The sequence below is a fragment of the Mustela erminea genome, chromosome 8, assembly GCF_009829155.1.
Source record: "Mustela erminea isolate mMusErm1 chromosome 8, mMusErm1.Pri, whole genome shotgun sequence".
Lineage (NCBI taxonomy): Eukaryota > Metazoa > Chordata > Mammalia > Carnivora > Mustelidae > Mustela > Mustela erminea.
This window is the reverse complement of record NC_045621.1, coordinates 75,588,576-75,732,754: the sequence shown is the minus strand read 5'-3', so window position 1 is coordinate 75,732,754 and position 144,179 is coordinate 75,588,576. Positions and strand designations below refer to the sequence as shown.

The 144,179-nt window shown below is 37.2% G+C and overlaps 2 protein-coding genes across 4 annotated transcripts; one reads left to right on the top strand and one right to left on the bottom strand.

Annotated features, from left to right (window-relative positions):
- Positions 1-28,912: 28,912 nt before the first annotated feature.
- UBE2E3 (ubiquitin conjugating enzyme E2 E3) lies at positions 28,913-117,786 on the bottom strand. 3 transcript variants are annotated; one of them, XM_032356115.1, is made up of 6 exons: positions 117,270-117,508; positions 116,416-116,634; positions 114,568-114,618; positions 36,212-36,344; positions 30,885-31,032; positions 28,913-29,693 (listed from the first exon to the last, which is right to left on the bottom strand). In XM_032356115.1, exons 2-6 carry the CDS (start codon positions 116,607-116,609, stop codon positions 29,596-29,598), a joined length of 624 nt encoding a protein of 207 aa, XP_032212006.1. In that variant the 5' UTR covers positions 116,610-116,634; positions 117,270-117,508; the 3' UTR covers positions 28,913-29,595. The 3 variants fall into 3 exon arrangements, with proteins under 3 accessions (XP_032212006.1, XP_032212005.1, XP_032212004.1); XM_032356114.1 differs by lacking the exon at positions 117,270-117,508 and adding an exon at positions 117,081-117,241; XM_032356113.1 differs by lacking the exon at positions 117,270-117,508 and adding an exon at positions 117,677-117,786 and having other exon boundaries at positions 29,057-29,693.
- LOC116597848 (39S ribosomal protein L48, mitochondrial-like) lies at positions 31,545-32,439 on the top strand. Its single transcript, XM_032356112.1, has one exon. The coding sequence runs from the start codon at positions 31,600-31,602 to the stop codon at positions 32,239-32,241; it is 642 nt and encodes a 213-aa protein (XP_032212003.1). The 5' UTR covers positions 31,545-31,599; the 3' UTR covers positions 32,242-32,439.
- Positions 117,787-144,179: the final 26,393 nt, after the last annotated feature.

Below are 144,179 nucleotides of genomic sequence, written 5' to 3'. Positions count from 1 at the left end.
AAAAAGTAAGTCTCTCCCCCCTCCTCACTGCCCAGGGTAACAAATCCTCGCTCCTTGCGATGAATCTGGTGTGGATGTTTCAGGACTTTTTTTTTTTTTTTTTTCCCCCTATTTTTTTACTTCTTCTCTTTTTTTGTTTTTGTTTTGGGTTTTGGTTTGGTTTTTCTGTAACCTGAGTAAAAGCAGCAGCTCAGGGGTAAGTAGCTGTTGTGGTTAATTTTATGTGTCAACTTGGTGAGGCCACAGTACCCAGCTAATTGGTTCAACAGTATTCTAGATGCTTCTGTGAAGAAATTTGTCGGATGGGCCTAATATTTAAGTCAGTAGTCTCTGAGTCAAGCAAATAACCCTCCATAATGTAGGTTTTAACCTCCATAATGTAGGTTAAAAAAAATTTTTTTTAAAGATTTATTTATTTATTTATTTGATAGAGATCACAAGTATGCAGTGAGGCAGGCAGAGAGAGAGGAGGAAGCAGGATCCCCCTGAGCAGAGAGCCGGATGCGGGGCTCGATCCCAGGACCCCAAGATCATGACCTGAACTGAAGGCAGTGGCTTTAACCCACGGAGCCATCCAGATGCCCCATAGGTTGAAAATGTTTAAGAGAAAACATTCAATCAGTTGAAGATCTTAAGAGAAAACAGGATGAGATCCCCATAAAAGGCACTTCCTCCCTGGGTCTCCAGCCTGCCGGCCTCCTTGGCAGATTTTGCCTTTGCTATCCTCCCTAAAATCATGTGAGCTCATTTCTTAATATAAACCTTTCTTGTTTTTGATCTATCTGTGTGTTTCCCTATATCATATTGGTTCTGTTTCTCTGGAGGACCTAATACTATAGTTTTTTAAAGATATATTGAGAATAGATGTGAAAGCTGAGAGGAAGAAGTCTGAACTGAGTAACAGAAGATACACTCTAGGAAAGTCTTAAAAAAGGGAAAAGCAAAGATAAACTGGTTAGGTGCTTTGTGTGATTTTGGTGCAGAAAAATGCATAAAAAGGATCATTAATATGAGGCATGTTTGTTCAAGGATTTAAATTTTAATAGTAATTCCAGATATGACATGCTGGTGGTTATGCTCACATTCACACAGCTACAATTCTTCTTTCACTCAGGCAAAAGACCGAGTTAAAAAATTGGAAGAGAAGCTGAAATAGTAGAAAGTTGTTAGGAATCATATGAACTTACTTTCAAATGTCTGGAGACAGTGGGTTTCAAATCCTTATTTTGCCTTGATTTTGTTGTACTGTCTTAGAACGATTTTCCCATTTGGGTTCCATCTTGTGTCCTCACATATATTCAGATGGGGATAATTATACCTCTCTCACATGATTATAGAAATGATTAAATAAGAGGATGCTTGTGAATATAAAACTCACATCATGTTGGGCAAGAAGTCATTAACAAGTAATGAATATTAGCTGCTTCCAGGGACCACTTTAAAGGACACCGAGTCTTAAGTGACTTTTGCTGGCAGGGGGAATTTCATAGCTCTCTTCCCAGCACCACAGAGAGAAGGGAGACAGGAAAGGGGAAGAGGAGAGAGAGAAGGAAGGAAGGAGGGAGATAGAGAGAGGACCCCGATCACCCAAAATAAAAAGACTGCCACCTAAAAAAAGAAAGTAGGAAGAGTGTACAAGTTAGTGGAGGCAGAGAGCTTGAGGTACAAGAGAAGGTGAGGAGGAAGAGGAGAAAATAAATTTTGTTATAATCCTCATTTGTCATTGTAGGTATAATGAGGTTAATTTTTTTGTAGGACTTTAATAGCTGGCATCAGAATTTCTCCTCAGGAGAGACTGTCTTTATTCAGGAAAATGTGCTTGTGTGGCTGTTCCCACCTTGGCACAGAGCACGGTGTTAGCCGGCAACACAGTGTGAGGACAGGGAAGTTCAAAGGGAGAGATTTCTTGGTTTTTTTTCCCCTCTCGGTGGACTGAGGAAAGGTCAGAGTGAAGGAGCAAGGGGAAATCAGCAAGATGGGAAAAACCTGGGAGAAGGTGAGAGGAGTCAGCAAAGGGGTGGTGGCGTGACCAGAGAGGGAATGCCTGATAGGGACTGTACAACTTTAGGGGATTTGCTTTGCTGCTATAGACAGCAAGATGGTGTCACTCATGTCAGGCATCGGTGCAGGCTGCCAAGGGCACTGCGGCTAAGACCAGATTATCTCCAAAACCAGCCCAGGCTGAAGATGCCCAGAACAACGCACAGAACCACAAGAGGCCTGCAAAGGCCCCAAACTGACAAAACTCCTTCAAAGAGGGAGAACTTCTGCAGCACACTGTCAGACTCTCCAGATGCAGATCCTTTCACTTCCGTCCACATCAGAAAGGCAACTGCCACTGGGGGCTATGCCCAAGTGATCTCTGAGCAGAAGAGACCCTCCACGGCTTGAACAGAAGCATCAGTAAGTGGCGAGAGCCATCCAGGACACAGAACCGAGGCTCACCTCCACCATGCATGCAGGGACCCACTTCACATTTGGTTAACTTCCTAGCCCTTGCTCTACCCTGTTTGTTATGTGACTTGTATTGAGCTTTGCTTTGTATGATGGGTAGGAAGCCAATTTAGATGTGTAGTGAGGGGGGCTCAGGCAAAAGAGCATCAACTCTTGACCTTCGGCTTTTGAGTTTGACCCCACAATGGGTGTACAGGTTAGTTGCTTACTTACTAAATAAATAGGCATACTGAAATGTCATTGAGTTGGAAATATTGAATCTGCTTTACAATGATGTTAACCTTGCCTTGTGATCAAATAAAGTTGATATTGTAGGACACAACGAACACGTGCACCTTCATAGCATGCTGGAGACCGGGGTACCGCAAGTCCCTATTTGCACTGTGGCCCCTCTCAACCTTTGTGGGAGGAACGTAAGTAAGCTCATGGACGTTGAGAGGGGCTTCCCTCTCTACAATGGTACTTTTATTCTCAGGAGCATGTATTTTGAAGACCCCGGGGTAGAAGGTGTTGGATGTGCCCCATAAGTCTCAAGGAAACTACTAGTTCTTAAGAATTCACTTTTCCAGGGGCACCTGGGTGGCTCAGTTGGTTAAGCGTCTGGCTCTTGATTTTGGCTCAGGTCATGATATCAAGGTCATGAGATTAAGCCCCTCATTGGGCTCCATGCTGAGTGAGGAGTCAGCTTTAGATCCTCTCATTCCCTCTCCCTTTATCCTTCCTTCTACTCGGGTGCTCTCTAATTAAAAAAAAAAAAAAAAATACACTATTCCAGACTTATTTTTCACTCCTTCTCAATGCAACTGTTCTCCTACAACTATTTCTCAGTGCATCACCTACCAGATGCACCTTTTATATTGTTAGAGGTCTTACCACTCATTGTCTTCTCCTTATTTAATTTTTAAGCAAGTTTCAGCTCAATGGTCCCTTCTTCACTTCAGCTTTCTTAGTACTCCAACAGAGCCCCTATCGCCCATCCTACCCCTCACTTTACTGTCTTCAGTAATTCTGTGTGTATCATTCATTTGATGATCAATCCTTGTCTTTTCATAATCATATACCTTAGTCTCTAGACCACTGCAGAGATGGGGCAGGAAATCCAGTAAAAATAACCCATAACAGGGTAACTCGTAATTGTTTAATGTCGAAGCGACAAACGTCAACTTGTCCAAGTGTTTCTAATTTTCAGCTGTATGGTTTAAGCAAAAACTATTCATGAAGCATAAAATCAGGTTAGCTTTCACTTGACATTTTATACCAATTCCACATTGCTTTGGCTAATACTTCCAAATTAACCATCATAATCACAAAGAACAAAACGTACTATTTGGGAAAAGTAGGACTTTTGCTCCCCTGGTGAGTAAAGCGAATCTACTGTGTGTATTGATTAGATGCTCAGTGAAGTACCTCTTGGAAAGGACTCCCTACTAGTACTAAGTATAGTTCTCTGCGCACAACATGTTTTTGGCTGAGGGTCCTCAATCAACATCTCACACCTATAATAACATGGATAGGTGCATCAAACTGTTTTATTGATCACTCTATAAATACAGAAATAATGGAATTCTGGAGCCACAAAGCTGTTCACAGAAACACTTTGCTTTGCTTTTTCTTGATCGCTTTTGGAGCCCTATGATACTGTTCAAGAAATCAGAGTGCTGGAAGCATGCTGTGTTCCCTAGAGACATATTTTTGCTTCCAGGGGCACTGGCTGGACATTATATTGGGGTAGCACTGCACAGCACTGTAATAGAGCATTAGTTGGGGGGAAAATATTCTTGGCTAACTCCAACAAAAACCACTGCAGATTACAACTACAGAAATTAAATCATACCATGAAAACTCAACACAATATGATACACCCCCTCACTAAAATACATAACCTTTTAACCAACAAGAGACATCTTTTTAATTTTTTTTTAAAGATTTTCTTTATTTGAGAGAAAGAGTGAGTGAGAGAGAGAGAGAGAGCATAAGCAAGGGTGGAGAGGTGGGGGTAGAGAGAGAAGCAGACTCCCCACTGAGCAGGGAGCCAGACCTGGGACTTGATCCCAGACAGATACTTAAGTGACTGAGCCACCCAGGCACCCCAAGACATCTTTTTAGAAACTGTTGCTATACTGTAGGTATCTTGACTGCAGCAACGATCATAAACAAATAAGAAGGAGGATTTTTTGTGTTCCAATCTATCTCTGGATGTCTATAAGAAAATGAATGAGGGGTGCCTGGGTGACTCAGTTGGTTAAGCATCTCTCTGCAGCGCAGGTCATGATCTCAGGGTCCTGGGATCAAGCCCCACATGGGGCTCCCTGCTCAGCAGGGAGTCTGCTTCTCCCTCGCTCTCTAACCCATCTGCTACCCTCATGCTCTCTCTCTCAAATAAACAAAATCTTTTAAAAAATGAAGTGATAGGTGGTCATAGAAAAACATTTCTAAAGGCATGTTCTTTTCTGTTACCCTAGGAGGAATGCATCCAGTCAATGACGCTATATTCCAACAATGGCCTATCTACAAACTTCTTGACCAGTGGTTTTAAACGCTAGTGTACATGAAAATCCTATCAGACATTATTAAAATGCAGATTCTTCGGCCACTCAGCAGTAATTTCTGTTAAGAGTACCTTTGGAGTGGGGCCCAAGCACCCACAGATCAGCTCTCCAGCCAGATGAGTTGTGGGACCACACTTTAAAGAAACCCTGCTTTGGATCTTGGATAACATAGGTCCTATGCTCTCTATATAATGAGAAATGGAAATAATGTTGCTGGGTTTCCTCTCTCCATCCCAGTTATCATTCTGGATCTGAGCCAGTCTGAGCTCTGAGGCAGTTCATCAGGTCAGAAAGTGTGCTGCACTAGGGAAGGAAGGATGTCGGTGCTGTATTTTTAGTGATTTGATTGTATGGATAAGTTTCTCTTCAATTAAATAGTTAGCATTTGATGCAAACAGAAAGTATGATGGGTTTCCTGGCATTTCAGTCCATAGGATCATTCTTAGAATTGGGGATCGGTACAAGAAGCATAAGGAACATCCTCTCTAAGATAGGGTAGCTTGTGTTCCTCTTTGTTATAGTATCACAAAAGGCCATGGCTTAGCAGTTATAGGGCCCTGAGTATGAATCTGGATTCTGACACTTTAGCACTGCCACCTTGAGCAAATTCAGCTCAATAAAAATCTCTTGCACTGTGGTTTTTTAAGGAATCAGAGAAATCTCATATGGACAGGGCCCAGAAGTAGTGAGTGCACACTTTCTCTTACTCCTTTCCTTAGTAGCATTTCCTTTCTTGACTGACAGTATGACTACATAGTAAGTCTTCCAAAGTAGGTTCAGGGTCATTTTTAAAAATCCACCCCTTCCTCAAGTTTCTTATACAATTAGTCACCAGGTCTCTCAGCTCTCTTCCTGAAAACCTTATTGACTGCCACCTGCTCTAGCAGGCCTTTATCCCTGACACCTCCTTTATCTAGAATGTTCTGCCCCTTCTATTCCTCTGTAGGAGAGGGGTGTCTCATGCTGTCAGAATGTCACAATGCCTTTGATCACTCAGGGCTGCATGGGCTTCCCAAGGGTCACAAGGCAGCTGAGCACCACACAGTGCTACAGTCAAAGCTGTGACTCTCTCTCTCTCTACACGTGAGCTCCTTCCTCACCTGGATCCCTTCTGAAGGGGTTACAGAGTGACTGACATTTTCACATAAGCTCTGGTGGAGTACTGAAGATAAATGTCATCCTTAATGTCTGTCACCAGTACCTGCACCTCTTGAGGCTCCTAGGGCTGCCTGTGCAAAACGCCTACTACCTGCTTACCCGGGCTCACCTCTTAGGAAAGACACCTGAATCTCCCCTTGCACACATCTCTTGGGTCAGATAAATGACACCATTGTTTCAATTTGAGTAAAGGGCTTTTCTTTTGAGTGTATGTTAACAAAAGGAATTGAGATATAAAGATCATCTATGCTAATTAGAAATGGAGACATCCAGACAACAAGACATCAAGAGACATTTCCAGAGAAAAAGATTTCTTTCTAATACCTGAATTACGTATTTAAGAATGAAAAGGGCACCTGGGTGGCTCAGTGAGTTAAAGACTCTGCCTTTAGTTTGGGTCATGATCCCAGGGTCTTGGGATGGAGTCCCATGTTGGGCTCTCTGCTCAGCAGGGAGCCTGCTTCCTCCTCTCTCTCGCTCTTCCTGCCTCTCTGCCTACTTGTGATCTCTATCCGTCAATAAATAAATAAAAATATTTTTTAAAAAATAATGAAAAACATTTCAAATGATTTATCTTGAAGCACAGCTACTCTACCACCCTACCTGGGTTTCTGCAAATAGTTACTCAAAGCTAAACGCCAAGAACTATTTTTAGGAAACCAATAAATCCATAAACATTCGTTAAATAAGTGAAGTTCAGAAATCAATATATAGATGATAGATCTAGGTATTAAAGAGTACAATTACATAAAATATAAAGTGATGGTAAAAAACAAAAACAAAAACAAAACCCAAGAAGAATTTTCTTGCCTTGGTCTTGCTGCTGCCTATTCCAGGAACCAAGTTTTGAAGGCTCCAATGTCCATGATTGATAGCACAGTCATACAACCAGCAGTAATCAACTTGAAACTAGCAGGGAAAGAAAAGCAGCAGGTGTGAACCTCAGGGATTGGTCCATCATGTGTAGTCCAGAAGAGCAGTCTTCAACTGGATTAAAACACATTCAGGACTTTATAATGATTAAGAGATTTATTCAAGCATTTGCCTAATAAAAGACAGCTTCATGAGGTTACTACAAGAATGTGTTCTGGGACTTTGGTGGAAACACTGATGCTTCTGCAAATTCAAAAGGAGGATTTTCTAGGACACAAGTTACCTACTGCTTTATTATCCTTCAGTAGTATTTTTTAAAGTTTATTTATGGTTGGAAATGCTTATGGAAACTAAAGAAATGAGCCTCCTATAAGGGGGTAAAGTAGGTACAGGTAATCATGAGAGCAAGGCTGGATGGATCCAGTCAGGATGTCTGGAAAATAGGGTGCCTCTTCTGCAAATAAGACTCTCTGAAGCCATTTGATATTGTGTACATTCAAAAACTATAACGGACATTGACGGAGAACCTGCCATGTGCTGGGTGAATGAGCTCATTAGATCCTTACGGAGTAAGTACTACTGTTATATACATGTTACAGATGAAATATTTAAACCACAGAGAGGTCAAGTAATTTACCCAAGGTTAAACAGCTAGCATGAGGTAGAGAGCCCATGTTGTTAACTGCCACACTATAGGTATGGTCAGTCTTACCATGTAATACTGAAATTCCTTTTGACTAATCACCTTTGTCTTCTTCTCATAAAGTAGCAAAATGAGACACAATCTTGTTAAAAGCTTTAAGGTAACTATCAACTCTTTCTTTCTCCTGAACATAAAACTAAGGATGTATTTAGTCCAAATAAGTGAATTATTAATACCAGAAGAATAAAGAAAAGGGATGTGCTATCTTGATGAAAATGAGGGTGTGGAAGAGCCAACAATGTCCCTGAGGTCTAAAACAAAGTTGTCCTACTAAAAACAAAAAGAAATTAATCCTGAGCAAATGGACCAGGATAGTACAAATATAAGACCTGGTTAACATCTTTTTATTTTAAACTCATAAAATTCTTAGAACACTTTATATCTACAACCCTTGCCAAATAGCAACAATACTAAATACAGAAATAAATTTGATGCAAAACGTTTGCTTCTATCTATTTCCTTAATGTCACATTTTAAGATATGAAAGAGCACCTTTTTAGTAAAAAATCTCCACCCCCTGTCCCACAGGAAACTATGCCAGGGAATAAGAGACACGTGGCCAGCCCAGGAGAGGATCTGGGACACACGAGGCAGGATACAGCCTGACTGAGAACACCTCCCTGGAAGGGGAAGAAGAAAATGCTCAGGCTGGGTTGGGTTGAGAATGGTAAGAAACAACTCCTCAAACAGCTTCAGAAGCACCGCGAACACTGTGCCTCATTAGCTAGCCCCTCTGAAGACAGGCCCTCGGCAGTGCGGGGGGTGTTCAGTTTTACCAGAAGGAGCAAAGCCAAAGCCTCAAGTTCCTAGCATTGAAGTAGAAAATACACCCCCCCCTCAATTATGCTTCATCCACAAGAATTTATTAAAGGTACAAAAATATGACAGTCATCATGTTAGACAGAGTCCAGAAAAATGACAAGTCTGTTTCCTAGGAGCCTATTTATCATCTAGGAGGAGACCAACATGATTTTCAACAGTCCCCAGCACTGGGGGGCTGCTGAGTTCACCGGGAATGGAAACAGGAAAGTATGGTTTCATGATATGCCAGAGAAAGCTGGCTCTGCATGCCTCAAGAGCTCCCACCTCCACGGAGGAGGCAGCCTTTGTGGGAAGGGCTGGCACCCAGGGCACAGGGGCAGGTGCTAGAGGGGACGGGGCAGTGGCCACAGCCATGGCCAGTGGGTTCTCAGGCTGGCCCTAAGAGATGAGGCAGAGAAAGCCAAAGGAGTCACATTTTAACAAAAGTCTGTTGGGAGACTTCCCAAGCAATCATCTGTCCTTTATTAACTAGAGAGAAATCTGAGGAACCAAGAGACAAAGTAACTATTAACACACATTTTGATTGGCCCCCAATGCCAAGGACCCTGGGAAATAATATCTGTTACACAGGAGTGGAGAGGCACTTAAAATAGCAAATAACTGGTAAGTATTTCTTGAGCTATCACCATGCTAGGCCCCAAGCACGACCTGAAGATAAAAAAGGCCCAGTCCTTGTGCTCACAGCTTCAGACGCTCAGGTGGAGAAGATCTACAGCCAAATAGATGCACATGGGAATAGAGCCTAACTGCAGACTGAAGTGATTTCTGCTAAGGAAAGAGCCTGGTTATAGGAGAGAATATAACAAAGAAAACTGGCCCAAGTGGGTTGGTGTGGTGATGAGGGTTTCCCACGTGAAAATCTTTTATAGTAATAGAAAGTACGGAAGTAACTGAACTATTAGCATTGAAAGTTATTTAAGAAATCCATCCACTACAGTCGATGACCTATAGGTTTCTGTAAGGAAGGAAGGAAAAGAAATGTGATTTAGATTTGTTCTGATTAGCACTGCTAAGCACCAGCATCTCACAATATTTGATGAATCTTATTATTATAGATTCATATAGAAGTTGTTATGAAACCAGGGTTTCTTAGCTATTTCCAATTGTAATACCCAGCTGTGGCACGGAATACTTGATTATTTATCAGTTGTCTCACAAATTACTGATGAGGAAAGTTAATGTTCTTAAATTCATGCCCACTGAAAGAGATTTCACAAATCGCAGCACACAGTAAAGTTCAAATAGAATGGCTATGTATAAATGAAAGGAGTAAATTTCCCTTAACACGTTTTAAAATGTATTTTTGAACATTATATTTACCATATTTAATCTTTGAAACAAATTTTGATGACCCTTAAGCTGAAACAATTATTATCAAATACTGCTATGTAAAGTTTAAAGAACTGTAACCATATTTCTCGTAATGATGGTGATAGCACGTTCAAAGATACTGAAGAAAAGAGAGCTGATTAAAATGGAAAGGGAAATGCTGGTTGGAAAATATAAAATCTGAGTAACAGTTTAGTGTTTTAAGTCATCCCAATAATGATTAAGACTGAAATTCCTGGGGCGCCTGGGTGGCTCAGTGGTTTAAGCCGCTGCCTTCGGCTCAGGTCATGATCTCAGGGTCCTGGGATCGAGTCCCGCATCGGGCTCTCTGCTCAGCAGGGAGCCTGCTTCCCTCTCTCTTTCTCTGCCTGCCTCTCCATCTACTTGTGATTTCTCTCTGTCAAATAAATAAATAAAATCTTTAAAAAAAAAAAAAAGACTGAAATTCCTTTCAAGGTAACTTATTTAATAAGTTACAATACTTTTGTATTTAGCCTTATCCTTATCCTTTAACTTTAGAATAAGCATCACTCTAAGGAGATACAAACTTCTCAGCAGTTTCTCTACGGATCTTTTTTTCCCCAGTACTTTCCAAAATGTTGAATTCTTTTTTTTTTAATTTTTAATTTTTTATAAACATATAATATATTTTTATCCCCAGAGGTAGAGGTCTGTGAATTGCCAGGTTTACACACTTCAAAGCTTTCACCAAAGCACATACCCTCCCCAATGTCCATAACCCCACACCCCTTCTCCCAACCCCCCTCCCCCCAGCAACCCTCAGTTTGTTTTGTGAGATTAAGAGTCACTTATGGTTTGTCTCCCTCCCAATCCCATCTTGTTTCATTTATTCTTCTCCTACCCACTTAAGCCCCCATGTTGCATCTCCACTTCCTCATATCAGGGAGATCATATGATAGTTGTCTTTCTCTGCTTGACTTATTTCGCTAAGCATGATACGCTCTAGTTCCATCCATGTTGTCGCAAATGGCAAGATTTCATTTCTTTTGATGGCTGCATAGTATTCCATTGTGTATATATACCACCTCTTCTTGATCCATTCATCTGTTGATGGACATCTAGGTTCTTTCCATAGTTTGGCTATTGTGGACATTGCTGCTATAAACATTCGGGTGCACGTGCCCCTTTGGATCACTACGTTTGTATCTAAACCAAAAGACAACTGACAGAATGGGAGAAGATATTTGCAAACGACATATCAGATAAAGGACTAGTGTCCAGAATCTATAAAGAACTTAGCAAACTCAACACCCAAAGAACAAATAATCCAATCAAGAAATGGGCAGAGGACATGAACAGACATTTCTGCAAAGAAGACATCCAGATGGCCAACAGACACATGAAAAAGTGCTCCATATCACTCGGCATCAGGGAAATACAAATCAAAACCACAATGAGATATCACCTCACACCAGTCAGAATGGCTAAAATCAACAAGTCAGGAAATGACAGATGCCCGGGAGGATGCGGAGAAAGGGGAACCCTCCTACTCTGTTGGTGGGAATGCAAGCTGGTGCAACCGCTCTGGAAAACAGCATGGAGGTTCCTCAAAATGTTGAAAATAGAACTGCCCTATGACCCAGAAATTGCACTACTGGGTATTTATCTTAAAGATACAAAATATTGAATTCTTAAAACACTTCTATCGAAGTTTCAAAGAGATTTTGCCAAGAAAAGCCTGAAATATTGAAAACCGTATCATTCCTAACTCCTGCCGACTATCCTGAAGCAAGGTGTGGATTTTAAGCAATTCGCCCCTCCACGGTCTGGCAACCGCGACTGACGTAGTTTTGAGGTCCTGTGCCTACGGAAATTCTATTCTTTATCCTCCTATAACTCAGTATGCAAGGCAATAATACAAAACCGTGACCTTACTGCGTGTGGCTAAGCTTACAAAGACAAAAGCCAAAAACCAAAACCATCATGAGAGTTTGAACGACGAGCTCTCCTCGCTGGTATGTTTTTGGCAAAAACACGAAAGCCGGCCTCACCTTGGCAGCATGTCTGGAAGCACCCAGAACCTGGAACGTCGGCACATGGTGGCACATGGTGGCACATGGTGGGGGATCGGGAGCTCTCCAGGAGTCACAGACGCGGCTTGTGAGCTCGCGATCCCGAGCGCGGCGGCTCCACATCAGTTCTGGGCCTCAGACGCCAGACGGGCTAGTTCCGGGTCCTCACGCACGCAGAGTGTCTGTGGGAGGGGCCAGCAACCTCCCCACGTGATTCCTGGTCTCGCTCAGGCGAAGGAACTTCCGGTCTAACGGACCAATGCGGGCCGAGGTGTAGGTCTCCCTACAGACAAGCAGGTGAAGGAGTTTGGACGTCCCCTGGGAGCACGTTAGACAGGCGGAATCTTCGGCCCCCGCCCTACGGAATCAGATTCTGCATTGTAGTTGACAGTCCGTCTTCTCCGTTCTCCTGGAGGTTCCAGTCAGCCCTGCTGGCTCTTGAGCAGACGCTGGGGCACCTCTGGACTTGTTTCATGCTCTCCTGTCAAAAATCTCCATTTACCCAACAGCTTGCCTAGCCAGTGTGGTCGGGGATGGGGGGTGATTCTTCTGAGCTCATGAGCTTTAGTGTATAACCACTGATCAACAAAATGTGCTACTGATTCCTGTAGTATCAGTAGTAAAAAGAAAAGATGAGATGATTGTAAGTTAAAAGTTAAGCCAAAGAATGAACTTCTAATGGTGGGATTCAAAGCATAGTGAGAGACCAGTAGAGAAAACAAAGGTTTTGTGGAAGTTAAAGTTTTGATATGCCACAGATCAGACTGGAGGTAGGCTGAGCGGGTCTTGGTCTTCCTTGCATTCCTTTCCTTTATGTTAAAGAATTCACCCACATTGGGAATCCAGTCACCTCTATTAACCTACCACCTAGATATATTCCAACGATCTCCTAACTCCAGACGATTGTGAGCCCCATATTCACGGTGTTTTAGGCCAGTAACATTCTAGTGGCTCCCAGGGCCCAAGAATTAATTTAAATTGAGCATACACCTGGGGTGGGGTGATTTTGCACCAATAAATGCATATACTACATGCACCAGTATTTGGCAGCGCCCTGAAAAGTCCTGGAATTGCACATTCTTGCTTCCTCCATCCACCTCCCATCACCACATCTGGAAATCCAGGTTTCCAAATGTCCTGGTTATAGAATGGGGCTGGTGGCAGGGAAATACATATAGTTTAAATTTTCTATGTGATTCGGATACACATGCCCCACTTCTCCAACTGATAATCACCGATCATTTGTGTAAGTTTTACTACTGTCCATGAAATCTTCATACATAATTCAATGTTGACTACTGTTATTACTTGAAATGAGATGTACCATAAAAGTACAAGTTTTCTTTCACGTATGTCAAGTTACTTTATATTTCAATCTGAAATCCATGTATGATCTGATATATACAAGTTCTAAGTCAGAACATAGGTCTAAGCATGTAAAATCAGCAGCTATTGTGATTTTAATTTTGAAAAATTTTCTAACCTTACTGTAACTCTTCTAATCTTGCACCTTTCAAAACGAAAACACAGACTGAGGAGAGCTACATTTATTCAACACTTCTTCATCGCTATTTAGTTAACATTGACAGCACACCAAATACTACAGCAAACAGCCTGCTGGGATTTGGACAATCATTTATTTTCAATTAAAATTCATAGTTAGGTTTGAAAACATGACCCTGTACTTCTGCCAGTTTAAGCTTGATTTCTGATTTAACTGACAAAGTTGAAGTAAACAAACCAAATAAAATCTTCTTGAATTTTGGTTGTTTACAATGTACCTCATCGATATGAAACAAGCCTTTCTAAAATTGAGATCACAAGAAATCTTTACAAGATGGACAAGAAAGGAGAAATCAAAAAAAATTATTTTTATTTATGATAAAAACACTATTACCACATAAAGGGAAAGATTAAATTTACCCACAAACCCACCACCCTAACATCTCTTCTTTGTATTTTTAAAATCTTTATCCACAAACATAATTTTTACATAGTTATAACCTGCATATTTACACAATTTAGGGAAAATCACTATTTAAATACTAATATACAGGATTATACATAGACTCCTCTTTAAGGAAATCACAGTGTAAAACCTACACTATGCCTCATAATCCCCAAATATCCAAGGGCTTAAAACTTGATGGCCAAATTACAACTGCCTTTCTTTCCTTCACTTGCGTACATGAACCAAGATGAGGCTCACGTTAATCTGAGTTCATCCTCTCTAAAACAGGATATGTAAAATAAGGCTGTTAACATCTTGGTTGTTGAGCACATTGTCTTTCTACAATTTTGCCACAATCGTAAAATTACATCTCTGATATCCCCATACTAACCTAACCAATAACCACAATGATCATTTTTCTACTCTTTTCGAACTCGCTTTAGAGGCAAGGTAGTGAATACAACCAGCAGACAAAGGGAATCTGCAGCTAAATACACTTTCACACCTAACCACGACCTAGGTAGACTGGGAGAGACGACAACTATGTGATCTCGGGCCAATCATTCTGTCTGTCCTCATGTCTTCAGCTTATGCTACTGGAAAATGTGAAACGAATATTTGCATTCTATCGCTTTGAGGATATGATGGCAAAATGAGAATACAAGGGAAGAAATCCTCAGATAAAAGGTACTCGATTTTTTAAATAAAAGAATTCACTTATTAATATTGACTAAGACAAATATAACTTATTACTAACCTGTATACTAAAAGTTCTCTGTATCATTCTGATTACAAATCATAAATTAGTTCCTTTCTGATGTGCTTCAAGAACAGATCTGGAAAGCATGCCGAACCAGTTTCATTTAATGACACACTGACATCTAGTGGAGATTTATGGTGCACGATGGGACTGGATGCTTGCACGCCCCAAATTAACTTCACAGTCCTAGTGGGGCCAGAGAGAAACCAAAAGCTCTTTTTGGCCTTTATGCAAAGCATCAAGAAAAAATATAAATGAATTAAAAAATAAAGGTACAGTTCTTATATATTTATATTTTGCTTGTTACTGAATTAAAAACACTGTCCAGTTCACAAGATACTGAAAAGTTAGGGCATGATAGGAGAGGGTGGCAAAGAGCTGGTTAGCGTTACAGTTGTGAGATATCCCCAAAACCCTTCCTCTGACTCAGTTTGAAAGAGCAAGTGTGTGTTCACCTGCTCTTTTCTTTCTATAGTGAGTGCGGGGAAGGGTTAGGGAGGAGAAGTGATGGGAAGGGAAACATGGAAGAAGTTAAGTTTTCCAGGTTTTTCATTACGTCCCTTGAATTAATTTCCATATCTCTCTGTGGTTAAGAATTTTACTAAATCCAAAGGTAAATTTCCTTTAAGTAAATATATGTGTAAGCTTTTTCACCTAACACTAAGAATTTATCTAAACATGCTCGTCTGAATATATTGCATTTACTTTGAAATAAATATATAAAATGTTTCTATTGCCCTGGGCTTTCACAAATGTCTAGCACCGTCAGTGAAGTGTGGCTCTGCTTCCTCTCTGTCCTTTCCAGAGGCTACAGGAAATAATGTTGAGTGGCTTTAGGAGAAAGACAATTTGACACCTGCAAAGTTTAACATGTGATTATTTAAATTAAGATCACAAACACTCATTGTAACATTGTCACCATCTCATTATGTGAACTACAGGACAAGTTACATTTAAATGTTGTCCCCTCTTCCCCCTTTAGTGATTGTGGAAGGACTGAATGCTCAATCTACACAAGCCTTCGCCTTTGTTTCTACCAAGCTTCAGCCACTGAATGGGACTTCTGCACAGGACCACTTAATGGCTTCATTATTTCATTAAATAGGGAAGGTTGAAGAGGAGGAATTCTGGAAGCTAGAATAAAGATTTTTAATTTTTTTTTTTAATTGCTGTGTTTTTAGCCTCTGGTTCTGACAAACCCTCTACTACCACCACACCTCTTCTGTTGGGGGGTGGGGAGAGAAAGAAAGAAAGAGAAGGAAGGAATGAAGGAAGGATGGAAGGAAGGAAGGAAGGAAGGGAGGAAAAAAGAAAAGAGAGAGGAATGGAGACAGGGAGGAAGGAGGGAAGAAAGAAAAAGAAAAGGAAGAGAAAACATCTTACTTTCAAACTGGAGGAAATAGCACAGAACTAAAATAAACCTCAAGGATTAGGAAATGCGTGATATTTCTCTTGAGAAGAATGTGCATGAGTTTGTTCCCACAACATCCAGAATGCTGCTTAATTCTTTAACTCCTTCAGTCTTTCATTTATGTCTGAGAATCAGAAGAATCATCTAGAAATGATTAAACTAGACCAGCTCCCAAATGTAAAAATCCTAGAAGAATCTTAAGGCAGCTACATTGCTTAATCATAACCAAACACCCTCTAGTAAATATGTACCCATCATTGGTGGTGTTAAACTTAAAAGAAGAAATATACTCACTTATGTCCTTCTTGGGAATTAATAGTACACTCCAATCTTCCAAGCCCAGAGACAAAAACAAACAAAAACAATAACAAAAAAGATATGACACAACCTATTAGCACAAGCAAAAACAATGTTCTGATCGTGAAGCTTCATACTGCACTCAAACATATAATTATTCATACAATTTGCAATTGTCTTTACTGCTTAAAAAGTCTTTCCAGATTCCTTATAATGCCATGTTTTACCAATTTTTTCCAATCACTATAATACTTCCACAGTGTTGTTCATTATTGAGAAAACTCAGGCCCACAGAAGTAAAAAAAAAAAAAAATAATAATTTTTTTTAACGAAAATCCTCCTTAGAGAACAAGACAGAAAAAAAGGAATTTGAAACTTACTCTCCTGCAGGCTGGTGGTTAATTAAACTTATGGCTCTAGAGTTCAGTATCCTAAAGACCCAGAAGTTGAAACTGAAATTATTGGGTGTTTTACTCACACACAAACTGTTGTGATAAATCAATGACTTCTATTTACTGTAAGTGATAATACAACTAAAATTTGAAAGTCGTGATCTCCATATTCATTTCTTTCAAGAGAAAGTGTCAAAATATGTCAGGCTCCAACACTTGGTAATTCGCTCTCATATATGTGTAATTCAGATTTCATTTGATGATATTTGAAATTATTTTAAAGATTCCTGGGCATGACCCCAACTTTGGAATTAAGGTCATTAACCCTACTGTGCTGAATAAGCAGAGTCCCATGATTTCCAGAGAAGTCATTGGTCATTTTGCATGTTTTTTGGGGGGGAGGAGTGTCCTCATCAGTCACTCTTCTAGTTCCATGCTCCCAAAGTATGCATATGCCACTATGTAATAGATAGGAACAGAGTCTTCCAGACATGTACAATGCTGTAGCTGCTCAAGACCAGGAAATTTACTAGATCAGTCCACGGGTATGAAAAGTGACACAAATCTCGAGGAATGGTCAGTGTACAATGTGCGCACAATACATTTTATGTTAGAATAAGAACTTACAGTAACACTATAGAACCAATACTAAAGTTCCCACCACCTGATTCCACCAGTCTTTGTGGGCTTGACTTCCCAGGAAATGTAGAGAAAACAGAGACAAGTCTGATTACAGAATCTGAAGAAATTTTTATTGATCTTGGTATCTTCCAGTGTTACGAGAGCAGGCAATACATTTTTGACCCAATCTCAAAAGTGTATGCTTTTTCCCAAAGCTTAAATGGTCTGGTGTTTTCTTCACCGTACAGGAGTCAAAGATCATTGCTCTCCATCAACATGATAACCCACAACCTAGTGCCGAATTGGGGTGCTTTGGCTGTTTTTCTTCAGAGATCCCCATTGGTGTGTCATCTTGCGGGCTTCTGGCATCCTATATTTAACACCCAGTGTTCCCCAAAGGATAAAGAGTTACATAAGCCCTACTTTGAAAACACATGAAGAAGAAAAAGTACATTTCTAGCTAATCACCAAGAAGGCTCTAACAAGCTGCACATCAAAAGGAATACAAAATGATTTCTAATTTTAAGTAACAAAATATAGGGCTTTAGAGATGTTTCTCATTGCAGTCTTCCAGCCGGGCCTTAAATAAGGAAATGCCGTCTCTGCAAGGGGCCTGAAAAGAGGTGTTAACCAGGGGAATGAAATGAAACCCGGGACAATGACCAACAGGAGACTTCAAAACCTCTGCTCCTTTAAACCCCTGTCTGTATCCTTTGGGAAGCTTCCCTTCGGATCTTCACTGACATTAGCCTAGCTAACAGTTAACTTTAAATCTGCAAAGTTTGATATGCCTGTGTTTAAATGTGGCCAAATACTTGTTAATCTTACTGGAAACAAATCACTGTAATGAAAATAAAAACAAGCGGTGCCATATGCCAAACTGACACACAGCGCTTATCCGTTGGTTATGTACTTACCTGCACCTGTAACGTCATCTGAGAAAGCCACTTACCGTTAATATATAAGCTAAAACACTTCCAAATATTCAAATCCAGCAGAAAAAAATGTACAAAGTTGCCCACTCATCACTGAATTATTCTGGACCGAACAGAAGGCTCAATTTCAGCACTGCCAAATGCTCTTAGCACAGAAGCAATGCACCATCTGTCTTGAAGCACCAAGTGTATCAATTCAGATTTAAAATACTGGTGTGCCCAGCAATGTCTCTTAAGCAATCCCTTTTCTGAGGCTTGAAACTTAACATGGCCCACAACAAGGTTACAGGCACCCATACTCTGAACTGCTAGTTGTAAAAGAAATTATAAAAATGTCAGAGCATCAAGCGTTGTCGTTCTACGAGCAGAAAGCCTTGAAGAGGAAGAGGATTAAGAGAGTTCTCAATGAGTCACTATTGCTATTTCTCTGAGAAAATATTTTTAAGTGGGAGATAGCACTGCTGCCGTTGGCCAGAGTGGCTCTGGGATTTCACTACGAAAAGCTGGGACTGAAAGTGGACCCGGCTTCATCACAGGAGCACACTGCTGTCCCTGACGAAAAAGCAAGGCTTCTAGGAGTTTGCACTTTGTCAACAATGGGCAACCATTTGAACTAGTCTTAGTAGCAAGGCGTATCCTGATAAAGCACTTACTCTGGGAAGATTAAAGTGATAGGGGTGTGAAGGTGACCACGAGTGCTTTGTATGGACAATAGGGTAACTTAAAAGTCTCCTAGAGATAAGGGATGACTGTGAGAGCCTGAATAAAACAAGGACAGGAACCAGTGGCTATCTAAATTTAAACAATACATTAAGATAATAGGGGCACCTGGGGGCAGGGGTGCAGTCCGTTGAGCATCTGACTCCTGATCTCAGCTCAAGTCTTTCTCTCTGGGTTGAGAGTTCAAGCCTCATACTGAGCTCCACACTGAGTGTGGAGCTTCCTTTAAACAAACAAATAAAATAGAGATTAGAACTGGGAAGGAGAACAGAACATAAAAACATGTCCTCCAGAAATAAGGAGAAGAGACAGCAACCATTAGCCCATATAGGATATATGAAATACTCTAAATGACATTGATAAAGAGTCATGCCCTATTTAATTTCAGATCTTTAAGTATAGCTAGGTATAAATGTGCAATAATCACAGCAAAGGTACTGTCCCAGAAGGACTCAATCAGGAAAAAAAAAAAAAAACAACTGCAACTTGTAACAATTTGTTGACTCTAAGAAAATTAAGTGGTTGAACCAGTGATGAATCAGGCCTGACTAGGTTTTCAGTGAAAATAAGCTAAGCTGCGCCCCCTGTCTTAGGTAGGGATCCTTGGGAACCAGGAAGTCAGAAGAGCAGCAGGAAGATGGGAGCCCTAGCTCACTGCCCCTTTGGTTCTCTAGAAATGAAACCTGCTCTTCAACTTCCCTACTTCCTGGGCAAGGGAAGGCTTCATCCAAAGGGATGCAGGCTGGAACTGAGAGTGTCTTACCACGAGACTAGCGTAGAAGTGAGGGTAATAGGAGCTGGTGTTACTATGTCTTTCTCTGACCATCACATCCACAAAGCTGACCTGGGGTAATGCTCAATTTCTTGAAATCATCTGAATGGGCAAGAAGGGATCTCTGATAAACCATTCTGCTGTGCCAATTAAGAAAAGTCTTTTGCAAAATAAATAAAATGCTAAAAAAAAAAAAAAAAAGAGTGGGTGGGGGCATCTGCCTTCAGCTCAGGTCATGATCCTGGGGTCCTGGGATGGAGTCTCACATAGGGCTCCCTGCTCAGCGGGAAGCCTCCTTTCTCTCTTTGGCTGCCCTCTCCACCTCACCCTGCCCATGCTTGTTTGCTTGCTCTCTCTCAAAAATAAAATCTTAAAAAAAAAAAAAAAAGTCTTCTGCCACATCATCTCTCCAAAGCTCTCTGTACTTACCTAGGACACCCTTTTCCCGATTAGACTATGATGAGCTCTTTAAGACACCTAAGTTTCTTCTCCCTCCAACGTGTATAGCAGTATTAGCTTTCAATACACACTTAAATTCCTCTAGTTAAACGTGGTGTCAAAGTAGATTCTTCAGTGACAAAAGGAAAATCACTTGAAGGAAAGAAAATATTAAGGTGCTTAAGATTGAAACCAACTAAATTGCTGACCATACTTGGTGGATTAAATTACTTCATTCTTATCATGTTAACCATGAAATTAAAGGCCCATCTAGATAAACAAAAATCACTTAGTCATACATTGATTCTCCAGGGCACAGAGGAGTCACACAAACACATGAGCTCTTGTCCTGACATCCTCGGTTTCGGTCAATGACCACCTCCTAGTCCAGGGAGGCAGAAGAAGAACACGAAAGCTTCATAGCTGCATCTCCCCTCCAACCTGGCCCTATCCTTGTGTCCTCTGCCTCTTGTTGACTCCAGATGGGATGAGACGTCTGAGTTCCCAGCAAAGGACAACCGCTTTGCTTGTGTGTTAGATGCCATGCCCTCCTGCCTACCTGGGAGAATTCAAGAATTTTGTGAAGGCCTCGGCTGCTGTACGCGGGGATCCTGTTCCCCAAAGGGTTCTTCAGTCAGAAAGAGAGGAATGTTCTAGGCAAGTGCAGAGAGCTTTGGAAACACCCGCAGGGAAAAGTGGAGGGGACGATTGTCTCCAGGATATTGCCTCTCTGCCCCATTCATTCATTTCTTCCTATTTAATCTTTCCCATCAACAATCAGTCGCTTTTTCTATCTAAAACAACAACCCACCAGAAACTCCAATTATTCCCTATTTCTCAACTTCACTACAAAACTGTCAGGTGTCTCCAGTTCCTCTTTCCATTATCTTTGGCACCCACTCCAGTGCAGCTTTGGTTCTCCCCACTCCACAAGACTGCTAATAAAAGTCATGAATGTCCACTACCCACCAGTCACTAAATAAAATGGACACTTCAGTCCTTATTTTATCTGACTTATCAGTTGGCACTAGATCCACAAGATCACTCCCACCTCCTCTAAGAAACTCCTCAGTCCCTTTCCAGGTACCCACAAGGCCCTGGGGTTTTCCTCTTACTTCTCTGATTGCTCCCTCCCAGGTTCCGTGACTGATTCATCATCTCCTGGCTTCCAAAGTTGGAGTGCCCAGACTTCTTTCTTCTCTAGCAGCCCTCATTTCCTTGATGAATCTCATACAGTTTCATAACTGCATCACCTATGCACGCAGGAGTCCCAAATGTACATGCCTAGCCCAGAATTACTCCTGAATTCCAGATCTGCTTATCTACTACTCTGACAGCTACTACTATTCAGCATTTGCATACTGAATAGGTATTTCAAACTTCACCTGTCAAAAACTGAGCTCTCAATTTTCCCTATTCCTGCTCTACCTCCAAGTTCATTTTTGTTAACTGCAACTCCAGCCTTCTAATTTGCTCTGGTGCCAAATGGATTTCTTTTCCACACCACACAGTTAAATGCATCATCAGCCAATCTTGTTAGCCCCACCTTCCACCAGCATCTGATCATTTCTCACCACCTACTATTACTAGCACCTGCTACTGCTACCCAGGTAGATGTCATCACACATCTTTTACCCTGCTCCCTCCTCTTTCTCCCCTCCACCAATTCTCTTCCCTAACAGTAACCAGAGATTTCAATAAAACACACCATAACCTATCACTCTGGCTAAAAAACCTTCCAATGGCTTCCCTCTTACTTAGAAATCTACCCAACTCCCTACAATGGACTACAAGACCCTATGGAGTCTATCCAGCTGTCACAGTCATGACCTTGACTTCCACTTTCCTTAGCTGCTCACTCTTGTCCACCTTCCACAGCTGTTGCTGGTTTTTGCATGCACTGGGCATGATCTCACCACTGGGTTTTACATTTGCTCTTCCCTTTGCCTGGAATACTCTTCCCCCATGTGGCTTCTCTCTCCCCATCTTCAGCTCCTGACTCACCTTTTTGGTCAGATCTTCTCAGACTACCCATTTTATAATTACAATGCAACCTCCCCTTCCTCCCGCTCAGCACTGTGTATCTCTTTTCCTTCCCTGCTTTAGTTTTCTCCACAGCACATAACCATCTAATACACACTTTTTCTTAACTTTTTAAACACTTTTGTCTGAGGGAGCCTGGCTGGCTCAGTTGGTTAAGCTTCTGCTTTCAGCTCACATAGAGATCCCAGGGTGCTGGGATAGAGCCCCATTATCAGGCTCCCTGCTTTTCGGAGAGCCTATTTCTCCCTCTCCCTCTACTGCTCCCCCTGCTTATATGCTCTGTCAAATAAATAAAATCTTAAAAAAAAAAAAAACCCACAAACTTTTGTCTGTTTCCTTCCAATGGCAAATAAATACCATAAAGAAAGGGATTCTCCTGTGCTTTGGTCACTGCTATTTCTAAGCACCTACAATATTTAGGTGAGTATGTAACTAGTAACTTATTGACTAAGTGAAGTGCATTGGATCCTTGATCTCTAGGAGCTCATGATCAAAAAAGATGACACACAAACACAAATAAAATGTGTCATTAAAAAGAACATCAGGGTGCCTGGGTGACTCAGTCGTTAAGCATCTGCCTTCAGCTCAGGTCATGATCCCAGGGTCCTGGGATCAACCCCACATCAAGCTCCCTGCTCAGCAGGAAGCCTGCTCTCCCTCTCCCACTCTCCCTGCCTGTGTTCCCTCTCTCACTGTGTCTCTCTTTCTGCCACATAAATAAAATAAAAATCTTAAAAAAAAAAAAAAAAAAGGAAGAAAGAAAGAAAAGAAACATCATCTTGGGGCGCCTGGGTGTCTTAGTTGGTTGGGCAACTGACTCTTGGGTTTTGGCTTAGGTCATAATCTCAGGGTCCTGGGATCGAGCCCCACATCAAGCTCTGGGGCTCTGTATGGAATCTGCTTAAGACTCTCTGCCCTTTTTGCCCTCCCTCGACACATTCTTTCTCCCCATCTTTCCAAAATAAATAAGTCTTTAAAAAAAAAAAATCATCTCACATGTGTATTTTAAATGACTTTTACCATCTGGGAGTTGAGTGGCCAGAGAGTTTGGCAGAGGGGGAAAGTGCTCTAAAAACATGATACAGGAAATCAGGGAAGAGGTGCCAGTGATCCACTGACGCAGAACTTTATTTTTCACTGTCTTGTGTTCCTAAGTTACTTTTCTTCATCACTTTGTAGATGAAAACATGAAATGTTTATATAAAGACCTGTCAAAACACTGAACTTTACCTACTAAGGAATCTAATTTTCCTTACAGCCGTCGCCCCATAATTGTCAGGATTTCTCTTGGTGTCAATATCCCCTTGGTCTGAGCTGGGTCTGGTGTAATGGGCAGCTAGCCTACCTGAGCTTACTCAGCTGACCTACGAAATACTCTCGTTACAATGAGTGAGAAGTTGCTGGAATTACATTTCTGAAATTGGGGAGCTTCTACCCACTCACCTTTCAATTATACCTACTGACGTTACATGTTACTCAATAACATAGGGCAACAAAGAAAAAAAAATAGCCTCTTTGATTCTTAATCCTATTCCCTTTCTCACAGAAGCTAGAAGTGGAGAAGACAAATAAATGAGAAGACAGAGATAATATTTCAAAAACCAACTTGCAAAACTCCTCAAGGACTGCCCCTCCATACTACTGTATAGTATACTAATTCCTTCCCCCTGAAATATTTATCTTAACAGAATTTTTTTCAAAGGCCGTAACTTTTCATTTTTTCTTAGATTTTCCTAAAAGAATACTGTAAACAGATACATGTATTCCTTTGTGTCTTTTTTCTTTTTACCAATAAAAAATACATCAATTCAAGAAGAGAGTAATAATATGGGAAAATTATGTAAACTCTATAGGACAAAATGCATTTTGGTATATTTGAGGACTGTAAAATTACAAGATTAAGTTATTCTCCATTTTAAACAAGCAGACATCAAGTAGGTTATTGGAACAACCCATTGCTACTTCAGATATTTCAAGTTAAAAGGACTATATCCAACACAAACTACATATTAAGCACTGAATCAGTACGACGGGGAATTAAAGAAGACATGACTGATTTGTTTCTTACGGTCTCTCAATAACCTTCTGGAAAACTTGTACCTATGACATAGTATTAATTCATTCAGCAAACATACATCATGTTGATATTACACTGAGATACAAAGACAAGGAGTATAGTTATCCTCCAAAAGCTCACTGTACAGAAATATGTGGAAGGTATTAAACTGAACGTAATAAAATGCCAAAATGCACACTATAGACACTGGGTACTAAGAGTAGCCTGAAAGAAAGTTAATTATTTTAAAAGTGCCAAATAGTACTAAGTATGTTTAATATCATATAGATTGGGTAAAACTTACAGAAATTATTATACCAGTATTTTCATAACTAAATCAGCAGTGACATCTGCTCAATTTTTTATTCAACAGAAAATAGATACACATTAGCAAAGATGTGTTCTCCTCTGCTAAGATGAGGGGGAAATCTCATCTGGAGAGGAAAATGATAAACTATTTCAGGATGTGACAATGTATTCATCTCTGTACGCATCACTGTGCCTGAAAGGATCTTCAATTAGCAAGCACCTAAAATGTGCAGAATGAACTGGAGGTCAGTTAAGGGGTTCTATGCATAACCAACCTAGACCCCCTCCAACAGAAAAAAAATAAAGAAAAAGAAAAAAGTATTCTTGCTAAGAAATGCTCCTGGCTTGTTCCTGGCACTTGGAAATACACACATGCTTATATCTGAGGTTTGTGCACATGGTTTCTCAGGGAAACAGACGGACTAAAAGTACATGATAGTAAAATGCAAGGGTTTCATGGAAGGATTTGGACTTGAGATAAACTTTAGGGATTGGAGGATTTAGGGGAAAAACTGCTCTTAACGTTCTGTGTTGGGAAGACTGGCATAATCGGCTTTAGCCTTAGTGGATTTCAACAAGGCAACCAATAGCTGTGGAAGACTTAGAGTGAATTTAAATTATCTCCAAATATACTCATTGGTAATATCTAGATTTGTTGACCAATTCCTTTGCTCTGCCATAGTTCTGTTTATTTCTGAATATATCCAGGGCTAGGACCCAGAACTCTGCTGCCTAATCAAAGTTAAATTCCTCTTTCTCATAGACAATGAAATTAATGATAATAGTATCAAATGATAAATGTTTTAATACATATGTCTGTGTACTTCAATCTGGATCTTTTTTTTTTTTTTTTAATTTCCAAACTTAGCATCTGAACGTTTGGTATTGCTAATAGGATACTATCACTTAAAAATCACCTAGGGCTTCCTGTTATATGAGCACAAGAAACCACAAGAAGCTGAGAGCACAGATGGCAAACTAAAACAAGAGACCCTGCTCAAAATCCAGGATATCCCCTCCAGAGAAGAGCTTGTGAGTGTATGGAGAGCATCAGGGAGAAAAAGAGGTCAGTGAGGACAGGTGGCAATATGCATGCACCTCAGAGGAGCATTTCTCATTCCTAATTAACAAGGTTTATTCTGTCCGACAAGGCTCTAACACTAGCCATCACTGCTGGCAATTTGGTTTACAAACTAGTCTCAGAAATCCTTTTTTTTAGAAATTCATTTTATAACATCATTTTGAAAGGCCTATGTAAAACCATGGACAAACTTTACTCCCCAAAAAGTTGACAAATTAGTTATAAAAAATTGATGTTTCAAATAATGCCTATATATCAAAATGTAATTATGAATTCTTTTCTATTATTTGTGAATTACTTGAAAAACCTAGTAATGTATTTAGACATGAAACAAATCTATTTATTTATATACTCTACTCATTTAAAATAAAGAACACTAACTGAAATATGTGGATAATGTAATCTTTGTAGATTAATTATCTCAGCCTCTTAAAATTATTTGCATTGGTTTTATAAAAATAATGTTTTCATATCATGCCATAATTCTGTCCAAAGACCACAATGTAAATGTCAAGTGAAAATGTGTTAATGCACTGCATTAACATAACTGCACCGCAAGTTAATATGTGAAGTCATAGGATGGAAATTGACTTAAATTTTATAATATAGTCATTCTTGTATTGTTATAATAGATTTAGATAGATTAGTGGGCTGACTCCTTAAGTCCAATACCTCGAAGTTCTTATTAGAACTCTTAGGGTCAATCCAAACCACAAATGCCTACACAATTTTATCCCTGTGATTACTTAAGATTTCCTGCTATAAAAAGAAAAAAAAAAAAAGCCACCTCTAGATAACTAATACATCTTGTTAGCTTAAAAAAGGTAGTTATTAAATGCTTGATACATATTTATCAATATAAATTTCCTGATGGGGTTATGTGATGTATAACTAAAAAAAAAAATTAAGATGACATTTATCTCATTTTCCCAATTAACAAAGGGAAATTAGTGATATTAAAAGTATTCTTAAGTATCTAAGGCAGAAGATAAACAAACATATCTCAACTTCATCGGAATCAATGAGCAAAGCCTTATTTTGTAAGGTTACATTTGAGACTTTAAATCAGAATTTAAAATAAGAATTTACTAAGATGCAAATTGTACTTTATTCTAGAGAGTCATTTACAGAAGTTATCAATCTACCAATATCTGCTGTTACATAGATACAGTCAATATTAACTGTGATGTTACAAATCACAACCTGGTGAAGAATGGAGACTGTACTTTCCCCCACCGTACTGGCCATGTAATCTGGGCAAGTTACTGAACCCACCTGTGCATCAGTTTCACTCTGTCAACCAAACATGGTCAGAGAGTATCCTCTCATGAGCTTTGCTGGGGACATTCAGTAGCTAAGCAGTGGCTGGCATGCAGTGGCTGCATGGCCCTGCATGGCACACTGCAGGGCTCCTCTGAGAGCACTGGACCAGAATTTGAGCACAGCAGGCTCAATGCGATGCTCAAGGCCATGACTACTCTTGAACACCTACAAAGTGATATTTGGACTTTCACTTATATAATTTGTTCTTAATGGGCAAGAAAAAAAATCCAGTTTCTGAAATACCACCACTTACATCCAGAGCAAAGTTTTATGGGGGGAAAACCCCCACCCTATTTGTAGATGAATACTTATAAAACTGAAAAGCGGACCTACAGTTTTTCAGAAATAGAAAACAAGATAAAAAGAAATATTCAGGATTTTAAGGGAAACTAATAGTAAAAACCAAATGACAATTGTTATTTTTCAGTCCCTTTGAAATTTTAGCCTGTTCCCTGAAAGAGAAAGCAGAACAAGGGTAACAAATGTTATAGCATTAGACCTACTGAGTTTGAGGGCTAATAGAGAATAAGGAGATAATCAGAATCAACTTTTGTTTCATATATGAATAAACTAAAACTCAAAGAAGTTAAAGTGTCTTACTCAAGGCCATAAAGGTAGTTTGTGAAAGAGCCAGGAACATTTTTAAGTAACCACATCCTTCTTCTCTGTCTCAAGTAAGCCTACAAAGTAGCAAAAAGGTTGGTGGTAGTAATTAGGGGGTAACAAATACAGAAAGTCTAATGATAGCATCCCAAACATCCTAATACTCATTATGATGAAAGCTTTTCTGGCATCAAGAGAGAGGTTCACTACTTTAGGATGCAGAATATACGATACTGGAAGTGGGGAAAAAAACACCTTTTGCAGCTCACCTACACAGAAATCCTTACAGTTTACATCACACTGACTTGAACTCCATTATCGATTATTACCACCCAAAATAGTCAAGGCTCAGAGGTTTTCATAGGCCCAAGCCTAAATTCTTCAAAATATTTGCTTAGTGTTCCTCTGTAATATGGAGAGATGGAGTAAGACAATTTAAGACTTCCATTAAAAATTCTCAAGTAGGAGGCCCATTACTCTTAGTGAGGGTATGCGCTACTATAAATGCTTTACTTTATTAGCTTAAAGCAATGTATTTTTATGCTAATAACTCTACTCTATAAATTTTAAGATGGTATGCTAAACTCCTTATTTAGGACTAGAGAAGACATTTGCACCACATTCCACAACCTTGGCTACAGGACTGGAGAACTACCTCAATAATTATCATAGTCATAGAAAAAAATTAAGCACATTTATAACATTTACCAAACCTGAATATTGCAAAGTAATTCTCCTATAAGAAATCTAATATTTGATAACTATAACCAAAAAGAAGTAACCTGTAAAACCCTTAAAATTTAGTTATTTTTTTCAAATGAGGAAAAAATGCCACATCCGTACACTAATCCAGAGTTCTGTCCCATCTCCAGGCCAGACAACGGCTTCTGTGTTCAACTCTGCTTCTAGCTATTATCTGCTGGCTAAGGGCCTAAAAAGAATGGTAATACACACAATACACCATGAAAATTCAAGACCAGGATTAGTAGCAAAGTAAAAAATGTACCAACGACACAGAAGTATTATCAGATTAAAGTTATCTGACAACACTGTCCAATGGTGGATGGAAATCACCACTTGGGAAACAAAATGTTCCATAAGTTAATACCAGATTCCTGAGTGAGTCACAATTTACATTATCTTTTGCTTAACTATCATGGAAGTAGAGCATTGTGTGTTTTGAGATCAATGATTTAAAATCCAGTTTTACATATTTAAGCTCATTATATGCTCTCATTAGTAAGTACTTCAAGGAAAAAAAACTACACATTTAACAAGATTTCAAATGTTTTCACTTTAACAATTCCTTTATTTGTACTGGTCCTTAGTAGTCAATCTTCATATCCGCATTTTTGTTTCATCAACAATCATCTCAGACACACCTTCTAACAAGATTGACTTAAAATATTACGACAGGAAACTATGCCTTCAGGAGCATGTTTATTGTGTTTGAGATGATACATCAGGTGCTCTCTGAGCTACAAAGGGTAAAAGGAAATCCTCTCATTACAAACTGACAAAGGTAAAAGGTAAAACATTTTTCACAACAGCATGAACCACATACTCAGAAATAGATCTGGGTTTAATACAAATGACATAATTCCTAGTCATCTACGGCTACTTTTATAACTTCATACAGATAATGAATTAGGCTAAAATGCACTATAATATTTGGTAGACTTCAGGACCAGTATCCTTAGTACATCACAAAATACATTTTGATATCCCAAAGAAGCAAGACTTGCAAGTAGGCGTTTTAAACATAACTAATCTACAGCTACAAAGTTCTACTCTTGATAGCATTTACCTTTTTGGGGAGTCTCCCAGTCTCCAAAGGATAAAAGCAGAGAGTAGAATCAGTATAACATATACACAGAAGTCCGTATTGTAAAGGCTATAAAGATTTGCAGCACAGTGGGAAGGGGCCCTCTGCTCCTTCACACCGCATACAAATTCTGTGAATTATGTGGCGTATCTCTTGGTCCACTGTCTGGCTATCCTGTCATGTTCTGCTCTGTTGGTCAAATACTGAGTGGCTATGCTTCCAACCAGAGGATCCGCTGGAAAAAAAGAAAGAACAGTAAGAAATATTACACAGTGTCTTATTACAGTTTTAATACTCTAGTAAATTAAAACACTAATTTTTCAGCAGCATCTTTTTATATAATGGCTAAATTTTCAAGATTAAAATGCTTTAAATAACACAAGCATCTGTCTATTTTAATATTCAAATTAGAAAAGCCCTTTTAACTAAAAAATACATGCTTACTTAATAAACTTGATTTTTTAAATACTACTACTCTCCATTTTATTCAGCAATGGAAGTGTGGCTGGTGATTATATTTCTACCTTCTTCTGGATGTTTAAAAATGTGATTTTTAAATAAAAATGCAAATCTTACAATATAGTTTACAGCATTTCTATCTAGATAGTATGTACATTCACAAGCATTTAAAATATTATTAAGCATATGTACTTTCCTTCAGTGCCTTGCTCTTTCCCTATCAGTTCACTTAGAGCTGCCTCACCCTTTTTAATTCTCTTGGGCATAGGTAAAACTGCTGGGCTTACAATAAAAGTAAAAGCCTTTGGTGATTAGTTCAATATGTAGAAAAAGTAATTCAACTTTTTAAAAAATGACCACTTAGTAAGATAACATATGTAAAATCCCAGGCTTAAACATCACTCTTTCAAGTCAACTACACATGTTAATATGTGGTAATTAAGCATTTCTTGAAAATGTTAGAACTATTTTATTAATGACTTTATCTGAGTTAATACAATCATAATCTAGTTCAACACATCAACTATCACTTTAATATCCACTATTACTACTTATAAAACCTAACTATAATCCAAGAAAGAAGGGAGAACAAGAAGCCATACATTAATTACTAAGTAAGCAGTTGCTTTAGAGCACACGACAGCATGGAAGGAGCTAGAAAAGGAGGCACTGGTGCCAGTCACGGCTTTCTTCATATCAAACAGGGTTTGTACCACTACATAATTTAGAAAAAAGTCCATCAACGACAGAAAGAAAGTAATTATAGGTAGCATGCCATTAATAAAATAAACAAAGTTACTGTGAGACTTTTGGTCTATTCTAAATGAAATGGCTTTGATAATTTCCTTGCAAAATGATTTATGCTTATCTTTCCACCAACAGCATTTACTTCCTCAAATCCATAGTTAAGGCAAGAACACAATGGTTTCTGTAGCTCCACTGCGTGTGTTAATAAAGGTTTGCTTACCAGGGTTGCAATCTGTCAAAAGAGAACAAATCGACAGCAAAACCTTTGAAATAGTCAAAGCAGGACTCCAGTTGTCTTTAAGGATGTCCAGACAGATGACTCCCTGACTGTTGATGTTGCAGTGATAGATTCTGGTGCGGAAAGTAACCTAAGGGCAATTCCATTAAAAACAAAGAAAAGGAAGGCTTTATTACCAACTAAAACTCTCATCAGCAAAAGTAAAGTATAGAGTATACATCATAGACACTAAATAGAAAATAATTTACTGAAGAGCTAATAAATATCAGATTTAACTAATATCAAAAGTAAATGATTTTAGGGGCGCCTGGGTGGCTCACTTGGCTAAGCGACTGCCTTCAGCTCAGGTCATGATCCTGGAGTCCCCAGCTCAAGTCACCCATCATCAGGCTCCCTGCTCAGCAGGGAGTCTGCTTCTCCCGCTGACCTCTCTCCTCTCATGCTCTCTCTCTCTCATTCTCTCTGTCTCACTCTCAAAGAAATAAATAAAATCTTAAAAAAAAAAAAAAAGTAAAAGATTTTATTTGGGACGCCTGGGTTAAGCATCCAACTCAATCTCAGCTCACGTCTTAATCTCAGGGTAGTGAGTTCAAGCCCCACACTGAGCGTGGAGCCTAGTTTAAAAAGAAAAAATAGGCCCGGGGATCGCTGCAGGTTGGGCAGGGTTTCAGCTTAGAGTTAGCGACCGCAACAGCAGATGATGAACGGAGCTCTGGGAAAGATGCTGTGTCTGAGTAACGATATCATTTTTAAGCAAGCCTTTTCTCTCTTAAGGGTCAGAACTTCAGGAGAAAATCCCATCAGTTCTGCAGGTGGCATTCTGCTGAGTACCAGTCGGCACTACAAGACAAGGCCTATCCATGGCATTGGAAGATACAAGCACCTAGTGAAACCACAGGAGCCCAAGAAGAAGAGGGTAAAAGTGGAAGTGAGACCCATTAATTTGGGGACAGATTATGAATATGGGGTTTTAAACATTCACCTGACTGCATACGACATGGCTGTGGTGGAGAGTTATGCCCAATATGTTCACAACCTCTGTAACCATCTATCCATTAAAGTTGAGAAAAGTTACACTATGCCCACCAAAACCATGGAGGTGTTGCGGCTACAGGACCAAGGCAGCAAAATGCTCCAGGACTCAGTTCTCACCACCCATGAGCGAGTGGTTCAGATCAGCAGTTTGAGTGCTACATTTGCAGAGATTTTCTTGGAAATAATCCAAAGCAATCTTCCCGAAGGAGTGAGATTATCAGTGAAGGAGCACACTGAAGAAGACTTCAAGGGAAGGTTGAAAGCTCGGCCAGAGCTGGAAGAACTATTGGCCAAGTTGAACTAGCTCACTGCAGACTCTCATGTCAGGACTCGTGATACTGAGTGGTCAAAGTTAAGCAGAAGACCCTGACTTTTAGCTATCATACTACCCGTCCCCATTAGCCAGGAATGCCTCCTCTCTGATAAGGAGGAGTGCTTGCCAACTCTCACCACTTTCCTTTGTGCCAACCTAAGACATTCTCCATCTAATAAAAATCTACAGCTGAAAATAAATAAATAAATAAATAAATAAATTAAATTAAATAAAAAAATAAAAAGAAAAAATAAAAAAGGAAATGGTTTTATTCAGTTCAGTTGAGATTTTTTTTACCCAGCAGATTAGGTACCATATCAGTTTTACACCAAAGTAAGTAGCCGATTTGGTTGGTTTACTGTAAACAAATGACACAAAATAATTTTGTGTATGTATGACCATATATATATATATATATATATATATATATATATACACACACCATATACACATGCACACATGTGCACGCACAGCTCTGTTTTAGCGTCAAAGGTAAGAAGGAACTCAGGAAGAAATTAATTTACCATAAAACAAAAGTTACATTCGTTTCTTAGTAGAAAACATCAGTATCAACTCAGCTAATGTCCTGTCACGTATCAGAAAACATTGGACAAGGATTTAGAGGATGGTTGATGAAATCACCAGTCTATTTTTTAGCCTTTTGTTTCTGCAACTGGTTCAGTGCCTTGTTAGACTAAGACAGTAAAATGAAATAAAAGCAAGGTCGTAAGGTAATGAATAAAGGAAACTATTTATCAGATATATGAAAAAAGGGGGTAAATCATAGGAACAAATACTGGCAAGTTTCAAAACAGTCACAAGGGGCGCCTGGGTGGCTCAGTGGGTTAAAGCCTCTGCCTTCGGCTCAGGTCATGGTCCCAGGATTGTGGGATTGGGCCCCGCATCAGGCTCTCTGCTCAGCGGGGAGGCTGCTTCCTCCTCTCTCTCTGCCTGCCTCTCTGCCTGCCTGTGATCTCTGTCTTTCAGATAAATAAATAAAACCTTAAAAAAAAAAAAAAACACAGTCACAAATACTAATGGGGTGGCTAATTCTTAATTTAGAGTAGCTGAGAAAAAAGAAATAAACAGCTCCTGAGCTCTTGGAACTATCAATGTACTATATGATCTCCCTGGTAGAGTCTAGAAAGAAAATATTAAAAGCCCTCTAAAGGGCATCTGGGTGGCTCAGTTGGTGAGGTAACTGCCTTAGGCTCAGGTCATGATCCTGGAGTCCTTGAACTGAGTCCCGCATCAGCCTCCCAGTTCCACGGGGAGTCTGCTTCTCCCTCTGACCTTCTCCCCTCTCATGCTCTCTCACTCTCAAATAAATAAATAAAATCTTAAAAAAAAATAAATTAAATTAAAAGCCCTCAAAAGTATATTTCTGATAAGGATGTATAATTAAAAACAAAAAAGAAACCAGTGGTCTAGCAAGGGAGAGAAAGGGAAGAATCTGTACCTCCAGAACCTCTGTGTAACAGAGTGGACATGTTACCTTTATAGCTCTTAAAATAAGGCTTGTTGAAGTGACACCAGCTAAAAATATACAATACATACCAACATTTCAAAGACACAGTACCAAAAAGAGAATGAAACTCTGACATTAATAATATTTTTTCATTGATTTTATGTTCAAAAGACAATATTTTGGATATACTGGATGTTATTAAAATTAATTTCACTGCTTTTTTCTACCCTTTATAATGTAGCTCATAGAAAATTTAAAATTACACATGTAGCTTGCATTAGATTTCTGTCAGATGCTTCTGCTCTAGAATATGCTCTAGTCAGATGCTTCTGCTTTAGAATAACACATGTTTAGATCACCAAGAGCTGACTACTCAACAGACATACGTGATTTATAAACACAATTAATAATATGAATCCTTTTGGGGCACCTGGGTGGCTCAGCAGGTTAAGCGTGTGTCTTTGGCTCTGGTCATGATCCCAGGGTTCTGGGATCAGGTACTGAGTTGGGCTCCCTGCTCAGTAGGGAGTGGCTTCTCCTTCTCCCCCTGCTCACTCTTGGCACGTGCATGCGTGTGCGCTTTCTCTCTCAAATAAATTTTACAAAATCTTAAAAAAATACTTCGAATCCATTCAACTATTAATAGTTGGTGAACGGAAGAGAATTAAATTTTTATTATTCCTCAAGAAGTTCAACACTTTACCTGAACTTCAAGAATAAGCAGAATTGTATAGAAATAATTGCATCTAACACCAAAATAACAGCAGTATTCTTTCCTTCTCACTTGTTCAACCACAGATCTGGATAGTGCTTCATAATACTGTGTCAGATATCTTAGGGAAGAGGAATGATTCATCATGGAAGGATTAGAAAATTAAAATACAAAAAAATTAAATGCTAAATTAAAACATAACCACTATATTAACCAAAACAACTAATAAATCATACATAGAATTACGGTTTGAAAGGTTTATGTTAGTCATTTTCTAATTAACATTAAAAGAGGCCAAGAAAAATAGGAAAGCCTTTTCTTTAACAAATATTCCCTCATAAAAATAATTTTGTAAAAAATAAATCTTGCAAACTTTTTTCTAATTTTGCTACCACATTAAAACCAATTTCAAGAAAAATGAGGCATCTAGAAAGAAGTATCACTATTTATCAAAGACAGCTATGATTTTGTTTTCTGTAATACCGGAAACTTAACCAATGAATATAAATTGAGCAGTTAGTGATACACCAGCACTTAACATGTGTCATTCTGAATGTTAATACAATTTGTAGTATCATTCACACAAAGGCTTTGTTCCTTTTACTTGAACTAGCAAGATATACTCTACATACGTGAGCACATTCAATAAGACAATCATTTAAAAATCTTAAATTCTAATGGGATCACATAGTATAATACTCAAAAAATACTGATAACTCTAGTTCACAGCAAAATACCTTTAGGTGATAGGGAACCCTGATGTCTGTACTTTGAGGTAAATACCACTAGGTGGAACTGTTATCTTATTAGATAATGGGAGAAATAATCCCAGGTCTAAAAACAAACAAAAAACAAACAAAAAACCTTAATTTTTACTCTCCAGGCACCCCAACCCAAGCATGCAAGTGAGCACAGGCATTGAATTGCTACGCAGGCATTAAATTGCTACATGTATTCTAAATAGTGTAGGGAACATAAGGAACTATGTTGAAAAGAAAAACATTTCATCATAGTTCAAGGCTTGATAACAACATACTTTTCCCCTGACATATCAGAAGTCTCTGTAACTAGACCATAATTATGTTCAGGCTTAACACTGGCAGTTTTTACCTGTTGGCTTGACCACTTTATAATGAGAAGTGAGAGGAGGAAACCATCCAGGTAATTGTTATGTTTAAGACTTGAAAAATAATTGCCAGTCATTACAAGGTACAACTCAACCCTTCTGTTATCCATCTAGTTAATATTGCGAGCCAGCTGAGACATAAGCCACACAGCCACCCTTACTCCCATTACTACATCGTATCTACAGAGGTCACAGAGTAAGCTGATTAAATAATAGTAGTTTCCCTCTTCTTTGCTGTTTTTCTAGTTTTTGCTGATCTGTAAAGATAAGGTATAAGCATAAAATTCAAGTTATTTAATTCTTAATTCTGCAAGCTGTCCAACAGGTTTACTTTTTTTTTTTTAACCCCAATGTTTCTCAACAAAGTCCATAGGATATTTTCCCTTATAACATAAATTTAAAATGTACCTGCTTTACTGGTATGCAAAGTGGCATACTTTTATTTACAATTAACAAACCCTCTTCCTGCTGATTATAAAGTTATTTGTATAGGCAGTAATCAATTTCTTTCCGTTTTAAAATTCTTGGTTACATGAGAGCTTCTGTATCAATTCATGAAAAATAATGAAATAAAAATGATTACATCAATACACATTTAACCTCTAGTATTTTGGAAAAGGATAAATATTAAAGAATGGACTTCTAAGGTTCTTACCTTTGGTGGCTTAAATGGATAATCAGATGAAAAAGTGATATCCAGAAAAAACACACCACCTTCATATACAGAACCTGGTGGACCAAGTATAGTTGATCTCCATTCATAAATGTTATCTCCTTTAGGCCCAGCACTATTTAAAAGAAATTAAAAATCAATGTGTATATCCGTAAGTAATGAATGTTAACATCTAAAACCAATTAAGTATTAAAAGTAAATTAGCAATTGAGAACAATGAGATAAATGTAAGTCCCAGTGTGTGCATACATATATGTATAAATTATTTGCAAATATTTCAAATTTACAGAAAAACTGCGAGAACAAAGAACACAAGTATAATCTTACCCAGACTGTTCCTGTTAGCATTTGGACCCATCAACTCTTTCATTTTCTCCCTCCCTCCCCTGCTTTCTCTCTATGTACGTGTATATATATATACATGTGTACACATACACACACACCCACAGTGCTTTTTTTGAGCCATGTGAGAATAAGCTGAATGAATACATCTGGCCCCCTCCCCATAAATACTTAAGTGTGCACATTCCCTAAATTAACCTCCAATATAATCACAATATAGCTACTTCAGTAAATATATTAATAAAACTTTAACCTATAATCTGCAAAATAATGTCTCTTTAAAAATTTAATTTTCCTCCAGATACAGAATCTACTCTTGTGATCATCTATGTTCTATGTCTTTTGTTTCCTTTAATATGGCACTTTTCCACCTTTGACTTTTATAACAAACATTAACATTTTGGAAGAATACAGTCATCTTCCTCCCCATCACCTCCTTCTTCTTTTAATAGAATGCTCATCTTTTTTGAGTTATCTGGTTTCCTCATAATTAGATGCAGACAGTGCATTCCCGGCCAAATAGTATGTAAGTGATGTGTTCTCAAGCTACCATGGTATTCATTTATCTATCCCTAATTGGTGATGTTAATTTTTATCACCTAGATCAAGTGCTGTCTGATTTTCCTACTGCTTACTATTTTTTCCCTGCAACCAATAAATAACATTTGGATAGACACTTTAAGACCATGCAAACATTCTGCTCTTTATCAAAATTTCTCCCCTAGATTTAACATCCAAGCTATAAAATATAAACTATATATAGTAACAGTATATAAACTATACTGTGATGGTGATAAAATCATGGTTTTTCCAATTTCAGTATTTCTTCTACATTATCAGCTAGCCCTTGACCCCTCTCATTTCCTCTTTGTATGAATCTGTGTATTACTGGTGTGGTTTTCATGGATTTTTTTCCCCTGATGATTTATATAATTCATTACTACCTTTAACTCTTTTTGATGACAAATTTGGCCAGTGAGAGCCCCTTCCCAATAGCCCCTCTACTCCTGTGACAGGCTGCTGTGATGTTAGGAGTACTTCCTTACTTTCTGCCATAACTAGATGTCCCAGGATTCCAGTCTTGGAATCAGTCATTTCCTCAGAGAGCCCTGGTTCCATTTAGTCTCACACATGGAATGTTAGAAACCAAAGTCTGCGTGCTAGATGCTATTAAGTCCCAGGTACATTACATTGTGCTTAACAATACATCATTTCACTTATAAAATTCAAAACAAGAGAAATAATTCAAAAATAATCTAGCCTCACAATTATTTGCTGGTAAGGCACATCCACTGTTCCTTAAATTCTCTTCCAATTTACCCTCAGACTTCCTTTCTTCCCTAACCTTTGCCATCATGAATTATCTTGACTTTCTGAACTAATGTATAATACATATACAGCATTTCCTCTTTAAAAGTAACCACCAGTTTAGAAATTCACCTGCATGTTTAATTTAAAATAAGTGTAAACAGCATTGATAAATCACCCACATTAATCACAACAGGACTTTCAAGCATAGTTACAATAATTTGACTGTATCTTATTAGTTCTGTAAAATAAGCTGAGAATTGTAAACATGATGGTAAGTGATACTATCAATAATCAAATGTGTGCTCTGAAAAAATAGTTCATACAGAAAGGATGTAGAAAACTTGATGGTATAATCAAAATGTTTACAGCGTGTTTTAAAGACCTATCTTTAAGGTACTTAAATAAAACCCTTACTATTTTGGAATATTTAGGGAAAAACATTTTTCAAAATAAATACTGTTTTATATGTTTCAAGTATACATAGAAACAAACTAATTACAATAATGGCTCACTGTTCTGTCATCATTTGAGAATCAGGTATATTCCCTAAGTGAATTTTTACTGTACTAAAAACATCAAACTGAGTCCTAATTTTGTAAACAAACAAAAAAGGTTTAACCTGATTCAAAAGCATTTTCCTTTCCAAGTTAATTTTTCCCTTGGTGACTTAAGGTAATCATTATATGATTAAATTATAGTGTCAAAGACATCTATGGTGTGGCTGTCTTACTAAAATGATTCTAAACTACATGTGCCACCCAGTGGTGGTGGTAGTAGTAACAACATTAGTTAAGGTTTAGCCCATCCTTATTACATGCCAGGCATTGTTCAAAGCATCATAGTGTATAACTCATTTAATTCTCCTTAAAAATCCATGAAGTAGGTACTATTAGTACATTCCTATTTTTAGATGAGGAAACAAAGGTTCAGAGAGTTAAATAATTTTCCATGTGTCCCATGGCCAGAAAATGACTCAGACAGAACTTAGACAAAGTCTGTGAACTAGTCTGTATTGTCCTCAATGGTTTGCTATATTTCCTCTTATTAATGTCAGTGCTACTACACCTAATTTAATCTCCAAATTCTGCTGATACTTACTTGTGTAAGAATCCAAGGGGTGCTGTTATCCAAACAAAACAAAACAAAACCCCAAAACAAACTTCCTCAGTGATATTAGTTCTCAGTAGAACTATGCTATGCTTCAGGGGATACATTCAAATTTAGCTGGGTTTTACTATATTTTAATGAATCATAGAATTTCAGACTGAAAAGAATCTGGTAGAAGCCAACCCCACCCCGATCCCTGCCCCTTATACTTGAAAAAGCCAACGCAGAGAAAGCAAATGATGAATCTTAAATCCCTTCTGCCAGTTGGCAGAACTGGGATTCCTAAACCAAATTCGTACTCGTTCTTAAGTTTGCTTTCTTCTCACTTATGCTGTTTTGCCACAGGACAAAGGATATGTTTATTATAGCAGAATATTAAATGTGACTTTCCTTCTCGTCTTAGGGGAGACTGAGCAAGGCAGAAGCTTGTGGCAGTATGATTCTTTTACTGTTCCAAGAATACTAAGCCTAGAGTGAGTGACAGCTAAAATCCAGCCCTTGTTTTAAGCTACTTTGTTTAGAGTGAGGAGCCCTTTTTCTTCCCACAAAGGTGCCATCTGCAAATCAAGACATTCTTGGTGGTGGGGGTAAGGGGGTGAGATGTTGGATGCAGAAGTTGTTTCCATTCAAATTCAAGCAAAGGATTTTACAGGCTAGCATCTGATCTGCCACTGAGGCTTCACAGCTGAGTAGAAAATAAGTGATAAATGCTAACAATCTCAAGACATGTACTATTTATACCTTCTCACTGGTTCACCTTCTTTCTCTTTTACACAAGCAATGTAGCATGCTTGTGTAAAAGCATGTTCCACATGCCATCCTAGATCATTTGTTTTTCCCTCTCTGGTGAATCATGTTCAGAAGAATATCACAATACTATTTTCCCAACCTTTTTTAAAAAAAATCAAACATCTATTACTCTATGCCTTCCAGGTCCCATCTCAATGATCTCCTAGCAGGCTTTTACTCCCCTTCACTACACTGAAACAGCATTCATCAAAGGTCACCAATGACCTCACAGGAGACCCAATGCTTATTTCTCAATTTTCATCTTCTTTGGCCCAACAACATTAGACACAGTTGATCACTTTTTCCTCCTTGATATAACTTGTCTGTTTTGTTCCTAGAATAACATACTTGCTGGTTTTCCTCCTAACTTTTCTGGTCCTTCCTTCTCAACCACTAAGTACAGCTCCTTAACTCCCTAACCTAACAATACAGCCAGTCCTTGAGAACTCAGTGCTTGGACCTCTTCTCTGTTGTACTCACAACCCTTCTTTTGCTGACCTCATGACGTTTTATGGCTTCCAGCAGCACCAGAAGGCTCTCAATTCCCAAATCTCCTATCTCCAGACCAGATTTTTTTTATCCTGAGTTCCAGAGCTATACATCTAAATGCTTACTGAACAGTTTTTATTTTGAAATCTAATATTTCAAAACCTATTTATTTTGAAAAGTGCCTCATTTTTAACATGTCCCAAACTAAGTTCCTGGACTCCTCATATAATCTTCCCTGTTTCAGTTAATGCCAACTCCATTCTTCTAGTTCCTCAGAACAAACACAAAGACCTAGCTTTGATAACACTCTTCCCACATCCAGTATCTTGACAAATTCTGATTTTATCTCCAAAATAAACTCAAAATTCTACTGCTTCTCCCTACTCCTACCATCTCGACCTTAATTCAAAACACTAGAATCCTCTCCTGGTTAGTTACAATAGCTCTCTGCTTCCACTTTTGGCCCTATTTCCACCGTGGTAGTCTATTTGCAAACGACAATTAGGCAAAGCAATAGTTAGCAAATCAGATCATATAAGTCTGGTCAAAACTTTCCAAAGGCTTATTACCCTATCCTGTGTGTTCAAGTCAAAGCCTTATGAGACTCACAATGCAATGTTGAGACCCAACAATCTGTTGCCACCACCACTACCATATCCTTCTTGTCTGCTCCTCTCTTCCTTGTTCAACTGGCTGTAGCAACCTGTTTCTCCAACACACAGTGTACATTTCCACTGCAGGGCTTCTGCAGGGATAAAGCTCTGCCTGGAATGTTTTTCTTCGCGATGGTAACATGGTTTGGGTTCATCACCTTCTGCAGGTCTTGACAAAAAAGTCACCTTTTCAGTGAGGCCTTTCTTGGACACTCTATCTAAAAATGTCACACATGAGCTCCACACATTTTATGTATTCCTTTCAATGTTTTTCTCCATATTACTTATCACTCTCTAACATATTATATAGTTCACCCATTTATCTTACTTATCATCTGTCTGTCTCACTAGAATTTAAGCTTCAAGAGGTTATAAGATATAGATTGGGCTCTACAACTTACAGTGGATTGTGCTTTTTATGCCCTGAAAGTTAAAAAAGTATTTGAGTAACTCAAAGTGACAGAAGAGCTGCGGGACCTGCCCAAGATGAGAAGAAAGGGAGATGCCATAGAGGCAATTTAATAGCAGGGGAAAGGAAAGGAAGGGAGGGGGATGGAAGGGGAAGGGAATGTTTTCTTATATTACCTTCATAAAGAGTTCATTTACTTAATTTACTTCATCAATACAGCAAAAGTAAAATTTATTCCAGTTCTAAGTCAAGTTATGGGAAAACAGAGACAAAATTAACAGGGGCTTTGTTTACTGAAACCTCAATGTGCACAAATGTAAAAAAAAAAAAAAAAAAAAAAAATCTATTATTAAGTTCCATAATTGAGGACACAATTTTTGGTTTAAATGCTATTAAGAAAGTGACAAGTAGCTTTATTCTATTGTTTTTTGCCCTACAAACATTCATCCCTTCTTTTAAATACCATGTTTCCTATAAGCTATTATTGTATGTTCTACACAAAACAACAAAAGTAAAAAGCAGGTAAAAAGCTTAGATAGCAACAAACTTAACCTAAAAATTTTCTGTTACTAGTTGCTCTTATTGTTAACCAGTGACATAACTTTAAACATTAGCAGCATGCGGACTCATATCTTAGCAAAATCCATTTTCTCATTGCTTGAATATTAATCCAACAATTACGATCACTTCAAGGGTCATTAACACTATCCTTTTCCAGCACTGGAGTGATTCTCAATACAAGGTTTCAAGTGCTCAATTTAATAATTGATTCATTCTATAAATAAGCATTTGTTTAAACAATGCTTTTACACACACAACTTTTTAGTCCCCCACCAAGATAAATGCAAAGATTTATACTAAAATTCTGCGTTTTTTTATCCTTGTGGAAAAAACTTTTATCTTAAAATGAGATAAACTAAGTTCAAAGAGAAAAGGACATAACAACTTAAGTCAAGACTTGACATAACTATGAAAATTGTGGTATAATGCTGTGCTCCTTTTAAAATCATTACAGTGTTAAAATGAATATTCCTATGTATATTGCATATGTGTGAATATATACAATGTAGGATGCATTTGAAATTTAAAAAAAAAAAAACTAACATAAAGTTCTTATTGACGCATGGGTTACATAATGGAAGAGCCTGAATTAAGATGCTATACTGATTTAACTTCGATAGGACTTATCCACCCCTCCCTGAGTTTTAACATACTTATACAAAACCTATTAAAAATACCAATAAAACAAAAAAAGAGAACTAAATACAGGCAGAGATACTTTATCTATGTTTATGGGTAAGATAACTCAAGTGTTAAGATGTCAGTTCCTCCCAGCTTCATGTATAGGTTCAGTACAATCCTAGTCAAAATCCCACCAACTTAGTTTGTGGCTAGCAGCAAACTGATTACGAAGTTCATATGGATAGGCAAAAGAATAGCTGACACAATACTGAAGGAGAATCAAGCCAGACACTACCCAACAACTCTAAGACTTAGTATAAAAGCAACAGTAATCAAGTCAGTGTGGTATTGACAAAAGAACAGAAAAACAGATCAATGGAACAGAATAGAAAGCCCAGAAATAGACCCACATAGATAAAGTCAAGTAACCTTTGACAAAGGAGCAAAGGAAAGAGAATGGAGCAAAGATAAAGACAGTCTCAAAAAATGGTGCTGAAACAACCGGACATCCTCATGTAAAAAAATAAAAGTTAGAGACCTTTTATCTTCCACAAATATTAACTCAAAATGGATCACGGAACTACTATAAAATGCAAAACTTTAGGAACTCCTAGAAGAGAACATAAGAAAAAACCTGTATGAGTTTGGGTATGGCAGTGAATTTTTAGCTAAAACAGCAAAGACACAGTCTATTAAAAAAAATTGATAAGCTGGACTACATTAAAATTAAAATCTTCTGCTCTGTAAAAGACAATGTCAAGAAAATGAAAGAGAAGTCACTATAACTATCCCAGCTTCACAGATAAGAAAACCAAAGCTCACTACAGCTAAGCAGCTTCCCCTAAAGTCTTCTGGCTAGGAGGAGGAAGGCAGATGATTCTATCCAAAGAGGGATGGAAGGATGAATGTTTTAGGGCAAAACAACAGAATAGAGCTACTTCTCATCAACAGTGATTCTGGACAGAATATAAGCCTAACTATATCAATGTATTTCCTTCCAGACTTCAGGCCATTTGTTTTAGGTAACCAAGTGCTATTCCTAAGTGCTTTGGAAACAGTCATAGCTCTTTAGTTTGAATGTAATTAGGAGTTCACGACTTATTAGGGAGAGATACAAGACAATGGGAGAGGGGAGATGGTTTAGGAAACAATACAAGGAAATAATTCTACTAACTAAAGAGAGACCAAGCTATCTGCTACCAGATCACAATTATTTTATCTTCCTACTACTCCCCTCCCCCAGAATGACTTCTTTCCAGTAAATGACTTCTCTCCAGTAAATATAAGACCTGTGAAGTCTGCTGGAAAATGATGGTATTTATTGCTTATTAATCCATACTGTACCTTGTGCTGCATATGAATTCACTCTGAATCTGAAAAACGCATTTGAGCTTTTACGATATGCAAACTACAGTACTTTGCATACTTTCCGCAGTAGATTCAATGGAAAAAATAGAAATAAATTCATTCATTCACTAAAGATTTAACTGTCTGCTCTTTTGTGCTGGGCTCCTATGCTGGAAACTAAAGATATAATGGCCATTGCCTTCAGGGAGATTACCATCTAGTGGGGGATATAAATATTATTCAAATATAAGTGTACCTACAAAAAAAAGCAAAACAGAAAATTTGCTACAAAGGAGGGTTATACCTTGCTCAGTGCCAGGGGAAGTGACCTAGTTAGGAAGATCAGGGAAGTTTCACAAAGGAAGCAATGCTTGAGATGATATTTGAAACACCCAATAGAGTTAACTAGGAGAAGGTAAAAGGGAAGAGCTGGGAAAGACTAAATAGCATATGCAAATGCCTTGAGGGAGTAAGGAGCAAGGTGGTGTAGCAGGGACTAGAAATAAAGCCAATGTGGCAGGAACAAAGAGAACAAAGGGAGAGTGCACTAGGAGATAAGGAAAGAGGGAAATAGTAATGGATGTCCATGCAGGACCTTGTCAGGCTATATTAAAAATATCTGGCTTCATTCTAAAAGCAACAGAAAATCAGTAAACAATTTAAGCATGGGGGGGGGGTTTCATACAATATTTACAGTTTATTTACAGTTTGAAAGCTTCCTCAGATTGCTGTGTGGAGAATGGTCTGGAAGAGGACCAGAGGGGCTATGAGTGGACTACTGTGGCAATCCAGGGGAAGATGGTAGGCTAGACTAAGGCAGTATTAGGGGCAAACAGAAGAGGATGGATTTGAGAGGGATACAGGAGGTAAAAATCAACCAAAGTTATGTTTTTGCAACATGGGACATGAGAAGGGGCTATCAAGAATAGCTCATAGTTTTCTGGAATATACGACGGAGATGGATATAGATGCCATTTACTAAGATAGTGACACTGAAAAAGGAGCTGATTTTGGACATTTGGGGATTATGAGGTCTCAGAGATATACAAGAAATAGATATGTCAAGGAGATGCATACTGACAACTCGGTAACTGGGGCCTGGGCTGTACATACATATTTGTGAAACCTCGGTACTTAGTTGGAGATGAAGTACTGAAGGTGGAATGAGCCAGACTGAGATAAGGGACACCTGGGATGAGAGAATCATAAAGAAGTCATGAAAGGGCAGACCTGTGAAAAGTGTTTAAGAGACAGATGAAGAAAGTAAATGGAAGCAAAGCAGAGGAGAGATTAACTACGTGAAGAGATATAAGAAGAAGCTGGGTTTGAAAGGGATGTTAGAAAAAGTAGAGAAGACTTCACCTAGTAAAGATACAGAGATCACACCAACTCGCAATGAGGAAAATTAAAAAGTAATCTAGAAAGGTATCTAAGACATATTATTAAATTTTTAAAAAAAGGAAGTGTAAAGCAGTGGATATCAATGCTTCTATTATACTATAAACTACAAAAGCTATCTGCATGTGTATTCTGGCCATAAGAATGGACTCTCTCTGGAAAGATAAACAAGAAAATCCTAATAGTGGTTTCCTCTAAGAAGGATCTGATACTCTGGGATAGAAAGGAACCCACTTTTCACTGAATTATTTCAACCCACTTTTCTGAATTATTTGCTTGTCCAAAAAAGGTCTTTTTTTTTTGTTGTTTTAGTTTCTTTTTTTAAAAAAATAAACGGGGAAAATTCCCAGTGAGTTTTATATCACTGAAGCACTAATAAGATTACAGAAGAAAATCTAAACCATAAAGGATTTTAAATACGCAGAGCGAATTTATATGACATATTTTGTTATCCTCAATTCTAGAACTGGAGAATTCTGGTGCCAGAGACTCCTTAATTCTGAAATAACATAGATTTAAGAAGAGCTTTTAGATATGCTGGCTAGAGCTACTTACACTTTCTTTGGTACCTTCACCCCATTCTTTGCACTGTAAAATTAAGGGCTCATCCAAAATTTAAGCCATTTTGCTAATATGCTGTAAATCTTTATCACAAATCAAGTATATTGGACAGGGTCACCTCATTTTTAATTTCCACCTTATACAAGACAGACTATGACTGGGTAAAATACAACTAACAGGCTGATATATGTGTGCCTAGACTCTAGTCCAGTTTATCATGCAGTTTAAACTAAGCACAGACTCTAAGAGTACCTGTTTGTTCACTAGCTTTTTTTTTTTTTTTTAAATATTTTATTTATTTATTTGACAGAGAGAGATCACAGTAGGAGAGAGGAAGGGAAGAGATCACAGAGAGAGAGGAAGGGAAGCAGGCCCCCTGCCGAGCAGAGAGCCCGATGTGGGACTCGATCCCAGGACCCTGAGATCATGACCTGAGCCGAAGGCAGTGGCTTAACCCACTGAGCCACCCAGGCACAGTTGATAAGAGGGTCAAATATGCAAATGAATACTTCTACCAGGAAATGTTTGTATTGTAAGCTCAATTCTGTTCAAACCTTAATAATGTCCCTGACACAGAATCCCTGACCTGAAAAGGACTTTCAAAATTTAATAAATCTATTTCCTGTTTATGTTCTGCTTACAGATCTTTTTCCTCACTGGAAATGTAATTATAAAGCTTAATAATATAGGTGGGTAGTGCATATAGACATAAAATAGTGAGGTATTCCCAAAACTCAGTGTTAATGATTCCTTCTTGTAACATTTACTGAGTACCCACTATGTGTTGGGCACTGTTAAGTACTGAAAACAGAGTGATGAACAGAACAGATATGAGAATATGCAAATAGCGAACAACACAAAATCATTAATATGGGGATAAATGCAAAGTCACTTACATAAGCAGAATATCTACCAAAAAGAGTACAGGAAAACAGTACTTAACGTACTGATTCTTTGATTTTTTGGTCCTAACTCGTTAAAGGCACGGGGGCTATACTCCCATCAGTTAACACTGGTTCACTCAAGTAGTAAGGGGAAAAAGGAGGGAAGGAACACTGTGGAGAAATGTGATTTGAATAAACAACCCGCTTAAGAACTATGAAGTTCACTGATGGCATTACTACATCTAAAATCATAAATCAAAACCCTGGCTGCTCAAGGAGCTTCTAAATTACTGATTCCTAGGTCCTACACCTAGGAGATTCTGATTTACTCAGAACAGGTGTGAGCCAAGCTTAGCGAGGTTTAAAAACTCTCAGGTGCAGCTGAGATTCAAAACAACTGTGGGAAAGAAGAGATCTGACATGCAAGAAGGATGGGGAATGACAGAATGGAACATAAGAAAATATTCCAGTTCTCACATATGGCATAACTACCTGGACTCTGTAACTGTTACTCCTACTGGGTAGACAGATGTTAAGAGACTATAGTAACTTTTTGCCAAAACTCATTACGGTCTTTGGACTACAGTGAATTTACTAAGGTAATGCTGCTGCTCTGCTAAGCTCAGCCAGGTTCATGCCAGCCTTCCTGGACAACTTCCCTATCATCATCTCAAAAGGTGCAATGATAACCAGCAGAATACAACAACTTTTTTCAAAACATTGGTCAAATGAGGAAAGGTCTCAAAAATATTCTTACTCACACAATGTGCAAGTAGTTTTGCCTATAACATTTGTCATTACAAAGTAAAATGCTGTTACCACAGTTTAAGATCCTTGCTCTTTCTGCTCTATGCTTTCTTGCCTTTTCCCTGCCTTTCTGCTACAAAGCAGAAAGAATTAAAAGCATAAACACAAAGCAAAGCTATCAGAAACAGGTAAAATCTTACTTTAAAATCCTACTTAAACATTTATTAAATCCTCTCACTTTATAGTCGACATTTAGAAAATGTTACATAATGGGAAAATATATTAATTATACATAGTATATAATTATTAAGTCTAGAATACGCACCAGTAACATCAGTAGTTACTGTTATGACCGGTGTGTTATAAAATACTTTTACGAAGAACTGAACAGTTTTGAGGCCTGTAACTGCCATTCAAGGACTTCAGTAATACCATACCATCTAAAAGAATATAAGAAGCAAAGATTCACTAGAAAGATCAAGAATATATTAATCCATGTGACATAAAAGTATTTTATTGGTTTAACAGTAGAATATGGAGATTGGGTCAGAAATCTGAATTTAAAAGCAGTTGCTATACCGTAAGCTAAAACCAAATACTCCTTAGGATAGGCCTTAGAGAAAATATAACCTGCTGCTAATATAAACCCACATTCTATATCATCTCCCACATTGTCTTTGACTTTGAAAGACCCTTTTCTCCACTTCCATCCTATATTACCTGGGCTTTCCCTGAATTTCAGTCTTTAGCTCCCCCTTTTTGCCATATGTAATGCCACAGATATAATTACCCATACTATATATTTTTATTGCTTAGAAATATCCCATTTCATAAAACTATACATAGAGTTTCTAAATCTTCAGTTGTAGCATTATATATTTGCATTTATCGCTTTGATTCTTCTAGTACTACTTACTAAACATTCTACTTGTCTGTTCAATTGTCACCTGAAACTCCACAAAGTCAAAATAATCTTCAAAACAAACCTAGCCCTTCTAAAGTCCAACAATTATAGTATTTGATAGCCAAAGTGTGAGAGGAACAATGATGCTTATACACTACCAGTGGAAGGAGAAAGGAGCACATTTTAAAGGTTCTTTAGCCACGTGTATAAAACCCATTTGATAAGTAATCTCACCCCTAGGAAACTGTCCTAAGAGAATACAGATGTGGATAAAGACTTTTCTATAAGGAGGCTAAAAGCAGTATTATCAGCAATGAGAATCAAGATAACTTCAATGTCCAACAAAAAGGTAATAGTTAAATCACTTCTGGCTTTCAACAAACTATGATGTAGCCACAAAAAAGTTTTTGAAGGCTATTTAATGGTGTGGAAAAATATGATGGATTAAGGTTAGAAAGGTTACAAGAACTGTATATCCGGGGCGCCTGGGTGGTTCAGTGGGTTAAAGCCTCTGCCTTCAGCTCAGGTCATTATCTCAGGGTCCTGGGATCAAAACCTGCATCAGGCTCTCTGCTCAGCAGAGAGCCTACTTCTTCCTCTCTCTCTCTCCCAGTCTCTCTGCCTACTTGTGATCTCTGTCAAATAAATAAATATAATCTTAAAAAAAAAAAAAAGAACTGTATATCAGTAGTAATCTAAATTTATAAAATATGTATATGTATAAAAACAACAGTGGTTTTAACTACAGTAAACTCAGTTGCTTTTATTATGTTTTTTTTTGCCTTTGTGTCTTAGCAAACATTTATGATAATTATACTTTTATAATAAAGTTTTTTTTTTTAATGGCACTTTCATTTATGATTTCAGTGCAGACACAAAACTAGTTTTAAGCCTCCTTCCTCACTAGGCCCCACATCCAATCATTCAGGAAGTGCTTTTGTGCCAACCTTCTTATATCCCAAGAATGGTAGTAGCAAACTAACTGTACTGAAAAGGCACGGAAGTCCTTCAGAACCCGTGCAAAATTTCTCAAGCCTCTGTTCGTGTCATTTCTTCTACCTCCGTAATTACCCTGCTTCTCTCAATACTCTATCTGAATTCATTAATAAATAGAAGACCTTCCATAATACCACAATACTCTTTCCTCTTTTTCAACTTCTTTGGTACTGCTGTTTGGCTTTTTGGTTAGGATACAATGACGAAAGGTCAACTAGAAGAAGAGCAAGGTGGCTTGATGTCAAGGCAAAAAACATGAAACATGTAAACAACCTCTGAAGGCACAGAATAGTAACCTGTTTCAAAATACAGCCTTGAGTTAACAAGAAAAGACTGAGTGATGTTCAGCACATATTCTGTTTCCTAATACAGGCAAACATTAATTTTCAGACATCTGCAAAACTTAAAAAGTACTTGAAAATTACTATGTCAGACCAAGGAGACCTAACAACCAAATTCAATGTGGTATCCTTGAATAGATCCTGGAATCAAAAAAGGATATTACCAGTGAAAACTGGTAATATATGAATAAAGCTTAGAGTTAGGCTAATAGTAAGTTACCAATATTAATTTCTAATCATCTAGTATTAATTAGTTTTGACAAATGTAGCAGAAGCCTTCAAAAAGGATTTCTCATTTACAATTGCTTTCTATTGCCTAAGGGACTGGCATCAGTACTGCACTAAGTCAACAGTATTAAGAAATACTGAGATGACCCTCCACTTTATGACGGTAGAGAGGAGGTCTTCCACCTGGTCATTCCAGCGCTCTTCTGTCTGGACCACACCCTTCATGTCCAAGGGTTGGTTTTCATTTAATCCTCTGAGTGAACGCATCGGCCATGAATAATTCTATTTGACAACAGCTTATTACAATTTGCAGTATTAAGAATCCTTCTGTTTCACAACATTCACAGACATCGGACATCCATTTTAACAATTAGTTTGGAGCTATAATAATCATTTATAAAAAATACTTCATACTAAGCTACTATTTCCTGTTAAATGCCCCTAGGAGGAGAGGTAAAGGTTTTGTCTCATAGCTATTTGACACCCTATATGAAGACTGAGATCTATTTAAAAGGGTAAAAATCAACAGTGAATCTTAGAGGCACCATTCTTTCTTGCACTTCTTTAGAGAAAAGGAAATATGCTGAAGCATTAAAAGGAAACTCTAAGCCTACTTATGAAAATTCAAGTCTTCCGCTCTTCTAAGGTGAAGAGTATTTCATTTACTGCACAGTCCAACTTTTTTGATCAATCTAACAATATGACAGTAAGGAAAATGGTTTTATAAAAATCCCAGAAAGAGTTTTGTTAAATGACATTTAACCTGTGAATGTTTTGAATATTATGGCTGAAGTGATTTCTTCTGTCATCAAACTAAACAGTTTTTCCAGTGTTTTTAAACTATGATCTACCTAAAAACTCTAGTGATTACCTACCCTCATCCTTTTTGTTACACCTTTCACTAAATAGAGATTACATTTTATTCTAACCTTAAAAGTTTAGCTGTTACAGCATTTTTATATGTCCCAAAGCAGCTAGTATAATGTTTCCACATAACACTCAATAAGTGCTTGCTGAATAAATACCAAACGCTATAAAAGGCATGATGGCACAAGACTGATTCTTGGTAAAAATTGTTCTGTCCTATCCAATTTTTTACTTTATGTAAACCAGTAGCCAGGTACTGTAGACTGTGGTAGGGATAAATAAGATATCACCTAACTAAATTAACAGATATGGAAATGTTAGACCCAATACAGTGTAACAGGTGCAGAACTAGACACAGTTCAATGACCCATGCAAGGAAGAAAGAGGATTTAATCAACTCTGCTTAACTGGGTATAACAGGAAGCTCTATGCATGCCTAAATATTCGGCAATCCTCCATTTTCCTTGTAAAAAAGAAAAAAAGGCCCCCCCTTAAATGTATGATTTTTAGAGTGCCAAGGAAAATACTTCAAATAACTAGTTCAGTTACAGATACTTAAAATCACCCAACATAATAATAAATTAACTTGCAAATAATGCTTTCCTGTACTGTTTCATTAAAATTTTATTCAACTCCTTGAGTTTAGTGTCATTATCATCACTAGAATCCTTTTCCAGAGTACATTTTCTTCACTTCTAAGTTACTGAGATGCAGCACTTTTTCGCTGTGCAATTAATGCCGTTATCAAAAATTTTATCAGCTAGAAGTATCATTTGTACAATGTTAAGATCAATGTTTTTCTCCACTCAACCTAAAAGTATATTCATTAAATACTCAATATAACCATTTATTACATTCTTTTAACTGCTTTAATCAGCTTTGTTGAGGTAGAATTTATTTATAATAAAATTTACCATTCTGAAGTAAATAATTTGATGGGTTTTGACAAACATATATGATCTTACATCATTGCCATAATCATGATATAGAACATTTCTACAATCTGAAGAGCTCCCTGGTGTTCCTTTGCAGTTAATCTCTTCTCTCTACCCTTGGCTCCTCGAACTACTGACCTACTTTGCCATTACAGTTCTGTCTTTTCCAGAAAGTCCTATCACTAGCAGCATACAGTATATAGAATTTTCTGTGTTCATTCATTGAGCATAATCCCTTTACACTCATCCATGTGGTGTGTATCAATTCATTCAATCACACAAGTATGTCACAATTTGTTTATTCATTCAACTACCAGTAGACACTGGTAGATTGCTTTCAACTTTTGGCTACTAGGACTAAACAACCACTATGAACATTCAAGAACATATTTGTGAATGCATGCTTTCATTTCTCTTAAGTAAATGCCTGTAAGTGATATTACTGAGTGGATTAGCTTCCTAAGGCTTCAACAAAGTATCACAATATGGATGGCTTTAAACAGAAATGTATTCTTTTACAAGTGTGTAGGCTAGAAGTGTGAGATCAAGGTGTAAGGTAGAGCCATGTTCTCTTCAAGCCTCTTGGAACGAATCTGTTCTATGTTTTTTTTTTCTTAGCTTCTCCTAAGTACTGATACCAGCAGCCCGTGGTTTAAAGCTGCATAACTCTAACCTCTGCTTCCATCCTCATGGCATTCTCTTTTTATGTCTCTGTATGAGGCTCTCTCTCCTTTGCATGTCTTCTGTGGCTCTCACTTTTTTGTAAGAACACAAATCACACTGTATTAAGAACTCCCTACTCTAATATGACCTTACTTTAAGCTGCAATGACCCTATTTCCAAATAAGGTCATATTCTAAGGTACTGAGGGGCAGAGAACTTAAATAAACCCTTTTGGAGGGACACAACTTAACCCCCTGTACTAGTCATAAGGTAAGTGCATGTTTACAATAACAAAATACTAACCTATTATTCAAAGGGATGATAAAATTTTGCCTTTTCAAAAGCGATGTGTGGCAACTCCACATCCTCCCTAACCCTTGGTACGATATGTTTTTTTCTTTCTAAAATGTTAAAGTCCACGTGTAGTTGTACCACACTGTGGTTTTAATTCACATTTCCTTCATTACTAATGATGTTAAGCATCACTAAAATTTATAAAGTTTTGTAGGTGACCTGTCTATTCAATCTTTTGCCCATTTTGGATTTTTCTCACAATTAAGATGTCAGAATTTTTTTGAACGTTCTGGATACAGGTCTTTTATCTGATATAGGTTTTGCAAATATTTTCTCCCTGTCTATAACTTGACTTTTCATTTTCTCAACAGAACCTTCTATTTTGATGAGGTCAATTTACCCATTTTTTCCTTTCTTTCTTTTTTTTTTTTTTTTGTATCCTAAGAAATCTTTGCCACTAAGGTCATGAAAACTTTTTCATGTTTTATTTTATTTTTTTTTAAGATTTTATTTATTTATTTGAGAGAGAGACAGTGAGAGAGAGCATGAGCAAGGAGAAGGTCAGAGGGAGAAGCAGACTCCTCATGGAGCCGGGAGCCCGAAGCGGGACTCGATCCAGGGACTCCGGGATCACGACCTGAGCCAAAGGCAGTTGTCTAACCAATTGAGCCACCCAGGCGTCCCTCATGTTTTATTCTTGAAGTTCTATCATGTTAGCTTCCACATGTAAATCTATGACCCACTGAGTTAATTTTTGTGTACAATGAGAGACGAAAGTTAAAGCTCATTGTTCTACAAGTAGAAATAGGAAATTCAGTTATTTTAGCACTGTCTGTTGAAATCCTTTCCCTATTGAAACTTTGGCACTTTTGTCAAAAGTCAACTGACCATATATGTAGATCTATTTGGGGGCTCTCTACTCTGTTCCACCGATCTATAGGCCTTTCCTCTTGCCAATACCACACTATCTTGATTACTGTAGCTTTACATGGTATGTCTTAGAATCAGGTAGGGCAAGTCCTCCTGTTTTTCTGTTTTCAAAAGTTAGAATTTCCAAAATGGTACGAGACACGATCCAGTCCCTTTAACATGTCCATTTCAATCAAAAAATTGGTATTTTAGGGGTGCCTGAGTGACTCAGTCAGTTAAGCATCTGACTCTTGATTTTGGCTCAGGTCATGATCTCAAGGCCCTGGGATCAAGCCCCATGTCTGGCTCTGAGCTTATTAGCAGGCAGTCTGCTTTGGGGGTTTCTCTCCCTCCACCTGCTCACCCTCTCTAAAATAAATACATAAATCTAAATAAATTCTATTTCAAAAATACCACTCAAGAAGATGAGACATATCTCTGCTGTTAAAAGAATGTATTTTATTGATTTCACACTGGAGGCTTACTTTTTAACATATATCAAGAACTCAATTTCACATAAAATCAATCCTGAACCCTAAGACAGCAGAATACTACAAGAGCAAAAGAATGATTACAAGCTTACATTGCCTATTAGACAACCCTCCTCTTGGCCCTACTCCCCCAGGGCAAGAACCCTGAGAACATATGGAGTAAGATTTGTATTAGCAATAATAATTATTTAAAAACTAATTCAAACTCTTTAAAAACACGTTTAAAACTCAATAAAATAATTCCTGCATATGAAAAAGAAAAGTCGCTATAAGGACTGTTACAATGCCCAAAATACGGCAGGAAAGGGATATTATTATATATATATATCTAAATCACTGTCTATCCCCTTTATATACTCTTACATATCTTAATCTATTTACATACCTACCCATCTACATACATTTCCATATATGTCCCTGCATTACACAAATCACAGAATATGTACCCCAGAAATTTTTTGAAGATTTCACTTTTCACTATTGAAAATGGTGTTGTTCCTTAAAGAGAATGCATACAAATACTGGAAAAAAAGTTATTTTCCCTTAATACACACAAATTAATTATGAATATAACTCTAAATGCTTATGATTTTTTAAAAACATTTTATTTTATTTATTTATTTGACAAAGATGACAAGTAGGCAGAGAAGCAGGCAAAGAGAGAGTGGGGGGAAGCAGGCTCCCTGCTGAGCAGAGTTCGATATGGGGTTGGATCCCGGGACCCTGGGATCATGACCTGAGCCAAAGACAGAGGCTTTAACCCACTGAGCCACCCAGGCGCCCAAAGTTTATGATTTTTATATTATAGATATTACATAGCTTTTCTAAATGAGAGTTTGTCATTTATCTAAGTAGAATTTATCTACCTAAAATAATCTAAATACTAGTGCTTTACCTTTCTTTTTTCCCTCTACCTTTCATAAATCCCAAGGGTCAAAATATCTTCCCTGAATATGTTATCACATATCCTTTAAAAATGTTAACTTTAGAAAAATTTCCATGACAATGATAAAGTTGTGTTTAAACTCAAATTCTCATTTTTTCTAATACTCAAACCATTTTACCTAGTGAAAGCCACATTTTATTATTTTCAATACCTCTTCTGTACCATCAATATAAATAGAAATGAAGTACAGTTGATATACATACTATAATTGGAGTAGGGCATAAAATAATACTGCAATATGAGAGTTGCAACCAATTTCAGATAGTGTTAGATAAACTTAAAATTACTTCAAATGTCTGCTCATAAATTTCAGTGGTTCTGAATCATAGATGGGAATAAGTAAGCAGGATTAAAAATAGTATTTTTTCAGTCTCATTTTCTTTGTATGTCCAAATTATGATGATACACTTAAAACTTTATTTTATTTTTCAGACTGAATTTTTCTTATTTAGAAAAATACCAGCTTAAAAGAAAAGCTTTAGAGTTAACAAAACAAAGTGTACAAATGAGAAAGTGCTAAGATACAAAGAACATATTCAAATACAAAATGATTCGCTCTAATACTACTTTTGAAACTTCATTATTTCATCCACATATCTACATTAGAGATTCCCTTTGATAGGGACCATATGAATAAATTAGCCAAATGGTTTTTCTGTAGTCTCTATATATTCAAGAATAATACACATTTTTATCACATAGCAGAAGCTGATTTCCAGAAAAATAAATGCCACCACTTAAATATTAATGTTGAATATGTGTTATTTCATACAACTGTTACCAGATGAGTAAGTAAGGCCAAGTTCTATTCTCTTCTCCTCTGAAATAATGATGTTCACTTTAGCTTTCATCAGATATTACTTCAAAACATAAAGCTTCTCCCAACATAAAGACGTCTCCCAACAAAAGCTGAGCATAGTACCTGCTCCAAGTAGTAATGGAAGCTTCTGCTTCTTCAAAGAATAAAAACCTCAGAAGAGTGATTATTGGCAGTTTTTGGTTTCCAGGTTTGGTTAATGGAGTACCTCCCTGACAAAGATTCCCCATTGTAGAAAATAACTTCTGGAAGTTAAGAACAGGTTACTTGGCATTTCCAAGTTCGCATCTGTGGGCCTGGGTAACTTTGAGTTAGACTGAAACAACAGCATTTAGAAAGTCATTAGTCTGGAACGATTTAAATCAGGGAAGAAGCTGACCAGAATTAAACTGTTCCACATCCCTGTATTATATGAGAAGGCATTAAGATACCATCAGGATTTAAGTAGGTATGGTAAAATTTCAAAAGAATCATAAGAAACCTGAAATAGTGTTTATCTTCTAAAATGGATGTGGAAAAAATTTGAAATTAAAAAAAAAATACAACTAATAAACAAGTTTACTTGTAGCCTTCAAATTTGTAATGGGAGGAAGAAAAAGTATAAGGGGAGGAGGAGGTAGTAAGATAGAGACAGAAAAGATAAAGTAATAAGTAGATGGCAGAAACAAGCCTCAACCACAATAAATATAAATAGATCACTTTCCAGAGACTGTCAAACTGAATGCACAGACAGACACATACACCCACCCACATACCACAGTAATATGGTATTTTTAAAAGATAAAAAACAAAAGCTATGAAGACAAATGTTTCAATTTATTGAAGCATATCATTCTCAACTTGCTTTACCTAACAGAATAACCTCAAGATAGAGGAAAGATTAGACAAATGCATATATTCCCACGCATCTTGTTTTATTTTTGGTAATTCAAGCGGGGGAAAAACATCTGAAAATATAAAATATTTGAACCACACAGTTAATACAATGGAGACATACAGAGCTTTATATAATGGAGACACATAGAACCTTATACAGCTAACAGTTAGAAAAAACAGATTTTTCTCAAAAATACTAACAATACTTATAAAATCCAACCATGTATTAAGCCAAAAAACAAATTTCATCAAATATTTAAAATCACCACAAAAGCAGTAATTAAAGGTAAAGTTATAGTTTAGAGGCTTAAAGTAAAAAAGCTTAAGATCACCAAGCTGGATGCCAAACCTTAACAACTACAAAAAGAACAACAGTATTAAGTTATATAAAAGAAAGGAAGTTATAGAAGAGTATAAATTTGTTAAACAGAACACAAACACAAAATACAGAATCAAGAAAGATTTTTTTCTTTTTTCCTTTTTTGTAAAATATCTTGTCTCTGACAAGACTGAATAAGAGGGCACAGACATGAATAAATCTTAGACAAATGATCCTATTCTTAGAAAAATGTAAGTTATCAAAAGGAAAGGACTATGAGAATACTGCTATAATAAAAATGTAATGGATTGGTAGTTTTATTCTTTATGTTTTCCCTACCTCAAACCACCCCAAATGCAAAACTTCCAGATCCAAATATTACTTTACAGAAGAGTTCTAACAAATTTTAAGCAATAGATCATTCCAATTCCCAGAAAATTTCTTCTGAGTCCAATATAAATTTGGTATTTAAAAAAAAAGTCCTTAAAAGTACAATTCAAACAGAGTTAAAAGCTAATCTCATTAATGAACACAGATGCAAACTCATAATAACAAACCATATCCTACAGTGTTTTTATTAAAAAGAATAAAATACGGGGCACATGGGTGGCTCAGTCGGTTAAGCATCTGGCTTCAGCTCAGGTCATGGTCTTGGTGTCCTGGGATCCAGTCCTGCATCAGGTTCCCTGCTCAATGGGGAGTCAGCTTCTCCCTCTGCCTCTCCCCCTGCTCGTGTTCTCTCTCTCTCTCTCTTCTCAAATAAATAAAAATTAAATAAAATAAGTTTTAAAAAAGATAATATACCATAACCAAATTGTGATGCAAGTTAGTTTGACATTAGAAAAATATGCAAACGAAAGAAAGAAAAAGAAAAATATACAAATGTCATTTCTCATATTAACAAAGGAAAAACCATGATTATTTCTTTTTTTTTTTAAGATTTTATTTATTTATTTGACAGAGATCACAGGTAGGCAGAGAGGCAGGCAGAGAGAGGGGGGAAGGCAGGCTCCCTGCTGAGCAGAGAGCCCGAGGGGAGCTTGATCCCTGGACTCTGGGATCATGACCTGAGCTGAAGGCAGAGGCTTTAACCCACTGAGACACCCAGGCGCCCCCACCATGATTATTTCTTGATGGCAGATGAACATTTGATAAAATTTAATAAACAATACATGTTTTACATAAGAACACCACTAACAAAAACCACCAAAATATTTTCTTAGAAAGTTAGGGGGAAAAAAAAAGGCAGGGGGACTTTCATTAACTGATAAATACCCATAAGAAACATCATATTCAAAAATGAAAATGTTTATCATTCTTATTTAAAAGCTGGAGCAAGAGAGGAAGCACACTTATGACCCTGTAGACCTGAACACTACAGTAAGAAAAAGAATGAAAGGAAAAGGTCTTCAAAACAATAAAACTGTCATTCACAGATAACAGGACTGTCTATGTAGAAAGCTAAAATATATATATAAGCAAATTATTAGATCTGGTATGAGTTTAAGTAAGGGTGTTAGATTTAGATAAAATAACAGAAAAAAGTCAACTTAATTCCTACACAGCATAATAGGAACTGAAATTTTTAGCTTATGTAATTTATAATATCATCAAAAATATTAAACACCAACCATAAACCTAACAAAATACATGTGATGGTTATATAGATAAATTATAACTTGGTAATCAAAGAAATCCTAAATTAGTGGGGTAACACGCTATATACATGTACAATGAGAGTCAACATTTTTAAGAATTTTACTTCTCCCTGATTTGATAAGTAAATTTAACAAAATTTTAATCAACATTACAAAAAGAAATTTTCAAGGATTTGATAAGCTGATTCTCAAATTATATGGATAAGTCAAGCAGCTCTTGATGGGAGATGTGGATTCTTACCCCACCAGATATCAAGATTCATTAGAATTACAGTAATTAAAACAGTATAATGTTGTATTTGTACATGACAGACAACTTGATCAATAAAACAAAAGAACCCAATATAGAAACACACAAATACAAAATCATGAAATGACAGGGATGGCACTCCAGGCACTGGAAAGACTATTCAATAAAAGGTACTACAACAAACAGTCATTCCTATGATGAAAATGCAATTGGACCCCTAAGTTACACTGCGCAAAGAATCAATATTCCTAATAGACTTAAACTAAATATGAGGAACAAACCTTTAAAAATAAAATATTGATATTATCTTCAAGTCCTTATAGCAGGTAAACAGTTCTTAACCATGACATTAAAAAGGCGGGGGCGGGGCGGGGGGCGCTGACTACAGAAGAGGCTGATACAACAAAATGCAGAAATAAAAGTTAGAATGGAAGATAAAGATAAAAAGATGTTCAAGGGGCACCTGGGTGCTCAGTGGGTTAAAGCCTCTGCCTTCGGCTCAGGTCATGTCAGGGTCCTGGGATTGAGCCCCGAATCGGGCTCTCTGCTCTGCAGAGAGCCTGCTTCCTCCTCTCTCTCTCTGCCTGCCTTTCTGCCTACTTGTGATCTCTGTTTGTCAAATAAATAAATTAAAATCTTAAAAAAATAATAAATAAAGGGGCATCTGGGTGGCTCAGGGGGTTAAAGCCTCTGCCTTCAGCTCAGGTCATGATCTCAGAGTCCTGGAATCAAGCCCCACATCGGGCTCTCTGCTCAGCGGGGAGCTTGCTTCCTCCTCTCTCTCTCTTTCTGCCTGCCTCTCTGCCTACTTGTGATCTTTGTCTGTCAAATAAATAAATAAAATCTTAAAAAAATAATAAAAATAAAAAAATAAAAAATAAAAAAAGATGTTCAACGTCATTATCATTTAGGAAAATGCAAAACTAAACCATGACAAGATACCATTTTTACACACATGGATTAGGATAAAAAATCAAAAGGTCTGAAATCTGTCCCTGCTGAAAAGCATACAAAGCAAAAGGAGTTACACTCTGCTGGTGGGACTGTACAATGATGTATCACCGATTTAGCATTATCTTGCATGGATGAACTTGTACATACCCTGTAACCACCTCCCCACACCTATTCCATTCCTAGATATACAACTAAAGAATCTACTCACATATACCAAAACTCGTTACTTGCTCATGACAAAATAAACATTGAACACCCAATATTCCCTACTGCAGTAGACAGTATCAAGGTATATTCACATAATAAAATGATACACAGCAGTAAAATTTAAGGAACTACAGCCACACGCCATGACTTAAATCTTGAACAAGATTTAAGAGAAAAAGAAGTTTTGCCTCGTGGTGGCAATATCGGAGATCCTGAACTCACTTCCTCCCTCAGATACACTGAATCTACAGCTACATACTGAACAATGCTCTGTTAAAGAAACCTAAACACTAGTGGAGTTACTCCTATACATTGTGTGAACAAGAAAAACCCCACACTGAAATGGGCAGAGGAGGCTGAGACATGATCTCACCACACCCTTGATGTGGGGACCCACATCAAGAGAAAATTCACAAGTCTTGAGTTTCTCCCTGAGAAACAAAGGGTTGCTTCTTTCCAAAGAGCAAAGGTTTGACCCTATTATCTGGTACCACAACATTTACGACCTGCACCTAAGAGACGAGCCCACAAACCATCCACTTCAAAAGCCAACAGGGAATATGCCCGCAATATCCACAAGGCTACCACAAGCTAGGAACCAGGTCTTAAGGGGCTCACCCATATTCATGGAAGCTATGCCACAGGACCCAGAACAAAAGCAGCTGACTGAAATACCCAGTCCTTTCATTAAGAGGCCTACATGCTTATTTTGTGACTGTCTACCTATGGGGTAGGCATCTTATTTAATACACATCTAGAAGCCTACGGAAACACTCTCCAAAAAACTGCAAAGGCCTTTTGGATAAGTCAGTCATCTTCAATCTCCCTTTATTTCACTCTAGGTCACTGGTATCTCCTAGAAAAAAGCTTATGAACATATCTGGCACCTCCTTGATAGCCCAGCTCTGACAGCCAGCAGGGCTTGTGCTGACAGGTTCAACAGATGGCAGCAAACAAACAGTTCTTAATCAGTTATCCCCAGGGCTCAGTAGAGAGAGAACAGAGAGAACACCCATCTCCCAGTTGTTCTCTAGAAGAGGTATAACTATATACTTTAAAAGATAATACCTGGGTGGCTCAGTTGGGTTAATAAACCTCTCTGCCTTTGGCTCAGGTCATGATGTCAGGGTCCTGGGATCGAGCCCAGCATCTCTGCTAAGCAGAGAGCCTGCTTCCCCCTCTCTCTCTGCCTGCTGCTCTGCCTACCTGTGCTCTCTCTCTGTCAAATATAAAAAATCTTTAAAATAAAAATAAATAAAAATTAAAAATAAAAATCTTTAAAAAATGTTTTAAAAAAATCTTTTAAAAAATCTTAAAAAAAAAATCTTTAAAAATCTTAAAAAAAAAATAAATAAAAGATACTACCTAAAAGCTCACTTTCTAATGAGCCTGAATCTATGTGCTGACTGAGATCCTCTTCTCTGGAACACTGACAAATGTTGACATACCCTGAATTACTGGGAGCACCTAAGAACAAAGAAAGCTGAATGGACAATCACAAGGTTTGAAAGACAACTAAGAGCTGGAGCAAGGTTTAACAATGAGTTTCATCTAAACTAGGCCACTCCTTTAAAACTGGGAGAAGCGGCATTTTATCTAATATATAAAAACCAACACAGAGTTTCAAGGAAAATAAAGAAACAGAGGAATCTATTTCAAATGAAGGAAGATAAGCCTTCAGAAAGAGAGCATAATTAAACAGAAATAAGTGATTTACTTGATTAAAAGTTCAAAATAGCAGTCATAAAGATACTGAGGTCAAGAGAACAATAGATAAAGAAAGTGAGACTTTCAACAGAGATAGAAAATACAATAAAATACCAAAGAGAAATCACAGAGCGTAAGAATACAATAAGTGAAAAATACAAGAGAGGGCTTCAACAACAGACTAAATGAAGTAATAGAAAGGATCAACGACTTAAAGACAAGGCAGTGGGATTCATCCAATCAGAGCAGACACACTCATTACAAAAAAACAAAAAACAAAACAAAACAAAAAAACCCAAAAGACTAAATAAAGAAAAGAAGTGGAGATTGCTTAAGGGACTTATTAGACAACATCAAGCGAACTAACATTTGCATTATAGTGCCCCAGAAAGAGAAGAGAGAAATAAAGGAGAAGAAAACTTTTTTGAAGAAATAATGGCTGTAAACTTCACTAACCTGAAGAAGGAAACAGATATCCAGATCTCGGAACCCCAGAGAGACACAAATAAGAGGACTCCAAAGAGATCCACATCAAAACACATTATAATTAAAATGTCAAAAGTAAAAAACAAGGAGAGAATCTTAAAGGCAGTATGAGAAAGAAAACTGGTGACATATTCCAAAGACAATAAAAAGATTTTTAAGCAGACACTTTGTAGACTGGAAGGGATTGGGAAGATATTAAAGTGCTGAAAGAAAAATAAAATGCCAAATGAGAATACTTGACCAGCAAAGTTGTTCTTCAGAACTTAATGAGAGTTCCCCATGAAAGCAAAAGCTAAAGGAGCTCATCACCACCAGACTGGCCTTACAAAAAATGTTAAAGGGACTTCTTTAGCTGAAATGAAAGGGTGCTAATTAGTAAAAGAAACACATATGAAAGTACAAATCTCTCTGGTAAATACATAGTAAAATTCAGAACATTCCAATGTTGTAAAGGTGGTGGATTAATCACTTATGAATCTAGTATGAATGTTAAAACACAAAAATATCAAAAATAACTGTAACTACAATACTTTGTTAATGGATACACAGGATAAAAAAGCATAGGAGGTGGTAATATATACAGGAAACATAGGAAAGGAGAGTAAAAATGTAGACACTCAGAATGAATTCATTCAAAGTTAAGTTGCTATCAACTTAAAATGGATTATTAGAAGTTGTTTAACATAAACCTCATGGTAACCATAATGCAAATCGTATAAGTATATACACAAAAAATAAGAGAAAAAGAATGTAAGCATATCACCACAGGAAATAAATCACAAAGAGAGCAAGAGAAGAAAGGAAAAAAGGAATTCCAAATAGCCAGAAAACAATGAAAAAGGTTAGAGCAAAAATAAATGACATAGGGACTAAAAAGACAAAGAAAAGATTACTGAAATGAAAAGCTGGTTTTTTTGAAAAGATAAAATAGACAAACCTTTAGCCAGACTCACCAAGAAAGAAAGCATACTCAAATAAATAAAATTAGAAATCAAACAGCAGAAATAACAACTGAAACCAACAGAAACACAAAGGATCCTAAGACACTATTAACAATTATGCATCAACAAACTGAACAAAGAAAAGAAGAAGATAAATTTCTAGAAACACACAATCTAGCCAAGATTTAATCACGAAGAAATAAAAAACCTGAACAGACCAATTACTGCCAAGGAGATTGGATTAGTAATCAAAAACCTCCCAACAAACTCAAGTCCAGGACCAGATGAGTTCACTGGTGACTGGTACCAAACATTTACAAGAAGAATTTGTACTAATCCTTCTCAAATACTTCGAAAACAAAGAAAAGAAAGTAACACCTCCAAACTCATTTTATGAGGCTAGCATTACTGATATCAAAACCAGAGAAGGACACCACAAGAAAAGAAAATTACAAGCCAATAATCCTGGTGAATATAGATGTAAAAATCCTCAAAAGATATGAACAAACAAAATTCAATAATACATTAAAAGGATCACACAACATGATCATACAACATGATTTCTGCAGGAATACAAGGATGGTTCAATATATGCAAATGAATCAATGCAACACACCACATTAACAAAATGAAGGAGAAAAATCATGATCATCTCAAGAAATAAAGAACTTGATAAAACTCAACATCCATTTATGACCAAAACTCTCAACAAAGTGGGTAGAGATTGTACCTCAGAATAAAGCTAATAATAACAAACCCACAGCTAACATCATACTCAATCTTTTTTTTTTTAATTTTATTTATTTATTTATTTGAAGAGATCACAAGTAGGCAGAGAGGCAGGCAGAGAGAGAGGAAGGGAAGCAGGCTCCCTGTCAAGCAGAGAGCCCAATGTGGGGCTCGATCCCAGGACCCTGGGATCATAACCTGAGCCGAAGGCAGAGGCTTTAACCCACTGAGCCACCCAGGTGCCCCCATACTCAATCTTGATGAAGAAAAGCGAAAGCTTTCCTCTATGATCAGAAACAAGACAATGGTTAACTACCCTCACCACACTTTTATTCAACACCATATTGAAAATCCTAGCTGAAACAAGTAGGCAAGATAAATAAAAGGGATCCAAACCAGAAAGGAAGAAGTTAAATTATCTCTGTGTGCAGATGGCATGATATATACAGATAACCCCAAAGACTACATATACCAAAAAACCATTTGAACTAAGTAAATTCAATTGCAGAAAACAAAATCAATATACAAAAATCAATCGAGTTTCTATATTCAATAATGAAGTAGCAGAAAGAGAAATTAAGAAAACAATTCCATTTATAATAGCATCAAAAAGAATAAAATACCTAGGAATAAATTTAACCAAGAAGATGAAAGACCTATACAATAAAAACTTTAAGACATGCTGAAAGAAACAGAAAAAACAAATAAAGATAATACATGCTCATGGAGAAGACTCAAAATGTCCACAGTGCCCAAAGCAATCTACAGATTCAATGAAACCTCAATCAAAATTCCAATGACATTTTTCATAGAAACAGAACAAACAATCCTGAAATTTGTATGGAGTAACTACAAAAGATTCCAAGTAGCCAAAGCAGTCTTGAGAAAAATGAACAAAGCTGGGGGCATCACACTTCCTGATTTCGAACTTTATTAGAAAGCTACAGTAATCAAAATAGTACAGTACTGGCATAGAAACACACACATGAAATGACTGGAACAGGAGTCCAGAAATAAACCCATGCATATTTAGTCTATTAATTTACAGCAAAGGAGACAAGCATATATACTGGGGGAAAGGACAGTCTCTTTAATAATTGATGTTGGGGGTGCCTGGGTGGCTCAGTGGGTTGAGCCGCTGCCTTCGGCTCGGGTCATGATCTCAGGGTCCTGGGATCGAGTCCCACGTCGGGCTCTCTGCTCGGTGGGGAGCCTGCTTCCTCCTCTCTCTCTCTCTCTGCCTGCCTCTCTGCCTACTTGTGATCTCTCTCTGTCAAAAGAATGGGTAAAATCTTAAAAAAAAAAAATAAAAAAAAAATAATTGATGTTGGAAAAACTGGACAAACACATGCAAAAAAAAAAAAAAAAGAAATCATGACATTATCTTACACCACCCACAAAAATCAACTCAAAATGGATTAAAAACTTGAAGGTAAGACCAGAAACCATTAAACTTCTAAAAGAAAACACAGGCAGTAAACTCCCTGACACCAGGCACAATAGCAAGGACAATGAAAAGAAAAATAAAGAAGTGGGACTAAAATTTAAAAGCTTCCAGACAGTAAAGGAAACCATCAGCAAAATGAAAAGACAAACTACTAAATGGGAGAGGATATTTGCAAATCACTCCTCTGATCAAGAGGTTAATATCCAAAATATATAAAAAACTCATACAACTCAAATGCCCCCCCCCCAAATTTCTTTTTTAAATTAAAAATGGGCAGTGGCACCTGGGTGGCTCAGTTGGTTGAGTGTCCAACCTGATTTCAGCTCACTTCATTGTCTCAGGGTCCTGAGATCTAGCCACACATCTGGCTCTGCACTCAGCAGGTAGTCTGTTTTTTTCCTTCTCCCTTTGCCTCTCCTCCCCTTCATGTTCTCTCTCTCTCTAAAATAAGTAAATAAATTCCAAGAAAGAGAGAGAGAGAAAGAAAGGAAGGAAGGAAGGAAGGAAGGAAGGGGGGAGGGAAGGAGGAAGGAAAAACCGGTCAGAGGATCTGAATATATAGTTTTTCAAAGACAGGCAAATGGCCAATAGGCATATGAAAACATGCCCACCATACTAATAAGGGAAATGCAAATGAAAACAATGGTGATACCATCACACCTGTTAGAATGGTTATTATCAAAAAGACAAAAAAATAACAATGGAGATGTGGAGAAAAGGAAACCCTGTGCACCACTGGTGGTAATGTAAAATTACTAGAGCCACTACAAGAAACAGTATAGAAGTTTCTCAAAAATTAAAAATACAACTACCACATGAGCCAGCAATTTCACTTCTAGGTATTTATCTGCAGGAAATGAAAACACTAATTTGAGTAGTATATCCAACTTCATGTTCATTACAGCATTATTTACAAGAGCCAAAAATGTAAGCAAACTAACTGTCCACCGATGGATGAAGAAAGTAAATGTGATTTATATATCCAAGAGAATATTATTCATTAGTAAATAAAGAATGAAATCTTGCCATGTCGAACAACATGGATAGCCTGGACACATAATATACAGCATGGTGACTATAGTTACCAATATTGTATTTCCTACTTGAAAGTTAGCAAAGGAAATCTTAGAGGCGAGTGAAGTCAGTCAAGCAGAGAGAGTCAATTATCATATGGTTTCACTTACTGGTGGAGCATAAGGAATAACACGGAGGACATTGGGGGATGGAGAGGAGAAGTGAGATAGGGGGAAATCAGAGGGGGAGATAAACCATGAGAGACTGCGGACTCTAGAGAAAATGAGGGTTTTGGAGGGGAGGGAGGGGGGAGTTGGGTGAGCCTGGTGGTGGGTATTAAGGAGGGCATGTATTGCATGGAGCACTGGGTGTGATGCATAAACAATGGATTACAGATCACTGAAAAAAATTTTAATTTAATTTAATTCAAAAAAGGAAATCTTAAAGATTCTCATCAGAAAAAAATAAAATTTTTAATTATCTGTAATTGTCGATGTTAACTAGACTTACTGCAGTGTTCATTTTGCAATATCTACATATAATGAATCACTATGTTATAAATTTGAAACTAATACAAGGTTACACATCAATTATAACTCATTAACTTTTAAAAAAAAAAGATAAACGAGAAGACTAGAAATTTAGTTACGTTATGATACCAAGTATATAATGCTTAAAAATAAGCAAAAGATTTACTGTTCAGGAATATACATAGAACCTGTATTTTAAAAATAGTAAAGAAATAATTTTTAAAAATCTCTTTGGGGTGAGGGGAAGCAGAGGCCTGGATAAGAATGAACATTATAAATAGATTCAATGATTTATTCCAGGTCTTAAGTGAGGAGTCATTAATGTTTACTTTATTATTATATTCATAGTATGTTACACTTATTCTTTTCTATGCATTATGTGCTGTATGAATATTTAAAAGTATACTTAAATATACACTTTTCTGTAGAATGAAATGACTAGGAAAGCAGAGCTACAGTGATATTAAAGTGGGAAACAGAAAATAAAACCTAGCTGAACTCCATTCAAATTCAACACCGTATTTAACAACGATACTAGGAAAGAACTTGGACTTTTCTGTCAGTCTAAAAGACTTCTGAAAAAGATACAATATGCTCTACCTAGTTCTTCTTCTCATAATTACATATGAGGGTTTTTTTTTTCTCAGATCTTCAAATAAAAGAAAGAAAATCTCGAGCCTTAGTGATGTGCAAGTAATAAAACTTTTACCCATAAAAGAATTCTTATTTTTCAAATTCTTAAATTTTTTTAAGTTAGATCCCCAAATTAAATGGCTTGACATCTAGGAATTCCTGGTGAGATCTTTCCATTTAACAGGTCAAACAGTTCTCCTTTTCAAGTTTATTTGGCATTTTTAATTATGGCTAACTAACCATGTCTCTTATTTCAAAAAAGAGGTTTAGCTGGCCATGATATAGTTACTAATATATTACCCAGAAAAGCCAAAAGGATACCATGACTATAATCCCACACTTTCTGTTATAGTCTGCCTTTCATTTTAAAATTTAATTTATACGCACACAAGCATGTATGTTACAAATCTGAAATTCACATGCTACAGAATATATAACCTTTAATTTTAGAAGTTGCAGATACTATGTTAAAGTAGTACGGATGACCAAAAAAATTACAAATAATTTTTTAACAAATACTAAGAACATTCCTAAATGTAGTGAAAATCTGTAAGAGATAAAATCAGAAGTCTGAGTATTCTATACAAATCTCGTTCACAAATCTTCTTACTAACAAATAATTAGCTTCATGGACAAAGATATTTGATTAGTGAAATTCAAATCAAAACATTTAAAATTTCAGTTGTCTGGGTAACTGTTAATAAACTTTATCTTTATAGTAACCAAAGAAGTATATAAAATGTCATATGGTCCACAGACTAAAGTTAGACAAGAATTTCAATCAGTATCAAACTAATATAAGTTTGCTGACAATGTATGTACAATACATCCAGCACTGCCATTGCCACAGGTTTAATTAAACACAACTATAGTGCTGACACACAAGATATATATATCTCATCTACCAAAAGGTCAGAGCCAAACATTGAAATTAATGGCATTATTGCAACTTGAAGAACCCTAATTATTCTATCTAATGTCATTACATGCAGCTTTTCCCCTTTTTCCCCTCAACTTTTAGAGGGCATATTCCCTCAGAATTATAAAAAAATGGCTGAAAGATCTAATAAATGGCTGACAGAAAACACACGCACACACACACCCCTCTTCTCCCCATCTTCAGACAAAAAAGATACAGAAATCAAAGGAATCCAAATGCTCTATGAGAGGCTGCAGTTGTCTTTTCAGGGAATTTAACTGAAGGAGTTACCTAAGGCTTATTCTTACATTTTAAAAAATTAAAAATTAAATTTAAATTTAAAAATTAAAATAAAAAAAATTCAGATTAGAATAAAATGCCAAAAACAATCTATAGAATGTATACTCTATATCTGCAATATTAAAAAACCTGTTTTTCTGTTTAAATAAAAATATCTAAAATATTAACCTCAAATCACTACATTCCAAATTTTTAAATAAATCTTCCATGAGTTTGAGTTTGCTTTTTCCAGTTTTTCCTGCTGTTTGAATGAGAACTATTTAAGTATTGATTGCCCCAATACATTTGAGCCTATGACAAAGTCTCTTCAGTTCTATCACCATTTTAATAACTATTCTATGGACACCCTTAATGAAATAAAATTACTTCTTGGTATTATTCATATTTTAACTTTTTTAAAAGATTTTATTTATTTATCTGACAGACAGAGATCACAAGTAGGCGGAGAGGCAGGCAGAGAGAAGGAGAGGAAGCAGGCTCCCCAGTGAGCAAGAGCCTGATGCGGGGCTCAATCCCAGAACCCTGGAATCATGACCAGAGCCAAAGCAGAGGTTTTAACCCACTGAGCGAGCCCTCCAGGAGCCCCTCATATTTTAAGATTATTTTTTTAACACGAAAAATAACCTGTACACTTTTAGATAAAATGTGAGTGGAAGTTTACGTGGCAATTTCCATAAATCCATTTCCTGTTCTTTTGAAAACGGTTTCCATATAAAACTGAACTATCTTACGGGCGTGTAGGTGGCTCAGATGGTTGAGCATCTCCCTTTGGCTCAGGTCATGATCTCAGGGTCCTGGGATAGAGCCCGAGTCACTGGGCCCCCTGTTCAGTGGGGAACCTGCCTCTTCCTCTTCCTCTGCTGTTCCCCCTTACTTGTACTCTCTCTCCCTGCCAGATAAATAAATAAATAAAATCTTAAAAAAAAAAAACTGTACTATTTTAGAATGTCTTAAAAACAAAAAAGAAAGGGCTATACATTGACATCACACTTGCTCTTACAGAAGACAAAGTGTAAACTTAAATTTTTCTTTTTTCTTTTCTATTAAGACTAACAGATTGTCACTAAAATGATTCTTTACTGCTAATATAATGTGGATTTGATTCTGGAAGATTATTAATAGCCAATAATATGATTCAAATCCAGAATTAACTTAATATAATGACCATGTATTTCCATTATTTCTGAGACAAGTTCAATAACACAACATGGTAGTTGCTTAAATCCAGAAAGTGACATGTAGTATTTAATAAGTATGATTAAAAGTATCTCTTAGTTCTTTAAAAAAAAATTAAAAATTAAAATTAAAATTTAAAAAGGGGCGCCTGGGTGGCTCAGTGGGTTAAAGCCTCTGCCTTCAGCTCAGGTCATGATCCCAGGGTCCTGAGATCGAGCCCCACATCAGGCTCTCTGCTTGGTGGGGAGCCTGCTTACCCCTCTCTCTCTCTGCCTGCCTCTCTGCCTACTTGTGGTCTCTCTCTCTCAAAATAAATAAATAATTTTTATTAAAAAAAAAAAAGTATCTCTTAGATAACTGTTCTAAGGAATACCTTTAAACGCATACATTCCAGGCAATTATACCCATTTTCACAATAAATACTGGAGAAAGATATTAAAGTTATCTTGTCTACCAATCTGAATGGATTTTAATATCAAACAAATATCAAAAATAGATAACATTTTCATTGAGAAAATCAACAAAATGCCACTGCAAAAGTGCATTCATTTGTAAATAAAATGTTGGTAAGGAAAATACATTCAGAAAACAAATTCACTTCACTTCACTGTCTTTATTTTATCAAGAGCAGGATTTCTGCTCTATTTAGGAGTGTGTAGGCTAGTGGAAAGAGTTAGGAATTCAAGTACATTGGGCAAAGTGGTCTGGTTTGTGGACTAATGCCCAGATCCAAACTAAATCCAAAACTGTACCTCTAAACACGGCTGTCCCTAAAAATTATTTATTATTTTTAATTCTCCAAGAATACTTCAACTTTGGTCCTACAACCCACCCATATGTGACTAAAACCATAAGTAACGGTTATACAGGATTCTAAAACTCTTTATTAATAAATTTTTTCAAAGTAAGCTCCACACTCAGCATGGAGCCCAACAAATGGCTTGAACTCGTGATCCTGAGATTAAGACCTGAGCTGAGATCAAGAGTCAGAGGCTTAAACAACTTAGCCACCCAGATACCCAAACAATTTATTTTTTTTAATTGGCCATCCTGTCATGGGAACATGACAATTATTCTATCACTTGACTTCTGTTAATGGAGCTAACATGAAACAATATGTAAATATATTATCAGAAAAGCCCATTTTTGAAATTACTACATTTGAAGTACAATTCAAGCAAATTAAGTTAAAAAAAAAATCAAATGACCTTTCATTTCTATTAAAGATTTTGTAGTCTGATATTTTTTCTTTCTTTCTTTTTTAGAGATTTATTTATTGGGAGGCTCATTGTTTAATTTGTATAAATAAATAGATTTATTATTTGAGAGTGTGCACACATGCTCACAGGTGGGCCATGGGGAGGGAGAGGTAGAGAGAAACCCAAGCCAACTCTGCACTGAGCGTGGAGTGAGATCCCAGATCTTGAAATCACAACCTGAGCCAAAAACAAGGGTCGGAAGCTCAACCAACTGTGCCACTGAGGCACCCCTCACATACTTGCTTTTTAGAGGGCATTGTTTTTCATTTATAATACTGCTACACCAAATTACCTTTATAAAAATAAATTACTCAACAACAGAATCTAGATGGTGGGCATACAGGTAGTCACTGTAAAATTTTTAGCTGTGCTGTATGTTTAAACATTTTCATAATAAAATTCTGAGGGAAAAATAGATTACACTCTTTTCTACATAGGAGAACACTGCAAATTCCATCATTACAAAATCATTATATACAAAATGTAAAGTTTGAAAATAAATTTTCAAAAATTTCAAAGTGTAATTTGTAGTTTTAGAATTCTTTATTAGAGCTTTACCTAACCTACTTATTGCTTGTTCATTGCATGATGACTGAAACTCAGTTTTTAAAATACTTATTAAATCTTCCTTCCTTTTTGAACACTTCTCTGGATTATTTTTCATACAAGGCAAGTGGATAGTATGGCAGGATCGAAGGACAGTCTCATTTTTTCCTAATGAAGTCTTAACATAATCCATAATTCACTTTAAGAATCAATCTTCCATATACACTCTCAACCATTTTCTGAGAACAAGTCAGTCAAAAGATGAATCTTGGAAGAAGACAGAAGAAGATATTAGCATGCATTTTAAAAAATCCTTCGTTGATCCATTACTAAAGTCCCGTATTCACTTTTGGCTCATAATGGAGGACTAAACATACATATTTGTCTCTTCTCTTAGGTGACTTCCTGCAATGACAGTAAAAATGGGGAGGAGGTGCATAACCAATCAGATCAATGATAAACATGAGTGCTGGGAAAGGCTGCAAATATGAGAAATATCATAACACACAGATTTTTCAATTATTTTACCACCCCTGACAGTAAGGGGTAGGGAGAAATAAAAAGAGTCTACTTAAATTTAGAAGAATAATAATAGTAATGATGATAGCTAACATTTACTGAGCAATAAAACTTAAGTGGTGGGCATTATTTTAAGTATGTTCTATGTGTCAGTTCACTGAATTCTCCCACCAAAATCATGAAGCAGATACTATTATTACCCTCACCGTATAAAAGAACCTGTGGCACAAAGAACGTAACAGACCTAAATTCACATATCAAGTAAGTGATGGTATCAAGATAGAGTCCATGCTCTTAACCCTATTACTATACTGAATGTCCCTGATTTTTATGCCCAGAAATACCTGGAGTGTGAGAGAGTGGAGTTACTTAAAGAGCAGGGCTATAACTGAATCAGGTAGTGTAAGGATGTTACACCTTCACTACAATGATCAAAAGTCCTCTTTTCTTCTTCTGGCACCATGGAGCAATTCAGGATTCTTTTAAGTTGAAGATTCCTTATCATCAAATAAAAGGGCAAGGTACTGCATTATTTGTTACAAATATCAGTGATAATGGAGATTTTGTGGCTACAGTGTCTGAGAAATTAGAAGACAAAAGACAGAGGATGTACTGTTTATTGCAAACATAAATTTAGGAAATTAAGATAAAAAGTATCTAAATCCAACCATAACAACTTAATAACTCATTCTTTCACTGTTCCATATACAGTATCTTCATTCATCCCCAGATTTTGAAATTGTGAGTTCACCTACCCCTGAATGTATTTACATAACCCAAATGAGTATCAGCAGTATATGGTGCAGTCATCGGAGGCATACGCAGAGTGACAGAAAATTTGAGTCCCCGCTGAAGTAGAATAAGGCAATACTCTGCCTTCTTGCTTCAGCTCTCACACTGTAAACAACTGCTCTTTTCATGGTCTATTTAGTACATTTTTGCATTTTTTGTGCTTTTCACTGTTTGAAATGGCCCCCAAGCTGAGGGCTAAAGTGCTATGTAGTGTCCCTAAAAGTGCAAGAAAGCTCTTGTGTGCCTTACAAGAAAATACATGAATTCTGTAAGAAAGCTTCATTCAGCCATGAGTTATACAGTGTCACTCGCCACATATTCAGTATTCAGTATTGAAGAGTTATTCATATTCAGTATTAATGAGTTAACAATATTTAGTAAATAAGGTGTCTTTAAACAGAAACATACATCATGTACTGACTTGATGAAGTGTAACCAGAAGCTCACAGGAACATAACCCTGTATTTCTCTTAGGAGCAATGGTTCAGCGTTCACTAATTCAGTGTTCAGGGCAACATAACCACTGCAAATAATTAAAATCAAATGAATTTCCTTTTCTAATCATCTAATAAATCTTCCTGAAATGATAATCATATTTTTAAGAGTCTTACTGAAAAGTTTGTATTTCCTATCAGGTAGCTATGAAACATTCATTTTTAAAAAGTGGTCCCTGATTCCTAGACTTACAGTATATTTACCATAGCAAACATTAATTGGAAGATATCAATACAGATTGCCATCTAGAGCCTAATACTTTTTTTTTTTTTTTAAGATTTTATCCATTCATTTGAGAGAGAGCGAGAGAGAGAGATAGCATGAGAAGGCGAAGGATCAGAGGGAGAAGCAGACTTCCCGCCAAGCAGGGAGCCCGATGTGAGACTCGATCCCGGGACTCCTGGATCATGACCCAAGCCAAAGGCAGTCACCCAACCAACTGAGCCACCCAGGCACCCCGAAATAATTAATCTAAAGAGTATTAAGAAATATATCAGTTCAAATACCACCAATTCACCAAACTATGAAACATTACACATCTAAAAGAAAAGTTCTAAGAACAATTTATAATTACTTGAATAATTAATTTTTTAAAACTTGGATAAGAACAGGGAAGTAGAATTTAAATGAATGTATAATATCAAGAGAAAAAATAACATTCCACTGGGATTAGTATCTTGTTTGCCAGTAAAAGCACCACAATCCTGACTAAGCTCATGTTTTTTAGTTTTAACTATGTTATTATATATGCAAGTCCACAAAGACTGGTATACTGCTGTAGCAATTATCTACTCCATATTTCTGTACCCGTTAAGCAACCTTTCTCAACATAATTACTGTTTTTTATGCACAGTAGTCTATAAAATTGTTGACAAAGTATGCAATAACCCTTCCATTAATTTCAAATGCATTAATTTTTTTTAAAGATTTTTATTTATTTCTTTGACAGAGAAAGACACAGGGAGAGAGGGAACAGAAGCAGGGGGAGTGGGAGAGGGAGAAGCAGGCTTCCTGGAAAGCAGGGAGCCTAATATGAGGCTTGATCCTAGGACCCTGACCTGAGGCAAAGGGCAGGCAACTTAATGACTGAACCACACAGGCGCCCCTCAAATGCGTTAAAATACCGAAACATTTCCAAATAAAATACTATGGAACAGGAAAAATAAAATCCCCCCTTTCTTTTTCTGACTCTATCATTCTCTAAATCAAAAAATTTAATAAAAACTTTAATCAACCGATCAGCTACAACCACGTCACTAGATTTTACACTAACATCAAGGAATTCCTGGATATGTTAAGGTGAATTTAAAATTTTCTAGTTCTTATGACTACCTAATTTCTTTTTTATTATTATTATCTATGAAACCCACTTCTAACTGTTCACCTTCTTTCTCTCAGCTTTATTATGAAAACCAGTTTAAACATTTCCTCTGAATCTATACTAGGGCTTCTATCTGATCTTAGATGCCAGAAACAAGAGTTCAGTAACATTTGCTCAGCAGATGGAAAGGTAGTAACAGCAGTGTTGAAAGAATTCAGAAATGAGAGAGTAAAAGGACAATAATCTGGGTTTAGTACATTATTATTTAGGAACACAACCTTAACAGTTGTTATGGGTTAAAATTAAAATGTATCATGTTCCAGGCCCCACCCCCCACCAAAGATGTTTTGAAGTCCTAACTTATAGTGTGCCTCAAAGTGACACCATGTTTAGAAACAGAATCACTGCAGAAGTTGAGATCCTAAGTAAGTAAGGTTGGCCCTTAATCTAATATGGCCTCTATCTTTATAAGAAGAGAAGAGACACAATTACCTTCAAGAAGATGGCCATGTGACAAAGGAGGCAAAGACTGTAATGATGTATACACAAGCCAAGGAAATGTCAGCAAAGACCAGAAGTAAGAAGTAGCAAGGAACAATTTTTCCCTACAGGTTTCAGAGGAAGCATGACCCTGCCCATACCTTGCCTCTGAGAACTTATCACCCCCAGAACCATAAGACAATTAATTTATATTTAAAGCCATCCAGTTCAGGGTACATTGTTACTGGAGCCCAAGAAGCTAATACATCAACCTTCAAAACAAAACAACTACTAGTAAAAAGACTTAAGAAAAATTTCTGGTACATTATGACCTACAATGAAAATAAATTGTGCTATAATTACAAATGAAGCTCCCAACTCCTGAGAGTTCTGTAGTTGCTATTATTCCTTCAAAATGCAAATTAAACAAAATCTATGCTGTTTTCAGAAGTAACAACCTGAAACGGTAAGTTAAAAATGCCACTGTGCACTGTATTTTCAAAGTCTGAAAGTTTATATTGGTAGGAAGGAAAGAGATTAATGCAAAGTTAATATGGATCTGAGTGATATTTATGGGCAGAAAATTTTGAGCACTGGCTGAACATACTCCATGATTTAATGTTTGTCAACCAAGAACTTCACAGACCCAAACTGCTGTCATTAGAGCAGCAAGGAACTTCAGAATTTTAGTTTCCAACTTCCTAATTTTACAATGAAAAATCTGAGACCAGGGAATTTAGATCTCTTCTGCTCCTAGCCTAAATAACTGTTTATCAGGATAGTAATTCTCTCCTATACAAAAGGCATGACCTTTTCTAGATAATTTATTGAGATATTACCATTGTATCAAATCAAATACAAAGAATCCTGGTAGAATGAAAAACAAGGACTAACTCCCACAATTAAACTAACTCCTACAATTAAAATTACTTCCTTCTTCAAGTTTTTCAGAACCTGCTTATTAAAAGGTCTAGTAAAAGAACAAACATTAGAAATTGAAACAAAACTCAGAGGTGTCAGCAGTAAGAAAGGTATACAGTTTTAACTACCTACATTCTCCAGGTCCTTTGACCCAAAAGCTAACAACGAATGAATCCTCTGCATTGAAATATGTACTTATGTAAATGTATATATACACAGAAAACCCTTGTAGATATATATTACACACTACATCTTCCTAGAAGCCAAATATTTTATATATACAGATGAAAATATTAACCACATGTGTAAATATGGGTGTTTATATGTGATATGTATTTATGTACATATAAACATCACCAGAATACATTCTTCTGAGAGGCAGAATTTTTAAACATAAATAGTATCTTTAGATTTTAGTGGCATAAGGTACGACTATAACATACATTTTTTTAATTAGTTGTTCAAGAATACCAATTTTAGAAAAGATGGCCGACAAAATACCAAGACCAAAGAAAATCAAAGTCCAACAGGAATGAATGAGCCCAAAGCACAGTCAACATGGCAGTCTCCTTATGTAGAACTAAGTGAAGACTTTAATAACAACAAAATCAACTAAGGTGAACATATATGTAGAAAGAGAAAGCAGAAAGTAAAAATACTACTGAAAGACAATGGGAAAAAAAAGTAAAACAAACTCAGAGGGAACTGGAAGATGATGGTTGACAACAGTAAAGATGATATGACCCAGAAAACCCGAAGTAGGACACTCAGTCTCAGATCAATCACTCTCTTTAGAAAGACAGACTAATTCCCCTCCTACCCCATGCTTTCAAAAGTCCCCTTTTTAGTTGGGAACTGAAAGACAAAAGGCAAGCTATAGCAGTATTCTAGATATAAGTATTATTTAAATTTTTAAATGTTTAAACCTTTTATTTAGCACTGTTTTTAAATAAACATGTAACAGAACAGAGTAAGTACTTGACAAAATTGGTCAAGGGAGAACCCAGAACTAGAAGGGACAGAGGAATCAAATCTAGAAGTAATCATATTTACCAAAAGGGTGGTGTACTTACTACCATATAGTCTCCTGGAGAAAATTTCCCAGAACTGGGGCACTCATGACCCAATCTCTAGAGTCCCAACTTCAGAGGTACCCATCTTTAAGTTTCCATTTCTGAGCCTCCCACTAGGACCTCAGCCTTCACTTGAGTACTCCTTCAATTTTTGGAGAGCTCTGACTACTGCCCTGCTTTAATCTGAGCTCCCAGTCCTTATGCTCCTCCTTCAAACTCTACCCTTCTCCCCTCTCCCAGAAAGTATTCCAACCTCTTGGTTCCAGACCCTCTGATAATCCAGAGTCCATTCCTGGGCCAACTCTCTCTCCTAACCCCCAGCTGTTTTAAATCAAATGCAGGTGTTCCTGACATATTCCCATCTTCTTAGCTGTGATAACAGTTCTCAAATGGGATTGAAATTAACCAGTCCCAAATCCACTTTTCTGAAATGCTCTGGCATTTCCAGCCCCTGGCCTTTAACCAAAGAGATTTCTTTCTCTCTGGGGCTTGGTTCTTCCTATTTTTCATTCATCTTCTCTCCCACCTCTCTTCCTTTTATTTTTTCCCTATGGAAGGAGGGAGAGCTCCTTGTCTTTTCAGTCTTTCGTATCAGTTTGTGTAGTATTGATTTTATTTATCCAGCAGTTTCCTTCTGAAATAAATTTGACTAAAATATGTAAATACAGGGTCACCTGGGTAGCTCAGTTCAGTTAAGTGTCTGCCTTCAGCTCAGGTCACGATCCCAGAGAAGTCTGGGATCCCTGCAGCCTGCTGCTCCTTCTCCTTCTGCCAACAGCTCCCCCTGCTTGTGTGCTTGCTCCCCACCCCCTCAAATAAATAAATATTTTAAAAATATATGTGAATACAGATTTAAAGAAAAATATCAAATAAATAACAGCAGTAGTGACACACTGATAACACAACAGTTTTTTAAAATGGTACAAAAAAGGGGCACCGGGGTGGCTCAACCAGTTAAGTGTCTGACTTCTGATTTTGGCTTAGATCATGACCTCAGTGTTGTGAGATCAAGACCTGTGTCAGGCTCTACACCGGCGTGGAGCCTGCTCAAGGTTTTGACTCTCTTTCCTTTCCTGACCCTCTCCCTGTTTTTTTTTAAAAAAAAAAAAAAAAAAAAAAAGGTATAAAAATGATGAAGTTTGTCACACACTGATGCTGTTTAAAAAGTATCAGTTTGGGAGTCAACAGACTTGGGTGGGTATTCTACCTTTATCACTGTTCAAGTTACCTAGCCTCATCTGTAAAATGGAGCTAATGTGGGAAGCTTCATGGGATGGTTGTAAGGATTAAATGAGAAAGTTTTAAGAAAATGACACTATGCTTGTCACACAGATGCTGCTTAATAATTTGAGTTTTTTCACAGCCCTGTCTCCAACTCCGCCATTTTATTGACAAACAGAAAAGTTATAGGTCTTACCCAGGTTTGTGCAGCTAAATTGGTAGCAAAGTGAGGATTAAAATTCAGCTCCTCTAACACTGAACCCGTTACACTGTTCATTATCATTTATTTCAAAGCCTGCATATGAATGCCAGAGGCAGCATGCAGGTATTTTTTACTTCCTAATAATTCCTGCAACTTGATAAAACTAGGCTAATTGGACATATTTTAATCTTCACTCAATTACCCCAATCCAATTTTCATAGCTCTAACATGCTCCAAGGTATTATACAACATTCTCAACAGGGTAAGAAGAGGACCCAATTCCTACCTGGGCTCTTACAGTATATAGTTAGCTGTAATTTCTCTAAGTCTCATCTCTAGAACATGGGGGCAAGGACCAAGTGATTGCATAGTGATTATACCCATTTCAGACTACTTTGCATTCTTTTAAGTACTTGCCAATTTTTCGTTACCATTCACTGTTGATGGAAATTGTAGCATCTGTTTTTTAAATGTCTATTATTTCTTGGGGACTTCCTAAGCCAAGTAGCTTGTTTTTACCAATTCTTATCCTGTTGAAATGATAAATTCAAAGTAAAGAGTAGTTTTGCCTTTATCTTTTAATGGAAATTGTTCATTTTTCCAAGCGATGCAGACATTGTCATTTAACACTGCCACTATTTTGTTTCCACAAGATTACACTTTACCATTTACTTCACAACTTGGTTTTCTAAAAAATAAAATCCTTTACCTTTATTCACATCTATTGCAAAAGCCCACCAAGTACCATCTATTCCTGATTTATTTCAATAAATACTGAAGTTATTGACAAATGTTCCAGATTTACTGGAAACAAACAAACAAACAAAACCCAATTTAGTTTGTGAAGAACACATACAAGCTACATGATAAAATAAAGTTAAGTAAAAATCTGATTTTGAAAATGGTTAACTGTGGCCACAGGCAGGAGTGGCTCCATAAATACCTTATTTCATTTTTAAGTATCCTTCTGTATGCTCCTTTAAACTAAGTTGACAACATACATATATACTTCTGCCCTGATTTTTCTCTCCCTCTTGATCCTTAAACATTGAAAGCCTGCTCCTTCCATTTTAAAAATGGAATTTTTTTTTTGTTCTTGTTCACCAAAAAAAAAAAGGCATCTGCCTTCAGCTCAGGTCATGATCTTAGGGTCCTGGGATCAAGCCTCATGTTGGACTCCGCTCAACAGAAGCCTGCTTCTCCCTCTCGCTCCCTGCTCCCCCCTGCTTGTGCTCTCTCTCCCTTTCTCTGTCAAATAAAAGTATTGCAAATGAAAATTATATGAAATATAATAAATAAATAAATAAATAAATAAATTTTTCATATTAAAAAAATCTCTTTACTTGTTTTTCCTCTGCAGCTACTGGCCTCAGTCCCTCTTCTCCCAACAGTGACCCAACTTAAGAGTTGCCTCACCTAGCACCTCCATTGCCTTCTTTCCCACCCATCTTTTCATGCTATTCCAATTTGTCCTCACCACAACATTCTTCAAAAACAATTTTGCTAAAGTCACCTCCAAGAGCCAAATCCACTAAACATTATTCAATACTCAATTAACTTGACTTTGATACACCCTTGAAAGATGATGCTCCTTAGGTTTCCCTGACACATATCTTCTTGGTTTTCCTCCTACTTCTCAGGCCACTCTTTCTCAGCCTCACTTGCTGATTACCCTCCTCTAATCAACCATTAAAAGATGGTATTCCTTTAGAGCTCTTTTTAAAATTTATCTTCTCAGTCTACATTCACCTAAGTAAACTTTATCAATACCTACACACCTAAAATTGCTATCTACATACCTGAAATTTTCACTTAATTACGTCCAGTCCAGACTGCTTCTCTGAGCTAGACTAGCAACTTTCCATTTCCACTGAATGTTTCTCATGTAACTCAAACTCAGTTTATTCAGAAATGAACTAAGAATCTTCTCAGTAACTTAACCCACCACAACCACAACCACTAAAAACCAAAACCAAACCAAAACTCCATACCCACTTGGCCTTTATCCAGGCTTCCCTACCCAGATATAGCACCACCTTCACTTGACTGCTCCTATCAGAAACACGGGAGTCATACCTCACACCCCATCTCCTTCACTATACACACCTTTCCAATCACTGGTTTCTTTCCATCTTCTGGCATATCTCCTACAGGTATCCACTTCTCTCCATCTCTACTGGCACCATCATCACCTCTCCTGAACCACTAGAAGCATGTTAACAGATCTGCTAAAATCTCCTCTTGTTCTCCCTTCCACAGCAGATTATATTTTCTAAAAATGACCACATCAATACTTCTGGTGCAAATGCTTTTCTAGGACCTTGCCATTCCCCATTAAAAGGCATGGTCTATCTCTCCTCTTTTGAATTTAGGTGGAACTCTAGAACTAACTTGATAAACAGAATACAGAAGTGATGCTGTATGAGTTCCAAGGCTAGATCACAAAAGCGAAGGTGGCTTCCACCTAGTCCTCTCTCTCTTTCACTCAATCTTTCTCTCAGAATGCTTGCCCCAGTGCTTATTCTGAGGCAGTTAGCTCTGTATTATGAGCACATTTGTGCAACCTATGAAGAGGCTTGTGTGGCGAAAAACTAAGGCTTCCTGCCAACAGGCAGTGAGGAACTGAGACCTCCTGCCAATAGCTATGTGAGTGAGCCATGGAGAAAATGGATCCTCTAATCTAATCAAGACTGCAGATAACTATAGCCTGCTGATACCATGGTGGCAAGGTGGTGGAAGATCTTGAAGCAGAATCACTCAGTTAATCCTGTCTCAAATTCCTGACTCATACAAAGTATAAGATAATACGGTTTCCTATTTTGGCCTACTAAGTTAGGGGCAATTTATTGAGTAGCAATATATAATTAACACAACCCTTCTGGTACACTACCATAACACTTAGTATTTTTTCTTTGTTACGCTTAACATATTTGCAATTTAAACAAAAATAATGCATGTGGCTTCCTAAATAAGAGAGAATATGCATTGAGACAAAGCCTCATTTGTTCACTGTTACATGCTGGACACCAAGTAATGGCTAATGCATAGTAAGTACTCCAGAAATATTCAATGAAAAATGTCAGTGTTTACCAATATCTCTAAATTCATAACTATAAACATGTTATAATGATAAACCTTTAATGTGTGATGCCATCAAATACCTCAATTTAAAATACAGACTTACAAATAAATAAATATATATAAAAATATGACAAATAGAAATAGGGGTGTGTGTTTGCATGTGTGTTTATCAAAGTATTAGTATACATAAAATATACTGTACTCATTTTACTATCTAAATCTTCCAAACTGGCTTCAGGCAGGCATAAAAAAGAGATTATTTTGAGACATTAAATCTTAAATCTCTGTGTGCTTATCTGACAATGTTTGGTTGTCGTATAAATAACTTAAATCAATTACACACACAGACATGAATCCATGAAAATACATGTACGTATGTATGCATGTGTGTATAAATACATACACAGAGACAGACACACACCCCCTAACCATGTTTGATTTTTAAGGTCTAGCAAGGAACCTAAAATATACAGCAAACTACCTAAGAAATAATGTAAATCGTAAGACAATACTAATTTCAAATGACAAGTGTAAATGATAAATCCTCTTGACTTTTATCAATTGAGTAAGACAAAATAAAATTTGTCTGAGCTATGATGCAAATTTACAGCGTACACTTATATATACTAGATTCGTTAAAACCCATCTAATTAGTGTTGCTAACACTACTGCTGAATAAAAAAGGAATATGCATACTATTCAACAATGTCATACTTGGCAGGGAGCAAAACAAATCCGCAGCTAATGACCAATCACCGTGCTTTCTCTCAAAAGTAAATGATTAATTTTTCCAGCTCCCAACTAGTAACTGAGTCCTCTATACCTTGCAGGGAAGCAAAACAGAGCTGCCTTTCCACATAAAATGATAGTTTAATTCTGAAAACACAAAAGTGACAGGAAAACATGATGTATTCTGTGGAGTCCACTTTGCCTAACACACCTTACTCAGGGAATCTAAGAGCAAACAAATGAAAATTACTGTCCATAAAGTGAAATGAAATAATCAGAAAAAATATTAATCTTTATCATTTGTTCTTCCTAAAAGCAGTTAAAAGGAGGACATATGGTTTGCTCATTTCAAAAGCTAAAATAAGAACAATAAATAATGGTATGATCCAATTTTTATAACACTACTTGCCAGAGGAGCTCAGTGATTAAACTGTTATAGCTTATACAATGCTGACATTAAGATGAAAGCTGAAAAATGGAAGAACATTACCTGGCAGCTAATATAGTTAGAAATGACACTTCTATATCATGGCTCCTTTGCTGTCTCTGGATTATCTTTCTAAAAGAAAATTTTGTTTGAGCAGCACTAGAAACTACACAGGACTGGAGCCCAGAGATCTGGACTTTTGTTCTGGCTCTGATCTAAAATGAGTCAAGATCTTGTGGCCAATTCACTAAGTCACTCCTTGATTTTACTAACAAAGTGAGGGGCTTATAGTTGGTTAAGTACATAATGGCCCTGCCTGTTCTATGATGTGTGGAGAAAAGCTACCAAGTCTTTAAGTAGGAAATTTTAACTCACAACACTCACTAATAAGGAAGTGAGTAGGTTCATTTTTGTAGAGGTACTCAAAACACATATAAAAGTCTGAGACATACTTGAATATTACCAATAAGCACATCCATGTAAGAATAAAAGGCAAAAAAGAAGAGGATGTAACACAAACTACCAGCAGGAAGTATATATTTTCAATAATCTAAAACATCATACTTCTTTTTATCAAAAAACATTTTTTCCCTTAATGTCAAAGACTGTTTTAGTTATTCTGAAGTCCCACTAGAAAATGTTGTTTATCCAAATACAAAAAAGGGAAAGTATAATATGATACTGAGAAAAATTCTACTCGTTACTGCTTTCCTTTTATATCTAACTGTAAAACCAACTTCACATGTAACTTCTGAATTCGTTTTTGGCAGCTACAAAACAATTGCCAAAATCTAACTAAAATGGTGCCAATCCTACTAGAACTTCTACACCATGGCAAGGAGAATCTTACAGAAATATTAAAAACCTGCATAGTATCTGCAAAACAAAAACAAAAACAAAAACAAAACCCTCCCTTTCTATTAAAAAGCACATAAAAAGATTAAGGCAGATAGGCAAAACTGAATACATGACTAGCCCCTTGACTTCTACAGCTAAGAAAATCAACTACTACTCTTATTTTAAAAAAGAATCAGTTAAAAGAAACCACCTCAAAAAAGAACCCTTCACTATTACAAAAAAGAAACAGTGGTTCCGTAACATGTTAACAACCAGTTCTAACATACCTGAAACTGCACCTACTACTTACTGATTTCTCTGAACGAACACAGGAACTATATAGAGACACACAGTAATAAAAAAGAATACAGTCTACCTACCACAAATATGTTATCTTCTAATTATTACACCAGTACTATAGCAGAAGTAATAACTTTGGGCAACTTTCTTCTTACTCTGTTTCTAGTTTGTAAAACATTACCACAGTCCAGGAAGTGCTTTTGGCTTTTTTGTTTTTTTTTTAAAAAAGGATGAGGGCACCTGGGTGGCTCAGTTGTTAAGTGTCTGCCTTAGGCTCAGGTCCTGATCCTGGGGTCCTGGCATCTATCTAGCCCCACATGGGGCTCCCTGCTCAGCGGGAAGCCTGCTTCTCCCTCTCCCCCTGCTTGTATTCCTGCTCTCACTATCTTTTTCTCTGTCAAATAAATAAATAATATCTTTAAAAAAAAAAAAAAGGATGTGACTGGGATCTTATTACAATCACATATCTGGCTAGAATAGGAAATAGTAATAGCATTTACAGTATCAAAATATACATACATTGGAGGACAATTAATGAAGAATAAACAAATGTATTAAACTGGAATGGTTTATCAAGAAAAATAATAATAGACTGTACCTTTATGAGAAAAAAAATTTATAAAGTAGCTAAGTGCCAATTTGCTTTTAATACCACCATGAAATTCTAGATAGCAACAAAATCTTAAAACAGTGCTTTGTACATTTCTTGAAGGAATTAGTATTAGCATGTACTTTAGAGTACAGGACGCCTAAGAAATTTTTACAACAGGCACTTCAAACAAATATAATATGACAATTTAGTAATTCATAGATAATGAAAAAAAGTCATTTACTTTTGTTCTGTAATGTGCCCAATCTCTCAACATCAAAAATATTACATGGCCAGGAAAAACATCACACTGGCATTAAGTTAACCATTACTGAAGACAATCAGGGATTAGTCAGGATATTCTTTTAAAAGGGGCAGGCAGGTGACAAAATGTCAGCTGGCTTACAAAAATAACTACATCCTTTGCCTTTTTGCTATTTTTTTTAAAAGATTTTATTTATTATTTATTTGACAGAGAGAGATCACAAGTAGGCAGAGAGGCAGGCAGAGAGAGAGAGGAGGAAGCAGGCTCCCTGCTGAGCAGAGAGCCCGATGTGGGACTCGATCCCAGGACCCTGAGATCATGACCTGAGCCGAAGGCAGCGGCTTAACCCACTGAGCCACCCAGGCGCCCCGCCTTTTTGCTATTTTATGCAAATAGTATAAAATATGCTGTTTTAGGATAACCATCTTTAGCATTCCTAAGGTATTTAATGCATCAAGACCCAATGTTATTCTGTTAAAAAGAAATTAAAGCCTAGTCTGATGAGGAAAGAATAATACGAGACTGACTGACTTTGTCAAAGACTACCAGGGACAATCATGGCCACAATCTATCAATTATTTCAAACTTAGATCTCAAGAAATTAAACCATCACCTCTCAGTAACTGTTTAATGTTTGCTTTTAAGAAGCTGACCTGCCTTAAGCATGCCCAGCGCTGTCTGACCCACTTACAGTATGCCCTTTGCCCAGCCTAAAGCCACTGAGGAATTCCCTTCAGTCTCCATTACCCTCCCTTTATCACTGTCCACTGTGTCGGAGCCAGATCCAATATATCACTGCTAGAACCCAGAGTGCCTGTAAAACTACCCTCAAAGGCTTAGAACTGGGAAACCTTTCCTGACGCAGTCAGGGCTGTAATATATATCCCTGGACCTCAGAAGGAACAAAGAAGGCCTTTTCCACCACTGGAGTCAACTTCTATGCATACAAACAAAATGTCCACGGCCACTTCAACAACTTGCTAGACCAGTGCAGTGCAGCAGTTAAGAGCATGAACTCAGGAACCTGAGTTCAAATCCTGGTACACCTTTTACCAATTATATGATATTAGGAAATTACTTTAACTCCCTGTGCCTGTTTTCTCATTTCAAAGTGAAAATAGCATTCATAAGACTGCTATAGACTTGCAACAATGCCTGGCATATAGTAATTATTCAGTAAATATTAACAGAATGATTTGCAAAGTATCCAGCCAAACTTCAGGTTATGCATTTATGCAAAACAACTGCTTGGTTGGCATGGCAATCATATTTGTTTGTACTGTAGAGACCCCACAATGTCATAACTGGTTATTTCATCACTAAGGTAAAAGTTTAAATAGATTATCTTGATATCTGTCAAGTCCTACTTTTCAAAAAAAGCCAGGTTACATGGGGTGCCTGGTGGCTCAGTGGGTTAAGCCTCTGCCTTCAGCTTGGGTCACAGTGTCAGGGCCCTGGAATCCAGCCCCACATCCTGCTCTCTGCTCAGCAGGGGGCCTGCTTCCCCTCACCCCCCAACCCGCCTGCCTCTTTGCCTACTTGTGATCTCTCTAAGTCAAATAAATAAAATCTTTTAAAAAAATAAATAAATAAAATAAAATTTTTAAAAGCCAGGTTACAGACTATTCAGAGTACAAAATACTGTAGTTATATGATTTTATTTTCAGCGTATGCTTGGGGTATAATCACAAAATGAATTTTTCATACCTGCAGAAGTTTGGATAAAGGTTCCAGACTCCATTCACATTATGACAGCCACTAGCCACATGCAGTTATTACATGTTTAAGTAAGTAAAATTAAATTACAAATTCAGTTATTTAATGGTACTAGCCACATCTGAAGTGCTCGATTCCCACATATGGCAAATACCAAACTCTGCTACCATTGTAGAAAGCTATTTTGGATAACACTGGTATAGACAAAGCCCTCCAGCACTAACCACCTGCTCTACTGGCCTCCATTCACTGTCTTGCCATCCACTGAACAGTGGCAGAAAGAACATCTAGATGCGGTGCTCCTCCAGAGGAAGTAAAGCTGGAGACCAAAACTGATCCAACGGAAGGTCTGATGGCCTAATTAAATGCAGCTCCAATTTCTACCTCCCCATTAGAAAATAATGTTCTATACCTATTCACCCAGGTTATTTCCAAGCATAAAGGAAAAAAGAGATAATCAATTTTTACTTAATTCAGTTTTACTTAGTTCCACTTCCTCTTCTTTTCCCAGTTTAGTCTACTTGCTTAGTAAAACAGAATAAGTACTAACCAGGTCCATTTACCAATGGAGAATAACAGCCACAACAGACTAACCAGCTGTGTGGGAAACAAACTGGCCATGTCTCTTCCTAGGCCCTACCACCCACTGTCCAGATGAGGAAAAGGATAAGGAAGCAAGCTGTTCTACTTTGACTCAAAAGCTTTGAAAACCTGAAGGATCACTTCTTTTCTTTTCCTCATCTTATTCAAAGGAGTGGTTGGCAGAGAGGATCTGACTTATTCAAATTATAATTCCAGCCTGAAATCCCCACAAACTGCAGGAAAAGATAGGATTATAACCCTCATACAAATCTGGGTCAAGAGAGTTGGAACAACTCTGAAAGACTAAGGGATGAAAGAGACCTGCATCTGGCTCAAAATATTAATGCTCAGGGATGTCACAAGCTACATCAGTTCATGGTTTCATAATATTTCCAATGTATTACATCTTGCTAGAAAGGAGATCGAATCACAGGGCATCCTAAACGCCGCATGGCTTTTAAAGTAATTTTATTCTGAAATTTATAAATGTTTAAGTACTTTTGGTAGTATCTTTCCTCAGAGAGTATTCTTTCAAATATCAGTCTCCTCTGAAGTGTTAGAGGGCCCCCAAAGGTTTCTAACAGGTATTTATTTTTTGCACAGCACAATCATTTTGAGGTTGGGTTACCTTACGATGAAAAGACCCAGAGTTTGTTCAAATTAGCAAATAAAAATACGGGATGATCTCTGTGAATTACTTCTTATGCCTGCACATAAATCTACAATTATTTCAAGATAAAAAGTTTAATTAAAGAAAAACAAAGAATAACAGGTAAATCTGAAATTTAAGATAAACAAAGAATATTTAGCATAAATATATCCTATGTCTATTTGGGACATACTTATACTAACACGTTATTTGTTATTTACTTGAAATTCAGCTTAAATGAGGTGTACTGTATTTTATCTGGCCTCTCTAGACCCAAAAGTATAGCTTTCACAGAATCTGGAAAGAGAAAGAGTGGAAGTTAACAAAATCTGAAATCACAATTAATATGGATAGAGTAAACAGAGATACTACAGAGGTGGGCTTTTAAAACAAGGAAAGACATGCATATGAGCAAACCCTAAGCCTCTGAATCAAAAGTCAGTTCATGAGAATCTTGTTGGAGAAATTTTTTCTCATTAGTTGTGCTCAATTCGAGCTCCCACTCTGTTGATTTCATCCTGTTGACACAAATCCAAAATAGTGGCACAGACTTGTGCCTCTCTACCCTCTTCAGTTCAGGCTTGTACTCAGAGTGAAGGACTCTGGAAATGTCTCCTGATTTTGTTCCTACAGAAGATGTAGGTCTGGACCCTCTCCATTCCAGCTATGGCAGCCACCTGACCCTCAGCCCATCCACTGGGTGTTTAGATCAGTAGCTCTTGGTCAGATGTAACTATACAGACAAACCCACTTTGGCTACAGGCTCCTCTAAAAACTTGCCAGAAGCAAAAACAAAAGACATCCAGCTGAGGTGTAACCAACAAGTAAACTTGTCTTGGTAAATTCACTCTAAAAAACTAATTTATTTAACTCCTCATACAGGCATACTTCAGTTCACTGTGCTTTGCTTCACTGCATTTCCTTTTATTGTGCTTCACAGATGCTGTTTTTCTACAAAATTGAAGGTTTGTGGCAACCCTGCCCTAAGAGGTCTGTCAGGGCCATTTTTCCGACAGCATCTGCTTACTTTGAGCTACATTTTGGTAATTCTTGTACTATTTCAACTTTTTTCATTATTTTATTTATTATAGTGATCTGTAATCAGAGATTTTGATGTTACTACTGTAATTGTTTGGGAACTCCACAAACAGCATCCATAATACGAGAAACTTAATAAATGTTGTGTGTTCTGACTGCTCTAGTGAACATTCCCCTGTTTCTCCCTCTCCTCAGGCCGTCCTATTGCCTGGGACACAAGAATACTGAAATTAGGCCAATTAATAATGCTATACTGGCCTCTAAGTGCCCAGGTGAAAGGAACAGTAGTCACAGGTCTCTCACTACTTCAGTAAACACACTAATGATAAGTAATCCACCGCTTATGTGGATAAAGTTCTTGTGGTCCAGACAAAAGATCAAAACAGCTACAACATTCCCGAAAGTCAAAGCCTAATCTAGAGCAAGGCTCTAACTCTCTTCAATTCTAGGAAGGTTGAGAGAGGTGAGGAAGCTGCAAGAGAAAAGTCTGAAGCTAGCAGATGTCGTTCATGAGGTTCAAGGACAGAAGCCATCCCTCTTAGATAAAAGTAGAAAGCAAGTCAGCAAGTGCTGATGTACAAGCTGCAGCCTGTAATCCAGAAGATGCAGCTAGGATAATTAAAGAAAATGAGAATATGTAGCTAAAATAATTAATGACAGTGGCTACAGTAAAGAACAGATTTTCAATGTAGATCAAACAGCCTTCTATTGGAAAATGATGCCATCTAGTACCTTCATAGCTAGAAAGGAGAAGTCAATACCTGGCTTCAAAACTTCAAAGGCTGACTCTCTTGTTGGGGGTTAATTCAGCTGGTGACCTTAAGTTGAAGCCGGGACTCATTTATCATTCAGAAAATCCTAGAGCTCTAAAGAATTTTGCTAAATATACCATGTCTGTGCTCTGTAAATGAAGTAACAAAGCCTAGATAACAGCACGTCTGTTTACAACATGGTTTACTAAATATTTTAAGCCCACTGTTGGGACCTATTGCTCAGAAAAAAAAGATTCCTTTCAAAATATTACTGCTCATTGACAATGCACCTGGTCACCCAAGAGCTCTGATGGAGATGTACAATGAGATTAATGTGCTTCCATGGCTGCTAACTCAACATCCATTCTGCAGCCCATGGGTCAAAGAGTCATTTCAATTTTCAGGTCTTATTATTTAAGAAATACCTTCTGTAAGGCTATAGATTGCTATAGAAAGTGATTCCTCTGATGGATCTGGACAAAGTAAACTGAAAACCTCCTAGAGAGGATTCACCATTCTAACTGCCATGAAGAACATTCGTGACTTATGGGAAGAGGTCAAAATATCAACATTAACAGGAGTTTGGATGCTGATTCCAATCATCATTGATAACCCTGAAGGGTTCAAAAGATTTCAACAGAGGAAGTTAACTCAGATATGGTAAAAACAGCAAAAAGAATTAGAAATGGAGCCTGAAGATGTGACTGAATTGTTGCAATCTCATGGTAAAACCTGAGGGGATGAGGAGTTGCTTCTTATGGATAAGCAAAGTGGTTTCTTGAGATGGAATTTACTCCCAGTGAAGATGCTGAGAAGATTGTGAAAAAAACAAGAGGTTTAAAGTATTATATAAACTTAGTTGATAAATCAGAGTCAAGGTTTAAGAAAACTGACTCTAACTTTGAAAGAAGTTCTACTCTGGGCACAATGCTATCAAACAGCATCACATGCTACACAGAAAATGCTTGCGGAAGAAAAAGTCAATCGACCTGGCAAACTTCATTATTGTCTGTCTTTAAGAAACTACCACGGCTACCCCTACTCTCATCAACCATCACCCTGACCAGTCAGTACTCATCAAGTCAAGACCCACCAGCAGCAAAAAGATTAGGGCTTGCTTTAAAGCGTATATAGATGATTAGGGTTTTTAAGCAATAAGGCATTTTTAAATTAAGGTATGACATTTTAATATGACACTGCACACAACAGACTACTGCAATAGTGCAAAGAGAACTTTTATATGCACTGGGAAACCAAAAAATGCATTTGGCCCACTTCATTGTGATATTCACTTTATTGCAAGAGTCTGGAACTGAACCCCCACACCCCAAATCTCAGAGGTATGCCTATAAACATCTTTGCTGCTTCACAACTCAAACATACTTATGAGAACATCTAAGACACAGATATCCAAAGATTAAAACTATAAAAATAAATCTGTTAAATTGAGAAAAATACACATTTATATAACCACAAGTTCTCCAACAGTCCTTGTAATGGGAAGCTATAAGCCAGGGGAATCAAACTCAAATGCGCTAAAGTGCCAAGTAAGTAATGCATATTAGTTATGTAAGCCAGCATACTGGGAAGAGTGAGGACTACGGTGAAATAGAAAATGCCTGCTACCCCGAAAGAGATGCATACTGCATTTGCTTTTCAGCTCTACGCGCTTGACCTGCGGTAACTCATTTCACACCTGCAGCCCTTCTCGATAACTCCATACCCCTCCAGTGGAATTGATGCTGCCCCAGTCTCAGGGACAGAGCAGTCACCTAGGCATGAACCACATGTACAGAACCCTTCACTCCACTCCACTCACCCCATTGTGACTGATTCAATGGTGAATGCAATTAGTGTTAATGAGATGCAATTAGACTTCTGATGAAAATACTGGAGCCAGGATCTCACACTATTTCACACTGCATCTGAGCCTGAAGGATGATACCAGCAGTTATCTTGTCACCACAACAAGAAAACCCGTCTCATAATGGAGTCAACTAAATGGAAGCAGAGCTAGCAGATGGAGAGGTAAGTCAGATGCTGATGATATACCTAAAGGCCAACTCTCCCCTGAACTTTTCAGTTATGTGAAACAACTTTTTTAGTAGTGCCGTTATTCAGTTATGCCAACAAACATGTTCTTCTTAAGCCAGTTTGTTTTGAGTTTTCTACTAATGCAACCAAATGAGTCTTGATACATGCATTCAAAGTCAATATTTAAAAATAACTCACAAACAGTGCTGAGTTTGGCTTATAGGCTGCCAAAATGCAAGTAAGTATATGCAAATAGAAGTCCTTGGGTTTTAGTTAAAATTCTTTCAAAACATATTCTATATAAGAGAGAGTCTCCCTTAAGATTTAACACAGAAACACTAGCCTTTAAAACTACGTTTGGCAAAAGGCCAAGAAGCAACAGTGGCATTGCTTGTCACTTACTACTACCTTTTTTTTTACTTATTTTATTTACTTTTTTTTCACAGTACATTATACCACCTTCACCTCTTTAAAAAGAAACAAGCTCTATGCATGTGCATACAGCATAAACATAAACTGACAAGTATTTCTTGTCACAAAGTACTGTCCAAACTGATTATCCTTACTTTTCACCTCCTACCCTGCCCACACAAACCTGATGTCATGAGAGCATCAAGGCAGTGTGAAAAACAGCATGACCTCTGGGATCAGACAGACTCTGAGTTTGAATCTTGTTTCCATTATTAATTAGTATGTCTTTAGACAAGTTACATAATCCCTCAAAGATTTATTCTTATTTCTAAAAAGATGATAATACATCCCGAAAAGAACTAAAGGAATAATATATGTAAATTATGTAACAAAATTACCTAAGCATAGTCAATAAGTGATAGCTATTGTTTCAAATGGGCATGCACAGCTGCAATTAACTAACAGTTGTCATAACTCAACATAGACAAAAAAAAGTAAATGGCAATAAAAATGCACAAGGCTAAACATCTTGGAAAATACAGTTTGGTTCTATCAGGTACTACGTGCAAAGTTTCCAATATTAAAATTTAGTGTTCAAAAACAGCAAATTGGGGGTGCCTGGGTGGCTCAGTGGGTTAAAGCCTCTGCCTTCACTCAGGGTGCGATCTCAGGGTCCTGGGATCCAGCCCCGCATCAGGCTCTCTGCTCGGGGCAGAGGGGCCTGCTTCCCCCTCTCTCTGCTTGCCTGTCTGCCTGCTTGTGATCTCTCTCTGTCAAATAAATAAATAAAATCTTTAAAAAACAAAACAAAACAAAAAAACAGCAAATTGCCTTATGGCATTCGAGTAGTGAATAGAAATCACAATCCAAAAAATGGAACTCTATCTTATTTAAAGTTTATCAAATAAAGTCCAACAAACTATAGTTAGATTAAGTCAACTTTAAATCCTGAAGCAATGTTATCCCTCCTAGAAGTAAGTTCTTAGAAAGACATAAATAATTTCAATTAAAACTATTTACAAAAATTAAAGAAGTCCAGAGTGAGAAGATTAAATCTGCTCATTACAGGTTGCCTGAAATATGAGTACTGTTAATGGCAAGATTATCTCTAACAAGATAGAACATTTAAAATAGGTTAGCTCATGTTTGTTGAGAAAGTGTTACTTTAAAAAAAATCAAACTCATAACAAATGACATTTCAGCTTATAAAACCAATGAAACCAATAAAAAAAAGAACAGAGAGATTCCCTCTCAATTATGCACATACTACCATAAGATACCAATAATGAAGAAGCGTGGGCAGAGAGACATGTTTCAAAACAAAATCCTTTAGAAAACAGCCTGCATTTCTGTACTGACTGTTGAACTTTTGGACCTTTCATGTCTAATCACCTCTAGCCAAAAAAAGGATTATAAACCTGGCTTTTACAAACAGGGGCGTGCCCCTGTTTTTGATACCTATGCACAATAAAAAGAGGTAAAGGAAGTAACAACAAGTTAATCCACAGTATGTGGAAGGACTCAGGGCAAACATTCTAAATCCATGCTGTCTAATACAGTAGCTCCTAGTTACCTGTGCTTAATATTAAGCATTTACAGAGTAGCTGGTGTGAATTAAAATATGTTGTAAGTGTAAAATATACACCAGATTTCATAATATTGTACCTAAACAAAGTTAAAATAGCTCATCAATAATTTCATGTTGATTACATGTTGAAATAATAATTTTGGATATTTGAGTTAATAAAAATATATTAAAAATTAACTTCACAGATTTCTTAATTTTTAATGTGGCTATTAGGAAAAAAAGTTACATAGCTGGTATGCATTATATTTTTATTAAATAGCACTATTTTAAATCATGGCACCTTAATTTAAGAGTTTAAAAAATTTTCTTTTGTAATCCTTCCTAAATTTGTTTTTAACAGCAAAAAGAGGTAAGTATCTACTGCTTTACACAATCTACATTTCCTGTACCCCATCCACACATTTTCATACAACCACTTAGCATGCCTGGCTAAAAGCAGTGAATATGAAATAAAGATATTAATATATGATACAGATTACATTTGAAAATAGATCAGAAAACATTATAGTATGACTAGCAAACTAGTGTTTTTATCATGCAGGCAATAACTTATACACATTTTCATTAAAACAAATCCATGAAAATTAATCCATTCCAAGAGGTAGGTAGTAGGCCACCATAGGTCAACCTACTTCCTAGAATTCCATCTGCAAGCAAGGTGTAGAAGACCACATACGCCTCCAGCTAATGCCAACTGGGCTTCCACTGTATTGCCTGTTGCTTGTGATATTCAGGCCTTTGAATCTCCATGGCTAACAAATAGAAAAGCACAACTTCTTTGTAAACTTCCATTACTAAAACAGACATGGACAAGCACTACATCTTTTTGTTTAGCCACTAAATATTTCATAGTGAGGAGAGCACTGTCTTACTGGAGGATTAAAAAAATAAAATTATAAAATCTCCTTATCCCTATTTGAAAAGAGTATTTTTTTTAATAAAGATTTTATTTATTTATTTGACAGAGATCACAAGCAGGCAGAGAGAGAGAGAGAGAGAGGGAACCAGGCTCCCTGATGAGCAGAGAGCCCGATGCGGGACTCGATCCCAGGACCCTGAGATCATGACCTGAGTCAAAGGCAGAGGCCTTAACCCACTGAGCTACCCAGGCGCCCCTGAAAAGAGTATTTTTTAACAGATTTCAAGTTGAACTGCATCCGGACCATTCTTCCCCCAGAATCATCCATTTGTCAATTAGTTACCCAAGTCTGTTTAACCACCACAATTCAAGTTGCAGGCTAATCCGCTACTTCTTTTTTTGTTGTTAAAGATTTTATTTATTTATTTGACAGAAAGAGAGAGAGATCACAAGTAGGCAGAGAGGCAGGCAGGAGAGAGAAGGGGAAGCAGGCTCCCCGCTGAGCAGAGAGCCCGATTTGGGCCTCGATCCCAGGACTCTGAGATCATGACCCAAGCTGAAAGCAGAGGCTTAACCCACTGAGCCACCCAGGCACCCTAATCCTTTATTTCTAAATCCCAACTCCTCTTTCAATACCCTCCAAAGACTTCCTACTGCCCTTCATGTTGGAATGCTTACCTTCAGTTGTGAGAGGACTCATCAGGCTACTTTTGGCTTTTTTCTACTTCTCTGCCTAATCCTCCCCATTGAATTTGAGGTATTCTCTCAACCTACCCTGTCTCCAAATCATCTCCTTTGTTCTATTTCCACATCTTGTTCCCTTACACATTGATCACTGGCAGGTGGACTTCCAAGACTCAAGGCAAAACATAATTTTATTTTTCTTTTCCTTGGGTATTTAAGAAGCTCCTTAAATTCTACTTTCAACATGCAAGCTCTCAATTTTCTGGAGGCTATCTAGTTATTTCTCTCCTACCTATCTTTCTTGAATAAGTGACAGACATATTTTACTTTCTTTGCACTAATGGACATTAAATGTAATCATTATTTATAAAACTCCTGAACTCAGAAAGAACTTTATGATCCCCTAAACTTCCTGAAATGTTATGGTAAGTATTTTTCTGAAGAGTTGGTTCATAGCTTTCAAAGGTTTTTGAAGCAGTCCAGGTAGTGTTACCCACCCCTCTCATGTTGTTTTCAGTTTGTGCCTCTCTAAGAGCTTGTGTGAATTCATATCCTTTATCTAGTCATTATTTATGAATCTTGATATTTTTATCATTGATGTAAGTGCCTTATAATACATATTCTTTGCAACACTGCTGTGAATATTTTTCCTGTGTTTAAAATTTTGTTCCTTTCATAGCACAAGAGCTCTTACTTTACATATATATATTAGAATTTCAATCACCTTTACGATTTTGCTTATGGATTAAAAATTAAAGTTAATTTTCGGGTCTGATCACAGCCACCATACTGCACACAGCTCCAGGGTGCCCCGTCTACTACACTCTATGCTGTGCTCAAGAGACTACAGTATAAATGATACCCCCTGCAGTCGTTCGATGTGGATGTTCCAGAACAACCAGCGGTACAGATGCCCATTTCCCAAAGGTTTCCAACAGTTAGACTTTTTACCATATACTTAAGAATTTCATCCATCTGGAGCTTATATTATAAAAGTTGCGATTAACAATTTTTTAAAACATTATTTGTTTATTCCAATTTCACATAACAAGTAATCTTAACCCCATGTTTTGGAAAGTCACTTTAACAGAGTATTTTTAAAAAGTATTAGTTTAAAAGACTAAGTCTCAATATGAACCTCTATTCAGCAAAACTTTAAAACACAGATAATATATCTTCAGTGTGCCAGAAACTGTGCTAAATGCTGACAATAAAAAATGCCAAAGATAGTTCCATAACACAGAATTCCTAGTCTTACCACAGAGTAGGTCAATTACCATAGTGTATCGTATTTTTTTTAAACTTTATCCCACTCATCACTGCTCTTTGTGAACTAGAATTATTTCGTCTTTATTTTTTTTATTTTTATTTTTTTTAAGATTTTATTTATTTATTTGAGAGAGAGATGTCACAAGTAGGTAGAAAAAGGCAGGCAGAGAGGGGGAAGCAGGCTCCCTGCTGAGCAGAGAGCCCGATGCGGGTCTTGATCCCAGAACCCTGAGATCATGACCTGAGCCAAAAGCAGAGGCTTAACCTGCTGAGCCACCCAGGCGCCCTATTTCGTAAGTCTTTATACATAATGACTCTAATACCTTATTTTCAAAATCCTCCTTCATAAACATGCTGATTTATTTTTCCATATAACAACTGCTATTTAATATTATGTGTAACATACTCTAGGTATACAATTTAATACACTAAAAGACAGATGAAACAGGATTATTATCCACATTTATGAGAGAGAAATTAAATAACTTACTAAAAATCTCACAGTTACCTTGTGGAGTTGGGAACTTCTATTTGTCTAGTCAGTTGGAGTTCTTGGATATATTAAATATATTTGGATATATTAAAAAAGACATTTTGGGGATAGTGGGGAGGTTCTGTCCGTCTCTGCCTTCCAATATTTATAGTCTTTGTTCTCTGTTCTTTATACTATAGTCACAGTTATTATATAACCACAATGGGAGTATCCCTGGTTTTTCTCCCCACAAATGTAAAAGAACTGTTCACAGTATTTTCAACAAGCAGAATATTGGCTTTTTCAAAGAACAGTATATTTTATTATTCTAAGGGAAAATTCTACTTCAGTGATTAAATTGGAAGTCAGTTAAAATATACCAAATGACGCACAGTATTACAAGTGACTAGGCAAATGCAAATATGAACCACAAGGAGATGCCACTTCACATTGACTAGGATGCTTATAGTCAAAAGCCAGAAAATAGGTGTGATAAGGGTATAAAGAAATTGGACCCCTCATATATTTATTGGTGGGAAATTAAAATGCTACATACAGCATTGTACAAAGCGATCTGGCAGTTTCTCAAAAAGTTAAACAGAGAACTACCACATGACACAGCAATTCCACTCTTAGAAATATACCCCAAATAACCGAAAACAGGTATTCAAACAAATGCTTTTACGCAAATGTTCATAGCAGCACCATTCACAGTGGCCAAATGGTAGAAATGACCCACATGCCCATAAATGATGAATGGATTAAAATATACCAAATGCTTTTATTTTGTATTCTACATCTCAAAATGCTCTGTAATTTTCTTCTGTAGCCTATGGTAAGTAATGTATCACAGGACTAGAAACGGCCACTCTACACGATCTTCTAACAGACATTCTTTGATTGTAGGGTTAATAGTCTAATAAATGAATTCTACTTGTTTTTACAATTTTAATACTGCTGGTCTTCGGTGAGATTATACAATTGTCATGTTGGCAGTGCTGGGGTCATGCTTGGGGATTTAGATCATACTTGCCTCAAAAAATGTTTAAGGTAGTTTTTCATTTCTGGAATAAAAGATAAGAAAACATCTATGCTCTAGAATAACAGATAAGAAAATATCTATCGCTTAGAAGTTTAACACATCCATAAATTCACAGAGAAAACTATTTAGCAGAAGTATAAAATTTTTAAGGTTATTCTACAAATAATTTAATGTTTTTGACTGAATCATCTTTTGTTAATTACCTGAAGAGACTACTGTTGACAGTGTTTTATTTTGTTTTTTTTTTAAGTAGAAACACATGAATGAGATTTAGAGATGTCTCTGGCATAATTAGCTCAGCCATCTTCCTCCAAAGTTGCATCTTACTAAATTCTGATTTACTTCTATTTTCAGCTGTTTGCACTAAAATTTCATGTCCTCAATTAAGTCATTAGTTACACACACAAAGCCTTTAGGTTTAGTAGACTCATCCCACACACACTTTTACTAATACTTTTGTATTATGACACTCAAAGTATAGGTGACACTTAAAATATCTAGCCATTATAATCAAGTAAAAAAACATGAGCTTAACTGTTCTTCTCTACTGAAAATAAATGGCATTTTATTATCTCCTCTGCCCATTCCCCACTAGCTTTATCCCAACTAAGACCTTAAGTCTCAAGAGTCTAGTTCTCAAAAAATTATTAGAGGGCCACCAGTATCTGAATCCTAAGACATGCTTCTTAAAATGCACATTCTCAGGCCACTCTTACAGCTACTAAATCAGAATCTCTGCTCTGGATAATTGATTATGAGAATCTTAATTCACCAAGCCAAACCAGAACACTGCCCACATATAGCACCAGAGTAAGATGACTTAGCATACTGGCTGGGCAATTTCTGAAAGTGAAAAAAATGCTACTAATAATTATAAGCCGGGATGTATGGTCAAAGAAGGGTTTCTATAGCATGCTCCATACTCTGAGAATTTGGCTAGTTTCAGAACCACTTTCAACTAACAAGTTTACTGAAATTATTCTAAAATGTAATGCAAGAACATTATACTAAGAGATGAAAATATAAAGAAACAAGAGACCCATACCCAATTCTGGTACCCAGTCTAGCTGGGAAGAAAGGGCAAATGACAAGAGGTAGTAAGTAGCAAAGAATAAATAATACATAAGCCTCTCAAAAAGGAGATGTGCAGGAAAGGCTTCACAATACGCAAGATTTGAAATGGGCCTTAAAAGATCACTACTGATTGGATGAAAGCCAGTCTGGGCAATGAGGGGAGGTAAACACAGATGCAGAGCCTAGAAAATCCATGTTTTGCCCAGAAGGTGGGATAAAGACCCATTTTCATTGGAGCACAGGACTTTTGTATACATTAACAGGAAAAAAAAGTCAGGAGCCAAATGAACAAAAGTTTGATCACTGAGATTGCTAAGATTTTTTTTATTTATTTGAGAGAAAGAGAGAGTAAATGAGCACACAAACACGTAAGAAGGGGGAGGGAAGGGCCTGAGAGAGGAAAGAGAGAATCTGAAGCAAACTCCCTACTGAGCATGGAACCGCATGGCTGCGGGTTCAATGTGAGGACCCTGAAAATCATGACCTAAGCCAAAACCAGAAGTCCAATGCTTAATCTACTGAGCAAGCCACTCAGGTGCCCTGTAACCACTGAGACTTCTGAGGAAATTCTGTAATCAAAGGCTCCTCCGACACAGTGTGACATGAGTGCCCAGAGGAGATAAGAAATAAAAGATACATATGTGGGGCCACTGGGTGGCTCAGTCAGTTAAGCATCTGCCTTAAGCGCAGGTCATCCTGGGACCAAGTCCCAGGTAGAGCTCCCTGCTCAGTGGGGAAGCTGCTTCTCCCTTTGCCCCTCCTCTCCATCTGTGTGCTCTCTCTTTCAAATAAAACTTAAAAAAAAAAAAAAAAAAATATATATATATATATATATATACACACAGGTGAAGAAAGAACAGTATCACATGTAGGAAGAAATACTAAAGAAGAGTAATTCGAAGAAAAAAAATTTCATGAAAAACAGAAAAGAAGTTGAAAAGTAAAGAGACATTAACAAGGTGAGCACTTAAAACAAAACAAAAAAAGAAGTTACAAGTAAGTTGTATGAAGAAAACACTGACAGCTAAGATTGCCAAATGACATTTCCTAAATAAAATGGAAGACAAAAAGCCAGATTACAAAAAGATGAAAAAAATACATACAAGACAGAAAAGTAGAGACGTAACTACATACATGGCTCAATAAAGATAAATGAGACGCCAGAGAGGAGATAATGAGAGAAAAGAGGACAGAATTAAATGGGCTTTTAAATAATCTCTGAAAAACAGGAGAGGTTAACATAGATTAGAAATAAAAGAAAGCAGAACAATGCAGTTTGAGGCAATGGGCCAGCATAAAAATCCCATGAGGTATACAGCTTTTTCACTAAATAAAATACCATTCACTAAATAATAAAAAGACCAAAAGAATATTCAAAGATACATATCTGCAAGAGAGTGTGTATATACGTATGTTAAGCTCATGCATAAAGTTCAAGATTAATATGATAGTTCAGAATCTGGCGGAGCTGTAAAAAGTAAAATGCTAGAAGAAGAAAATATCTATTTTTTTTGTATGGAGGATAATTACATAGGCAGTAAATTCACACACATTTGATCATGACAGATTCTACATTAGAAATTTACTAAAAATTGTTATACATTATTTGAAGCAAAGCTACACAATTTTATTACAATGTTATGATTAGCTATCATTACAATGTGGAATCTAGACCAGTAATTTGTAACTGGAAGTGATTAGCCCCTTTTCCCTCCTTAAGACATTTAGAAATGGGAGAAGGTAGTTTCTGGTGCCCATTATACTGGGACAGGCACTATTAGCATTTGGGCAGCACAATCCAAGGATGCTCAAGGTCTTCCAAGGAAAAGCACAATCCAGCCCAAAATACGAAGGGGAGCCCTAATGAGAAACACTGTAAGTAGAGAGTAAGCCTGCTTATCTTGTATATTTACATTACAACAGGGTTGATTTTTAAATTCATTTCCTGTGATAAATTAATTTGATTCTGATAAAGGTCTTTATATTCCACCTTGATCTATTTTAATTCAGAACTTAAAAACAGATCTGTAGTTCCAATAAAGATATTTCAGTCATCCTAATGCTAAGACTTACTAATTATCCCTTGACAAATGATCAAGAGGTGGCTAGGAGAATATCACATATTTAAAACAATAGCTTAGGTATTCAGTTTTTTAAATAATATCTAAGGCAATGGTTAAGTTGAATGTATGTATTTGCCTTTGCATTATTTTTTACCATGAAGTATGTCCAGGCAATTTTTATACATCTAAAGTTCCCTAAGGTAACGCAATTTAAGCTGAAGTTTATTTAAAATTAATAAGGTCTATAAGGATTATAAGGCAATATACAGAAGTACTGCAACAGACTGAAACACAACAGATTTGAGTTCACAATGATTCTAAAAAGGATACTAGGAAACTATTATTTTGAAAAAGCACTAAAAATAAAATTGGTAAATAAGAAAAAAAATTAAACACTTAACTCAGCCTTCACTAGGTAACTCACCCAACTGGGTAAACAAATGCAAGATGCGGTTAAGATTCTCTTTAGAGAACTATTCCAATGGTTGCTAATAGCACAAAAAGAAAATCAGATCTTACAAGTCTCCTGATAGAAAAAGCACACAACCTATGAGGGAGTTATGTCAAAAAAAAAAAAAAAGAAAGAAAATCAAACCTGAATCTGATCAAACCTCTTGACCTAACTCCCAAATTTAAAGGAAATACTAAACACAAATAAAAATATTAAAACTACACCATAGGAATGCAATATCCAGACTCTCAGAAACACCACCCAGTTCTTTCATTAAATTGCAAAAATGGGGGGGCAGGGGGAAAGAGAATTTACAGATTAGAAGAAATATAAAAGACATACCAACCAATATCTGTGTCTACTTTATTTGGATACTGATCCGGGTAAGTTTTGAGGGGGCACCTGTCTAGGACATCCACGAGACATTTGTAAATTTGAACAATTAAAGAACTTAGATTTTAAAAATGTAGGTGTGTTAATGACACTAAGTTAAGTTAAAAGAGTTAAAAGAGTCTAAGTTAAAGAGTCCATATTTTTTGAAAATACACAGCCAAATATCTGCTCTTTAAAAACGTAAATAAAAAAAAAAAAACGTAAATGAAGGGGCATCTGGGTGGCCCAGTGGGTTCAAGCCTCTGTCTTTGGCTCAGGTCATGATCCCAGGGTCCTGGGAACAAGCCCCACATCGGGCTCTCTGCTCGGCGGGGAGCCTGCTTCCCTCTCTCTCTTTCTGCCTGCCTCTCTGCCTACTTGTGATCTCTGTCAAATACATAAATAAAATCTTTTAAAAAAAATTAAAAATAAAAACATAGATGAAATGATATCGGAGATTTGCTGATCCAGTGTAATATGGGAGGGTAAAACCAAAGAACTTACAGATGAAACAAAACTAGTCAACGGTTGGTAACTACTGAAACTAGATAAAGGCTACATGAGGATTCGTCGTAATAGTCTATTTACTTTCATAGATGTTCAAATCGTCCATAATAAAAAGTTAATTTAAAAAAAAACTAAGAAACCTCAGCAGGAGGGGAAAGCAATCATTTGCAACATGTTTATTTTAGGGTTTTAAAAAAGAACAAAATGAATGCTTGGCATAGTCCTCTAATGGATATGAGGATATTAAGCATCTGGGAAGATAAAACAGAAATGTCTTTTAAAATTTTAAACAGACAATGGTGTAAATAAAATAAAGAAAATCTAAAGGTATACTAGTTAAAACTGCCATTGAATTCCACATGGAACACATGCATCTAAGTTTGTGTTCAAACCCATCAAATGCCAGCCTTTTCCTCATTGGGATAGCAGGTAAATTTAGCAGAAGCATATATATCACAAATCCAACAAATATTACCAATACCCTTAGAAGAAAGTGTGAAACAAAAATAAAACCATAAAGCCAAGGCCTTATGGTGCCCTCTATATTTTGTTGTTGCTACTGTTTAAATTGAGAAGACTACAGAAAGCAATAGGAAGCCATAAAAAATATGTAGCCACAATCTTCTGAGATCGATTCTCTTGAGGGACCCTGAATAAATGGATTCTTGACCTACTAAAATTTAATGTGAAAAAATGATCCATTTGTAAAGGACCTATAAGATTGTAAATGGCAAAACGAACTACAAATAACCACCCTCAGAAAGGGAATGAATGTTGTTTATAAAAAGTAAGAGGCATGGATATAAAGGGAGGATCATCATGATGATTTAGAAGTAAAGGAAAATAAAATAAAAAGGTAACAAAATTCATGTTTCCCTAGGCCTTTCATTCAGACCAAAACATGTGGAGCTATACTCCCAAAAGCAATTTCAGACAAGAGATGTCTTTATTTTTCCCCAGACAAGCTAGAAGTTAAACAGAATGACAAAGTGTATTTGCTCTGGGACAGTGAAGTAGCAAAAAACTTTGGAAGGGCATAACTGGTCCAAATCCTTCCAAACCAGGCAGACTAAACCACAGACAATGAATGACGATGGAAATACCGCAATTCCTTTCAGTTTTGTTTGCTGCAAATAACCAATAAATTAAAATAATTATAACATATACTCAGGACGAAGAAGGGACTAAAACATTTTTTAAATGTAATGATCCTAGAAATTTGGCCCTACTACTGTTACTCTTGACCTGGTTAATCACTTCCGACTGACCATCACATCTAAAACAGGTGTTATTAATAAGCTTATGCTGTTTAGCTACACACCCTTATAAAACCAATGAAATGTCAACAACAGAAAAATGTCAAAGCTTTAGAATCCAACTTTAAGACCGCCTTTAGAAAAAATGCAAGGCACAGACTGATTCATAAAACTCAGTTTCATTAATATAAAACAAACCATATAAACCTAGCAGGTCACTCTGAGAACATTAGTAGGTCTGTTTTGCCAAGTGGACCAGCTCCTTTTCCAAAGAGACTCATAAGAAGAAAGCAAATCCCCATACTACTGTCTGGGAATAATTTCTGTACAAATTCACAAATTTAGGAAAAACAGTGATTAAATGAACTATGAAACTATAAAAAACAAGACAAAATTAAGAGGACTCTAACATGAAGCCAAATTTGTTAAAAAGTAGATCTAGTGCCAGTATCAAAAAACAGTTAGTGCATACGGTGTTGTGAAATCAGCATTCAAATTCTCCTAAAATCCTATGTGATTGGGACTTTTCTCCATAAAGCCAGGAATTCTTATCTGCAGAGTGACTTTTTCCAACTTCAAAGCAATTCATAAACATGGACTGCTTCACAATACTCCAGAGAAAAAAGCAGAGGTAGATTTAAAGATATTCCTTTGCCCACAGGAAAGTCATACACAAAGAACTACAAGGCAAAGAACAAAGATTTGCCTTTTCCGTTATGACTATACTCAGTCTCTGACCTTCTTTCTTACAGGAGAAGAGAATAAGGCAAGAGAGCTGACAACTGGGGAATGCTCCCTGGGGGGGGGGGGGGGGGGGGAGCTTAAATTATTTTAAAAAATGCTTAAATGATTAAAAAAAAAAAAAAAGGTAAGAAAGCCTAGCACCCCCAAGCCAAAGAAGGAAACACTTTTCTTCAACTCACCATCTGGACCTTACATACCAGGTCCTAAAACCCTACAACAAGCAGTATTTTTGGATCCTTCAAGGAACTATAAACAAACAAAGGGGAGATATACTTAAACTAAGCATGCACCTACAGACCCATAATCAACTCTGAATGTTTTTGCCAGATCTCTTAAGCAGTTCTGTACAAAAGCAGAAGTCCTTACTTTTATGTCAAAAAGTAAACTTAGATTTTTGCCCTGCATCTGTTATGTATATGCACTACATACGTGACATTTGGCAATCTTCTCAACTACTCTAAGATTCAGGTTTGAAATCTTAACAAGAATGATTTTTTAGAGGGTTCTTCTAGGAATGAAACAAGTTAGTGTGTTAACATGTACTATACTATGGAATCCAGTCCAGTGTCAGGCTGGATGCTCAATTATTATTTCCTCTTTTGAAGTAAGAGTGAAAGTCATCTATTAATGGAAGTATATATCCTTTGTGGCAGAAAAACTGATTTCTCACTGAATATCCATATGGTCCCCCACATTTTCCAGCCACCTTGCGGTTAGCTGAGGCCAGGAGATTAACTCAGGTCTACTTCCAGACCAAAGCTCTTAAAAGCTGGCACGTGACCCTTTACCTCTCTTGCTTAGACACATGCTTCAAATGGCAGAGCTACAAGATGCAAGAAGTACAATCTGAGTCCACAAGTGGAAGAGCTACCCAGGAGAGCTCCTGGACCTACAGCAGACTTCATCATACAAGCAAGAGAAATAAACCTTTGTATGTTTATGCTTATGAGACTTCTAGGTTGGTTTGTTAGCACAGCAAAATTTAATGTATCCTTTTATTGACCAATTGTACTCAAATGCTGCAGGACAAAATGCATACATAAAAATGGCAAGTCCTATGTTTAAGTATTAAAGGATGTCTTGCTTTTGGTATAATTCTTTATAGAAAAAAATGGAATGATTAAAAGACAATATTTAGTAACCAAGGAAAAGTAATCCAATATACACAACTTAAAAAGAAACTGATACTTACAGTTTCACCTTAAGAGGAAAGAATTCTAAAATCAAGAGTCTAAAATTTTTTTCTAATTAAACATATGAGTCATATAACAACAGCAACAAAAGCAATTATCCAAAAATAAAAAGTAAGAAATTGAAAACTGCTATTAGGAAACAGGTAAAAGAAAGGAAAGCAGACCAACTTCAAAACACTCTTTCGTGTAAGTGGCTGCAGTCAACTGATCCACAATTCTGGAATCCCAAAAGCTCTAAAAACCAAAGGTTTTTAAAATAAGTCTGGAGAAAAATAATCTGGCAGAAACACCAAACATGAACTAACCTGAAACTACCTGTATTCTCTGTTTATCCACTTAATATAAATATTCATACATTTTTGGTGTAGATATATTATGTGTTTGAAGATCCCACTGGAGTTGTGACATAAGGTACAGCAAACATATCACATTCCCTTTCTAAAATCTAAAATTTTCTGTACTCTGAAACACAACTGGCCCCAAGGGTTGGAAATAAAAGATTGTGGACTTAGAACAATAACAGAAGTGAATAATCTCTGTACTGTCTTAATGATGAAACTAAAAACCAAATCAAGAGCATGGCTTTCTAACCTGTTTAAAATTCAATGTAAAGCTGAATTTTAATGATTTTTCCTATGGTATTTCTCCTTGATGCACCACACTTCAATATTTCTGGTAGAACACAGATACAACTGCCTAAAGCTAGATCATGCAGAGGTATAATTAAATGGTAGAAGACAGAAAAGAAATGAAAATACTGCCGAAAGCATTTCTGGCTTCAATAGACCATAATTTAACAAGTATTCAAGGTAGCCATTCCTGTGGTTTCACATAAAAAACAATATACACACATGTCAAAAAATATACAATAAATGTAAACCATAGTATGGGAGAAGAGGAAGGTGTATGAGAATGTACTAAGCAGTCATCACTAAACACAGGAAAATGGGGGGCACCTGGGTGGCTCAGTGGGTTAAGGCCTCTGCCTTCAGCTCAGGTCATGTGTCGCAGGGTCCTGGGATCAACCCCGCATTGGGCTCTCTGCTCAGTGGGAAGCCTGCTTCCCACTCCCCACCCCCTGCCTGCTTCTCTACCTGTTTCTCTGTCAGATAAATGAATAAAATCTAAAAAAAAAAAAAAAAAAAAAAAAAAAAAAGACAGGAAAATGGTAAAAAGAAATCTATGCAACAATTCAGGTGGCAAGGTATCAAAGTAACTACAGCAGGATTTCTCAACTAGGGACATTTTAGCCCAGATGATTCTTCATTGTAGAGGGGTTGTCCTACACACTGAAGGGCATGATCCTTGACCTCTACTCGCTAAGTATCAGTGGCAACTCCTCTTCCCCCAGCTGAGAAAGCAAAAAAAAAAAAAAAAAAAAAAAGTCTCCAGGCATTGACAACTGTTCCTCAGACCTTTTTTTTTTTTTTTTGAGGGGGGTGGAGCTCGTAGGGAGGAGTATGGAGGCAAAAATCACCCCCAGTTGAGAACTACTGATCTAGAGGCAAAAGAAAGAATAAGTTTAAAGAGACCTTCTTCTAGATTCTAATAAAATGTCAAATATACTTCCCTGTCAAAAGCAGTATAGGAAGAAAAAAATCATTTCTATTTCTCTCAATCTACAAGTGGTTTTATCACGTTTTTTATCTCTATTTTGTAGGGAAGATGAAAATGGCAAATCAAGCTCTCCATTCTCAATCCAAATGCCCCTGCACTCAAAGCAAGAAAAATTTGCTGATTTTCTTGTAACTAAACATGTTAGAGCAACTCTTTTCAAGGAGGGAATAAGGTACCAATTGTTTAACTATAAAAAGTGACAAAACAATTGGTAGTAAATGCATAGACGGTTTTCACCTACGTTCTAACTATATTATATGCTTTGAACATAATAGGTCCCTAATAAAAACGTGACCTTTTGGGGTTAAAATATTGTTTTCAATCAAGTCATTCTTTTGGAAAAAATTTTTGGTCACAACAGCACTGGGTCCTCCTGCTATGCTGGCACATATGAGCCAAATAATTAAGCTTACTGTAATTATCAATTTCCTTTTATAATAGAAACAGGAGCTAAATGCTTCAAATAATTATACTACTAAAAATCATAACTATGAAAAAAAAGAAAAGAATATATGGGATTTTTTAAACGATTTTATTTATTTATTTGAGAGACAGATCACAGAAAGGGAGAAGCAGACTCCCTGATGAGCAGGAATCCTGAAGCAAGACTCCATCCCAGGACCCTGGGATCACGACCTGAGCTGAAGGCAACCACTCAACTGACTGAGCCACCCAGGTGCACCTATATGGAATTTTAAGGAGACCTTCTCCAGTCCAAAGTGAGTCTTGCCTGGACTTTCTATTCCTGTCAATTTGACAGACTTCAATTTATCTACTAATATAACAAATCTTCCAATGCAAAACAATCTAAAAGCAAGAGTTACAAAAATGTGGAAGACCATCCTCCTTTCAAAGGAATGCTTTACTATTGCAGGAGGTAGACAAGCAAGTAAATAATTATAGTATACAGCATCAACATAAGGTATTACATATTTCATGTGTAGAAGCTCATATTAGCTTAATGAAACATAAAACATCATTTAAAATTATCAGTAATGCCCAAGTCTCCAAAAAAAAAATTCTCATGATTTTTCAGAGTCTGTGCAGATGCCAATATTTAATTAATAAAATAATAAGAGCTATCCATCAGTGGATGACCACAGAGGGGTGGTACGGAAAACATCTTCAGTCAGAGTAGTTCCATATTTATCTGTTTAAGGAAACGAGCTATCGGGGTGCCTGGGTGGTTCAGTGGGTTAAGCCTCTGCCTCAGGCTCAGGTCATGATCTCAGGGTCCTGGGATCAAGGCCCCCATCGGGCTCTCTGCTCAGCAGGAAGCCTGCTTCCCCCCTCCCCCCCCCCCGCCCCGCCTGCCTGCCTTTCTGCCGACTTCTGATCTCTGTCTGTCAAATAAATAAATAAAATCTTTAAAAAAAAAAAAAGAGCTTCCAATTAAGATTTAATTTTTATTAAAAAGTTCTAAAATTTTTTTAAGATTTCAAAATATAAGAATTAGATGACTAAAGAGATACAGTTTCATTTTACAAAAGAGGTATCTTCCTTCACATAGCATACACTGCCTAATATCAACAATAACAACAATCAGAAAAAAATGTGAAAGACTTTAAAAATCAAGCACTGTAGGGACAAGGGGGTTGCTCAATCAGTTAAGCATACAGATTCTTGATTTCATCTCCAGTCATGATCTAAGCGTTTTGAGTTTGAGCCCCAAGCTGGGCTCTGCTCTGGGTATGGAGCCTACTTATTAAGATTCTCTCTCTCTCTCCCTCTCCTCCCCCCAAAATAAAGTAAAATAAAATTAAAATAAAAGGATGTATAAGCAACTAAGTTATGTAGATACCACACGTTATTTTGATTATTACAAAAAGCTTCCAAAAATTAAAGACAAGGAAAAAATTGCTCTGTTTAGGTAACTGGCAAACTTTATCAATTCAGAATCTTAATTTTACAAATATTTATATAATCTCACTCTCAGTAAAACTGCAAATTTTTATAACAGAGTATTTAAAAGGGAAAACATAACTGTCACCCTTATTTTAAAATTTTTCATTACAATTTACTTCAGAGAGAGTCAGAGCATTCCCTATCGAATTAAGTATCATTAACTCTATGTATATTCCTTTAAAAGGGATATACTAGTTTTTCATCTTTGCCCAATGTCCTTATATTTTCTTTTTTACTGAAGTTGCAAGGAATATAAATATTCCAAGGTATATATATGAAATATATATATATACATATACACACACACACACACACAACCAAAATTTTGTTTGATGTGTTCTCAAATAGACACTAAACTGCTTAAAGTAAAATTACTCCTATAGTATGATGCTGACCCACTAGAGAAAATGCTAGCAAGAGTAAGGGCATGTGTTTAAACTGCCTCTCTCCCTTTAACTATGCTGTGGTCACTTTACTGATCTAATTTACACCATTACTAAACTTTAAAACATACTAACTCATTTAATCCTAACAATAAACCTATTATGGGGGATTATTTTAATTTCCATTTTACATTTAGGAAAACTGAAAGACAGAAATATATCCTAACTGATCTAAAATAATATAATAGGAGGCAGACCAGGGATTTGAACCCAGACCAATGTTTTAAAACCTTAACATACATACAATTCACTTGGGAATCTTGCTGCAATTCAGTTTCTGACTCATTATTTCTGCAGCAGAGGCAAGATTCTACATTTCTAACAATCTTAGCTGTGATGTAGACACTGCTGATCTGAAGAGCACCCTATGAGCAGCAAAGTTCTAGTCTACCCTAGAAAATGGTGGCAAGCAGCGGTAACCCACACAAGGGAGAGTTTATCCACAGTTAGACAATGAGAGGTTTATGAGGAAACAAGAGTTGCCAGCTTCTGGTTTAGAACTTAATTGTTTCTTGTATTAATTTTATTTTTAAAAGAAGGATGTTAGCAAAATTTACAAGTATTATAGTATCTTTCAGCTCTACAAGCACACACATTATTAATACTGTTAATAACCTGATACTACTACATCTCCCTCCAAGGAGAAGGCCTTTCCCACATCCAAAAACTATGTACAAATGCTCCTGAATATCTAACTTTAACACAGATTCTTTAATCTCAATATATTGAAGAATAGTATAAGAAGTATAAATTTGTGCCTTTTCATATATGGAAAGAATTAAAGGTAGAGTTAAAAATCCAACAATTTCCTAAACATTTGCCACTTGAATAAGTGGTTACTGTGAGAGGACAAGGGCACCCTCCAGGAAACAGTGGGAATGTAAATGTCTTAATAGAATACTACTCAACAATTCTAGTCAATCACTTTCTCCAAAAACATATAGGGAAATGTCCATAACACAACTTTCCTTCATTCTCACTGATGTATGAAATATTTATACCATAATTTAGAATACAATATGTAAACAATATAAATTAAAGCCACTACATAAATATTAAATTCCTATGCTGAGAATGCTCTGGCCTTGGGGTGCCTGGGTGACTCAGCGCGTTAAAGCCTCTGGTTCAGCTCAGGTGATGATCCCAGGGTCCAGGGATCGAGCCCCAGGTCAGGCTCTCTGCTCCGCAGGGAACCTGCTCCGCGCCACCCCCTACCCGCCTCTCTGCCTATTTGTGATCTCTGTCTTTCAAACAGACAAATAAAATCTTTAAAAAAAAAAAGTCATAAAAAAATAGAATGCTCTGGGCACCTGGGTGGCTCAGTGGGTTAAGCCGCTGCCTTCGGCTCAGGTCATGATCTCAGGGTCCTGGGATCGAGTCCCGCATCGGGCTCTCTGCTCAGCAGGGAGCCTGCTTCCTCCTCTCTCTCTCTGCCTGCCTCTATGCCTACTTGTGATCGCTCTCTGTCAAATAAATAAATAAAATCTTTAAAAAAAAAAAAAATAGAATGCTCTGGCTTAATAAGGAACTCTAAGACCTAAAAACTGAAATGCCATCAAATCATTGGAAATAACATTTTATCAAATTTTATACTATCGGGAAAAGAAGTATCATTACTATCAAAATATATTCAAACCTGTTTAAGCCACACACTTAATTCAAAGTTAAGTCTATCCTAAGATCATTCATGGTGTATACATATTAGATGCAGCTATATAATAATAAGGAAATACATAAGAAGAAGGGTATTTTATTAATAAAACACAGGAAGGGAGTGAAGGATCCAAGAGAATTCTTAATCTCATCTGAGTAATTTTGGTTTTGCTGAGTTTTGTTGTATTTCAATCAACTTTTCCCTGAATGTACACAGATATACTCTACATTTCTTCCCTAAGGAAGAATTAAATCTGTCACATACTTTGATGAGCTTGTAAAAATTATTTTCAAAACCATAATGGAATTCTGATTAATTGGCTACATATGGAAGTCAGACATCAAAGTCAAAAAAGTATTAGATTTCACAGGTTTAAACAATATGAATTCACACATTTTAGAATTTATTAATACAGACTCCCATCTTAAATTATAACATAAATTAATAAATTTAAACTGTACAATCACTGTAAAGCTAAAATTCTCACCCATGCACCTGTGAATTACAATACCATAATCTATCACATATCTGATATGAAGGTAAGATTACAACACAAATTCAGATTTAGCTCAAAATCCTAAAATGCTTCCACTAAACAATATTCCAAATTCCTGTCAAGGACAAGAACTAGATCATCTCCCACCCAAAAAAGTTTGACACTTAGAATAAAAGACACAAAAATACCTGGCTATTTTACACATCAAACATATGAAAACAACCATCCCCAAACTAGTAAGACACTTCTCCCAGTTCCCTATTAAAACTCATAATTTTCTGTTTATGTTTTCTTTAGTCACACAGCCACAATGAAATTTAAATATTAAAAGAACTAGAGAACTGAAATATGTAATTGTTTTGTTTTTTAAGATTTTCTTTATTTACTTGACAGAGACCACAAGAAGGCAGAGAGGCGGGGGCGGGGGGGGGGGGCGTAGACAGACTCCCCACCAAGCAGAGAGCCCAACGAGGGACTACATCCCGGAACCCTGAGATCACGACCTGAGCCCAAGGCAGAGGCTTAACCCACTGAGCCACCCAGGTGCCCCTGAAATATGTAATTTGAAAAAGTTTGCCATCATCCCAAACTGTGACCAGGGAAAGCACAGATGATCCAGTCCATGTTATTGTTCCCAAGCCCACAGGTTTGCTATTGCACTGATCACTAAACTTGAAGCATCACTTCATGGACTGAAATGAATATGGCATACAAACAGAAAAACAAACAAATTAAACTTTCTGCCTCCTAGAAACATTCGACTTCATCTACAGGATGAATCCTCAGTGACCTTGTGGAACCACTCCTGGGTTAAACACGTAAAGCATACTTCTTCAGCAACTGCAACACTACACTACAGCTCCAAGGGCATTCAACACATTGTCTATTAGGCTCTCTAGATTTATGCTCTAGATTTATGTACACTAGTTTTTGCCATTTGCAAAAAATCAACAGCAACCTTTAAAAATGATTGACCTTACATGCAATTTTGAAACATTAAAGAGTATTGAATTGACAGATCTTTATATCTTTTATAAAGGGAAATAGAATACACTCTGCAAGTTAAGTGATTCTTCCAAAGAGCAAATTTAACTTGACCTCACTAAATGGCTACAGATTTGACACACCAATGAGAAGGCTGGAAGGAATATTTTGATTTATTTATTCTCTGAAGCAGCACTGTTCAAAAGAAATGTAATACAAGTCACACACATAATTTTAAATTTTCTAGTAACTACATTAAAATGTTAAAAAAAAATAAAATTTTAAAACATTGTATATAAAAACATATCCAACATATTATCATTTAAACATGTAATACATACTTTTAAAAATCAATAAGGGGTTTTACATTTTTTTTTCATACTAAATTTTCAAAATTCAATGTGTATTTTACCTTTAGAGAACATCTCATTTTGGACAACTGAAGTGGTCAGTCAATAGCCACAAGTGGCTAGTCTCGGCATTACTGGACAGCACAGTTCTTAATCCTTTGAAATCTGACATACCACTACCTGTTTAAAATTTTCATTCATGTTTGCCTTTTCAACAAATAGCTGATCATAAATATGAGCAAAACTGTTAATTCACTGAATAAATCAGGATCAGATCACCTTATCTAAGGATCTGGTTAATACACACAAGAAGCAACTGAATTAATCCCAATTATATCTCAAGTAGAATGCAGAGATACGTCTGATCATCACAAGTGAACATAACACAGAGCAAAAACACAGGTTATGACAAGAAAACATCTTCATATCAAACCTTAACACTGCCTTATTTCTAGCCAGCATTATCGCTCTTGAGCACATATCTGTATGTAAATTATCTACAAAACTATTTTTCTGAGTTTGATGAATTTTGGAAGCCATAAAGTCACTACTGAAAATAAAGCACTAAGTATGACAACTGAAAAAACGTTTACAAACAAAATTGTCAACCAGTTACTTTTAATGCACCTTACACCAACCAACAATTTTAAATTATTCTACATGAGTTTCATTGAAATGAACTGCTCCTACAAATTCCAATTCATTTACTCCTTTTCATAGACATATTTCAAGAACCAAAATTAATAAGAATTTTCCCAAGTAATTAAGACATTTGATTAAAATGTAAATAATTTCAACAATGCATTCTCTAGAAAACAACTAAAAGCATTAGCTTAGCACATAAAAATTTGTCCTTAAGGCACATTACTGAATATATCAAACAGAAACTATACTCTTGTTTACTGCATTTACATTTTGTAACACCACATTCAGCAATTTCTAAATTTGGAAGGTCAGTTCAGATTGCACACAAGCAGTAACTTTAAAGCTTAGAAAATTTTAGAAGTTTCTGCAATGTACTTCTGAGAAAACACTATACAGAAATGTTACAACAGAACAAAAATCAGCACCATTCACACTAATGTCAGTAAGAAGCACAAAATCAGTATATTCAAAAATCTAAAATGTATGATACATGATAAGGAGTATCTTCCCCCGAACTTGTTTAATTCACCTTAGACAATTTTTATTTAATCCACTTGCAAAGCTGAAGAGAAGCAAATGCAGCTTCTTCTGCAGCACACATATCCAAAGCCGATACATTAATCTTTTGATATTTTCCCACATTTTGTCATCAAAACAACAAAATTTGTTTCTTACCTGCAGTTAGGAGGAGGATCAAGAGTTATTTCAGCTAGCTCCTTCTGAATTCTGTTAGTGAAATGAGAACAGACAAAAAGGATTTGAGATAGTCTACAGAATAACCGGGGAATTACACTGCCCTCTACCACCATGCAGTTAAATGCAAGGCTGGCTTTGCCTTCAGTAATGCTAACATGGCTGCTTCCTCTTTGTTCTCAGAGGCATAACCCAAATCCCTTAACAGAAACTTTGCAGCTTTTTTCTCACTTGCTACTGTAAATAAGTATGACATTCACACCTGATCTGAAAAATAGTCCTCTATTAGTACTCAATAAAGGATATAAAATCTATTTTAAAACACTTTTTACCAAAGAAATTCTCTTTTCAAGCTTATATGCAAATGAGATAAAAAGGGAGGAGGGAAAGCAGTAGAATATTTGACAATGACTTCAAGTCACTTTTACAGAGGTAAGAATTAACAAGTTATTACATGAGTACGTTAACAGTTTTGACAATATTTTATGTCAAAAAAAGTTTAAAATTTACAAACATCTTTATCAGTGAAAAACTTCTAAAGGACTCTGACATTCTTATTTAACCAATTTTGTTTCCTTAATCTTAACTACAGCCCTAAAATTGAATAAATCTGGGAGGAAAGAAATAATAAGATAGACAGCCTATTTAAGGGGGAAAAAAGCAGTTCTCCGATTTTATTCAAATTTAAAATGCTTTCAAAACTTAAGACGTGTTTAACATGTTCCTCAGCAAGATTACAGCAAATTGAGGACGACTCTAAATTATTTAAAAGACTGCTGCTATTTAATAAAACATTCTCAAATTATTAATACTTGGTTATTGATAGAGGTGAAAGTTCATAGAAAAATAAGATTACTTATAAATCACTACAGAATGCAATATTTGAACAGTTTTTGTATTTTCTTTTTCCTTTAGTTGTGATCAATAAAAATCAACAAAATGTCAACATTGGCGAATGCTATAGACACATTTGATATATAATTAAATAGATTTCATGGATATTCCCCTACTACTACAGTGGAGACCCTTGACAGAATCTTTTTTTTTTTTTTTGCCATCAAAAATAATAGAAATCAACGGAAAACAAATGACCTTTCATATATACCCAACAAAATATGTTTCTTCTGCTGTTGAGTGTTAACATGTCAAGCATATCCACAAGTTTCAGAGTGAAGAGTCACAAATATAATGAAGTTTTCAATAGCCAAGTGCCATCCAAAATCATAAATGGCTACTTTTTTGTTTTATTTGCATTCACAAGAATACAAGCCATAACCATAAGTTAACTACAAAAAAGTAGTACCTGGGATGCATGACTTCAAGTCATGTTTATAAAACTGAAAGCAAATTTGGAGCACAATTTTAAACCTGCTTTCAAATATAGCCAAGGCCTTGAATTTACAATTTTTCTAGCAAACATAATCATTTCTAATCATTAAGTTTCATGGAGAAGCACTGCTGATCTCTAGAAGTGTCAATTTCAATGAAGAAGAGTATGACTCATAAAAAGGAACATCCTCAATGTACCAGCTAATTTGGGCTCACCAAATTTTCCTTGCCAACTCCTAAAACAATCTGTCAGAATGTTAGTCCAGGCTCTACTCAAGGACACTCTTACTGAAGTTACCAAAGTACAGAGTAAGTTCACTTAAAAGTACAATTCCAGGGAGGTGGCTTATATACCACCTAAAGAATGACAACTCATTCAAGTGCAAATAAAAGTGATCACGAAGTATTTCTGAACCAATGCCACTGCTCTGTAAAACCAACAAAAGTGTCCAACCATTTGGAAGACAACCTGATAATGTGCTTTATCCTTTGACACATTACCTTTTAGCACTAGTGGATAACTTAGCAGTGGTTTTGCTAGAGAGTTTGGTGTTTTTCTTCTGCTGGGTGGCAGAAGGTTTTCTTTCTTCCTGTTCTTCAGGCTCTGGAGCGGCTGGGTCTCGCTGGTCCGCATCTGAACTACCACTGCTGGTGCTGGGGCTCTCATCATCGGACCTTTGCCTATCACTGGACATCTTGGTGAAGTTATTTCTTGGAAAACTTTTAAAGAGAAAAGGAGGAGGGGGAGGGAGGAAATATTAAGTCTAAGAAATAAACCAATAGCATTTTCTTCTCTCGATATTCACCTGAAGTCGTATTTTAATGAAAAACACTTCAAAGTGTTCACACTTATCTCATCACACAGCAAGGTTACAGGAGAGGTGATGTGTCTCGCAACGCCAGCGTTCAAGGATTTACCGAACTCAAGTTAGAAAACCCACTCACATTTTTTTCCATCCCTTGGACAATCTATCAATTGTCTACTTTCTCAGAAGGCATGAAACAGATTTGCCAGGGAACTTAGGCAACGAGCATTAATAACATATGACACACTGTAAATAACAGATCTCGCTGAAAAATGTTAAAAAGTCACTAATAACGTCTAAATATTTACATACTGACATTGGTCAAAGCTACCAAATTCCCTTTCCGAGAGGAAAACATACCCTGTTAATCGCCCATATGCTTATTTAAGGTGGCGATTCCTCCTCTGTGCACGTAAGCCTTTAAATACAACACTTAGGAATTTAAAAATCAACTAACAAGCTGCTCTAGCCGTTTCCACGGCCAGCAGCGAAGATTCATCCGGCCAAGACCGAGCTGCCACCCTGGGAAAAGCAGAATCCAAACTGCACCTTCTGCAAAGCTCCCAATGCCATCAAGGTTCCTCGCTCAATTTTTACATCACGGACCGACATTTTGTCCAAAATAACGAAAAAAAAAAATCAGAGGCAAAACAAACAAACAAAGCCCCAAGAAGTGCAACAAATTTCCGCGCCCGCGGAGGCGAGCCGCGGCCGGCGGCGGCGGCCACGCAGCTCCGCGGCCCTTTGTGGGGAGGGCCGCGCGGGGGCCGCGGGCAGCGCTCGCCGCGCCGGGCGCCAAGTGATGCGAGCAGCCCGGCCGGCCCCGCCGCGGCTCGCGGACACCGGCGGCGCGGGCGCCCGGCGCGAACAAAGCTGCCCGCCCCCGCCCCCTCCCCCACCGCCGCCGCCGCCGCCCCGGCCGCCCCCCACGCGGCCCCCCGGCCCCGCCGCCTTACCTCGGCCGCCCGCCCGGCCCGCTCGCGCGCCGCTACGGTGTGGGGGAGGGAGAGAGAAAAAAACCCTTCCTTAAGGAAATGGAGGCAGCTGGGGGGGGGAAAGGGGGGGGAGGGAAAAAAAGAAGCCGAGGAGGCTCTGGCCGGGGAGTGTGGAACATTGAAAGTCGGAGGGGGTTGTGCAGTGCCGGGCTCCGGCCGGAGGGTGGCGCCGCCCAGCGCCTTCGGAAAAAAGGGGGGGTAGGAGCTCGGCTGGGCGAGGGCGCGAGCTCTCGGCGAGGCGGAGGGGACGCGGGAGACCCCCGCGCGCTGTGGCCTCCCGCCGCCGCCGCCCGGCTCGGCTCCTCCCGGCCGCGCAGTCAGCAAGTTCCGAGGCGAGCGCGGGGGGAGGGGCGGGCGCGGCGGCAGCGCGCGTGCTCGCTGCTTGCCTGGCGGAGGGGCGCGCGCCCCCGGCGCCCGGCGGGCGCGAGCTCTCCTTGCGCGCTCCCGCGCGCTCTCTCCGCGCCTCCCTTCACCCGGGGGGCGCACGCGTCCGCCCGCGCGCGGCCAGGACAAAGAGCGCGGCGGGGACCCAGCGGGCTGGCCCCTGCCGCCCTTGGCCGTGGAGCCCGTGCCGGAGAGGGCGGGGGCGCGGGCGCCGTCTCGTGGGGCCGCTGTGCCGCGGGGTGGCTTCCGGCCTGAGCCCGCCTCCGGAGCGAGGCTGCCCATTGGGCTACCCGCCCCGCAGGCTGTGGCCGGGGTTCTTTAGGGGCGAGATGGCCGAGGTCATCCCCAGGGCTGGCCACATCCTTTCTGTCTGCGCTGGGGACGGCGTGGACCCCGAGGCCCCTACGCCTGGGCAAGGACCGTGGACGCGTGGTCGGGAGTCCCCCAATGCCCTAGAAGGCTGGAAACTAATGGGTGTCGTGGACGAGGCCAGGCACGCCCGTGGAGGGAAGGTGCCTCTTGCCCCCTTGGAGCCAAAGGGCCAAGATTGGGTCTAGGGCACTGAAGGAGGAAAAAGGGATTTAGAGACGGAGGGGACCAATCTCTGCTTCTCTTTGGCCCTCAGCCTCCAAAGGGAAGTCCTTCAGAATGCTTTAAAAACTTACAAATCCAAAACATTATTTTAAATGTCTTGCTCAAGATTTCTTTAAGTGAAGGAAGGGAGTTGTGGGGGAGGCGGTGCTCAAACCTGACTTTACTGCGGGTCTATTCTGATGGGCATGCTAGACAACAGTTCTGGTAAAGGAAGCCCCGAGTGATACTGGGTCAGAATGTCCACACAGAAAAAACTTCAGATGAGGATAATGAAGGTTACTTTTGTTCTGTCATTCTCTTTTACGGTGTCCAGGTGGACTCTGCAGTTTTTGCCCCAGGCACAAAGTAGCCAGAAGTACGAAAACTTCCTGTTTGCAACCCAGATCTCCTCCAGCTACTGAGAACTTGTTCCACTGATGGAGCCCCAGAGGAATTTGTGGATTCCTCTCCCACAAGTGTCCAGGGGCAGGGGTGCTGGGAGAATGTGCAGTTCACAGAGGGAGTAAGAATGGCAGCCATAACAGATGAAGCAGACTAAAAGGAAAAAAGAAGAAGGAGAAGACGACTGAATGAGCCAACATATTTACTTATTTTTCCTCTAAACAGAAAAGTTTTGTTTAACAGTTGCTTACAACCCTGAAGAGTAAGTTACATTTCTGTAATTTTCCAAACAGAATCACGCAGTGAACTTTATCGAGGGCGCTGCTGCTAGGTGCTGGACACAAAAGCCACCCAAATGCTGTGTGAGGCTAAAGCCAGTTCTCTCTGTTCTGTGCCAGAAGTTCCCAGTCCAGAGGGGGAACAGATTATTAAAGTTCACCAGGCTGAGAAGAAGGAAGGATACTCTATTCAGAAGGAACATCGAACATGGTCTCAAGAGATGGGGAGGAAAGAGCATGGTGTGTGTGTTGAAAAGCATTCTGATTTGTGTGAATCAAAGGGTGCTTGTGGGAAGAGCTTGTTAGTAGAAGTATAGACAGAAGCCTCCCCGTTTCAACTTTTACACTGATGCTATAGTGCAAGCCAACCAATTTGGAATTTGGGCTTTGTTTGGCATGGGGAGCTTCGAAAGAAAAGCTGTATTTAAAAGTGGGTTCTTTTAGAAAATATATGTTGCAGAAATAGCCTGAAGGTCCAAAGGCCAATTGCTGATAGGATTTGGGTGGGGCCAGGAGATTGGGAAATAAAGATATTTACTTGCGTTTCCTTAGCATCTGTACTGGGCTGAAAAGCAAGGGAACTGGATTCTAATGTCATTCCACCAGGTTTACGTCACCTCAGGCAAGTTACTTGTTCTAACTTAATTCTCATACGTGAAAGAACGTTGTAGATAGCAAAGGTTCCAAGTGCCCTCCTGCTCAGCAATTCCATGGTTCTTCGATGGAGTTTGAAGTCATGAAATTCCACTTAACATTCACTCAACAGAATATGGTACTTAGGATGCTGGGAAATTGGAATAAAACATGGCACTGGTCTTACCAAGTTCAGTAGGTAGTGGGATAGTTAGAAATGTAGGCTGTGGAAAGAAGTGTTGCATTAAAGGAGTGAACAGGATGAGTAGAATGTTATTAATAATCAGTTAATCAAAAAATCAGTTAATCAGTAATGGCATTATTAATTCAACTTGGGGTATAAGTCATGGGTGGGGTAAAAGAACTGTGAACTAGGCCTGGAGGAATGCATCGGTGATCATATATTTAACACTCTTGGCAAAGTACCTGACATAATAGATGTCCAATAAATTGTACTTACCATATTGTTAAAGTCACCATAAAGAGAATGAATAGCTCCTTAAGGTTAGGGAGAGTAGTGACCTGCCCCCCAAATATTAAGTACCCAGCTGCCTTTATTCACCTAACTAAAGGTATCATTCAAGTGATTCTTTCCAACCTACATATCTCCAAGGTAAGATCATATCACCATCTTCATCGGAAATAACTTGTGAGTTTTGGATTCTTTTTAACATGAAGTTTTTCCTCACAAGACAACCTTTTTTTGTAATTATTTTATCTCTTTGTTTTTGCAATGTCTACCCTTGAAATTAGGGATCGTGTTTTATAGGCACTCCTGAGGGCATATAAATTTGACCTAACGCAAATTATTCCATAAAGTATGTAATAAAAACTTTCCCATATGACCCCTCAAAATAGTACCACAAAGCAGACACCAGCTACCACAAGAAGGTTGTTTCCTTTCAGTCTTCTGTTTTTTTCAGGTTGGTATGGGGTCCTGCCAGGTTCTTACTCACAACTCTGAGAGAGGCAGGGGTAAAGAAAGATTCTAAATCCAATGGCAACAGATAGTGCCATAATTACCTTCTCTCCCTTTTCCCCCCAGACTTTGTGACTAAAAGGGACCTGTCACTATAAGGGCAGAGAAGGCAGGCCCCAGAATTCTTGAGTTTGGGAGATTGCTCTCCTGAACCTTCCAGTGAGTCTTAGTGTTATATGTGTACTTAAGTATATGTGTGATCACCAATAATTTTACAGGAATATATCATTTGAATTGCCTATGAAGTTTCTGAATTGATGAATTACATAAACTTTGGTGAGACTCCTGATCTTTTTTAATAACCCACTGTAATAACATACCTCACAACATAATGGATATAGAATCAACACTTAGTTTTGTTGATTTCTGAATGCTTTTGTTTCTTTCCATTCACTAGCCCTTCATTTTACCCCCTTTCTTTTTCTCATGCCATTTTAGATGCCACCCAGTTACTTGTAACATTTTGCCCTCTGGCTATAGATTTTTTTTCTTTCCAGTGATAAAAATGGAGGGTTTACTAGGAAATCATTTCTTGGTCCAGGCTTAGTTTAAGAAGTCATGTTTACCATTGTCAGTCTCAGCGTCTCTGGACCCCCAGAATCCAGTGCACCACACTTCATATCTGTGTGTTCCTCCCTTGAGTCATGGATGGAAAGCCTGCTGTTTGCCAGACCCTAGGTTGGGCCCTGAAAATGGAAAGGTGTGTAAGCCTCCGTTTGACTTCAAGTACTTCAGGATCCCAAACTCAGAGATCATTTTGCTTTTCTCCTTTGAGATAACTCTGAAGGAGGGTAAATACCAAAAAGTCTCATGTCTTTATTCCATAAAGAGCTCATATGCATGAAAATAAAACATAAGTATCTTAGAGTGAAAGCATGATCAGAAAAATTTTCAAAGAGCTACATTTGTTTAACCTTATTTAAAAAAAAAAAAACTCAAACCTTGCTAGTTATCAAAAAAGGAAAATTAAAACTAATTAAAACAACAAACAATTTTTAGTGATTATAATCACTGAGGACAAAATGGTAAAAAGTTTCTTTTTGTCCATTTCCAGTAGCAATGAAGGTTAGTACTTTTAAAAAGCAATTTGGAAGTTTGTGTTAAGAACCTTAAAAGTGTTCATGTCCTTTAACCAATTTTCTCCACTTCAAGAAATGTATCTTAAGGAAACATTCTAAATGTGGAAAAAATAACATTGAAAAATTGAAAATGTCCAATTCTATGAAAATTATGACTCATAGTGATTCATATGACACAATGAAATTTGCAATTATTAAAATAAGACACATGAGGAGTATGCTAAATGTAAGAATGGATTATGATAAAATGTTAATGAGGACAGAGTTTGTCTATTTTGTGAGGTCAGAGCCTAACTCAGTGCCTGGTAAGGTATCTGGGGCAAAGTAAGTGTTCAATAAATATCTGTCAAATAGGTACCCCCCACATCTTTACAACTAGTAAGACAAAAGTATCTGAAAGGAACATACTCCAAAAGGTTGACTATGCTTGTATTTTAAAGCGACAATGAATAACCTTTTTCATTTTATATTCAATGTTTTTCTAATCATTTTTAAATAGGCAGGTACTACTTTTATAATGAAAAAAAAGGTGTTAATAACTGCAGAGATGTACATTTGGTGAAAATTCTGAGAGAACAGGTTTTTTTTAATTAAAAAAATTGTTTATGAAAAGGGTTTTTTAAATTGTTATTTATAAATGAAAAGAAATGAAAATTCAAGCAGACTGCTTTAGAATTTGTTAAGATTTTCGGGTTGATATTTTAAAAAAGAGGAAAGACCATTTTTTAAAAAATCCTTAGAAAGCCATTTGGGGGAAATCTACATTAAATAAAAAAAAATAAGCACTGGCTCAAGGATAGACAGATCACTGAAACAGAAGAAGTAAGTAAGAATTAGATGAATTAATATGTAACAAATGGGACTTCACCTAAAACACAGAAAAATGAAGACAGATTCAACAAATGATACTGACATAACTAGTTACCGATTCAAAAAAGATCACTTGGAATCCAAGCCTTATACCATACATCAATATAAATTACAGATGAATTCAAGAGTTATGTACTTTTTAAAAGTCACTCCTTAGAAAAATTAGAATAACTTACATACTTAATGTACATAAAGAGGAGTTATGATACATTATGCTAAAAACAAATAAGAAAAAAAAAATCACAGAAGAAAACAAATATTTGATTGGGTACAAAAACTGAATCCTCAACATGCTCCCTGACATACATGCACCTACATGCACCAAGGCGAAACAACAAAATAGGGGTGCCCTGGTGGCTCAGTCGTTTAAGCATCTGCCTTCAGCTACTTATCCCAGAGTCCTGGGATTGAGCCCTGCATCAGGGTCCTGGCTTAGTGGGCAGCATGCTTCTCCTTCTCCCACTCCCCCTGCTTGCGTTCACTCTCTTGCTGTCTCCCTGTCTGGCAAATAAATAATTAAATAAATAAAATCTTTTTAAAAAGAAGCAACAAAATAGAAGTTTGTTCTTGAATAGGATTTAAAATAATCACATATAATTCTGTATAAGCTTATAAAATTATCAAATCAGCATAGAAAATCAAAGAACATGTCAGAAATTTGGAGTTATTCAACAGTAGGTTGCCTTAAAAAAACAAAAAGCAAACAAACAAACAAATAAAAGCACACTAAGAAATGTATTAAAGTGAGGTACTACATTCTTGTCCACAAAATTTGCAAATCTAGAAATTCTATGAAGCCAAATACCTGTGAGAATATTATGAGAAGAGCACTTTCCTATATTGCTGCTGGCATTGTAAATTGATACAACCTTTTTTTGGAAAGCAATTTGGCAATGTATTTCAAGAGTCATAAAAATGTTCATACCCTTTAACCTAGTAATTCTACTTCTGGGAATCTATCCTAAGGAAATAATCCAAAATATTAAAAAATGCCATATGCCTGACAATGTTTATCCCAGTGTAATTTATACTATATAAAAATGGAAACCACTCAAACTGTCCAACATAAGGCTATGCTTTAGTAAATTATGGTTCATTCACTCAATGGAATATATACATGAATATAAAATAGTGAGTCTTATAACTGTCATTTTGGCCATCATTTCCTTCTCATGATAATCCTTTTCTATGAGATCACTTCATGTCCTGCTTAGTTAACAAGACTAACAAAAGATGTGCATCATCTTTTTAACTGAGGTTTTTACTTAACATTATGTCACTTAAACTTTTGTGAGACACTTTACAGTATCTCAAGTGTAAAATCAGGGTAAGAGTGTGCTTTATGCTTCAGAAAACAAAATGTACAATATGACTTTCTGGAAAAAGCATTAAAAAGATTTGAAAGAAATATGCAAACAATCATTTCAGGTTAAAGGCCTGTTTATTTGTGATTCTGGCTACCTATTTTTATTATACAAGTGGTTATCTACTTGGAAGAGATTTAATAGGAAATAATATGCTTTAATATGGGGCTGCAAATAAAGTGGTTTAATTTGACATGATAAACAAGCTTACATTTTAGTTAAATGTGATTATAACCAGAGAAGTAAAACAATATATTTAAAATGGGATATTATCTAAATATGTTGAGAGTTATACTCCAGTTTTTTCATGTCCAAATGCTATAAGTTTGTTACAGTTTACCAAAGATCTCAAACATATGCCTAGTAAAATGTCAGAGTCCATATATTAACTTCTCTGTATTATAATGTCCCAAAATAACTCAGATAAAGTAAGTATCACAAAGTGACACGAATGGATTTAAAGAAGTGACAAATAATTTTTCAAATAATTTTTAGTAAGAATATATACTCAGTGTGGGGTTAAGGTAAATAACATCACCAATTTGGACTCAGAGATACTAAGTGACTTCCTTAAAGTCTTAAAAGTAGCTCTTGGCAGAACTGGAAACAGAACGTCGGAATTTTGTCCACATTCTACTATACTGTCCTACCCACCAGGGCATATAGTCCAGTTTCCCAAATCACCAGCTCTTCTAGAGATGTCAAAGGAAGTCATCAGAAGGTTCTTTTAAGTTTAACAGTCTTTTCTCACCCTTGAGAGCATGAGAATGATCTTCTCTGATACATTCATATAAATCTGGTAATCCTATAAGAATCACTCCTAATACCCTATATATATTCTAAAATACCACAGTTTCTAAATAATACTTACTTGTGCCATTATTTCTTTAATATTTTCCCCTTCCTACTAGAATGGGGGCAGGGACTATATCTGGTTTTTATGTTCGATACAATGCCAGCATAAAATATTCAGTAAATAATTCCTGAATGAATGAATGAATGGATGGATGGCCAAGTTCCCTTCACGCTCAAAGTCTATTGAAGGGAATGTTATAGAAAAACAACAATAACAAGAAACAATCCTTTTACACTGCCTAATATACTTGTGGACCTGATTTTTACAAAAAGCAGTATAGGCAGACAATATAGGAGTCCAAAGTATTTAGATAAATCAAAGGACAATAGGACCATAAATTCAAATAAATCAAGAGTGTTTGGCATGTGACTCTTAACTTCTGAAATACATGTCAGAAGAACAATGACCACATTTTCTCTCCAAACGTATAATAAAACCATGGTCAGAGAATGAATATTGCCTTATATTCTTTTCTAAAAATACAGTAGGGCAGCAAAAAAAATTTTTGCCCTGTTTATACAATGTCTACATAGAAGAGATCTAGTTATGTGCTCCAAAAAGCTAAATGTTAGCAATGAAGATTAAAATCAATCAACCTCAATCAATCTCTGACCCACTGGCAGAGATATTTAAAAGGACTGATGGAAAAATAAAACTGTTAAATATTTGATTCAGCTTTCTCTAACTCTTAATCAGAACATTGTGGTCATTGCCTCAGAAATCTGCCATCTTGGGGTTTTAGTTCTGATTACATTGCTTCAGCCTTCTGGATGCCAGTTTCCTCATCAGCAAAATGAGAAAGTCCAGAGATTCTTTCCAATTCTGGAATCTGTATGATTTACGCTATCGTATAAGTAAGTGCTGTTGAACAAACTGAATAAACTAACAAGGCTGGTAGTGCTTGTCAAAACACTAGCAGTGCTTCATGTCAAGACCGAAGCCAGCAATGTTTTAAAGCCATACGTGTCCACACAAGTTGATTAACTGCTAAAATGCAATTTAGCTGTTAGCTTTAAAAACTTTGTTTAGCTTTTAAAAATTTGATCATCAGGGGCACCTGGGTGGCTCAGTGGGTTAAAGCCTCTGCCTTCGGCTCAGGTCATGATCCCAGGGTCCTGGGATTGAGCCCCACATCGGGCTCTCTGCTGGGCAGGGAGTCTGTTTCCCTTCCAATCTCTCTGCCAGCCTCTCTGACCACTTGTGATCTCTGTCTGTCAAATAAATAAATAAATTAAAAAAAAATTTTTTGATCATCAGGGGCACCTGGGTGGCTCAGTGGGTTAAAGCCTCTGCCTTCAGCTCAGGTCATGATCTCAGGGTCCTGGGATCAAGCCCCACATCAGGCTCTCTGCTCAGCTGGGGGGCCTGCTTCTCCCTCTCTGCCTGCCTCTCTACCTACTTGTTCTCTCTCTCTCTGTCAAATAAATAAATAAATAAATAAATAGCTTTAAAGATTTGATCATCTATCTTAAATGAAGGCTACCATAACCAGCCACTCTGCTCCATATCCACTTGACTCCTGTCACCTCCCCCCCAATTATTTTTGGCTGAAAGAATATATATACATCCCAACCAGCTACGAAATTAAGTGGGAAAATATATTCCAGAAATTTGAAGTTTTGTAAAGAAAACAATGTTATTTTTAATAATAAGGTTGCCTATACCAGATGAGATTCCCACTTCCTGGTCAGATTAATTCTAAACTTATTTTTTTCTTGCCCCTAAAATAATTTTTTAAAAAAAGTCCATAACTTACCTTGGACCACACACACAAAACCCTCACAAAATAGAACTTAGGAAATACAGTTATTTTCATAGATGAGATTTTATTTAGTCATTTAACAACTGTAACAAATGCTTTTTAAAGGACAAAGCACAGCGTTAGAAGATATGTGCTGAAGAAGATATGATACCATCTCTGCTGTCGGGTTTATAATCTAAGAAGATGGTTTAAGAGGGAGGCTATCACAGTCCAAGAATAGGAGTTTCCTACCTAAAAATTTCATTCATCTATTCTTCATGTAAAAAGCAATGCCTTAGAATTGTGCTCTTACTGCCTTCAAATACATTTGAGGAGAAGCCAGAGAACGTAAGAGAGGGATTTACCGGCTTACTCAACAAACAAACACTAAGTACCTATTCAACAAATAAGAAAATTGTATTTTTGAACGTGGATAGGAAGTCCTTCAACACGCACACACACACACACACACACACACACACACAGCAGGTGCTGAAGTAGGCACTGTTCAAGCAGATGGAAAACAAGTTCTATCTTAGGGTAATTACATGTGTAAAAAATAGCCATTGAATTATTTTTTGCATTGCAGCAAGTTATTCTTATTTATATTTGTTTGTTTGATTGTTTGTTTGTTTGTTTTAGGAGAACAAAGTTCAGAGTTCGACCTTCCAGCTAGGGTACTTAAGATACTGGTTTCTTTCACTTACTTCCGGCCATTACAAATGTAGCCTTGGTGCCTAGCACTCTTTTTTTCTTTTCAAAGATTCTATTTATTTGACAGAGATCACAAGTAGGCAGAGAGACAGGCAGAGAGAAGAGAGAGAGAAGCAGGCTACCTGCTGATCAGAGAGCCCGATGTGGGGCTGGATCTCAGGACCCTGGGATCATGACCCGAGCTGAAGGCAGAGGCTTTAACCCACTGAGCCACCCAGGCACCCTGCCTAGCACTGTTTTGAAGCTCAATAAATATTTGTTGAATAAAAGCACTCTGTAATACTTACAGTTTTTTATGCTGTATTTGATATACACTGACTCATTTAATAGTCTTAATGGCCTCAAGGAGGCAGGTACTATGATTATATATTAATGTTACAGATGAGAAAACTGAGGCACAGAGAGATGAAAGTAACCTGCCAAGGTCATCTGACTAGTAAATGATAGACCCTGGCCAGGAAACCCATGCTCTTGATCACTATGCTATGCCACTTCTAAATAACTGTCATTCCCAGTGATCGGATGGGAGGGAGGAAAGAAGGAACCAGTAACATCACTGGCCTCACAGTCAGAAGGGTAAAAATTGGGACCTCAGGGAAAGGCTGGAGATGATGACAGTCCATGAAGAATGGGGAAATGCTGTGATTTTCGGCATCCCAAGGGTGTGGCTTTTGGACAATCTTTAGATAGTGGGGTCAACAGAGACGCCCAGTGAGAAAGAGACATGTATGAAGCTCCTATAACAATCAGAAATTATCTGTGGTCCTTCTGGGCAATTTTTCTTCTGCCAGTCTCTCCCTAGTTCATCCTCTTTCCTCATGTCATTCTCTTCCTTTGTCCCTTTTTTTCTACTATCCCTTTTAAACTATTATGATGTTGACCTAAATTTTAAATTACTGTATTTAGAGGCGCCTGAGTGGCTCAGTTGGTTAAGCGTCTGCCTTTGACTCAAGTCATGACCCTTGAGTCCAGGGATCAAACCTGCTCAGTGGGGAGTCTGCTTCTCCTTCTGCCCCTCACCCTGTTCATGCTCTCTCTCTCTCTCAAATAAATAAACAGAAGTGTCTTAAAAAATAAATTATTGTACTTATTAAATCACATCTATATACCATCCCACTCTCTCTCTGTACTTCCATGAAAGGAACCCACTGAAGTTATTTCAAAATTGTTCTTTGTTAGTGTGGTAAATGCGGGCCAATGACTCTCCCAAAGTGGACTAATTCTTAAAAAGTAAGAGATTACGGAAATAAAACTTGGCACTCCATCAATTTCATATTAGAAGAGATTGCCAAATCTTAAATATGAAGCATTTCATGTTGAAATTTAACATTTTCTTTTAAATTAAAAAAATATTTCCAAATTTAGATTTAAGAACATTTTAACATTATTTAGACTCTTCACTTTAGAATAGGAGAGAGTTCACTTGTGCCTAACGTCAGTGAAGGGATTGTTTATGGAACACTGAAGTTTCTTGGTTTCTGAAAACAGCACTAAAACAATGATAAATTACATTTGTGCATTTAACTATGTGCATGTACAGAAATAATAGTCAGTCATTAAAGGAGTTGTCTAGAGAAAATTCTCACCATCACCAGGCAATTTGTGCCTAGTCTGATACAGACAGTATGTGGATTGATGATATAATCTGAATATAGTCTAATTAGCCAAACAGTGCAAATATGCATACATATATATGTTGTGCATGTGCACCAGATAGTTTGCCACAAGAACAAGTACTTGTTTGTTAAAGACTAACCATAAGGATCAACACTGCAGCATTCACAACCACCTAACTTGATAAACCACATAGGTGCTGCAGATACGGAGTAAGTAAAAATCAGTATCAGGGACCGACATCAGGAACCTATGCACAGGCTCTCTATTGCCTAAGCTAAGTAGCTACAATGTGTTTTACTGTGGTATGTGTGATGTCAACTCCAAACAAAAGAGATCCCATTTTAAAGAGATTGATTTGGGGTGAGGGAAGGTGATGTGATATTCATCTCTGTATAGCTTCTTAAAACTGATTTACTGCAGTGGCTTGTGGAAGTAACAGATGTTTATTTGAATGAATATTCATTCGCTGACATCAAATCCCAGTAGATGACACTTTCCTCTTAAGAGGTCATATTTTCCTCTTACGAAGTGTTTGCTATTGCGGTTGCCAATTGTCTATTTAGAAGACATAACACTAAGGAGCTATGTAAAGTGGCGTATTGATGTATAATGATGTAGAGTCTGAACCAAAGGTAAATATGCTAATTAGAAACAGCGATAACACCAGATATAAACATCATAGTGCTTACCTTATCCTCCTCGACAGCATCATGATAGTGTCTAATCAACCAATCATGAATTTTCTTTTAAATTACCTCATTAGTACACCGCTTGAGTTGTAAAAACATTTATTTAAGAAAGAACATTAGCATGAAGTGAGGTGACTTTAAATCACCATAGAAACCAAATAAGGGACCTTATTGGGTAGAAGCTTTAAAAAAATTATAAAATTCTGTATCAATGGAAATTATTATTATTATTTGGGGCTTAGCCGCATCTCTACCACTTGCTATATAAAATTTTGCTTTCCCCCGTGTGTGTTTTTAGGGAAAACAGCAATATCAGAAGGACAGATAGCCTATTACAATTGTTTGTTTCATAAATTCATACATTGGGGCCAGTTTATCATACCTAAAGTTACTTTGGCCCTGCAAAAGATTATTTTGGCAGAAGTTTTATTAGTGTGTCAAATTGCCGTTTAAGGAAATTGGCTGTGATTTCTGACCAAGATGGTACATTATAAATTTTAAATCTTATTACTATACACTCCCACTCCCCTCCCCCAAGACAGCAGTACCATTGAATTCCTTGGTGCTATAATCCAAACACAAATTTGTTACAGAATTCCAAAAGCAAATAAAACAGTTTTAGGAGCAGAGTTACACTGAGATAATGATCTGGTTATATTTCTTGGTCCATGACCTGCCTACAGTATTTAGCAACATAACTAAATCTCAATTATCTCTGGTGTTATGAACAGATGTAAAATATATGTCAAAATCTGTAACTAATTCAAAAGTATCACTATTAAACCATCAGAATCAGTCTTCTTTCACACACTCACAGATGTGTTTTCTATTATCTAACCCTTTTATTAGTGGTTCTCAACTTGGGCTGCACATTAGAATCCTCTTTGGTGTTTGGGGAGCTGTTAAAAATCCTGATGCACAGGTCACACTCCCAATTACTTAAATCGTAAGCTCCCGGGGTGAGACCCAGACATTAGTATTTTTTTTTTAAGAGTTCCCCCACATGATTTCAGGATACGGTCAAGGTGGAGAACCCCTAAGTAGCAAGAATGCTGAGAATTGGTGAGGAGGAGAAACAATAGGAAAAGAAGGTCTACCTACTAAATTAGAGAGTAAATGTCAGTGATTATTTAAATTGCTGTACACCAGTGGTATGAAGAAAGAGATTATTGGCTATTTTTTTCAGATTTCTTTGAAAATTGTAACTTCAGTTCTGTTTATTATATGAAAGGGTAAATGTCTAGAGTTTAGAAATGTTCACTTATTTATTAAGATTGAAATACAACACTGATCTCAGTTTCCCCAATGTATCAATACATAAGAATTATTTCTACTTTGTGGAGTTCTTTTTCAAAGTGGTTTTGAATAGATGCTTAGCAAAAATTCAATTAAAAAACTTTACAATATACATACTACTGTGTAAGTTATGATGTAGAATGAATGTTTTCCAGATGGTACTTGGAGGTAGCAGGGATGTCCCTGGGAAGTGGACTTTAGTCATTTTCAGTTTAGGGAAAAACAGTAAATCTGTATTTTGTGATGTTACTCCTCGAAGCTTGCTCGTTTTCATAAAGTATGTTTTCCTGAGTTATCTTAAAAGCATTATCCTGTAAGAAAGATGAATTACAGTAGAGACAGAAAAATTCCCCCAACTTTAATGTAATTTCAGTAAGTTGGAAGCAGTGATTTATTTCCCTAGAAATAATCAATATAATTAATGTCAAGGCAAAATAGTACAGTGATAGGATTCAAATAAACCAGGGTTCAAAACCCAGCTCTGCCCTCCTGGCCATGTTTCCTGAAACGTATCATTTACCTAGTCCAAGACTCACTTTTTTCAGCTATAAAAGGGGCATATTTATATCTTCTGTGCAAGGGTATTAGTTGTAAGAGATTAAACGGGGAAATATTGACAGAGCCTTTAGCAAAGTACCTGGCACGTAATAAGCCCTAAATAAATGGTAGTTATTTTTTAATTATTCAAGCAGGTATTTTGAAGGCCTATTTTGCTCTTGAGTAATATATGCTATTTTTCTTAACAGTTCACCACACACTTGACAGTCTGAAGGTTACAGGAAACCTTTGCATATTCTTAAAATAGGTGCAGAGCAGCAGGGAGAGTGTGAGTTGCTGCATGGGTGCGTTCACAGCTATGTGAGTCTAGTGCATAACTCACCACACTCATTCACAAACTGAGGTCCTGGGTCTGTGACCAAACAGGAAACATGTAATATATGTCTCAGCAAAGGTGAAACCACCTCCCATCACGGGCTGTCTCAGTGACCACTGAAAACTGGGAACCAAGAATGTTAAATCATCATGTTACAAGGATCTCCTGATATTCTATAAATATTGCATTTTATTGATTCCAGTGTGCACATTTTAACATCTCTGAAATCAAAAGATACCATCCAATCAATGATGTCTTAAATCACTCTCAGCCAGACAGCACTTCTGATGCAGGTGACATTGCCCGTGACTCTGTGAGCTTGGCCATAGCTCTCTATGTTGTCGCAATGTGTAATAAATACCCAAGGCCGAGTAAGTTTAAGAAAATTCGTTAAATAGGGGCGCCTGGGTGGCTCAGTGGGTTAAAGCCTCTGCCTTTGGCTCAGGTCATGATCCCAGAGGCCTGGGATTGAGCCCTGCACTGGGCTCTCTGCTCCGCAGGGAGCCTGCTTCCCCCTGCCTACCTGTGATCTCTGTCTGTCAAATAAATAAATAAAATATTTAAAAAAAAAAAAAGAAAATTCTTTAAATAATTATAAAATAAAAATTCTAAGTGATAAAAAATAGTGTCACAGTTTAACTGGCAGTTCTTTTTCTTCCTTAATGGCACATACAATTATAATGCTTCTTAGAATCTAAACTTTAATTTGATATAAGGTTTTGTGTAACAATTTGCAATGGTTTTTGCAAAACAATATGTCCAATGTACTTCAAAATCCTTTGCAATATGCACATATCCAGCAATTTCAAAGCTTATAATTCATCCTATGGAAATAATCAAAATTACATCACATTAAAACCTCTCTCTCAGTTGCTATGTAGACTAAGTTTGTTAATATGGTAGACAGAATGATGCCCCAACCCCTGGGGAAAAAAAAAAGTCTCATACCCTAATCTTTGGAACTCGTGAATATGTAAGGTCACATGGCAAAGGAAAATGGAGGTTGCAGATGAATGAAGGTAGATCATCTTAGTGGTTCTTAAAGCAGGGAGATTATCCTGGATTATCTAGGTGGGCCCAGTGTAATCATAAGGATCATTAAAAGTGAAAGAGCAAGGCAGAAGAAAAGGCTCTGATAAGGAAATGTAAAGAAGGAAGAACTTGTAGTGACACGACTTGGTATGAGACTTACTCAACTGCTAGTGACTTTGAGGATGGAGGAAAGAAAGACCCACAACCGAGGAATGCAGGAGACCTCTGCAAGTCAGGCAAAAGCAAAGGACGCAAAAGGAGAGGGGACGCTCTCTCTCCTAGAGCCTCTAGAGGAGGACACTGCCCTCACAACACCTTGATGTTGAAGCCCAGTGAGACCCAGGTCAGACTTCTAACCTACAGAACAGGAAGATAATAAATGTTTGTTGGTGCAAGCTGCTAAGTTTGCGGCAATTTATTACATCAGCAATAAGTAAGGAATAGCATTATAAGGTAGAAAAATTTCTATGATTGTTTATCTGCATTAGGTAAATAGTTCCTAGGCTTGTAAATTTAATAGACCAGTAAAAGTTCCAAAAAATGTTAGGGCCAACTGCCAGTTTTTAATTTTGCTGCCTTATTCTAAACTTACTGTACTATACTATACTATTACTATAATTCTAAATTATAGCATAACATTAGCATATTATAACATAGTTTTAAAAATGAATAATAAGTTTAATATAACATAGGAGCAAATATTTAAATAAATTTAATTTAGAAAAGAACATTATTTTCCTCACTTCAGCCAAGGACCAATAAAAATATTCCCACTTCAGTACTACTCTATGATCAAACATTTGGGAAACTCTGTGTTAGCTGCATTTTGTTGACTTTAGTGTGAGGGTTTTAGAGTCCTCTAAAAAGAGGGAGGGAGATTGGCATCACAACAAAAAATAAAATCCTATTCATGAGGGTTCCATGCTCATGACCTAATCGCCTCTCAAAGGCCTTACCTCCTGGTAACATCACACTGGGGGTCAGGATTTCAAAATATGAATTATAAAATATGTATGAAAATAACCCAAATAATAAATGAAGAAAGGATGTGAATAGACATGTCTTAAAAGAAGACATGCAAATGGCCAAAAGGTACATGAAAAGAGGCTCAATATTCCTCCTCAACTGGGAAGTGGAAATCAAAACCACAATGAGATATCACCTCACACCTGTTAGAATGGCTATTACCAAAAGACAAAAGGTAAGTGTTGTGAGGTTGTGGAGACCAGAGAAATTTTGTACATGGTGGTGGGAATGTATATTAGTACAGCCATTATGGAAAACAATACGGAGGTTCCTCAAAAAGTTAAAAACAAAGCTGTGTACCATATAATCCAGCAAATCCACTTCAGGCTATATATCCAAAAGAAATGGAATTTGGAACTCAAAGAAAATAAAGGGGTAAATATAAACATAAATTAAGGCTGTCTGCCACATCTTTAGCTCTCTCACAGTGTCAACAATTGAGAAAATTTAGTAACACTTTCATATTTAAAGTAATGCAACAGTGCAAGAAAGAAATAATCTCCACATTTATTCAGAGTGAGAAATCTTCACATTTCTTAGCAATACCAAGCATCTGAGGTCCCAGGAGCAAACGGGGATCTTGAAAAATCCTAAGATTTTTAGTTTCCATGGCAGAAGGCGTGTGTTCGGTTGCTTGACCTTGTTTTCTAGTGTTTTCACAGTCCTCTTTCTTTTTTCCCTGTCTGTATCTCAAACAGGAAAAAACCCACATCTCTCCTTTGTGGTCATATGAAAAACTACAGCAAACCAGAAAATATCAGAATATTGATAATTCTTAGCCCAAAATATCACACAGATTTTCAGAAAGCTGTCACAGAACAATTTTTACTACAACTGTTACTAACTACTGCTATTGCCATAAGTAGTAATACTCATAGCATTAAGAATAATATTTGGGGGCACCTGGGTGGTGCAGTTGGCTAAGCATCTGACTCTTGGTTTCAGCTTTGGTCATGATCTCAGGGTAGTGAGATCTAGCCCTGCATCGGTCTCCAAGTTTAATGCAGAGTCTACTTAGGATTTTCTCTCCCTCTTCCTGCCCCTCCCATACGTGCACTCTCTCTCTCTCTCTCTCAAATAAATCTTTAAAAAATAATAATACTATTTGGAGTTGCTACCATTTTTAAACGGAGCATAATATTATAATTTACTGAAAATTCTTTGAAATTATTTTTAAACCCTGTACTGACCTGATGTAAAAACGTAACATTCTCAGATGGAAATTAATCAGATACTTTGAAAATTTACCTCAAAAAGCACTCTTCTTAAATATTTGACAGTTTGATAACCCTATACATTTTCTCTTGGTTCATAAGGGAGATCCATGGTTTTAACTGTCAGTCTACTGATGAAACCCAGGTCTTTAACCCTAAGACCAGCTTCTCTTCCTAGTATAGGAAGTATAGGAAGAGAAGGAATAGGAATGTATAGGAAGAGAAGCTGGGATTCTCTGTATACATTGAATTGGGCTTTTCAAAGAAGATATCCCATAAACATCTAAAAAATAAATGTCTAAAAGCTATTATCCCCGGTAACACTATTCTTTATAAATCCCCTCACTGTCTCTTAGCACAGTAGTTTTCCTCTCTATTCTTTTTAGCACATATTGTAATTCAATAATTTGTTTGCTTATACATTTTTCTCCATCACTAGTGTGTTAGTTCCCAAAGGGAAGGGATCAAGTTTATTTTGTTCACATCACATTACAAGTATGTAGAACAGTGTGTGATTTATAGTTGAAACAAACAAAAATCATTTGGTACAAGAGTAAATGATACCTGCATCTCCTTCTGCGTTCAGTGACTTGGTAAATATCAAGACCATCCACATTTATACGGTCCAAGCCAGAAAACGTAAAGTCTACACACACTTGCTCTTCTTCATTTCCACTCCAGTGACAGTCCAGGTCCTTTATTTTTTCTTCGAATAACAGTGATAGCCTCTTTGTTGGATGCCTTCCTACTGGTTTTATCTTCAAATGATTTTTCACACTCATATCAGAGTGGTCTTTCAAAGCAGTATTTGTCAACTTTTGCAACCTATGCCTTCTAAAATATATTCTCCCTTAACCTTCTGTGCAGTTCCACAGAGATCTTATCAAATATACCTTCTGTTGTTTGTATGACACAAACAGGAGATATATTCATACGGTTTTAAAAAGTAAATCCCCCAGGGCACCTAGGTGGCTCAGTCAGTTAAATGGCTGACTCTTGATTTAGGCTCAGATCATGATCTCAGGGTCGTGAGATCAAGCCCCGTGCTGGGTATGAAGCCTGCTTAAGATTCTCAGATTCTGTTTCTCCCTCTCCCTCTGTCTGTCCCACCCCAACTCCGCTCTGTGTGTGTGTGTGTGTGTGTGTGTGTGTGCACATTCGCTCTCTCTCTCTTTCTCCCAAATCCTCCAAGATTTGGGTTTGGCTCTCCATAGCTTCTCACATTCTGAGAACTAATATTGTTGTTAACATAAACTTACTTGAAATTCTTTAATGGTTCTACAACGTCTAGCATTGATTTTTAAGTTCATGGTTTTCTTTTTTTTTTTTTTAAGATTTTATTTCTTTATTTATTTGTCAGAGAGAAAGAGAGACAGACAGACAGACAGTACAAGCAGGCAGAGAAAAGCAGGCTCCCCGCCAAGCAAGGAGCCCGGTGCGGGACTCGATCCCAGGTTCCTGGGATCATGACCTGAGCTGAAGGCAGTGGCTCAACCTACTGAGCCACCCAGATGTCCCAGTTCATGATTTTCAGAACACTGGTAGTTTTGCTGAAGCTAAGTCCCATTATGTCATGGATTTCATAAATAAGAATATTTTTACATTTGTATTTTCACTTTCATGATGATCTAAGATAGTTTAAACATGTATATTCTGGATGATCACAATGATTTCCTTATTAAGCGTCCTGGTTTATTTTTATGTTTATAATAGCATGCATGAAAAATAGTATAAGTATTTGTGTTGTGGGCTAATGATAAAAAAAAAAAAATAATGACTTGTATCACAGATTGCAAGTTGTCTACCAACCTGTCAATAATCAGTTGTTCCTGTTTCCTCAGTAACAGGAAGTTTTCTCTCATTCCCCCTAATGCCCCTCCTCAGTGCTAATAGCACCCAGGACCAACTGTTATTTCTGTCAGTCATCACTCTGCATTATCATTGCCATTGGTTTACTACCCTATTAGACCTTAAGTTTCTTTCTTTCTTTTTTTTTTTTTTTTTAAGATTTTTAAAGATTTTATTTACTCATTTGTCAGAGTGCGTGGGAAGAAGCAGGGGCCGTGGCAGGAAGAGAGAGAGGGAGAAACAGGCTTGTTCCTGAGCAAGGAGCCCGATGTGGGACTTGATCCCAAGACCCTGGGATCATGACCTGAGCTGAAGGCAGCCCCTTAACCAACTGAGCCACACAGGCGTTCCAAGACCTTAAGTTTCTAGAGGGCAGGAATAGTAATTATTCCACTTGGTATCTGAATTGCCTAGTATAATGCCTGGTTATAATGGGGATTCAATAGATGCTTTCTAACTGAATTACTGATAAGTGAATGAATGCAGGAGTGAACAAGTCATATAATATATTCCAATATTCCAAACATATGGAGATTCTTGACATTTTAAGACTTCACCAAGATCTTTGAAATAAATTTACCCACGTAACACAGAACACAACAGGGTATTGTAGTCTACTAAGGTTAATTATGGGAATCACTGCAAATTAGACTATATAATGATGTATTTATCCACAGAAGACCAAATTATATATAGTCAGCAGCCTTATTTCCAACACCCAAAACTTGGCTGGGCAAATTTCAAGACAGAAAGTAAACGGATGTACTACATAGCATACAATGTCATGATGTATTAGTTGCTATTGCTATATAACAAATTATCCTAAAACTGAGTGGCTGGAAACAACAAACATTTACCACTTCAAGCAGTTTCTGTGGATCAGGAATCTGGAAGTAGCTTAGCTGGATGGTTCTGGCTCAAGTTCACTCCGAAGGTTGCAATCCAGCTGTCAGTTAGGGCAGTAGTCTCATCTGAAGGTGTATCTGTTTCAAAGCTCATTCTTGTGGCTCTTGGTAGGCCTCAGAATATCCATTTCCAAGGTCACTCCCATGTACCTTTTCACAGGACAGCCTCATATAATGGCAGCTGACATCTCTGAGGTGACTCAAAAGAGAGCGAGATTCAAGAGAGAATGAGAAAGTGAGCAAGACTACCCAAGACAGTAGCCATAGTCTTTTTATAATCTAATATCAAAAGGGCTATAATGTTACCTTTATCATACTGTATTTGTTAGAAGTGAGTCACCAAGTCCAGGGCACATTCAAAGGGAGGTGATATACAAGGTATGAATATTAGGAGCTGGGGTCACTGGGGACCATCTTACAGGCTGCCAACCAACACATATTCTCTATTTCAAATATATTTTAAACAGAACAAAATAGCAGCATATTACAGGTTAAAATGCACAAAAACTTAAGTGGTAAAAATAAATAGCAAAAAGGAAAGCCCTTAAAATAATATTTAAACTATTTCCTCCAGTTTTATTGTGATATAATTGACATATATAAATATGACATATATAAATGACCTAATAGTTATTAAAATTGTTATAGTTTATGCCTATTTTGGAATTAGAGTCAGGTTAATGCCTTAGTTCCAAACCACCAAAATATAACAAATGAAAGCAATCATTTGCTATGCATATGGTATTTAACAATTACTATTGACATCATTTGACTTTTTCTCTTAACTGAAGGGGAATTAATGTTCTTTTAATGATCAGGTTAACCATATTTTACTTACCCACTAACATATGTCTCTAGGTGGTTCAGTGTAATTCCTTAAACTAAACTAGCAGTTAAGGTCATACTATCATGAAGTCTTATCCACCGTCTACTTCTGATGTGCTTTAACAAATAAGTAGTTAGGAACACAAGATATTAAATTTCATATGCCTTGAAAAGGCAAGAAAAAATAAACTAATGCCCATGTCTGAATCATAAAAAAATTTTCCAGTCATGATTAAAAGCAATTTCATGTTATTGGCTATATGCTCCTCATTCATATTTAATAGAAGTAGCCTTAGAATGGAAAATCACATATCTATTGCTTGTATTCTTTCTTATCTTATAGTTTCTAAATTGTATATACTTTAATATATGTACATCTCAGGCCTAAATTTTCTTATCCTTTTTGATAGTGATCTATTTTTAGTTCTCCAAAGCCCTAAGACCCCTGGGAAAGAGGCACTGTGATGGTCCCAGAGGATGCTGAAGGTGAATACTGAGAATGAGGAGTGGAGCCCCTGACCCAGAGTCGAGTTAGCATCATGGTGGCTATTACCCGGAAATCAACTACATCACCCTTCACAAGAGGTCAGTCAGGAATGCCTATTCTAGACAATCAAGTAGAGTCTGGTGCACTACTCTAGGGGATTCAAAAAAGTCAAGAAAGTTCATGGAGCACACAATCTAGTTGGAGAGCTGAGACAAATTTATAACAAAATGGCAATACACAGTATCATATAATAGACAATGAACAATATTGCAATGAGGCACCACACCATCTTTTTATCCATTTATTTTACTCCATCATGTCCCCTAAATTAGCCAAGGTAGCTTATAAAAGTTACACGAATATGACACTAAAAAGTAATACACTAAGTATGACACTAAGAAGTGGGGGTTCCCATGAGTGGGTTTTATTTATTTTTTTTTATTTTTTTTTATTTTATTTTTATTTATTTGACAGAGAGAGATCACAAGTAGGCAGAGAGGCAGGCAGAGAGAGGAAGGAAAGCAGGCTCCCTGCTGAGCAAAGAGCCCGATGTGGGGCTCGATCTCAGGACCCCGAGATCATGACCTGAGCTGAAGGCAGAGGCTTTAACCCACTGAGCCACTCAGGTGCCCCCCATGAGTGGGTTTTAAAAGATAGAACTGAAACATAAACAGAGAAGTGGAGATCTCTTTTGTCAGGAAATAAGGAAAACAAGAAAGGTGGTAGTCCTCTTGTGCATCTAAGGACAGCAGTTCAATTGATCTCAAATGAAAAGTTTAAAGTGAAATGTTGGTATTAGTTTGCTAGGACTGCCATAACAAAGTATCACAAACTGAATGACTTAGACAACCAAAATTTATTGCCTCCCAAGGAGTTCAGGAGTCTGACATGTTCCCTCTAGAAGTGCTAGCAAAGGATTTGTTCCAGGGCGTCTCACAGCTGCTCGTAGTTTTTTGCCTTGTGGCAACATAACTCCAATTATATGGCGCTCTCTCTGTGTGCATATGCCTGCGTCCAAATTTTCCCTTTTATAAGGATACCACTCCTGTTGGATTAGGAGCCCACGCTACTCCAGAATAACCTTAACAATTACATCTGCCATGACCCCATTTCACCTATTCCCAAATAAGATCACACTCTAAGATACTAGAGGTAAAGACTTCAGCATATGAATTCTGAGGGGGACACATTTCAACTTACACCAAAACCTAGGGTGAGTTCATAGGCAGTGACGAGCTACTTAGTGATGATCTTTTTTTCCCCCCCCAGGTTTTTGTGTGTGTGTGTGTGTGTGTGTGTGTGTGTGTGTGTGTGTGTGTGTTAGGAAACTGCTGTGTTCCAGCAGATCTTTTAGAAAGCTCTATCTAGTTGCAGTAGGCAATAATAATTGAAGAGGCTGTACCCTGGAGTCAGAGGCTATTTTTAGGCTGTTTGAATTCTGCAGTCTACTACATAGCATATAAGGGCCAGCATCATCTGGCCACCCTACCTTGGCTGCCTCAGGGTAGACCACTTTCCTCTTCTCTTTATCCTCCAATCAACTTGGCTTTGCCCCAGTATTCTGAATGCCCCAAGTCCCTTCCTCCGCAGTTTTTCTGAACACATCATTCGTTATGCCTGGAGTGCTCTCTCCTTGCTTCACTTAGTTAATGCCTTCACTTCAGAGCTCAAAACAAATGGCACTTCCTAAAGCAATCTTCAACCTGAGCTCTCCAGACTAGATAAGTCTCTCTAGTTACTTGCTCTTACAATTCTCAGTCCTTCTTCTGGAAGCATTATCACAGCTGTAGTCAGGTGATTAATTGCATAATTTGTCATTAACTGTCTGTCCATCCTGCTAGACTACAACTTCCATGAGGGTAGGTAGGACAGCATCTGTCCTAGTGACATCGCTGTCGTGGAATGTCTTGTGCAGAGGAGGTGCTGAATATTTGTTGTGTAAAAAAAGCAATGAAAACCTGAGCTAAGGTGGGAAGCCATAGGAATAGAAAAGAAAGGACAGAGAACAGGTTCAGGAAAGTTTATAATTTGGTAACTTGGTAGGCAAGAAAGGAGAAGTGCAAGATTGCTCAAAGGTTTTAAGTGTGAGAGAAGGATGATGGCACTAATAAAAATGAGCCTAGTGGGAGCTAGGTTGGGAGTCCCATTTTTGGCACTTCTAATGCAAGGTGGGTGATGACATACTTAAGTAGAAACACCAATTAGTTAAAGAAAGGAAGATAAGACAGATACTTGAGGTTGATGTATGGGTCTTAGGCTGGTTCCAAGAAACTCTTGACCATCACTCTTGAAGGACAAGGTATTCCCTCTCAGTTGATCTGTCTTTCTAATATGTATCTTCACAGCCATTTTTCATGCGTGTTTAAGTATTTTTATCATTAAAATATTCTTGTTTGATATAGATAATTTGGACAATAAAGAAAAATATAAAGAAGACCTGGAAAGCTGGGTGCACCTAAGTAGAAAATTGGCTTGGTGGGGTGCCTGGCTGGCTCAGTTGGTTAAGCATTGGACTCTCGATTTCAGCTGAGGTCAGGATCTCAGGGTTGTGAGATGAGGCCCTGCATTGGGCTCTATGCAGGGTGTGGAGGCTGCTTAAGATTCTCTCTCTCTTTCTCCCTCTGTCCACCTCCCTCATTTAAAAAAAGAAAAAGACGAAGAAGAAAGGAAACACAGCTTGCTTACAATAAACATACATAAAATGGTATAACACTTCTGAATGGTCATTTGAAAATGTGATGTAAAACACTGAAACATAACAATATACTGGATCATTTCTATGTTTAGGAATTTAATCAAAATAATTAATAAGATAAATGTATAAAGTTTACTTAGAAGGAGAAAATTGCTTTATCTAGATATGACATGGTTGGATTTTCTTTCTGTAATTTTTTTATGTTAGGTCATATTGTACAAATAATTTAAAAAATTCAGGTCACACAATATATACTATTTCAAACTTTATCTCTTCACTCTATCTCTGTGGTTTTTTTTTTTTTCTGTTTTTGTTTTGTTTAGTTTTTGAGAGTAGGACAAGGTGAAAGAGGCAGAGAGAGAAGAGAGACTCTTAAGCAGGCTCCATGACATCATAGAGCCCAACAAGGGGGTCCATCTCACAACCCTGAGATTATAACCTGAGTTGAAATCAAAAATCAGATGCTTTGGGTCACCTGGCTGGCTCAGTCAGTTAAGTGTATGCCTTTGGCTTAGGTCATGATCTTAGGTCCTTGCTCAGTGGGGAGCCTGCTTCTCCTTCTGATGCCGCTCCCCCTGCTTGTGCACTCTGCTCTCTCTCTCTCTCTGTCAAATAAATAAAGGAAATCTTAAAAAAAATAAAAATTCAGATGCTTAACTGACTGAGCCACCCAGGCACTCCTTTCACCCTTTGATCATAACCATATATTAGGTTATGTCTTAATAACCTAATAATTAGAAGTTATTTTATTCTTTCTCTTATAAACATGCTATGATAAACATCTATATATAAATCTGCTTTATTCAAAGGACATTATGAGATGTGAGCACAAAGTAGAATTGCTGTGTTTTTAAAAGCCTCTTGATGCATTATCAAATGATCTTCCAAATCATTGAGCCAACTTATACCCTCACTAGCAGCATATGACATTTTATAGTGACAACACACTCTTGGCCAAGTTTACAGCTCTCTCTGATTAGATCTAGGTGACTCACGGGGTCCATTCAATGTCAGATAGGCATTGTGTGGGCTTGAGAAAGAAAAGGAGGAAAAGAGGTCACCACCATACATTGTCATTAGTGACATAAATTTAGGGTAAGTGGGCTTCAAGCAATGGAGTATTTCAGCCTACTTACTTTGAGTTAATTCAAATGGAACATACATATAGATTAAACAAAGAACTAACATCTATGTTGGAAAGTCCACTTGTTCCTCTCCATCTTTATTTTTCAGGGAACTGCTTAGTTTTTGATTGAGGCATTATATCACTATATGTACTGTATGTGGGTAGCAGGATCTTGACTGTGTATGTTGGTCTCTACCTGACTCCTCTCCTCTCTGCTGCACTTCGAGAATCCAGCAGTATTAAGAGTTACCAAAAGGAAACTGTTCTGAAAACATTTTTCTTCCCAAACTGGGATTCACACTAAATAAAGCAATGCTCAAATGCTTTACGCAAGGGTTATTCTCCAATGAACTCTTACACAGTATTTCATCATAGATGTTTTTAAACTGGGAACATAGCTTACTGCATTTCATTTGCTGCACTAGAAACTATGAAAAGCTTCTGCAGAGACAAATGACAACACCATTTTCTAGAATAGAGATACATAAAGTTGGGCAATTTGGGGAAGAAAAAAAACACCTCTCTAACACTCTTATAAAAATTCCATTCTGAAATGTAGAAAAAAATTAAAACTCAAACAAAAATAGAGAAAGAATGGAAACTGAAGATCACCTTAGAAAAGAAGACAAACCAGGAAGAGCAAAATGTAACTATCTTAAAGGAGTGAGTAGCTCCGAAATTAAAATGTTTTCTTTTAAGTTGAAAAGTCCTTTATTCTTGATTGCCTCCACTAGGATAGTTTTACAATTTTAAAATTATGCCCTTCCTCTCTCCTCAAACACTACAAAATTAATCTTACATTCATGAAAAGCTTTTATGTGAACATCAATGAGGAGTGTTTTTTTCTGCATGGATGAAGAAATTTGGCTTAAAAATTTGATTAGTTATACATGTTTGGAAACAGCTTATATGTAATACAACGGTTTCCATTTAAACATGAGGTTGTGATTACATACA

Bases quoted from the DNA above. Each gene is read 5' to 3' on its own strand.
- LOC116597848 (XM_032356112.1), top strand. From the start codon at position 31,600: ATGATGAACGGAGCTCTGGGAAAGATGCTGTGTCTGAGTAACGATATC.
- UBE2E3 (XM_032356113.1), bottom strand. From the start codon at position 116,609: ATGTCCAGTGATAGGCAAAGGTCCGATGATGAGAGCCCCAGCACCAGC. The intron at 31,033-36,211 runs GTAAGAACCTTA...AATTGCCCTTAG, and splicing joins ATCCATTTAAGCCACCAAAG to GTTACTTTCCGCACCAGAAT. The intron at 29,694-30,884 runs GTAAGCAAACCT...CTTTTTTTCCAG, and splicing joins TTTGACAGATTGCAACCCTG to CGGATCCTCTGGTTGGAAGC.